The sequence below is a fragment of the Adiantum capillus-veneris genome, chromosome 23 (genome assembly GCF_014529385.1).
Source record: "Adiantum capillus-veneris isolate H3 chromosome 23, ASM1452938v2, whole genome shotgun sequence".
Lineage (NCBI taxonomy): Eukaryota > Viridiplantae > Streptophyta > Polypodiopsida > Polypodiales > Pteridaceae > Adiantum > Adiantum capillus-veneris.
This window is the reverse complement of record NC_140953.1, coordinates 5,514,167-5,658,345: the sequence shown is the minus strand read 5'-3', so window position 1 is coordinate 5,658,345 and position 144,179 is coordinate 5,514,167. Positions and strand designations below refer to the sequence as shown.

The 144,179-nt window shown below is 43.2% G+C and overlaps 1 protein-coding gene across 1 annotated transcript; it reads left to right on the top strand.

Annotated features, from left to right (window-relative positions):
• Nucleotides 1–47,970: 47,970 nt before the first annotated feature.
• Nucleotides 47,971–132,802, top strand: LOC147427365 (uncharacterized). Its single transcript, XM_086497350.1, has 5 exons — nucleotides 47,971–48,559; nucleotides 89,537–89,921; nucleotides 90,003–90,187; nucleotides 130,337–130,875; nucleotides 131,897–132,802. The coding sequence occupies exons 1-5, from the start codon at nucleotides 48,102–48,104 to the stop codon at nucleotides 132,514–132,516; spliced, it is 2,187 nt and encodes a 728-aa protein (XP_086353476.1). The 5' UTR covers nucleotides 47,971–48,101; the 3' UTR covers nucleotides 132,517–132,802.
• The last annotated feature ends 11,377 nt before the right edge of the window (nucleotides 132,803–144,179 follow it).

The following is a 144,179-nucleotide window of genomic DNA, read 5'->3' as shown; positions in this document are numbered from 1 at the left end:
ATTTGAGCACTGTGACATTGTAGAGTGGGGTTTTTGGGCGTTCCAGACGCAATGGCGCTGTCCATTTTTCCAAATTCCTCACAGATTTTCTGCTATTTTTCTGTGTAATCTTCTCCGGTGAGTGAAGCCTCTGCTTAACTTTGTGGTTGTATCTGGTATATTTCCTCAATACTGTGTAAACTATTTGCCCCATTGGTGTTGGGCTGAGCTTCATTGAGTCTAAACAACAGCAATTTGCATCCTTTGAGCTGAATTGAGAGTGTGTGTGTGAGTGTGTATGTGTGAGTGTTGAGTGGACAAGTGGGAAATCTCTCTCTTCTCACTCCGTCTGTGTGTTTCCTGTCTCAGCCAGGCTGGTTGTGTAAGCCGAGTGGTGCCCCATAGTGTGTGTGTGTGTGTGTATCTTCCCAAGAGTGTGTGTCGGGTCGTTATAGAGGCGCTGTGTGTGTTTTCATCCCGCTCACAACGGGCACGGAGTTCTTTGATATGCTCATGCTAGAGGCTAATGAGTTCGTGCCAGGATGCAAGTTCTATCTATGGGTGAGAGGGATGTAGCAATCTGAGTGTTGGCGTTGACACATCCATACGCAATGAGTAGTCATGATGATGCACTACATGCAGATAGCATAGGGGAGGGTAGGACAACCAGGTTTGTGCACATTTTCTCAGCGTTCGAGCGTCTCATGTATGACCTGCTAGTGTCAAGGCCCGCCGACCTAGCAACTATAGTGGAAACATTTGCAATAGGGATTGTCAATCATACGGTGGCTGACACTAGCATGATGCATCATGGAGTTTTGCAGACCATATAGATTTTTTGGTGGGACCTACATGCAAGCTCTAGCGTGGATACACACACTCGACTATCACTAGAGCAAATGCGATTGTATGTAGATCGGTTGAGCGAGCCAGTGGGTGTTGTAAGACAGGGGTGACTAGAGCCTCAGAGTCCTCCACCCAACCACCCTTATATAGGCATACTCTTGGCCCTTTTCCCTAGTTGGACTCCCCATTCCACACCGCCTAGCCCGGCCCTGTCTGCCTTATCTAGTCCGGGCCCTGACGGTGTCCTGACATTACTCCCCCCTTAAGAAGAGTTTTCGTCCTCGAAAACAGAAGTGGGAAACTTCTTCTTAAGAACACTAATGTTTTCCCAAGTGGCACCTTCTTCGGGTCGATCTTTCCACTTGATTAAGGCTTGTTGTCGTACGTGATGACGTGTATGCAACTCATGATAATCAAGAACACGTTCAGGTTCATGCGGTAAGGTAGGAGGTTCAATGTAATCAACCAAAACCTGTTGGTCAATGACATTGTCATCCCCATGTAACCGCTTTCGTAGACGGCTTACATGAAACACCGGATGAATGCGAGAATGTGAAGGTAGTAATAGTTTGTAGGCACGATCACCTACTCGCTTGAGTATTTTGAAAGGCCCACAATATCGGGGAGATAATTTAGGCGTCGGTCCAGTTTTCAGACTTTCTGAATGTTCTGGCACACGTAAAAATACTTCCTCCCCTTCTTCGAAGGTAACTTGCTGACGTTTCTCATCAGCGTATTTCTTATACCGATCCTATGCTTGCCAGACATTCTGGCGAGCAAGTTTCAGCATATCCATATGGTCTTGGAGAAAATCCTTAACCTATTGGAGTTTTTCGGTTGCCAACCCCACCGTAATTGGTGACCTAGGTTGAAACCCGTACATTAGCGTGAAAGGACTAAAACCTGTTGTGACATGCTTAGTACTGTTGTAGGCAAACTCGAGAATAGGTAAGTATTCTTCCTAGTCTGACTGTTTTTTGCTGACGTATGCTCTTAGCATATCCTCTAGCACCTCGTTAACTTATTCCGTTTGACTATCCGTTTCTGGATGATCAGCTGTACTGAGGTTTAGTTGTGTACCCAATCGTTTAAATACAGCTCTCCAAAAGTGGCTGTTAAACTTGGGATCACGGTCACTAACAATGTTACTTGGCAAACCAATTTGTATAGATTGTCCACAAATAACTTGGCTAGTTCTGGTGTCTTAACCGTTGATTTGGTCAGAATGAACTTACATAGTTTAGTCAACCTGTTTACAACCACCCATACTGAGTCGTGACCTCATATAGTGGTTGGTAAACCTACAATAAAATCCATATAGATACTTTCCCATTTTCCATTGGGAATCTCCAAAGGATGTAAGAGTCCTCCTGCTTACAGGCACTCTGCCCTGTTAACTTGACATTTTTGGCAGTGCAAAACATAAACTTGAACAAAGCCATGTATACCTGGCCAGTAAAACTGTCGTCGCACGAGAGCATAAGTTTTTCTAATCCCCGGGTGCCCTGCACTTGGACTATCATGACATTCATAAAGAATTTGGCGCCGAATGTCCGTGTCCATCGATACACAAACTCTCCCTTGTGGAGTAGGTACCCATTGTCGATGGTAAAATGCTTCCATCGCTGTAGTTCATAACTTGATAAAGGAGAACTAGGTGTGGAGGTTAATTGTACACTACCGTCATTGGAGTGAGAAGGATCCCTCTTTTGAACATGGCTCCACACTTTGGAATATGCTTCATCATGCTCATATTTTTCCTTGAGAGAATCTAAAAATTCACTATGAAGTTTCGTGAACAAGAGCGAAAATATATGTGGCATTCTACTTAGAGCATCTGCCACTACATTGTATCGGCCTTTGCGATACCTTAGCTTGGCGTCATATTCCTGAAGGATCTCGGTCCACCTAAATTTTCGACCCTTTAAATCTGTTTGTTGTGTAAACCATTTGATGCTTTCATGATCAAACACAATCTCAAACTGAGCACCATAAAGATAATGCCGCCATGTCTTTAAGGCAGACACTATTGCATAGAGTTCGCGTTCGTAAGAAAAATAGTTCTACTGAGCTGCATCAAGCTTCTTACTTTCAAATGCAATCGGCCGTCCGTCTTGTAACAGGACTGCTCCAATAGCACGATCACTGGCATCTATTTCCAAACGAATGGTTTCAAAGGATCTACAATAGCCAGTATAGGAGCTGTAGCTAATGCATCCTTGAGCGTATCAAAACTGTGCTGTTGAGCGGATCCCCATTGAAAAGCTTTTCCTTTGCCTTTAAGTTAATCCGTCATAGGAACAACAATTTGAGCATAGTTTTTAGCGAACCTTTGGTAAAAACCTTCAAATCCTAAAAACATCTGTAATTCTTCTAGATTTTTAGGAGGAGGCCATTTTCTGATGGTATCCACTTTGGATTGATCCATGTATAGGCCATGAGCTGAAATAACATGCCCTAAATAATGAATTTCATCTTTTAGAAAATCACATTTAGATTCCTTGGTATATAACTTGTTTGTACGTAACAACTCAAACACCTGCCTGAGATGTTGTAAGTGCTCTTCTTCAGAAGCACTATAGACTAGGATGTCATCGAGGAAAACAATGACAAATTTTCCCAAATATGGCTTCAATACACTATCTATAAGTGTCATGAATGTTGCGTGCGCATTGGTTAACCCGAAGGACATCACCAAAAACTCGTAGTGTCCAAACCGTGTTCGGAATGCAGTCTTAGGTATATCGGCAAGCCGAATACAGACTTGGTGATATCCTGACCGCAAGTCAATTTTTGTAAAAATGCGAGCATGAGTTATCTTATCAAATAACTCATCTACTCTTGGCAATGGGTATTTGTTCTTAACTGTAACTGCATTTAAGCCCCGGTAGTCTACGCACATGCGCATACTACCGTCCTTTTTCTTCACTAAAAGGATAGGCGAAGCTCCTGGTGAAGAACTGGGTTGTATAAACCCTCTGCTAAGGTAGTCAACAAGCTGACATTCCACCTCAACAGCCTCTGAGTAACTCATACGGTAAGGTGGTTTACTAACAGGTTTACAGCTTGCAGCCACGTCAATGCTATGTTGTACTGATCGTGTCGGTGGTAATCCTGATGGCAAATCATTAGGAAATACATCTTGGAATTCCTTTAATAATTGTTGTAATTGACTAGCAACGTTTGCTTGTTTAGAATTAGCAATTGGTGGAATAGAGGAGAGAGAAGCATGCGGTGTTGAGGAATGTTCAACAGACTCAGTGTTATAAAGAAAATGAGACAGTGAGTAACACAAGAAAACCTGATCTATTTCATTATAAAAAATGAGCTGCATAAGCTCGACGGTATAAATTAGTGGTGATGAAGGTATATCCTTTTCTCCTAACAACAACACATGTGCGCCATGGGAGTCAAACATCAAGCTGTTGTGCTCATAGCTATGCTTCAGTGATGGTCCTAAGCTATGCAACCACTCCCTACCAAGAACCACATTAGCCCTTTCCATGTTCATAACTTGAAAATCCAAACAAGTAGAGTACCCTTGTACTTCCAATGGAACAGCTCGGCATTGAGTATCCCATAATTCAGTATCATGTCCATTCATCATTGCTACCTTGTAGCGGTGGGTACTCGGAGTTTGAGGCAGTTTGAGCTTTTTCACCAATCCATAATTGATGAATTGTGAGTAGCACCGTCATCTACCAAGATGTGCACCTTGTGCCCTTGCAGATATCCGTGCATATGTACTAACTCATCTGGTCCAAAGGTTTGTTGCCACATGGAAGCTGTGAGACAGCATTCATGCACCACCTCAGTGTGTGTTACTTCCACTGTGGAAAATTTCGAGGAAGACTCAAGGACAGTAGTTGCACTGTGTGCACTGCTTTCTTCGTCCCCTGAGCAGCAGATTTCTTTTTGGACAATCCTTTTTGCCATGACCTCTCCCTAAAAATTGAAAACATAACTTCTCTTTCTTGGCTGTATCAAAATCCTCAGGAGAAAGAGGACCCCTAGACCCCTTGGGTTTTTTAGATGCATCTGAATTAGCAACTAGAAATTTTCTTTTATTGTGCCCATAATGCGTGCCTGTATTACCATGTATACTAGCAGGCACGTTACTATTATGTATTTTCTTCTCATCAGGGTCATCATGAATATGTGCTTTCACTATGGCTTTCTCAAGTGTTTTAGGGTCTTGGGTCTTGACATACTTCTTAAGCTCGGGGGTGTCAGACCTCGTATGAACCCTCGTACTTGTTGAAAGGTATCCAAGTAGTGAGAGATATATTCAAGGAGTGATGGGTATTGGTGCATGGAACATGTGTCCCAAGCCGTCCAATTCCGATCAGCCTCATTAGTAGGCAAAAACTCCTTGCTAAACATGGCTTCAAAGGCTGCCCAACTCTGAGGTATGATGTTCTTCTCCTTGAGAGACATCCACCATTTGTAGGCCTTGCCTTCCAGAGTTAAGCTCATCTGCAGAGCTCTGACTGCATCCGAAGTACGCCTTAAGGGGTGAATTCCATCCCATTTGCTGAGAAAGATGTTCACTGCATCCTTATTGCGGTCTCGGTCTTCACCCTTAAAGACTGGTGGTTTAAAGTTCTTTAACAAGTCATCCACCTCTTTGGCAGTGAGAGTATGCAACGTATCATTAATTGGGCCTTGCCCTTGTGTGCCAACGTGCTCATGCATGTGGGTGTCAGCAGGACTCTTAGACTACTGATGCATTAATTGAATTAATAATGTGGAAAGTTTAGTAACATTTTCATTTAAAGCTTTAAAATTTTCATCCATGACTGTCATGCGTGTCTGAAGTGCACGAAATTCTTGAATATTGAGCAACTCATAAGTATCTTCTCCTGCCATAGTGTCATGGTTACTCTCCTTGAGAGGATTGCCGCGGGCCATCATTGGTAGGATCAGGAGTACTTTGCTCAAAATCAAATGTCATATTGATATCTGAATCCATGGCTACATAGTGCGGTGAAAGAAGTACTCAGAAAATATACCTGATATTGGGAGCACTCGCAAAGTAGAGTAGTTGTGCTAACTCCGTTGAAATTGATAGTAGTCCGCCATATATGGAACTCCGCAAGCTCTTGATAGTTGAATCAACTATGCTTGACAATGCCGACAAAAGTTTGTACTGCTTGAAACGTCCTTGATGACTGAATCTTTTCGAAGGAAGAAATTGCAATAGATATTCTTCCGAAACTTCAACTCCGTCAAACTTTAACTTCGATCAACTTCTGCAATTTCTGTAATTCGGACAGTTTACCTACAATTTGGTGGCCCCTTGCCTATGCTTGTGTCGGATCTCGGCCGACAACCTTAGAACACCGTAGCTTGGGTATGGGGTGTTTGCCCGGGTGGGCACGCCCCCTAGCTTGAGATTTTTTTTGATGAATTGCCCAAGGCCAAAGGCCTTTGGGCGCCTTGTATGTGAAAATATACCTTTGCAGTCGGCTATGGTGACCACGGCAGTGCCGCGAGGGCGAGGGAGAGAGAGAGACTCCCCTGCGTTGCTTGTTGGGCATCACCACTGTGACGAAAAATCCCCCCCTTCGTAGCGCGCATCCGCCGGGCTAAGCCACACAGCATTTTCCAGAGGTCGAGGTTGCCTCCCTCCCGGCACAAGCGGTGCTTCTCACACAGTGGGACCTCGTCGTCCCCCTTAGCAGTGGCTCTTCACGCCCTCAAAGAGAGGAGCATGCAAAAAGCTCCTCGCCCTCTTGCCCAAAATAGACCACACTCTGATACCAATGTAAGACAGGGGTGACTAGAGCCTCAGAGTCCTCCACCCAACCACCCTTACATAGGCATGCCCTTGGCCCTTTGCCCTAGTTGGACTCCGCGTTCCACACCGCCTAGCCCGGCCCTACCTTATCTAGTCCCCAGCCTTGCCGGTGTCCTGACAGGTGTAGGTTGAGAGAATCTCTCAATCATTTTCTTGTACATTCTAGTAGTTTAGAGAGTAGGACCCAATTATTGGCACATTTGCCTTTAACTAGGAGTCTGTTGGGGTAAAGAAGTTGTGCCTTTTGCTCGAGCTAGATGTCCAGTGTCCGGCCACCAACTGACCTTATTCCCTCTCTTCTCCATTGCTACACACACACACACATACCCGTGTGCGCGTGCACTTTAAGCTCATGAGTCCAAAGCCGCATTCTCAAATAACACTTCTCATTTTCCTCAAATGACCCTTTGCTTTATTTCGAGCCTCAAAAATAAGACCTCAATAGCCAATAGTGTAACCATCTCAATTTGTAACAACAATTTCACCCTCTTTTGGTGTTCAAAATCTTAGGTCCTTGAGCCGTAATCAAGGCAGTATCAATGTATACTAGGACACTTCATCTTTAGCTTTCCATAACCTTTTTCTCTCAAGGCTAGCATGTCTACAAACTCTAATATAGACACTCTTTTACTTTATGGAGTATTTGAAGGCCAAAGTAGCGAGTGCTAATTTGATAAACACTTAATTCTCTTTTTCTTTGAAATTGTATGTAGTTGCTTTTGCAAGGTTGCTAGTTTGCCAGGGAATCTCTCTCTCTCTCTCTCTCTCTCTCTCTCTCTCTCTCTCTCTCTCTCTCTCTCTCTCTCTCATGTTGGTGTCCCGTGCAAAGGTGTAACAAATTTTTGACAGGTGCGCCTCTCCTCTTTGTACATAGCTCAAGGTGGCAAGAGAGTGACCGTGGATGTACTGAACATCTAGCGTTTCAGTGCCTCTCATGCCCTTCCATTTTGGCTCTATTGGAATCTTGTGTTTGTAAAAAAAAAACAAAAACGTAGTGTATTTTTAAATGGCTCAATTTGTAAAAGCCGGGCTACATTCCAAGCTTGCCTTTTAAAAAATCACTAAATTTTGCAAGTTTTAGTGTAAATAGAAAAAATTCTTTATATTTAACCTAAAGTTTGGAAGAGCTTTATTTGTGTCCTTATTTATTAGAAAAAATAGTATAAGTAGATGAAGCATTTCTTATTGTAAAATCAACTCCCCTTTATATGTAATTGCTTTTGGAGGGCTACTAGGGTGTTGGGAAAGCTCTCTCTCTCTCTCTCTCTCTCTCTCTCTCTCTCTCTCTCTCTCTCTCTCTCTCGCCGGTGTCCATGTGAGGGTGTAATAAATTTTTGACAGGTGCACTCACCTCTTCGTACATTACTTGCGCTTGAGAGTGATCATGAATAAATTGAGCATCCAGATTTTGAGTGCCTCTCATGCCCTTCCATATTGGGTCTATTGGAGATTTGTGTTTGCAAAAAAAAAAAGGGTTTAATGTATTTTTAACCCTCTAAAATTGTAAAACTCAGGCTACATTCCAAGCTTGCCTTGAAGAAAATCGATAAAATTTTACAAGTTTTAGTGTAAATACTATCAATTCTTCAATACTGTCAAAATAATTTTATGTGAGGAAAAATAGCAGATGAAGCATTTCTTATCGAATAATTGACTCCCTTTTTCTTGAAACAATATGTAATTGCTCATCCAATAGTGTTGATGCTTCCATGGCTCCTCTCTCTCTCTCTCTCTCTCTCTCTCTCTCTCTCTCTCTCTCTCTCTCGCCGGTGTCGCACATGAGGATGTAATAGATTTTCAACGGGTGTGCACCTCCTCTCTTTGCAAAGCATGCCGTCGAGGTGGAAGAGAGTGATTCTAGATGTACTAAGCATCCAACTTTTCTACATCTATCACCCCTTTCCATTTTGGGGCTATTCAAAATCAATGTTTGCGAAAAATCAAGGTTAACTGTATTTTTAACCAACTTAACTTATAAAATCCCAAATAGATTCCGAGCTTAACTGAAGAGAACTTATAAAATTGAAAGTTTTAGCATAAATACCATCAATTCTTCAAATTTTGACCTAAAAACCGAGAGAGTTTTTAGTGTGCCCCTTATTTATTTTAAAATTATTTCGATCAAGAAAAAATATTTGGCACCCTCTTTGCGACCCCCCCCCCCCCCTCTCTCTCTCTCTCTCTCTCACACACACACACACACACACACACTCACTCTCTCTCTCTCTCTCTCTCTCTCTCTCTCTCTCACACACACACACACACACACACACGTGTTCTTCCATTTTGGGGCTATTCGAGATTGGTGTTCGATAAAAACTGTGGTTTAGTGTATTTAAAAAAGGCTAAAATTGCAAAATCTTAGCTAGACTCCAAGTTTGCCTTGAAGTAAACTGGTAATATTTTGCTAGTAGTGTACGACAAACAATTCTATAAATTTTAAACTTTTATGGCCATTGGCCTTCAAAAAACAAAGTTGAGCCACCCTTCAATTGGCTTTCAGAAAGAAAAGTAAAGTCCGCCTTCAAAAGAAAAAGTAGAGTCAACCCCCCCTTTTTGGCTTTCTAAAAGAAACCCTTAGTGTTGGGCTGGGATGTGGGGACTTTCATAGTTTTCAGTGCATGATGGAGATTTACCTTTCATTTCACATTCTGTCTTTACTTTTCTTGCATTCTATTGTTTTAGAATGCTAAAGTGAAGTTACACCTTATATAATTTTAGTAAATTTTACACACACACACACACACACACACACACACACACGCACACACACACAACATATATGTTTTTTTTGCATTCTATTGTTTTAGAATGCTAAAGTGAAGCTTCACCTTGCATAATTCTAATAAATTTTTACACACACATATATTAATTACTTCTTTTTATTTCACCTTACATTTCACAACTTCACATGGCTTTACATTTTTTGCATTTTATAGCTTGATCTTAATTAGTGTTAACATTCAGGAAAGTCTCTTTTATTAAGCGGGTGCTGATCGAGTTTCCTCCTCACAAAGAAAAAATTGGAAATACTAGCAAAATCTTTGAGATTTGCAAAATGTTTAAACGACTTTCTCACATATTTCATCCGTTTTTCGTTTACCATGGTTTGTAGCTAGCTAGTCTCGATTTTCAACCAGCTCAAGAGTAAGTTGATGCAATCCTTTCCCAAACACTGATACCAGTTTAAATAATTTTATCACTTTCTTATTGTTTTTGAAAGCCATCGTGACCCTTTCACTTGTTTTGGCCTCTAAAGGCCTTAGTATCTATATGGATGAAGGTCGTCCAATTTTTGGTGTTTGACAAGTGTCCCTCAAAAAGTCTTGAAAGATTTGAAGAGCATTGAAAAGAAAGCCTTTCACATGATCTTTCCGAATGCTACATTTACTTTATTTTGAAAAGGTTGCAACAAATATTTGAAGTTTGAACATAATAATTTTTTACAAACTTTTGATTTTTTTAAACCACAAATCTTTTTTTTTTGGAAAAGACGCGTAAGAATGGTGAGTTGAGTTGTCTGGTTAGGGTTACAATGCGAGGGATTCAAGGGGGGCTTCAACTCAGCATCACCTCACAGTAGGCTTGGGATCGCCATCGCATGTGCAGCAAAGCAAGCATCATTCGCAGTAACAAAATCAGAGCAAGAGGAGCTCGGGTCGCAGACGAGAGAGAGAGAGAGAGAGAGAGAGAGAGAGAGAGAGAGAGAGAGAGAGTTGCACCTTGTTTGTTTGCCCTCAACAGTCGCTTAAGATTTTCCTCTGGATTCACCCGCCAAGAGCAAAGAGCTCAAGGCTCACAGTCTTGTTAATTATCGTCTTTCTTGTTTGTTAATCAGCGCATTTTTTACCCACCCCCAAGTGCTCGTTTTTTTAAAAATGACCTTAGCTTTGGCTGCAAATAGCGATTATTAACTCTTTGAGCTAATAATAGTTAATAATCGGTGTTTTTGTTCAGCCTTTCTATTGTTGCAACCCTCTCAAAGGTAGTTAAAGCCCTTGTTGCCTGTGACCTTTAGAAAAAGGGAGTTATTTGTGAGGACTTTTGGTAAGCCACTTTGGTTTTCTGTGAGCTATGGAGAATCCTAGGGTCAAGAGTGACGGTGGTCTTTCCGTTCTCTGCGGTTTACGGCACCCGCGACTGTAGCTCACCCCTGGTATGACGAATGAAGTTGAAGATATGCCTATGGAAGAGGACATCCTTCAGTTTTCAAAAATGCTCGGAAAGGGAAAGCGAGAGACAAAACTGTTCCTATGGAAGAGGTGATAGATGGTGTTACATTGGCAAAGGGCCCAAACATGGGGGAGAACAAAGCTATGTCGACCAACGGTGCCAGCTACACGCAGCAGAAAGAAAAAATGGAGGGCCTCATTGGACGGCCATGGTAAACATACACTAATGTAAAGAGAGAAAAAAAAATGTCAACTTGTACCTTGTGAAATTGAAGTCTTTGTGTTTTGTGTGCTCCGTGATTTGCATTGCATGCAAACCTCGCCTTGCGGGAATTGTAGCGCTTCATGTGTTGTTCGTCGTAAGAACTCCTTTGTTGATTCTTCAACAAAAACTCTTGGTGTTTGTGAAGGCTTTTGTTCACTTTGAAGCTACCTCCTTGAGGAAAAAAGAATTTTTGGAGGAAAACTTGCCTTCCTCCAAGAAGTGAAAAGGAAGGATGAAACTACTTCCTTGAAGTTTGAAGCTTTCCCTTTTCTTCTAGTTTTCCTTTCAACACAAGTATGATATCTTTCCTTGTTATACACAACAAGGGTCACTAGCTTGATAATAAAGTGTTGGCCTCTTATCCTCATGGGGTGGATTCAATCCTCCTTCATGCAAGGGTTAAGTGGGCCTTCCTATCCACGCAGTCAACGGTGCTAACGGAAGCCTTCGGTGTCGTCGAGTGGTCAATCCACTTGGCCTTGGTCAGCCTAGGTATGGCGGCTGCGTTCGGTTGTCGTTGTCTATCTACGTGCGTTGTGCACAAAAAAACATGTCTGTCTTCTTTTTGCTGCCACTACAACAAAAAAGGGGGCCTTCGATGCAGGTTTCGATGCCCTCCGTTGAAAAATCCGTCAAAATAGCCGTCGTTGCAAAAACGTCGCAATATGCGTCGATATACGTGTCGAAAGGCACAGTTATCGATGGCTATTTCGACGCGCGTAGTGACGCATATTGCGACGACCATAACAGAAAAAAAAATTATTAGGCAAAGGACAGGCAGCCTGGCCTGTGCCTAGTGAAAAGATAGACACAGCCACAACCAGACTGCCTGTCCTCTACCCAAGAAAGCAAGCAACACTAAAATCAACCGTGCTCCCGCAGAAATTTCGGTAGAGTTCTCTTCATTTTAACATAAACTTTATAAAAATAACATATGTATACGCCTCCTACATGCTATCCATGTAGGATCTCACATGAGATTTAAGGCAAATGAAAGAAATGAAATGAACTTTGTGCAAAACCATAACCAAATTAAAACCATAACGAATATTGTGCAAAACCATAACCAAATTAAAACCATAACGAATATTAAAACCATAACCATAACCATAACGAATATTGTGCAAAACCATAACCAAATTAAAACCGTAATCGGCCATAACCATATTTATCAAAACCATAATGATAACCATAAGCATAAACAGAACAATAACCATAACCATAACCATAAACAAAACAATAACCATAACCATGTCTATACAAGAACAATAACCATAACCATAAAGAAAACAATAACCATAGCCATGTCTGAACAATAACCATAACCATGTCTATACAAAAAAGAGACACAGAAGCATGTTTGTGTCTCACAAAACATATATATGAAATCCATTGATGACTACGCGTCACAACCTGCACATAGAACAAGTCAAAAAATTAGTATTGATATTACTTCACATATACTTATTTAATTAAATCAACTCACACATATTAACGTCTCACCGCAATCGATCAGCGAGACTCTAAGGCCTCTCAGTCTACCGGCTCTCATGAGGCAGCAAGATCATTCAATACTTCATAAATACCTCTGCGATATCCATCTGTCTCCTCTTGGTGTGTCGGGGCTCGATGCATTGCAAGATTCTGTGTTTATACAAAAATCAAAGTAATTAAGAATACATGATTCATCGCGTTTTAAAAACGCCATAGCTAGGATTGGATTGGAAACTCACAAACTCATAGCGAAAGGTGTCAAAGCCTCCGTTGCCAAGATGAGATGCCCCCCTGGTCATCTATCGTACCTCCGCGGCCTAACGCTGCTGTCTGAACCGCGTGTCCGCTGTTCGCTCATCCTCCCATGTGGGATGCCCGAAGGCTTCGGCGAGCCGGTCCTGAAAGCCTTCCGAGTTGCATCTCGACGATGTTTCACGGTGTCCCGTGCAACACCCTGGATCCACCTCCTCAGAAGATCCTTTGAACCCGGAGCAGGTTGATACTCTCTCATGATAGTCTCCACTATATAATTAATTTTGTCACGATCTTGCTCAGGCCAAGGCATCAGAATGCTGGTAAAAAACTACAGCTCCGGGAGCTGACGAATCCGCTGTCTCATCTCAGTCCCGACTCTATCCATGTCAACAGAACCATTTACCCGTATAGTATAGAGCTTGGAGGCACTAGGATCGTGTGTCCCCCAAGGTGTCCGAGGTGTGCTACGAGGTGTGTCGAGAGGTCTGCCTGGGTAGGACGGGGGTCGTGAGCTAGGAGGGGTCGAAGCATTTGTGGACCCTCCTCTACAACAACCACCACCTCCACCTGACGATCGCCGAGATCGGCGAGTGCGCCTGTGCTGCGGAGATGAGGATGTACCCACCTCTGCCGTACCCCTAGGTGTCGAAGCGATCGTAATGGGAGACCTCGCAGGCGTCGTACCCGTAGGCATCTCCCTCTCCCCATAGGCGTCGGACCCTTGGGTGTGAATCCCGGAGGCGTAGTACCCGTGCCTCTGGCTACCCAGTACTGAGACGCCTCTGCCATCTGACTGTGCGTCATATGTGTGACGAAGCCCATAAATGCATCTGTACTCATAGAAGCGGGATCTGGAAACTGGTCTGCCATACTAAAGTCCTGCACAAAGAAAGTAAAAGAAAGCGTCATAACACCTTTGTTTAAATTAACTTTAAGCTTAATTTTAAATCAATGTCTTCACACAAACACTTACAGGCCTAGGCCTCGACGAGTGAGGCATCATCGATAAGATCTTGCATCGTATCATCATCTATCTCTAATTGCAGACATGGTAGTGGACTATATAGACCTTTGTTGACCGAAAGATGGCATCATTTTCCGGCTCATTGATGAGGTCACTCACAATCTCAGACTCGAAAGATGTTATAAGGTTGTTCTTCTTGCACACACCTGCAATTACAGAAGGTTTGGATTCATCAGTCGACCCTCATCACAAACCTATTGAAGCTTGAGTAATGAAAAACAATGCCATCTAGGTGGGGTGGTAAATGCTCGGAGAAGAAGAGGTAGCATGCAAGTCCGAAGATGAGAAATTTGGATGCAAAATTGACTACGGTGGCCTGCAGGGAAGAGAGAGACTTGAGTCTCCATATAGAGTAGCTCCACATCAAAACATTAAGCAAGAGGATTCTACCATAGCCCAACACATGTAACGGTGGTAGAAAGTGTGGGGAGAGAAGCTTGGCAAGTATAACAGATCACATGGCAGCAACACAACCTACCGTGCTCATCCACAACCATCCTAAGGCACTCAACATCTTCGTTCAATGAGAAATCTCTCTCTCTCTCTCTCTCTCTCTCTCTCTCTCTCTCTCTCTCTCTCAAACACACACAGTACACACACACACACACACACACACACACACATACATACACACACTTTCAAACCTTGGACATCTCTTCACCAGATCATGTTTGTGTAGCATCGTGATTTGCATACATGTAGGTGCTTGTGCACCTACTCAGGAGGTTTAGACTTTTTTGCTTGCATATATATAGCAATTCTTTGGCTTGTAGTACTTTTTCAGTTTTTATGGGGTATGGCTATGAGTTCACAACCACGATAACTCTAAACCACATCAATAGTGTTGTAATAGTAGAAAATATGAGTATAATGTGCTTTTACAACATGTACATACATTTGTCACACTGAACATACACTCAAGTACAGTCGTTGAATGATTACCAGTATGTTTGAAATTTAAGATCTTTTGTACTAAGATTAATTTACTGACCGTTTTGAAGGTTTCTCATCCTTCTATGACGACCAATCAGCTAGATTGTTTGATCAAGTTGATGAATACTCATGCTCAACTACATAATATTAAGATTATATCTTTGAAGCATAATTTCTCTCGGTTTGTGATGATCTAACCTATCCTTTTTGGAGTAATAGTGATGTTAACCATAGGGATATATCTTTATATGTAGGAACTCACTTTTGATGAAGGTAAGTATATAGTGGTAAATTCACAATTGTAAAGTACTTTTTGATGCTATTCTTTCTTGGTGGATAAATGCATAATTAAGAAAAAAACAAATGTTTGTAATTTATTTTGAAACTTGTCCAATGATGGAAAAAAGAGCCTTAATCCTCAAGTGGTTGTCTCGGATGAGATGGCATTAGACTGGAATTGTGAGACTTCATATAATTTACAAAGGAGATGGTGTCCGGTTTTTTCTAGAAATAAATGATGTAAATATTATCGGAAATAAATGGCTCGTTCTCTAACATAATATTTGATCTATGTTACGTTGTTAGTGTTTCTTGTAATTTTTGACACTGATAACAAGGGGAGGGAGTCATTGACATTTGTCTTCCCAAGTATTACCAGTTTTGACGGGCTTGTGTTTCTTGGATGGTGACAGGTAAGAGATTCTTTCCTTGGGATTACAACGACAACTGTATCAATAACAGAAGATCGCCCACTGTTCAGCTATTTTTATTAGTGATAGATAACCCTTTTATATGATCCTTTGATGATAACACGCCATACACTATATGTAACTATCAAGTCTAAATGTCAATTGTAGTCTTAACTTTATCTACTTGTTATCTAATGTATACATAAGGTTTGGTTATTTACACGTTGACTAGTCTCTAGTCCAATTGTATGGTTCAATAGTTTGTCAAATCAAACTATTGTTAGATATCATTCTTAAACACACACACTTTTTTCTAGCTAGCCTTTGGTCGGGTTAGCACCATACAATGGGTGTAGATCTCCTATTATTTTTTTGACTTGACCACCTAATCCAAAGGGATGGGTTGGGGCCACAACTCCTAATCTGGTCAAGCACATATATCATATTGTTCAATTACCTTAGACTGTTAGATTCTCTTTGACTTTGTTCTTGACAAAATATACTTAATCAAATGGCTATTAGTAATATGATGCGTATATAATTTAGCCCTATTGGCACCAGTTTACCAAAATGGTAACCTTTTTCCATATGATAATTACCTCTTTGGACACTTCATACTGATTGTTTGGATATTTTTGTCGCTAAATTGTTCATATTTGGTTGGGGTTAGAGTTCCACATGATGGGCCCTACCTCCCACCATGTGAATCCTCTCCACAGGGATGGGGGAGGGCCACACACACACACACACATTAAACATGAAAGTTTGCTTTTACCCTTAGTAGATGAGAGCTCTATACAGTCTATACCCACACAAGCTTTCTATAAAGCAAGTCATGCTCGCACATTGCCGGTCATCTCTCTCCCTATCTCTCTCATTAATAATATCGATCTTACAAAACCGAAGCGTGCAGCTTCACATGCAATCATGATATCCTTTGAACATCTAATTGGTAGTTTTGACTTGCAAATGATTTGCTACACATATGAAGCATATTATGTACTATGGCATCGTCTTGGTTCGAGCCTTTGCAATCACTCTATGTATATTATCTTTCTGTAGTTGGGTCCCCACTGGCTGACTCTAATCTACATTATTGCCCATCTATGCATGATTACATGTGGTTACCTTTATTTTTGACAAATGCATGTTCGGTGCTGTCTCTTAGTACATAACCTATCTGTTCATACACCCAAACTCACATTCTTTCGGGGTTCCATTTGAGTGAATACATCTCACCTGCCTCTTGCTTACCCTGCAAAATGGCTTTCAGAAGCGTCGAACGCTACTCTCCATACACCACCTTCCTTCATATGTGTAGTCCAATAATATAATGGTTTTTAATCCCTAAATTGGTGTTGCATACTTGGCTTGGAACATGCTTGAGAGGACTATGGCTAGTTGGCCGGCTTACCTTTTGTGGAGGTTCTCCAACTTAATATAGCATGAATTTTTTATTGCCTACCATACTCCTTGGGGCTTGGTTTTCCTAAGTTGGCTCGCTTAAGCTAGCTGGCTTAGTGGTCTCCAACTTAATATAGGATAAGGTGTTTATTTTTGCTTATTAAATACACATTTGCTCGATAATTATGGTACTTTAGGACATTGCTCCTGGTTCTCATTACAAAAACTCTTGGGTAATGGATTTTGGCATGCACAGATACCTACAAAGCGTATGCACTCACACACCCGCCTCCACAAAAAGCTCGCTCTTCCGAGTAGTCTTCATCGTTGTGAAAACGATAAATACACACACACACTCACTCACTCACTCATAACATGGGATGACCTGGAGGAATCACTGGAATCATATCGGGCTATACACAAAATCCATAAAAACATCATAACATTGAAATACCATTACTCCATAGTAGCTTTTTGCTGGCACTCTCAGAGTCAAAATCTCATACTAGCAATATTTCCAGGACATGTCTTGGTTTCTATTCATGAATATAACAGTACATGATGGTGTATGCAGAAAAAATCCGTCTCAGGAAGTTCCTTGGCCACCATTTTCCCCTCGGATAGCATATGAACACGTTCTTCGCTCGACTTGGAGGATGAAGATGATATGGTGTAGTTTCAAAAGCCTAAAATGATTTTTTCCCCCTTCTTGTATTCCATGTACTTGGATTCTACATAAGGTTGTAATATTCCTTTTTTATATTGAAAACCCATTTGTGCTCTTTGGGAATTCCCACTATGGATGGTCACATGGAGGTGGGTGGTCATTGGGGTGTCAATAACTGAACCCTTAATACATAATGCTAAATATAACCTTCCTTACCTAATGGGCATTTACAGCCTTAAGCGTTAACGAGCTAGCATGGCACTGTACTCTGCATCCGAGCTTTGGGTATATAAGAGGGACATGCATATACATGGAGCCCACACAACGCTAAACCACTTACCTACGCACAATAGAGTTTGCGTGTTGTTCGCTGTAGGGTTACACTCTACTGCTCTTGGCTATGGTAGGGAGAGTACTCTTATACAATTACTAAGCCAGAAACAATCACTCACACTCACTTACTCCAGCAAGCACAAGCTTCTCGATATACTAGGGACCCTGCTATCTCGAGAAGAAAATGTTCGAGAGATGTCTCAGCATCGAGGGTTTTTTTACTACAACCTTCTTAATCGTAACAAATGGCGACTAATAATCAGGTAGGTAATCATACCTACTAGGATGAATCAATGTCAATACCTGTGCATTGAATCTTTTTTGTGTACCTCAAATTTGCTTTGCCATTTTGGTGTGTTTTGAAGGTATACAATACTGCCTTGAAACATTGAGTTACTAATCTTGTGCTGTTTATATAATGCTATATGGATTTGGCTAAAACTATATGAGATAAGGGCAATAAACTGTTTGTAGCAGATTCCACATGATGGTTCATGCATAATCTCTGTACCATTTTGATTCCAAATGCTATAAAAATAGGGTTTGTACCTACTCAGGGATAATTGATGGTCATTAAATTCCGTTGCAAATCGGGTAGGTTATGACAGTACAATGATGATATATGGTTCTTTTTTAAAAGACAAAAAAAACAAACAAGGTCCTGGCAATTCTTTTTTAGTATCTCGACATGGTTTGAGATAGGTGGTAGAACAGTCATCTTACTGTAATTGTAATGATAATGACAATTAGTAAATGGGTAAACTATCGCATGTTACAATGCATATAGCTAAATGGTAAATTTGTAGGTAATCATACATATTGGGATGAAATAGTGTCAATTCCTGGACTTTAAAATATTTTATGTACTTCAATCTGCTTTGTTATTTCGGTGTGGTCCAAGTTATACAATACTTTTTTTAAACATTGGTTTACTAATCATGTGCTTTTAGACACTAAAAAGGTATTACTATATGGATTTGGCTAAACTGTAAGAGGTAAGAGCAAAATAAACCAGTATCTGGCGGATACCGCATGATGGTTCATGCATAGTTTTTATACCAATTTGATTTTCGAATGCTGTAGTAACAGGGTTTTTACATACTCATAAATACTTGATGGGCAATAAGAAATAAGGTCCGTTGAAAATCGGATAGGTTATGATGACAAGTACAATGATGGTATATGGTTTTTTTTTTTTTGGAAAAAGACACAAAAAACAAACAAAGTTCTAGCAAATTTTTAATGTCTCAACATAATACGAGATGGGTTGTAAAACAATTATCTTACTGTAATTGTAATGTTATGGTAATGACATTTGGTAAGTGGGTAAACTGACACATGTTACAATGCATATAGCTGACTTATAAAATCTATTGATGACTTGTATTTTTGGATCTGTTTTAAACATAAGTGACTATATGTCTCTTTATCAAAAAGCCTCAAAAAGGAAAAAACTTTAAACATGCTTGTATGATGGGTAATTGGCTTTAATTCTCACCCAAGACCATGTAAGGTTACCATACTCGTTGGAATATGATATCTGGGCTTTTTTTTTAAAAAAATTCTTTTTTATGATACACTTTCCATATGTTGTCAATATCTCATAAATAGATATTTATTTCAGGTTCAAGCTAAGAGCATGGAATACAGTTACAAATGTACTGCTAGAATGCGTGCATGTATTGATCCAGTCACGCATGTATTGATCCAGTCATAATGGAAATTATCAATGAGACACTTTCCATATGTTGTCAATATCTCATAAATAGATATTTATTTCAAGTTCAAGCTAAGAGCATGGAATACAGTTACAAATGTACTGCTAGAATGCGTGTATGTACTGATCCAGTCAGAATGGCAATTATCAATGAGAAAATACTTGTAGAACATAACAAACAGGAACCAAACACTATTTTAGTTACTCATGATACAAATGACATAACCATGTCTAGGACTAGACCTTTTCTTTCCAAAAAAGCCAAGAAAATTGTACATTACCCTGAATAACTAATTTTGTAGTGACATTTGAGTGAGTGGTGGGTGTTTTATGGGGTTGATAGCCATAACAAGCGGCTATGGTTGTGTGGTACATGTCTACCTGCAATGCTTAGGTGTGTTCTAATACATCTGTATTGTTGGATGGTGGTAGGTATAAACTTCAGTCTTATTCTAGAGAGAGTTCGTCGCCACTACCTCTGTAGCAAAATGATGTACTTCTGATCAATATTATGGATGAAAATGGTGTTTTATATTCCATATTGTTTTATTGTACTGGTGTTCAGTATAATTTAATTATACAGTTTGTATATCAAAGGGGATTTTTATAACAAATACACACACCATATTGTTTCCCTTATCACTCTTGGTCAAGTCATCCTGTATAATTAAATTATACTAATATCCTAGTGATGTCCATAATACTAATAGTATTTAATTTTAGCAGGTAGAATGGATCTCCTCATTAACCATACTGGGTTACACCAGTAATCCAAGGATACCTATCCCACCTACGACTACTCAATGTATTCTTTCATGTTTTAAAGCACTTGAGTTTCATAAGCGTCTTCTCAATTTCGAATCTGATGCTTTAACTAGTAGTTCCTTATCTATTCTAAACATTGCCTCTGTTAATGATTGGATTTCTCTTTTGACTTCTTCTAGGAAAGACCCATCTAGCCTTCTTTCTCTATTTGAGAATTTTCTACTTAATGTTCCCTTAATTCATATTTAGGATAGTTCTGACTTGGACTTTTATTTTTCATCCCTTCCTACTATTGTAAACAAATTATATTTTATTAATAACATCCTTATCTTGCCTTTAGAAATAAGACAAGCTGAAAATGTTATCAACCCGATCTTAGACTTTGATCTCCTTGATCCACAAGATCAAAAAGCCCTCTCATCCCTTTCTGGCACTCCTTCATCATCTAAACCAAAAAAATATATCTCACATATATTTTTTGGTGTGGTTCCTCTTGTTCTCCCCAGACAAGTGGAGTTGGATTCTATCCGACTAGACAATCAAATTTGGAATTTTGAGCTTATAAACCATTGTGTCCCCTTTTCCATCAGTTCTTTAGCCCTGCTATGTAGCATTCCTGTTGAAGTTGTGGAACAATGTAAAACCACAGCCTTACAAGCTAACCATCTCTTGTCTTTTGATCTCTCCTTTGAGCTTCAACAGATTTCTTTAGCGGGGGTTGACTCTAACAAATGCTCTAACTCAGCTCTAATTGCAAGAACAAAAGGCTTATCACTTGTTCATTGGGTAAAAGACACAAAGAAGTTTCTCAAAAACTGTTGGAATACATATAGACCTTTTGTCAAGTGTGCCTGGAAAAAACTAGAGCTTGGTTCTTCTTGAAATGCGTTTATACTATGGGTAGACCACTTACTATGGTATGTGTTTCAAAATCTACCTAAGTTTTTTCCCTTCAGCTCTAGACTTGCACAAGTATATGCCTTTATCGCATGGGTAGCAACTTTACCTCTCAAACTTTGGCATGCTATTCTTGTTTATTATCAATTTCATGAACACATGCTTGAAGCTGCAAGTGGGATAGTCCTATATTCCCTAGGTAATCCATTACTACCCAAACTTTCCAACACACCTATAGCCAACACCATCAAAAATATCCTTAGACCTCTGAAAGGCAAGGAACCCATGAAGAAGATTTACATACTCCAGGAAGTGCTTCTTCTACTGCACATAAGAAACCTCGCCAATTTTGAGGGGTTGAAGATATTGGTGATACATCGAAGGCTTTCAAATTCTTCTTCAATGACGATCAGATTCGAACTATTCTTACAAAAGCTAATTCACTTAAACAAATGACAAGAACAAATAGATCTAAAGAAAGATTTGTACATTTGGTGTTTTGTAATAAATTTTTGGATTCTCTAGAGCCTTCTGTATTTTACCAAGAAGTCTTGAATTCATGTAGTATACCTAGAACTTTAACATATTTCAACATTAAATTTGGCTGGAAATACACTATAAGTTTAAAGAAAATTTTATATAAACCTTTTAATACATTATCCATTCCATTTGACTTATCACTTGAATGTAAATGCATGACACTTAATAGTTTTGCTAAGTTTCACAAAAATGTGGAACCCTTTGGTATACATGTTCTTTCCACGGATACTTGTATTGGCAGACATTTCATGCTTAAATACTTCTTTCGGAAAGGGCTAAACCATATACCTATGGTTCCCTTGGACCCTATCAAAGCTAAAAAGAAACTAATTGCCGGTTGGACAAAAATATGTAATATTTTGGGTATAGATGACTCTATAATGTACCATAATATTATATCTCAAAAAATTAATAAAGCCTTTAATGACACTTTCCCCTATCATAGGGTTAATCAATTACCTTGGTTTAAGGACCCAAATCTAATGAATGAAATTGATTTTTTACTTGAGCACCTTTTTATTTGTGGATTAGATAAGTCATCCCAAACTCCCATATTTATCTGCAAAAAGTTAGCTCGGCTTGCGGCAAATAAAAGAATGTCATCTGATGAATTTGTAATTTCTCACAAATCTGAGAGTGAAATGATCGCAGATATTCTTCAATTTTCCTCAATGAATGATTTAACATTACACTCTAAACATAGTCTTCCATATCTTATGGGTAATTACAAAACTCACAAGCAAGAATTTAGATGGATAATTAATGCACATGACTGTATTTTCTCACCTTTAACTAACCTTATGGCATCAATTCTCAAGGCAATAAACATTGGCTTGATTGAATACATTGAAGGTCTTCATACTAAATTAAAAACCTTCGCAAAAGTTATTACTAATGGTTATTGGATTATCAATAATCAATATGATTTTTTAATAAATATTCCAGATAAAATTTTCACAGCATACACATTCAATATTAAATCATGCTATGAAGCAATACCACATTATGGTAATAATGGGTTAGTTAACACATTACAACATCTTATTAAATTACTCAATGGAATGGTCTATAGAGGGTTTTAAAAATCTCGTAAAACTATCATTCTCACAGAAAAACACAAAGAAGTTTCATTATCCTTTGAATTCTTTATCACTTCAAACCATTTTTATTAGATAATTGTGTATCCAAACTCGGAAATTGCATTTTTTGAAAAAAACCAGGGATCCCAATGGGTTATGTTTTTTTCTCCTTCATGGTGTAATCTATACTTAGCATGAGTTATAGATTTCGCAAATTATCAAGAATGCAAAAAAATGACATGATACAAGCATTGTTGTATTCATGGAGGTACATAGACAATCTCCTATATATAAACAATCGATATGTTCTAGATTGCTTAAACCATAACAGACCTCTATTAGCAGAGGACCCCTTTACTATCTACCCGCTTGATATTATCAATATCAAACCCACTTTTAACACCCATTGTACGTTATACTTAAGTACCACAATCAAACTCATTCGCATCTTTATTGGGAACTTTGATACTTTCACATGTTGGAAAAAGGATATATTACCAGGTGACCATGTAAATTTTATTCATGCACATAGTAACCGACCTAAATGAATGGCAGATATAGTATGCATCTCTCAAGTTCTTCCAATTATTTACAATGCATCAAACACGACTCTAGCATTTACTGCTTTATCATGACTTATTAGCCTATTTGAAAAAAATCGATTCTGTCCAAATAGGATCACTAGAGATATTACACATTTTCTCAATAGTAATCATTTCCCTAACATTAGAAATGATATCTCAAGACTTGTTCAGCTTTTGGGGGGGGATAGGTCCACTTGGTGGCCTATCTCCCGCCAGTGGACCTCTCCTCTAGGATGGGGGAGGGCCCCACACACACACTCTCATAACATGGGATGACTTGGAGGAATCACGGGAATAATATCGGGCTATACACAAAATCCATAAAAACATCAAGACATTGAAATACCATTACTCCACTTGCAAAGTCAAAATCTCATACTAGTAATATTTCCAAGACATGTCTTAGTTTCTATTCATGAATATAATTGTACATGATGGTGTATGCAAAAAAATTTTATCTCAAGAAGTTCCATGGCCACCATTTTTCCCTCGGACAGCATATGAACACGGTCTTCGCTCGACTTGGAGGATGAAGATGATATGGTGTAGTTTCAAAAGCCTAAAATGGTTTTTCCCCCCTTCTTGTATTCCATGTACTTGGATTCTGCATAAGGTTGTAGTATTCCTTTTTTATAATGAAAACCCATTTGTGCTCTTTGGAAATTCCCACTATGACCGGTCACATGGAGGTGGGTGGTCATTGGGGTGTCAATAACTGAACCCTTAATACATAATGCTAAATATAACCTTCCTTACCTAATGGTCATTTACAACCTTAAGCGTTAGCGGGTTGGCATGGCGTTGTACTCTGCATCCGAGCTTTGGGAATATAAGAGGGACGTGCATATACATGGAGTGCACACAGCGCTAAACCACATACCTGCGCACAATAGAGTTTGCGTGTAGTTCGCTATAGGGATATACTCTGCTGCGCTTGGCTATGGTAGGGAGAGTACTCTTATACAATTACTAAGCCAGCCACAATAACTCACACTCACTTACTCCAGCAAGCACAAGCTTCTCGATATACTAGCAACCCTGCTATTTCGGGAAGAAACTGTCCGAGAGCTGTCTCAGCATCGAGGGTTTTTACTACAACCTTCTTCATCGTAACAAATGGCGACTAATTATCAGGTAGGTAATCATACCTACTAGGATGAATTAATGTCAATACTTGTACATTGAATCTTTTTTGTATACCTCAAATTTGCTTTGCCATTTTGGTGTGTTCCGAAGGTATACAATATTGCCTTGAAACATTGAGTTACTAATCTTGTGCTATTTATATAATGCTATATGAATTTGGCTAAAACTATATGAGATAAGGGCAATAAACTATTTCTGGCAAATACTACATGATGGTTCATGCATAATTTCTGTACCATTTTGATTTCCAAATGCTGTAAAAATAGGGTTTGTACCTACTCAGGAATAATTGATGGTCATTAAAGTCCGTTGCAAATCGGGTAGGTTATGACAGTACAATGATGATATATGGTTTTTTGAAAAAAAGACGCAAAAAACAAACAAAGTTCTTGCAAAAAAAAATTAGTATCTCAACATGGTTCGAGATAGGTGGTAGAACAGTTGTCTTACTGTAGCTGTAATGATAATGACAATTGGTATATGGGTAAACTACCGCATGTTACAAAGCATATAGCTAATGGTAAATTTGTAGGTAATCATACCTATTGGGATGAAATAGTGTCAATTCTTGGACTTTGAAATATTTTATGTACTTCAATCTGCTTTGTTATTTTGGTGTGGTCCAAGCTATACAGTACTTCCTTTAAACATTGGTTTACTAATCATGTGCTTTTAAACACTAAAAAGGTATTACTATATGGATTTGGCTAAACTGTAAGAAGTAAGAGCAAAATAAACCAATATCTGGCGGATACCGCATGATGGTTCATGCATAGTTTTTAACCAATTTGATTTCCGAATGCTGTAGTAACAGGGTTTTTACATACTCAGAAATACGTGATGGGCAGTAAGAACTAAGGTCCGTTGAAAATCGGGTAGGTTATGACAGGTACAATGATGATATATGGTTATTTTTGGAAAAAGACACAAAAAACTAACAAAGTCCTGGCAAATGTTTTGTAAAGACATGGGTCCTATGGGCAAAGACACCAGCACAGTTGGATAGTGTGTACGCTAGGGGGAGGCTATAAGATAGCACGGTTGGGTGGAGGCTAGCACACGCATTACCACCGCGCTTTCACTGGTATCCGCGCTATTTTTGGGAGGAGGTTAAAAGCAGCTTGCATGTGTGTGTGACGCTCTGCTTCTCTCCCACATTCTGCAGACAGCGATGTCTCCGCTGTGAAGCAAAAAGAAGGCAGACACAATTTTCTATGCGAGCAGCACGTGGACAGATAGGGACAACTGACCGCGGCCGCGCCCCATCTACGCCCCTCCACAACGGGCGACCAAGGCAAACTCGACCGGCAACTCGACAGCACCGAGGCTTTTGTTGGCACCGATGGCTGCGTGCATAGGAAGGTCCTCTTAACCCTTGCATGAAGGAGGGTTGAACCCACCCCATGAGGATAAGAGGCCAATACTTTACCATCAAGCTATTGACCCTTTTTGTGTATAATAAGGAAAGATATCCTACTTGTGTTGAAAGGAAAACTAGAAGAAAATGGAAAGCTTCTTGTTGTGTATAATAAGGAAAGATATCATACTTGTGTTGAAAGGAAAACTAGAAGAAAATGAAAAGCTTCTTGTTGTGTATAATAAGGAAAGATATCCTACTTGTGTTGAAAGGAAAACTAGAAGGAAATAGAAAGCTTCAAACTTCAAGGAAGTAGCTTCACCCTTCCTTTTCACTTCTTGGAGGAAGACAAGTTTTCCTCCAAAATTCTTTTTTCCTCAAGGAGGTAGCTTCAAAGTGAACAAAAACCTTCACAAAAACCACGGGTTTTTGTGAAGAATCATCAAAGGTGTTCTTACAATGAACGACAAGTGAAGCGCTCAAATTTTTGCAAGGCGAAGTTCGCATGCAATGCAAATTGTGGAGCATACAAAACACAAAGACTTCAATTTCTCAAGATACAAGTTGTCATTTTTTTTTCTCTCTTTGCATTAGTGTGTGTTTACCATGGCCAGTGAGGATATCCCACCTACACACACGTTTGATTTTGAGCACGTAGATAAAAATCAGGGCACCACGGGTGCTGCTGACACTAATCTGCATGATGATGATGATCTAGGAGATCCTGGGCTTGTAGATATGGCTTCTTTCAAGACTTTGGAACATCGCCAAAGCGTACTTGAAAGCAACCTCTCTGCAATCAATGCAAATGTTACCAATCTTACGGAGTTACTTATGAAATTTATGAATTCACAGACGACTCAAGGAGCTACAAGTGGCACAGGTCAAGGGAACCAAGCTCGCACAACTCAAGGAGTCCAAGAGACAAGTGTTACAGAAGATACAAAAGGTAGCAATGCATTACTTAAGAATATCACCATTCCTGAGTTTCATGGGGAAGAGCGTGATCGCAACAAGGATGCGGTCAATATGTTCTTACACAAATGGAGTGATATTCATAGATTGAGACACAACCCGGATATAAAGATGGCTGTGGAAACAAGTCTATCTCTTAAAGGCAAGGCCTATAAGTGGTGGATGACATTTCCAATAGATGCTTGTCCTCCGTCTCGGGCTGCGTTTCAAGCTTCTTTCTCCAAAGAGTTTTTGGACTCCAATGAAGAAGATAAGAATTGGTTAGCATGGGATACATGTCGCATGTCTGGCCTCTCTCTTACACAGTACCTTTCGAAGTATCAGGAAATCATATTAAAACTAGAAGGTCTAGATGAATTCTAAAAGATACGGGGTTTTAATAGGGGTCTTGACAAAGACTATGTCTTCATGTCAAGACTCAACATCCAAAAACTTTGGAAGAAGCCATCAGTCATGCGCAAAGATATGATGATGACCAAGAGAGGAAAGGAAATGTTCCCTATTCTAAGAATACTTTTGCTAAGAGCAACGTGGCAAAGAGCCAAGTAGATCTCCCACACGTTCCAAGAGGAATAAGAGACAATCTGCCTCTCCACGCCCAAAAGAGGCTAAGAAGCCTAAGCAATCATGAGATACTCCGTGTGGGTCTCTCAGCACTGCTGATTTTGAGCGTGCGAAGAAACACAATTCATGTTTTAGATGTCTTTTGGACCAACATAACAAGAAAGATTGTCCTCTTTTGCAAGGAAAAGAAAAGGCCATGCACATGGTGCAATGCTTCACATTAGATTGATCTCCTACATATTGTGCTGTAGAGGTTCTTCATAAGGAAGAAAAGCACAAGTGTTGTGTGCTTGCTTCAATGTGGCAGCCCACCTTTGACCCCCATGATTTCATTCGCATGCACGACACTATTAACGGACAACGTGTTCGTATTTTAGTTGATGATGGTGCAACTCATAACTTCTTGAACTATAAGCTAGTCAATAAATTGAAGCTTACACAGATTCCCTACTCTCACAAGTATGTGGTGGAGCAGATGTCTGGGAATGATAAAGAAGTATGAGACACGGTAGTTCAAGGGGTGGAGCTTATTGTTCAAGATCATACGATGACCTTTGACTTCCAAGTTATGAACATGGACCGTGATGATGTAGTTTTAGGACGGGAGTGGCTGCATGGTTTAGGAAAAACATTGCACACTAGTTATGAACACAACTCCTTATCCTTTATGGCCAATGGTAAACATGTGCTTTTGCTTGGTGAGAAAAACATACCATCTGTACCTCTTATGTGTACAGCCGAGCTTTCTATTCTGCAAAAAGCAGATTTAATAGATGAAGTCTTTTTGTGTTACTGCTTGTCACCAAGTCTTGTGAATTCTCAAGAGCAAAGTGCAGTGAATTCTAGTAATGGTATGCAAAATGCAATGAATTCTACTGATAAACAAAGTGTTAACAAATCTAACGAGCAAAATGCTCTCAATTTTAATAACAACGTGCAACTGTTGTAAAACAAACATTATAGGAATTACAAGATTCTCCATTCCAGCATAACTCTAGTTTACTTTCTCCTTTTGCACAGCAAAAGCTGACTCACTTACTCACGGAGTATAGTGATGTGTTCTCAAGTGATTTACCACCAGGTTTACCCCTACACGTGATGTGCAGCATGTCATAGATGTCTTGCCAGGCACTAAACCGGTGTGTAAACCACCTTATCGTATGAGTGCTAAAGAAGCCAAGGAGGTTGAGAGTCAGTTGGCTGCCTACCTTGCTCGTGGTTTCATTGGACCTAGCACTTCGGCTTGGGCATCACCAATTCTATTGGCGAAAAAGAAAGATGGTACTATGCGCATGTGCATAGATTATCGCGGATTAAATGCGATAACCATCAAGAACAAGTATCCTCTGCCTCGAGTGGATGAGTTATTTGATCAACTCCACGGGGCAATATACTATACAAAGATAGATCTTTGTTCAGGATACCACGAGGTACGTATCCTACTGCAAGATATCTCCAAAACTACCTTCTGAGAACACGTTCGGGCATTTTGTATTTTTGGTTATGCCTTTTGGTCTACCAATGCTCCAGCTACATTTATGTCACTCATGGATAGTGTCTTATCTCCCTATCTTGGAAACTTTGTTGTGGTTTTCCTTGATGACATTCTCATTTACAGTAAGACTGAAGATGAACACATAGAACACTTGCAATTAGTGTTTGAACAGCTACAAGCTCACGTGCTGTATGCTAAGCAAGGCAAGTGCAGTTTCTTTAAAATAGAGATACATTATCTCGGTCATGTGATCTCTTATTCTGGCATCAAGATGGACACTGACAAGGTCGCTGCCATTCTTCGATGGCCACATCCCAACACGGTTGCACTACAAGAGGCTATTCATATTAGCGACGCTCACACAACGACGCTCAAAAACACAGCCAGGTTTTGCACGGCTGACTGTTCCTAGCAGCTACACACCTCTACCTACTCCGCCAGGAGCTACCCCACTCGACACTCCTCGCTTCGGGGCCCAGACGCCGGTGGAGACACCTGACGTCCGTACCCCCATCGACACACCGCTAGAGACCCCTGCCGAGACACCGAGGTTCACGCGTCACCGGCCAGAGGGCTTGCCTTACTCCGTCGACTTCAGCGGCGGCATCATCATGGATGATGACGGCAAGAAGGTGATCTCGCGCATGCGTAGTCTTTGCTCTCAGCTGTTTAGACACTACATACTAAACAAATGGAGTGAAGTACCAAGTGATTTAAAAAACAGAGTCATCAGCATACTTCATGATGAGTTTCCCGTTCCAACACGGGATCAGCGCTTCAATGAAGACCTGATGAAGATTCGAATGCGCGAATACTGCAAACACAAGCGTTCCGAAGTGCAAAAAGCAATCAAGCATGGGTGGAACATGCCAGATTGGCTGGCCAAAGAAGATTGGAAGAATGCGAAGAAAGCAGCACGCGAGAATCCCGACAAGTGGAAGCAACAAAAGGATGCAGCCAGAGCACGAGTAGAGGCGGGGAGCTCACACCACTTGGGGAGCGGTGGATGGGCATCATTTGAGGCTGATTTTGTAAGTGTTTTCGCATTGCTCTTTATGTTCGATAGTTTAGGGTTTATGAGTTTTTTAATTCTAACATAATGAATTCTTTGTATGTTTTGACAGTGGTCGATGACAGGACGTGATCCCACACCGTACGAGCGCGAGTACGCAGGCAAGAAGGGCTTAAACGCCCTGATGGACATTCTTAGTTCTCGCGGCGGCATGGTTAGTATTAGGGTTTACTCTTTTCTATTTTTTGTATTGTTTTATAAATGTCGTTATATGTTTATACTTACTGAAAGGTGTCTTATTGTCTTTTTTTGCAGAATCCAACAGATACGCCGCTTGGACGCGATGAGACGTCTGACTAGACGACGTCAGTTTAGCCGTAGCTAGATAGCATTAGTTTAGGGTTTCTCATAGCTTATGTATCATGAGACGGATTTCATACGTCTTTTTGAACCATGTATATTATTACATTTGTCACCGCAGTTCATTTTGCCAATCACTTCTTTATGCCTATGATGTTGTACAATTGTCATTATTACATTTGCCAATCAATTCATTTTGCCTATGATGTGTACAATTGTCAATTTTACGCTTGTCAATTTTGCAAACAATGCGTCTTGTGGGTGACTATTTTGGGTCTATTATCTACCCTTGCACTTTTTTTAAAAAGTGAATCAAGTACAATATGGTTGATGGGTGGCAGGGCATTCAATGCCCTGTCACCAAAAAAAATTTCTCTCGGGCGTCGCTATAACCGTCGCTATTTATGGCTCTGTAGCGTCGCTATGAGTGTCACTATAGACTTCTGTGTAAACGTCGCTATAACCGTCGCTATGACCGTCGCTATGAGCGTTTCTATATAGCGTCGCATATAGCGACGCTCTCGTAGCGACGGTTTTAGCGACGCCAGGGGTTATAAAAACCCAGTGTATTTCCGTCGCTAACAGCATCACAAGAGCACACAACCTCTTGTAGTGTTGAGGAGCTTCAAATATTTTTAGGCATGGCTGGATTTTATCAACAATATATCCGCGACTATTCCAAAATCACTGTTCCTATGATGGATCAACTTAAAGCAAAAGGTAAGACCTTTTCTTGGGAAGAAGCCCAAAAACGCAGTTTCGAACAACTCAAGGTAGCTATAGCCACTGCTCCCATCCTAGCAATCGTCGACCCACTTAAGCCATTTGTGGTAGAGACTGATGCTAGTGATAAAGCCATTGGTGCGGTACTTCTCTAGGAGGGAAGACCTATAGCCTTTGAAAGTAAAAAGTTAGATAGAGCTCAATAGAATTATTCTCTTTATGAGAGAGAGCTCTATGCTATAATTCACGCTTTATGAAAGTGGCGACACTATTTATATGGTGCCAAGTTTAAAGTAGTTTTTGACCGTGAGAGTTTCAAATGGTTTACTACTCAAACAGACTTGAAGGGCCGTAAAGCTAGATGGGCAGAAATCCTTCAAGATTATGATTGTAAGCTACAATATCGCAAGGGTGATATAATGTAGTAGCGGATGCACTAAGTCGGATTCCTCATATTAATTTACTTGCTTTCACGGAACTAAAGAGTGGATTTTTGGAGTCATTACGTGGCAAGTGTGCACAAGATCAATCATATGCTAAAGTGTGGAGTGCAGTTTTGAAAAGGGATCCCTCACACTCACATGTCTCTGAACAGCCAGATCAACATGTCTCTGCATACGGAGATAGAAACTCCAACACACAAAGCTCCACCCCTACTCAGGAAGAGCTTAACCGATGGAAGAATTTTTCCATTGGTGATTGCTACTTACTCCACAAAGGTAGAGCATGTGTGCCAAAGGACTCAGACACTAGGTGCCAAATCTTATTTGAGTGTCACGATAGTCCAAGTGTTGGTCATCCAGGTATTCGTAAGACGTATGCCTTAATTTGACGGCAATTTTATTGGTCGGGCTTACATCATGATGTTCAAGAGTACGTTGTAGATGGCTGGATAGTTCACTATGTGGGAACGTCTTCTTAGGAGATGGGCAATGAATTACTTAGTAAAAACTATGGTAATTACTACAGTAAACCCGAAGTATATAAATAGGGCCCATTACATTGTAATCGGGTTGGCAATTGTTATCATTTGGGTTAGCGCCTTGGCTATACTTGTACTTGAGGATCATTAGCAGTATTGTCGGCTGTACTTTCTCTTTGTAAATCATATTCGTTGTAATCTTGATCTGTAATTCCAATCATGGCATATATTCTAGTTATACTTACTTCTCGTCCAGTCTTCTGAATCTGAATCTGAATCTGAACCTTATTTCCAGGACATAAGTTTGATTCTTATTTCAGTATCCAAATTCCATTCTAGTTTCTGATTCCTGTCCAGTCAACTGTCTGAAATCTTCCTACACTAGTAGCTGAAATCTTCTAACACTGGAATTAGCTGTCTCAAGAGGTCAGCTCCAATTCCATTTTGGCGATCACGGTGGCTCAAGCTGAAGCTCGGTCGTTGACTGAAAGACTCTTCTCCCAGTTCGAAGTTTTCAGCAATGGCACCAAAATCCAGTCGTGGCCGGAAATCCACCATTCGTGTTGACCCCATTCCTAAGGAGTTAGAAAGAGAGTCTGACCCCAAGCAAGAGAAGATGACTAACACTGAGGCTCAAGAGGAGCATAGTCAGGCTGATGAGGCACAGGACTCACAGCACTCCAATCATTCTCGACGTCGATGGGCAGAACAGGAAGCACGGAGCAAAGAGTTCCAAGAGTTCTCAGTCCCGGCAAAACGAGATGAGGATACCAAGGGAGGTAAAGGAAGTCACCGTACTTCTAGCAGACAAACCAAAGAATACACTGACACTGAGACAGAGATAGAGATTGATTGGGATGCTGACACAGACAATTGCAAGAAGACTCCTAAGCGTCATTCTAAATCCAAGAAGAGAAGTGGTAGGATCAATAGTAATCGGAATGATTACACTGCTTTCCTGAAGATTTCTTTTCCAATATTCAAGGGAGGGAAGAAGGATGATCAAGACGTTCACATAAAAGCTTTCGAGCAGTATGCTGAACTGAAAAATATTGATGAAGATGATTGGGGGGAATATTTTCCACAAACCTTGAAGGAGGCAGCGAGGAAATGGTATTACCATTACCCTGCCTGCCAGCTCAGATCATACAACAAATTGCTTAAAGCCTTCAGGTTGGAATATTCCGACAATAGAAGGGATGAAGATATTCTCTGTGAATTAGATAAAATCAAATAGAGAAATTTATCAGTCCGCAGTTATGTGGAAAAGATCAAGGAGCTAACCAGGCAGTTACAGGAACCGCTATCTGAGAAGAGGTTGAGGGCATGGTTCCAGAATGGGTTCAGAAGCAAAAAGCTTAGGGAACAAGAGGTACGAGCCCCTACCAAGAAATTCAATGATCTGGTCCAAAGGGCATTAAAGCTGGAACAACAGGCTAAGAAGGAAAAGAGCCACAAGAAGCGAAAGACCAGTAGCAGTAGCTCTGCTACTAAAAGTTCTGATTCCAGTGAGATGTCCAGTAGCTCCGAGAGTAGCTCTAATGGACGAGCAAAGGAGAAATCAAAGAAAGGATCTTGGACCAAGAAAATTGAAGAAATGGCTAGACAAATTGCCAAAATTAGCCACACAAGACAGCCAGTTCGAAAGATGGAGACTTGGTGTTCGAAATGCAAATCCAAGGACCATATCTCCAATGAATGTCCACAATGTACCTACTGCAAGGCTTTTGGTCATCTATGGAACAATTGTGGCATTAGAATTCACCACTTTAAGAAAGGCAAAGATCTGTTAGTGGTTGCCTACACTGAACCAGTGAAGGTAGAACCAGTCAAAGTAGTTCAAGAGGAGAGACCAGGTACCAGTGGTACTGGTAAGGGACGTGGCCGATTCCAACCAGGTATGGGCAGAGGCAGAGGATGAGGCAACTTTCAGAACGGGAGCATGAATTGCTATACTTGTGGGAAGTATGGCCATTTTGCAGCCCAACGCCCTGATGCACCTGCAACGACTACTACTGATGCTAAGGCACCAGAGCCAGTCCCAGTCAAGGTAGTTACTAGAAGCAAGGGTGTAGTCATTAACGAAATCCCGGACACTTCGGAAGCACCGGTCAATCCTAACAGCAGCAAGTGAGCTCAACAAAGAGAAGTTTGGAAGGCCAAAGGTAAAGAAAAGGTGGTAGATGAGTGGCAAGAGCAGAGGGAACTAGCGGCTAAAATCACGGAGGATTTAGCCAAGAAGCTGCCAAAGTAGCCAGAAAGTTCCAAAGCTAGAGTCATTCAGAGGATACCAGCCCAATCGACTGATAAAGATCAGTCAGTACCGGCCATAACTAAGACCATGCTGGCTGTGGTACATGGACTAGCTGATGAAATGGGAGTGGATGGAAAGAGTGGAAGCACTGCAAAAGAAGAATGGTAGTGTGAAGATACCAGTTCTTCAAGCTCTGACAATCAGTCTGACCAAGAGAGAGAAGAAATTCATGTGAAAATTTGTGATAGAATTCAGAAGCTGACTGTAGAGCTGGAGGATATAAGAAAAACCTTGGGAGACTGCCCAATAGTCTTCTAGGAGACTTAATTCTCATTGGTTCTTTTATTAAGTGTTTTTAAATTAATTAAACTAGATTTACTCTAGCCTAATTCTCATTGGTCCACCTCCAAGGCCATCCAATAGGAATTGGGCACACCTTGTGGGCATCTGGGCTAGGGAGCTAACATGTGTCCCTAATTCCCTTTGTGTAAAGGGAGCCTGTGTGTGTGTGTGACTTTCTCTCTCATCCCCTACTCCCAAGGCTCACCCCCTCCTATGTAGGGATTTTAAAAGACTTTTTGGTCACACACAAAGCATCCAATTTTCCCTAGGGTTGACCTTTGGACACAACCTTTGAATTTTGGAACCTTAGCATTTTGGAAGCCTTAATGGGCTGAACCTTAGGGTCTTTTTAGCCCATTGTTGCACATGGCTCTTTTGCAGATGGCCCCCCATTTGGATCCCTATTTTCCCTCCTTTGGATCCCTACTGTGGCCAGTCTGCTAGCTTAACCAATATTCTAGCTTTTTCTCCCCTGGCACTTCCCCACATGAAATGATCAGTTTAATATGAGAAAATCATTTAGGAGAATTAGATATTGATTATTATGACATTACCTCTCTCTTGAAATCATAGTCGTCCTCGACTATGGTGTAGATAAGATAAAGCATATTCATGAGTCCTTTTCTTAGCGGGTAGAGGATCCCTATGTTACCATACGACATCATTCCTCAATGGATGACTAGTCCATTTGGCGCTTGAGAGCCTGAGGCTGCCGCAAGCATGTCTGCACATTAGTCCTATCAATCTTCCATAGTAGAGTGACAAGCTCTACTTGGTGTTTGGGAGACGTCGTCTCCGCAAACTTGATCTAAGCATGCATACTACTTCATTTTTCTGCACAATAGAGAAAAAGAGAGTCTTATAAGACAAAAAAAAACTTTGTTAATTTTTAACATTTTGTACATTTGCTTACTCTTGGGAAGCATTGTAAGCATTGACAAGGTTTAGGTTATCCTTTAATTGTATGCCTTGCATCCATCTAGCATCTTCAAAAGGATAATTCTTAAACTTAATAAGATATCGTCGGATAGTCTTACCGCCTCTTAATACCTTGTCTTCATGTCGGAGAATGGACTCGGGCTGTAGCACCTCCTCTTGGTCCTCGATCTCCGGTGGGTCTTCAATAGTTGGTTCTTGAGGTGGCTCTCCTTTGTAAGACTTTAATAGGCTCACATGAAAAGCATTTTGTATGAGACAATGATTGGGCAACTTGAGTTGATAGGCCATCTCATTGATTGGCCTAAGAATTCGAAAGGGACCATAGTACCTTTTTGCTAGTTTAGCATAGTACTTTTGGTGGCCCGTAGGATTCTTGCCCGTCGTGTGCCTTAATCGAGCCTTGGGAAACTTTAACAAGACCCAATCATTTTCTTTAAAGGCTTGGGCTCTTCTGTGCTTGTCAGCAGCAGCCTTTTGCCTTTGCTGTGAGATAGAGATAGAATCCTTAATCTTTTGAAAAGATTCTTGTAGGTCTCAGCTATACTCATCTGCAGCGAAGATCTTCCCATGTACCTTAAGTAGCAAGGGACTTTTTGATCTTCCCTCAATTACCTCGAAAGGTGCTTTTCCCGTGGAAGTATGTACCGTATTATTGTAAGCATACTCCACTAAGGGTAAGTACTTCTCCCATTGGGATCTTTGATCTACTTCTGTTACATAGGCTTTTAGTAGATCGAGAATGGTTAGGTTAGCTATTTCACTTTGGCCATCCGTTTGTGGATGATAGGCCGAAGAGAAGTTTAGCCTTGTTCCTAAATTCTCAAAGAGACCCTTCCAGAAATTAATGGTCATTCTAGGATCTCTATCCGACACTATGGACATTGGCAAGCCATGGTACTTGAAAATTTGTGAAATGAAGAGGGTTGCCATTTGATGGGCTTTGATAGTCTTTTTGACAGGTATAAAATGAGCTTGTTTACTGAACCTGTCTACTATCATCCATATTCCCGTATTCCCATGGATAGACTTAGGCAATCCAAAGATAAAATCCATGGATATGCTCTCCCATGGTGAATTAGGGATTGGCAAGGGTTGAAGCAATCCAAGTTGCTTCCCTCTATCAAATTTTGTCTTTTGGCATACCACACATTTAGAAACATACTCTTGTATGTTCACTTTCATGGTAGGCCAATAAAAATATGTTTCAATTCCCTTTAAGGTAGACTGAATCCCTCTATGCCCCGCATAAGGTGGAGCATGAGATTCATACATTACTTTCTCACGTAGTGAGTTAGTAGCACATAGTCTATTGCCATAGAGAAGATAACCATCTTGTAGGGTGAATGGTTCTTCTTTCTTCCCTAATGCAAGGGCTGAAATCACATCTCTAAAATAGAGATCAATAGCATACTCATCTATCATTGAAGATAGATCATTGTGAGTTGCTATGGAAACCGCATTCACTCTCGGCCGTCTTGAGAGTGCATCAGCTACTTGATTATGCTTCCCAGCAATGTGAGCAATATGAAAATGAAATTGCGAAAGGAAATTTGCCCACCTCATTTGTTTGTCGGAGAGCTTGGTCTGTGTCATGAAGTACTTAAGACTTTGATGATCCGTTCGCAGAATGAAAGGAGTCCCCAATAAATAGTGCTTCCATGAGTCTAAGGCATATAGAACTGCAAGGAGTTCCTTTTCATATATGCCTAGAGCTTGCTCAACAGGGTCGAGCCTTCGACTCTCATAGCCTATGGCATGCCCTTCTTGGAGTAAAACAACTCCAAGGCAATCACCACAAGCATCACATTGGACCTCAAATGGCTTTGAGAGATCCGGTAGTGTAAGCACAGGTTGAGAGATAAGCTTTTCGAAAGCATTGTTCTCCTTAGCAGGCCATGTATACCTAACGCTTTTCTTTGTTAGTTCATGTAATGGTCCCGCAATTTGTGAGAACTTTTCTATGAAGCGTCTATAGTATGCACACATACCTATAAAGCTTCTTAGTTCATGAAGATTCCTTGGTTTAGGCCATCCTTTTATTACCTCTAACTTAGGTGGATCCATTTGGATGCCATCTTGAGAGATAATATGACCTAAATATTGAATCTCTTGCAAGAAAAATTCACTTTTCTTTCGATTAACATAAAGTTTATTCTCTCTTAAAACTTGAAATATTACTTGGAGGTGTTGCTTGTGTTCCTCCAATGAATTAGAGTAGATGATAATATCATCAAAGAACACTCCAATGAAGGTTCGATGAGACCTGAACAGCTTCTCCATCAAGCGGTTGAATGTGGCTAGTGCATTGGTCAAGCCAAAAGGCATGACACTGTATTCGTAAAGGTGTGAAATGTGGTCTTTACAATGTCTTGATCAACTATCCTTATTTGATGATAGCCACTTTTTAGGTCAATCCTACTGAAGTAGGTCGATCCTTGTAGCTTATCAAATAGGTCTTCTACCCGTGGAACGGGAAACCTATTCTTGATAGTGATCCTATTTAGTGCTCTATAGTCGACACACATACGATATGTGCCGTCTTTCTTTTGCACTAATAGCAGAGGTGAGCAAAATGGAGATGAGCTTGTCCTAACCATACCCTTCTCAACTAACTCATGCACTTGCCGCATAATCTCCTCTTGTTGAGCTTGAGAAACTCTATAAGGAGGTTTGTTAGGCGGTGAACTTCCTAGAAGAAGTTCGATTGCATGGTCATCATTACCTCGTTTAGGAGGTAGCTCACAAGGGATGTCGTCAATAAAAACATCTTGAAACCCCTTGAGAAAATTGGATAACTCTAATTCCTTTTGGTTGCTTTTATTTTCTTTTGCTAAAGCATTAGGTTCATTTTGAGAGTCTTTAACAAAAATCATGTACACAGAAATAGAGCTCTTTATTGACTTGTTGAAAGCTGGTGTATGTACAATGGGGATAGTGTTACCCATTTCCTTAGCATCTATATACATGTCTTTTTCCCTGAACTTAAAGGAGATTCTCCTTTCAGGAAATTTAACATCAACATCCAAGCGGTCAAACCATGGTGCCCCTAGGATTACATCCTCATGCTTGAGAGGAGAGATAAAGAAGTCCTCTTTGTCCACATAGCCTTGGACATGAAGCCTCAATTTCCCAATTAAGGGAGTGACTGAAGCTTCTTGCCCCTTGAAGGCACTGTCTGCGGGTAGGACATCTCCCATCTCTTAGGATTGTATGCCTAGCTTGGTGGCCAACTCTATAGATATAAAATTGTGAGTAGAACCAGGGTCAAAGAGAATAAAGGCATCATGTTCTCTTACCTTTCCCCAAGCATGGCATAGAGGAGATCCTTTGTGGTGAGTTTGGTGAGTCTCCTCCTCTTGGATTTCAACCAAGGAAGCTCTAGGAGGATCTTGGTGGTTGTTCTTTTCGGGACAAGCGCGGCACGCATGCCCTTGTTCGCCGCACTTGAAACACCGGTTATCCTTGCAATAACGCTCAAGCTCTTCAGGAGAGAGTTTGTTCTTACCTTTGTAAACTCCCTTCTCTTTAGCTTTGTTGGAGTTGCCCTTAGGAGACTTTTGGACATTGTCCTTCCCCTTAGGCTCATGGGAACCCTTGTTTTCGGGGGGCTTATTATTTCTTTTAGCCCCCATTTGGAAATTGATTCGAGAGGCCACCATAGTATGGTGTATTACCGCCAATATGGTACATGGCCTTTGGGAGTTGACATACTCCGCCATTTCTTCGGTTAAGCCCGCACAAAATTGTTGCTTTTGCTCTCCAAAATCCAACTTTTTGAAGACAGTGGCTTTGAGTTGTAAGTCCCAAAACTTGTCTACATATTTGTGGATGGATTCATTGGGAGAGAGCTTTAAGCTTCGCCATTCGGTGAGTACTCTGTCTTTGGCATCGGTGGCCAAAAACTGCTTCATAATGGAAGCTCTTAAAACTTTCCATGTTCGTGGAGCTTCACCGTTGGCTCGTAGGCTAGACCACCATTGCCTGGTGGACTTTTGAAAGTGCATAGCTACATGGCGTAGCTTAGAGGACTCCGTGAAGCCCTCATCTCCAAACGCCGCATCGAACTGTTGGATAAAGGCCAAAACTTTGTCCGTAGCACCAAAGGGACCATCATAGGTAAGGAAAAGAGATGCTCTTCCCTCCCTCTTTGAATTTCTTCAGCTTGGATAAAGGCCAAAACTTCATCGAATTGTTGGATAAAGGCCAAACCTTTGTCCGTAGCACCAAAGGTACCATCATAGGTAAGGAAAGAGATGCTCTTCCCTCCCTCTTTGAATTTCTTCAGCTTGGACGACCTCTTCCATGCGGCATAGGATTTCCTATGGCCTCTTCTTTTTTATGGTTAAGGTTGCACCATCACTTTCTTCAGAACGTGAAGAATTTGAAGAAGGTGGAGAAGAGGGTGACCTCTTTCTCGCCTTTTCCTTGTCTTGATCTTCGTCGTCTTCACCATAGCTTTCATAAGAGGAAGAGGATGAAGAAGAGGGTGTCCTCTTTCTCGCCTTTTTCTTCTCTTGCTTTTTATCATCCCTCTTTGAATTATGGCGTGGAGAAGAGTGTGATGGTCTTCTCCGCTTTGGTGGTGATGGAGAGCGTTTAGCCCGCTGTCTTCGTGGAGCCATCTCCGCTGAGGTGGCGAGAGACTCACTTCTTTCTCGTTCCTTCGGTGGAGGCTCTTGAGTTCTCCTTTGGGAAGGAGATGCATCATCAAGAAGTAAATTCTTGAGCCCTTCATATGGATTCTCTTCTTCTTCCCGAATCGGAGAGAGACCTCTTTTGGTAGTCTCACAAGGAGGCTTCCTAAGTGTTCTCTCGTCATGGTGATGAGCTTGGAAGAATCCCGTGAGCACGGAGCTGCCGTTACACTTCACTTTGGAGAGATGGATTGCCCATGGCTTGTTGAAGCCTAATAACAAGATAGTTAACAAGCATTGAAGCATCATTAGTAGCTTGCTCATGAGCAAAATCAAAGTTATCAACATTAATTTCACTCTCTTTACTATTGTCAGCCATTCTAACAACCTTTAGGTGTAAACTTTTTAGGTGTACTTTGGCACTTCAAGCCTTAGTTGCTACTCCTCTTTACCCCTTTAGAAAAAGCACTCAAGCTATTGTACCCGCGGCTCGAATACCATTAATTGCAAGGAATAGAAGAGAGGGTCTTTCGACACCAAAACAGCACCGGCTCCTGTCAAGCTTCTAATAGCTCAATAGTGGTTAAGCCATAGGCAAGCCCCGTAGGACTCCACTATTAAGACCATAGCTCTTGACGGTGATGCCCCGTTGACTGCACGAAGGCAGGCGCACTGCAAGGCTGAAAAATCCCTATTCTACTTACTCACATGCAATTAATAATACCAACCATTTGTAGCTAGCTTGAGGACCTCCCTTCTTGAGCAAGAAAAGAGAAACCTTGAGCTCTGATACCAATGTAACATTTAATGGTCTAAAAACTTATGTGTAGCGGAAATTAGCATGAACATAGTGGGCATTTCATTAGAATAGATTCCTAATGAGAATTACAAGAGTGCTTGGGTGGAGAGAGCAACAAAAAGCATAACACCTAGTTAGATAGCATCGACAATACTTTCAAAAGAGAGAGAAATTAAGCTATTGACAACAGTTGAGGACCGGATTTGCATGGAGCCGGTCCCCCCTCCAAAAGGCTTTGTATTATGGTTTCTCCCATCAAGAGAGACATTGTACAATACAATTCTTTGTGTTCCTTCAAAACTAGCTAGTGCAATGAAGATGAAAGCTTCATGCACTAAGCAAACACTTAGCAAACACAACTTGAATTATCCCCGTTCTCAGACCCAAGACCTCACACACCTTCGAAGATGGTGAGAGCTAGCAAGGTATGAGAGTAGATTGAGAGGAAAAAGGAGTATCTTACCAGAAAAATGTACATCTCCTCACATAATCACTCATATTAGCATAGATTTAGCTTAGTAATTATTGGTAGAGGAGATGAGCATGCATTGAAGCTTGGCTCTTGGTTGGATTTGCATCCACAAGCCAAGAGTGTGTCGTTGTAGGCTTCTATCTCACAAGCTTGGAGTAGGTGATGAGCTCTCCATTAAAGATTGGGAAGAGATAGTCTTCTCTTTCTTCACACATGAGATTGTGTGAGTGTGTGTGATATAATGCCTTGCAAAAATCAGCCCCCTCTCTCTCTTGGGCGAGCCCTCTTGCTATTTGCTCTTGCTCCAGCCTCATTGGCCCTCCCCAAGTCAAGCCAATGACCATTAAGCAGCATAAGTGATAGCCTTTTGACATGTGTCCCCCTTTCCCCTTTTGTGAGAGCTTTAGGTAATTTAATAATTAAACTAAGCTCTCATTGGACCCCTTTGCCTCCTGGCCAATAGGAATCAGGCAAGCTATTGGGCTCCTGAATGCTCATTGGACCCCTTGGGAGACTGCCCAATAGTCTTCTAGGAGACTTAATTCTCATTGGTTCTTTTATTAAGTGTTTTTAAATTAATTAAACTAGATTTACTCTAGCCTAATTCTCATTGGTCCACCTCCAAGGCCATCCAATAGGAATTGGGCACACCTTGTGGGCATCTGGGCTAGGGAGCTAACATGTGTCCCTAATTCCCTTTGTGTAAAGGGAGCCTGTGTGTGTGTGTGTGTGTGTGTGTGTGTGTGTGTGTGTGTGTGACTTTCTCTCTCATCCCCTACTCCCAAGGCTCGCCCCCTCCTATGTAGGGATTTTAAAAGACTTTTTGGTCACACACAAAGCATCCAATTTCCCCTAGGGTTGACCTTTGGACACAACCTTTGAATTTTTGAACCTTAGCATTTTGGAAGTCTTAATGGGTGTGTGTGTGACTTTCTCTCTCATCCCCTACTCCCAAGGCTCGCCCCCTCCTATGTAGGGATTTTAAAAGACTTTTTGGTCACACACAAAGCATCCAATTTCCCCTAGGGTTGACCTTTGGACACAACCTTTGAATTTTTGAACCTTAGCATTTTGGAAGTCTTAATGGGCTGAACCTTAGGGTCTTTTTAGCCCATTGTTGCACATGGCTCTTTTGCAGATGGCCCCCCCTTTGGATCCCTATTTTCCCTCCTTTGGATCCCTACTGTGGCCAGTCTGCTAGCTTAACCAATATTCTAGCTTTTTCTCCCCTGGCACTTCCCCACATTAAATGATCAGTTAATATGAGAAAACCATTTAGGAGAATTAGATATTGATTATTATGATAGAGCCCCTGCTTCTCATGATGAATGGTGCTTGGGACACTCAACATCTGTCAGCATCTTGGAAAGAGGCTCTTCTTGTATTGCTACCTAAATGCAAACTCTGCGAGCATTTTTCCCATTGGTGACCTATTACCCTTATGCCCGTCATTTATAAGATTTTGGCCAAAATGATAGTACTTCGCATCAAAGATTATCTTTTTGCAGGTCTTCATCAGGCGCAGTACGTATTTATCTCTCGTCGCCAAATAATGGACAATCTGGTCAATATCCTGGTGGGTATGGAATTTGCTAAGTATACTCAACAGGATGTGCTGGTGATGGAAGTTGACATAGATAAGGCTTTTGACACTGTCCTCTGGGATTATATTGCGGATGTCATGCAATGCCTCATATTTGGCCCAAAGCTAGCACATATTGTGTATTTTTTATACACTCCCAGTTCGACCTCAGGGATCCTTGCAGGCGATGACAGATTCTTGGTCTCTTGGATGCTCAGTTCGACAAGGCTGCCCACTTAGTACCTTGTTATTTGCCATTGCTACCCACCCTCTGCTTTTACACTTGGATCACTTGATCTCCCAAGGCCGACTTCATGGATTACAATTGCCTTCATGCCATAATTTTATTGGGCAGGCCTATGCGGATGACTCCTTGTTCACGCCCAAGAATACTCTAGAGGACATGCGGGAAATCATGCAGGCACTGGACTTATTTGGTCTTGCGTCTGGTCTTAAAGTTAACTTCTACAAGTCTAATCTCTTGCCTCTTCACGCACAAGCTTGGCATCAACTTTTGTGGCCTGGAAAGATTGTGCCTCCGCATGAAATTACCCGACATTTGGGATATCCTATTGGCATCGCTCTTGCTCGGAAAGCATCACTTTTGCCCACGCTTGTTGTGCAGCAACAACCTTGGGCAGTGATGGTTGCTTTCTTATGTGAGCATGTGGTTACCTCCACATTTGGCCATTGGCATTCATCTCTTTGGGAGTTTGTGTTTGGGAAACGTGATGGACATATTCTTGATTGTCCTCTCATCTCTGCTTTGATATCGGACTGGAAAAAGGTCACCTTGCATTTGACCTGGGATGGTCGCACCGAGCAGGAAGGTAACTCTTTGAGGTTGGAAAGCATTCATTGGAGTAGGGCTCTTCCGCTGACTTTAGCGGACAGCTTCCCACGCCAAGCTTACTTTCTTTCTTGTCGTGGGCTACGCATGGTTGCTGATGTCGTGAATTCAGAAGGGAATGTGCTTCGTTTTGACAAGATGGCAGGTACTTTTGGTTTAGACATGCATTATCGAACTCTCTGGCGGCAATTGCAACTCATGCTGGATGACCTACTCCCCATTCCACCCCTGGCTGATGGAGGTCGTATCATGGATTGGCGACTGCATCAATTCAACTTCGCTACAGTTTCTGCTCACCAGGTTTACAACATTTTGTTGCCCGATCCGTGGCTTGTGGACCACTGCAATGCCCTATGGTCACTACAGCGTTCCACCCGGTGGTGGCAGAAACCCCTTACTGCCATTTGGAAGAGCCACTTGCCTTTTAAGGAACATCTATTTCTGTGGCGTTGCTTGATGGGTGTGATGCCGGTTGGTTCTTTTCTGCAAAAGCGTTGGATCAACCCCTCACGTTGCGTTCGTTGCTCTGCTTCCGAAGAATCTGTTCAACACTTGCTATGGGATCGGTACTTGAGTCTTTATTGCTTGGGTTTCTACACTCATGCGTCTCCGTTTTCCCACAGCGGTCTTTGGGAAGAAATTTTGGCTTTTTGGATTCGTGTCGCTGGCGTTAAAGCCTTTAGCTACTTTCTTCGTATGGGTCAGATATTGGGCCTTCTGGAGTATTTGGCGCCAACGTAACTCCCACATGTTTGACCACATTGATCTGGACCCTTTTCCCTACTTTAAGATGTCTCTTCGGCAATCCTTGCGCTTTGCCCTCGCTGCTGGGGATATATCCCCTGACCTTTATCATCTTTCTTATGTTTGTTTCTAGAACCTTTTCATACTTTAACACATTGGTGTTCACCCTGATGTATTGACTTCTTGTTGTGGGTTTTCCTTCTTTGAAGGTTTCCCACTTGTAAATTAATCAAATGCACTTACTACAAAAAAATGTGTGTGTGTGTGTGTGTGTGTGTGTGTGTGAGAGAGAGAGAGAGAGAGAGAGAGAGAGAGAGAGAGAGAGAGAGAGAGAGAGAAGTTTTAATATCATAGAAACACACTAAGAGACCTTGAATCTCTAACATAACAAGTCTTTAATTTAAGAGTTGTTTTTGGCTTTTTAAAAGAAGCCTTAGAGAAGAGTTTAGTTAAGCATTCTTTCAATGTTTTTGGTGATGATTGAGACCCACATTAAATGTTATTTCGGTTTTAAAATATTAGATGGATCTTTTTAGTTCACCTTTTATTTGGTATCCTCACATGGCTTGACTTCTCTTGCATTCTATTCTTTAAGAATGTTAAAGTGAAGCTTCATCTTACATAATTCTAGTAAATTCTACACACACACACATATTAATGAGCAAACCATGGTAAAGTGAAGAAAAGTCTATGAAATGTGAGAGAACTTAGTTCAAAAATCCTACAAATTTCAAAAAAATTGCTAGTATTTTTGGTTTTTTGGCCTTTAGAAGACCATAGGAGAGTGGGTGGAGAATTGGTGCACTTTCTGGATCGTTGATTAAGAATCACGGATTGGCGACACATGTCAGGTGAGCTTGTTTTATAATGTATATAGGTCTTTCCATCATTGTAACTTGGTCCCTTCTTTTAATGCTCAATTGACTTCCTTGTTTTATATTGGTTATATTTTCTGTTTATAATGTAAATGGGTCTTTCCATCATTGTAATTTAATCTCTTTATTGAATGCTCACTTGATTTTTTTAAAAAATTCTTGTTTACTTTATAAAATTTATAAAGGTTATATTTTTCTTTTATAATGTAAGTGTCTCTTTTCATCATCGTAATTTGGTCTCTTTATTTAATGCTCACTTGATACTTAAAAAAATTCTTTGTTTAGTTTATAAAATGGATCTCTTCATTTAAGGATTTCTTGTTAACTTTTTGATTTAAAATGTAGTTTTTTCTTTGTGATTTATTTTTCATTTACAAACAATTTCTAACTAAAAAAATATAAATTGTTCTTAAATGAAAGAATTTTTTAACCACTAAGATTTTTTTCTCAACTTTTGGTTTTGATATCCAAATGTCACCTTATTACTTTAGTGCATGTATTATTACTAGGGATTGGCTTTAGAATTTTTTCAAAACTAAGATTTTTTTTTTCAACTTTTTGTTGTGATATGTAAATGTCACCTTGTTACTTTAGTGTATGTATTATTATTAGGGATTAGGTTTGAACATTTTCAATATTCATTTCTATCCTAAAGATATTATGGATTTCTTTCATTTAATATCATGCATCTTTTTATTGTGTAATTTGTTTTATTGATATATTTATCCAAGAATTACATCAATTTCTAAATTCTCACTAATATTTTATATGCTTTATGTTTTCATGAGGTCAATTAATATAACACTCATACATAAGGGCGTAAGGAAAAGCGAAGATTTTTGGTGCAATTTTTTTACCATTAAATTGAATTGTTGGATATTCTCAACGTTTTTGAATTTTAATGTGTGCATATGGGAGTGCCCCCCAACTCTCACTTCGTTGGAGTCGAGGTAGCTCTCTCTCTCTCTCTCTCTCCTGTAGGCTGCCGTATATCTTTACCTTGTTTTATTTGCGAAAAGAAAACTTGGTTGCTTAATAAACAAAACATCCCCAAACAATGCTTCATCTTATATAATTCTAATTAAATTCAACCTAATGATTTTATCACTTTTCTATTGTTTAAGAAAAGCACTGTGACCCTTTCATTTGTTTAAGAGGGAATTGTGATAACCAATCCACCACACTCAATGGTTATTATATAGTTTCCTCTTTTTATTCACTGAGAGAGATCTCATAGATCTACTTGACAAGTCTCAACCTCATAACTTCATGTGCTTGTGTGTGTGTGTGTGAGAGAGAGAGAGAGAGAGAGAGAGAAGAAGAAGAAGAAGAGGGAGAGAGAGAGAGGGGGGCAAGGAGAAGAAGAAGAGAATTTTTATTGATCCGAATAGATATCAAAGATCTACTTGAAAAATCTTGACCTCAAGATACATTTATATATATATATATATATATATATATATATATATATATATATATATATATATATATAGAGAGAGAGAGAGAGAGAGAGAGAGAGAGAGAGAGAGAGAGTTGTCATCTTCTTGGAGTGATTACAAGGACTACAACTCTACACTTGTGTGCATACGGACATTCACACACACCTACGAATATGTGTGTGTGTGTGTGTGTGTGTGTGTGTGTGTGTGTGTGTGATCCAATGGCCATGCTTTTCTTGGCCGCAGCAACGCAGGGTCACACACTAGTTTGGAATTTAAACAAACACAACTGACAAGACATCCTTGAGATAGTTTGCAACTTTACAAAGTCTTATTTTCCTTTCTATCCAAAACCCTCTTTTCTTCTCACATACTGGATCATTTAAATATAATTCAACAATCGGGAATATACCTACCCCTCGAAAAAAACTTTTTTTCCACCTTCGCCATCTCCTCTACGTGGCCTTCCTTTCCTCCCTCTCGCCTCCGCCCGAAATGGTCTTCCCCCACCTATAGGAGTCCTCCACTGTGTAGCGTGCACCCAAAAACAAGTCTCCTCAAACTTACGAGGACCTTAGCCCAACGCCTTTAGCTAGATCTGGAGCACAAGGACCTAAAAAGATCCCCACACAATTGTGTGTGTGTGTGAGAGAGAGAGAGAGAGAGAGAGAGAGAGAGAGAGAGAGGATATTCATCACCATGTGCCTACTCCCTTACCACTCTCTTCATGCCCGTGCCTGCTTGTTCTTCATCTGTCTGCGAAGCCCATCATGGCCACCACGCCTCACAATAATGGGCACACCCACCATGCTTCGAAAGCTGATGATTGGTTGGAGCCACAGAAAGGACCCATCACAAAAAGAGAGAGAGAGAGAGAGTAGACAAACGTGAAAGCAAGGGAGCTTGAGTGAGCATCTCGAGAGATTCTCATTAAGGGCTCATTTCACACAATCATGTGAACATATTTAGATACTCATTTGGAATCTCCAAAAAAAAAAAACACAAGACCTTCTCTTCTTCTTCTTCTTCTTTATGAAGGTTTGTCATTTCTTCCGTCTTGGGCATTTAGTAGCATTTTGGGGCGGCTCTAAGCTGGTGGAGTGACGAATTTTACGAGACCATTTCCATCAGGCTTCTTCTATCAGGCGTTGGGGTTTGGCATTGTGCTATCATCATGGTGCTGCACGCAGTGACTTCCGACTCCTTGAATGCATCTATGCGGGTTTCCTCTTGCAGAGAAGACCAAGATTTGGGCAGCACTCATATCCTTGATCTGCCCCTTGCAATTTTGAGTCGAATATTGTCAGAAGTTTTGGACCCGGTAGCTGCTGCATATGTCATTTGCTCTTGCCGTACATTCAGAGCATTGTCAAAGTCGATTCCTTTTCGTTTCAAGATTTCCTGCTCAAAGCTGGAGTACAAGGTAGAGGTAGAAGAGAGTGTGCAGAAGAAGCACAGCTTGACAACAATTAGAACTTGGACGCGAAGGTTATTGTCTTCTATCGGGACTCAGATGCCCATGACGAAGGTGTTAGATCTATCAGGGTGCTGGATTCTTGATGAAGACATAGCTGCACTTTTGGCAGACCTTCGATGTTTGACGTGCCTCATTTTAGATGGATGCCAAAAACTGTGAGTTATTGCTCCAACATTTCTTTTTGAAGACTCTAGAATTGGCTAATCGTTGTGAACATGGAAGGGAATTTGCTGCTCTCAATTTTGCATAATGCATTCCTGATAGGAGCATTTAAATCTATTTGAAACAAGAGGGGAGAAATTTGAAGGGGCTATGAGCTATTGACTGTATATAAACTCCATGTTGCCAAAGAATCTGTTCCGAAGACATTTTGGTTCACATAAATGTAACATTAAGCAGGATAATTATTTTCAAGTACATAATTTAAATATGGCAGGTTGTGTTTTTGGTACATTCTAATTCTTCAATTTGGTGAGCTGATCAAACTCTGTGTCAAGCTTGGCCAGTTTGACCGTAAAAGAGTTGCAATTAGTTTCCAGGCAGTAGTCTGATCGGAGAGGAAGTGTGTAATCACTAATGAAGACATGCCATGCACAATCAAGGGTGCAGATTACCAGCTCCTTTAGAGATGCTTAACGGGATTTCTTCCCCTTTGTGACATTGATCTATATTTGTCGATGTAGGTTAGACTTGCCAAGAATTGAAGTTTCCACAAAGTGTAGAGGGTATAGGAGGAATGGAATACAATATGCAAGGGACTTGGGGGATTGGTTTGAGAGATCCTCCAATAGTGTGTCTTGTGGGGGACCGCCTAGTTATGGGAGAGACAAGGAAAGGGGTTGATGTCTATACCTGAAATAAAAGCACCTAGAATGTGCCTATGAGGGGTTGCTATGGTAGTGAGAAAGCCAATGATGGTAACCACAAAGTGCAAAGAGGGCTGCCCACCCAAAAAGCAAGGGGTGATGCAAGGGTGGGAGCTAGAGAACTTATTTTTTTGGAGTCAGAGTATCTATGTTTCTTCTTGACCAATTGGTTTAGAAGTGTTGCTGTATTCTCAGCCCTTGATATTTCTTTTTTTAGCCAGCAAGAGAGGTCCTGGAATCTGCATTTTTCAGCCCATTGTGAAGAAGGATCTATGGTTCAGGAGGAGGTTGACTTGGTGCTGCATCTGTAGCCCTAGAGTGTCAGAATAGCCAAAAGATTACAAAGAAGGAGTGAAGTCACTAATTTCTCTCTGAGATTTTAGGGTATTAACAGGCTGATAGTATTTTGCGGAATGATTTTATGAAAAATGTACATTGAAATGTGAATTCCTAAAAAGAACTTGTTTGTTAGGTGTAGCGGAAGGGTTCAAGGATTTAGCTTGGATCGAGTACTTCGCACAAACACAAGGTTACTATCTTCACTTGAGAAAAATTGAACTGAACACTGTGAAAGAGAGAGGCAGAGAAAGAAGAGAGATGAAACTGCATGTCCGAGTCCGTATCTAAAGGCCCGTGACCTCTAAAAGCAGTTTACATGAAAAGCAACAAGTTCTAAAAGCATTTGGTCCCAAAAGCTGAAGGGAGCACCACAGACGGAGAGTGAGAGAGAGGAGGAGACACACACGATGTGGGTGGGGAGACTGTGAAGTGGCAGCTCCCCCTATACAGTATACTCACTATAAGTATAGGGTAATAGTGGGCGGGGGCCTATGACTTGGGCGATCGGTCAAGGCACATAGGCCTTAACCCCAACAACCTCCCACATAAAGGCCAATGTGCCTTTAAGCAAGATCTACTAGTGTACAACTAATAGAAGGTGAGAGATTCTCTCAACCTATGCCCATTGACTCTCGATTAGCTAGTGCATCCGGCTCTAGTGATAGACAAACATCCCGCTTCGGAAGCCACACAGAGCTAGCTCCAAGCTTTGCAAAGAGTCTACAAGAGCTCATGCACTCCTGCAAGTATCGGTCCAATACCTGCAAACCTCCCCTATGCTCTATGCCGAGATCAGTCATCGAACAACTAATCAACCCTACTGCAAATGCTCCCACTGCAGCTGCTATGTCGGGCCTCGAGATCAACATCTCGTACATGAGGACACCGAACGTTGATGCAACCTTGCCAACCTCTACCACCTTCAACTCAGAACTCAACTCATGGCAATCCTGTCCCCTATCATAGAGACCATGGCACTCTGACTCCGAGCTATGGAGTGACTCCTCGTGCCCACCGCATATCACATGTGTACCAAGAGTATCCATCTGTCCTGAATCTGCATCAAGCTCTGGCATAAGCATATCAAGAAATGACTCCACAATAGCCGACATCTCAGCATCCATGTGAGTCATCTCTGTCATCACCTCTGATGACTCGTCCTGCTGTGACTCACTACAGCTGTCCCGCTCTACCTGTGCATTCGTAGACGCAACCTGCACAACAAGGTCACTGCTCTGCACTCCATGCAAAGCATCTTGCAACCCACAAGCAAAAGAGACTCGCCTGCTCTCTCGCTGTCTACCTGGCTGCATGATCATAGAGACAACACCGTCTCTCCGGTGATCCACATGCAATGGGTAACCTGGACCACTCCTGGCACCTCTCGCAATCACTAGCGAACCCAAATGCATCACAAAATCTCGCTCTCGAAGCGAAATGTGACATCCACAATCTCTAAGCTGACCAATCGAGATCAAACTCACTGTCAAATCTGGTACATAGCGCACATGTCGTAACAAGTAAGATGCACCACTCGGTAATGACAGTCTCACATCTCCTGCACCTGCTATCGCATGCACCGATCCATCGGTCAAACGTACACTGCGAAGCATCCTGCTAGAATAGCTACAAAATTATTCACGATGCGACGTGACATGAAACATAGCATTTGCGTCTAGCAACCACTGCGAAGGGAGTGCACTATCCACATGTATAGCATCTCGTGCATAGCTCGAGGTAAAAGTGACATCCCCGTCACTAGTATACTTCGACACTACATCTGCCTCAACTGTCAAAGCATTTGAGTCCATGGCATCACTACATACATCTCTGAGATTGCCATGGCTCCTACGATGTTGCATACGACGAAAACAGCGTCGTCTAACGTGTCCAGAATGCATAGTTACCCGGAACGGAAACGTGGAACGGGAACAGTAGGGTGCGGAACGGGACGGGAACGGGAGGGAGGAGAGGGGCCGGAACGGGAACGGGGCCGGAACGGTAGACCAAAGAAACTATATATATTATATGTATTATAGGCTCATATGTTAGTGAAAAACTATAAGCTAAGCTTTTGAATTCGACCATCCTAATTAGAGCCATATTTACACATGTTGTATGATGACGGAGCTTGAGACAAGGATGGAGTTTGACTCTTGAGAGAGAGAGAGAGAGAGAGAGAGAGAGAGAGAGAGAGAGAGAGAGGAATGGAGCTTGAGACACGAGAGGGAGGGATGGAGCTTGAGAAAGAGAGGTAGAAGCCACATTTGTTCTTTGAGGGTGTTGTGCTTTCCGCCAAAAAGGAACAGAACGAAGCCAGAGCTCCATGTCCAAGCTTAAAGCTTTAGCAAGGAGAGTAGCTCAGTAGAGATGTTGAGAGCTTGAGGAGGAGGTGAGACGAGCCTCCAGAGTCCAAACAGCCCCAAATCAGCCCTCTAAATAGCCGCCAAACAGCCCCAAATCAGCCCTCCAAATAGCCCCAAATCTGACCCCAAATAGCCCCCAATAGCCCCAAACATGCCCCCAAATAGCTAGTGAAAAAAGTTGACTTTTTGGTTTGACCGTTCCGGATTCCCGTTCCGCCGTTCCGGGTGCCGTTCCGCCCCGTTCCCCCCCGTTCCGGGTCGCCGTTCCGGTTACACCCCATTCCGGAACGGTGTTCCGTTCCCGACTCCGTTTCGAGAGCCAGACCCGTTCGGAACGCCGTTTCGGAACATTTAGGGTCCGTTCCGCCCGTTCCCTGTTACTATGCCAGAATGACCACAATACCAACATGTCACCTGTCGGCGTACTCATGAATGTACATGTCTCACACGAGTCCTTGATGACTCAGATCTATCATACATATCATGTTATTTCACTAAAGTGCTCTCGAAGTAGTCTCACATAACAAGAGCATATACAGATTCCGCAAGGTGCAAAGAGAGCGTAGATAGTGCCATCTCCTCTAGCTCTTGCCACTGATCGTCAAGACATGTTTGAAGGTCTACCTGCATCACCACTCAATGGTCGATGCAACCCTCGCTTTGTCAGTGCATCAAGCATACAATCTCTCCATGCCGCAAAGTCTGACCCATCAAACACGCGCATCTGTGAGAGGTCACAATCTGATCGATCACCTGCCTCTGCCATGAGCACAAGTAGCAAGCTAGATAGCAAAACCACCTCACCAACAACACCTGGAAACTGTCTACAAATATGGCTAGAAACACAATGTAAAACCTGTGAGACACACTCCAAAATAGAGCTCCCGCAATGTCAATACAAGCCTCGCCTGCGCTAGTATCACACTGCAATCAAACGCACTACTTACAAGATGCATTCATGACGACCATAACCATGTGCATAATCTTCACCGAATCAGCCTTGAAATTCAGCCCAAAATTACAAAATTCTCAGCCCTCTTGCATGGCCAAAAACAGTCCGTAATTCAGCCCCACACTACCAACCGTAGCGCATCAAGAATCAGCCCAAAACTTCTCCAAGAAGTTATGACTTGTTCGGTCTGAAGATCACTTGCACACACGCCGTCATAGAGCATACATCTGCGAGCTAATTACAAAATTCTCAGCCCTCTTGCATGGCCAAAAACAGTTTGTAATTGAGCCCCACACTACCAACCGTAGCGCATCAAGAATCAGCCCAAAACTTCTCCAAGAAGTTATGACTTGTTCAGTCTGAAGATCACCTGCACACACGCCGTCATAGAGCATACATCTGTGAGCTAATCACCAAGCCCACACTGTGCGGTATCGATGCATACACACGCACAAATCTCTCACCTGCAGAGAACACCGCACGCAAATGCTGAGTGTAACCCGCAATCTCTACCTAGATCGCATAAATGATGCGCATCTTCGAAAAATTTTGCCAGAGTTTCAACGTAAAATGGCTATAAACCCAAATAACCATAAAGTGAACACCAAGCTCACAACAAGAGCTACCAAATGCGTATCATCCACACTCACTGCATGCTCAAATCTCCACAAACCTGAGTCAAGTAAGCTCTCATGTAAATCACCTCATATAACCATACATGTCACATATATGTGCCTCAGTCTTGAGCTCACAAAATCTACTCAGAGAAGAATGCAAAAACTTGTAAGAGAATCCATCCAAGATCCTGGCAATAGGAAGAAACCTATCCACGAGAGAAAACATGCTCAAACAAGCAGTGTACATGAAGCAACCTGCTGTCTCAGATCTCCGAGAGATCTCTACCTGCAGCAAGAGTACCTATATCCTGTGCGAGTAGCATCCACCGATGCATAACCCACGGCTCACATAGCCTCAAATGCATCAACCCAGAGAGAATCCGTCTCTCTATCTCTCTCTGACTCTCCCGAATCCAATCTGTGAATCTCTTACCTGTGAGAAAACGCAAGTCAAAACTCAAATCAAGTTGCCTGGCAACCGCACAACGCCGCAATGATCACGGAGACTGCAAAGGCCACAAGGCTCACTCCCGAAGCGTAGCTTCTCACGCAGCAACACTTGCTCGTAGCTACACCTATGCTAAAACGTAACCATACATGCTCTTCTCTGCAACCATAACCTGCATCCAAGATGCCAAAGTGGGAGAAACTCTCAACCACTACCACCTGTCAGCTAGCTCCACAATAGACTTACAGCGTGTATTTCTAAAATATCTTCCAGACCGTGCAAAATTAGCCCTAGCGCGTGAGACGCAAAAAGTTGCAGAACGGCAATTTCTACTTCCCTCGCGGACAGAATGTCAAAAACTGTTGATTTGCAGAAAATCTGCTATTCAGCACTAAAAACAACCTGCAAAATCGACTGCCCACGTTTTCTGTCTGAACGTCTTCTCCTTGCTCCACTCTCCTTGCTCCACACAAATCTATAAATCCAACCTTCCAAAGCTTCTTTGAAAAGGTGGAGAAACGGCGATCTCACGCCGACTCTCCCTCACGCTCCTACAAAGCTCACGATCATAGATCTAATCTCCAAGCTTCCATGGCCACAAGCTCCGTCTTCGTTGTCGTCGTGACTGTGCACACACGCGCTCCCTCCGCACCGACGCCTCTGATACCAATTGAAGGGGATCGGGGAGCACCACAGACGGAGAGTGAGAGAGAGGAGGAGGCACACACGATGTGGGTGGGGAGGCTGTGAAGTGGTAGCTCCCCCTATACAATATACTCACTATAAGTATAGGGTAACAGTGGGCGGGCGCCCATGACCTGGGCGACCGGTCAAGGTACATAGGCCTTAACCCCAACAAAAGCAAGTGTTGAAATCAGCCAGCGAAAAACATGGAATACCGTACAGCTGCCATGTCAGCATGTTAGTGCAAATTGTGGAAACTCCATATTGCTGCCACAACAGCATGCCATCGCAAATTGCGGAAACTCTGTACTGTTGCCACGTCATCAATTTCTATGCAAGGTGTGTCCTTGCTTTATTTGGGTCACTTGGGCCCCCATCGATTGAGGTCCCATAAGTTGGTGGGAACTTCTTTAGAAATAGGCCACACGGCTAGTCTTTATAAGTTGGTAAACTTCTGCTGCTTCTTGTGCTAGGGTTTATGCCCCTCGGCCAGGATCTGCAGGTTGGCTCCGTTCTTTAGCGGCTTGACACGTTTCACGTGACACATCCAACCCTATGTGTTCGTGGACAAGCTACAGCACGACAAGGGTTCAGTCAGTCCAGTCAATCTAGATTTAGAAGTGATCTGGCACTTTTGTGAGCCTGTTCGCAGACCGTGCATGCCTAGTCACTTAGTGTAGATGCATATCCTCTGGTTGCACACAGCATGATCATAAGCATTCCCATCAGAATACATCAGAATCCTTCAGGGGAATTTTCCAGTGCATTTAGCCTATTTTCCCTATTTTTGACATTTTTCACTTATTATTTTTAAGTGACTTTTGTTGGGAAGTAGGTAGGGCAAATTGAGTAAGGTTTGGATATAAGCAAACCTAGGTTAGCCCTAACTGGTAGAAGAGGTAGCAGGAGCACCATTGCTCAACAGGCAACTTCTCAGCAGAACCCCAAGCCCTAGCGTTTTTGCTCCACAGTAACCACCTAGCGATTTTGGACCAGATTAGCCAGCGTTTTTGCTCTTGCATTTTTGCTCTTGCAGATCCTTGGCGACAGAAGACTCAACAAGAGACCTAGCCTTTTGCAGTTGCAGGCCATCCGGCGACGGCAGAGCCATTTTCAGCCTAGCGTTTTTTATTTGCAGATCAGCCCCAGCGTTTTGCAGATTCACCGCGACGGAGCATCAAGAAACCTCAGCGTTTTCAGTTTTCAGCCCTTAGACACTGCTATCAAGTCCCGAACCTCGTAGATCTCACCTTCACGCAGCAGATCCTCGTCGCACGGTCAGTTTCCGCAAGGTTTATAGTTTCAGCCTGGAAAACGCAGATTTCAGCATCTGCGTTTTCAGCGCGTCGTTGTCGCATCGTCGCCATCGATATCGTCATAGATATAGAGTCAGAATTCAGCAGATACAAGATTTGCAAATTTCAGCCCTTAGCGTTTTTAGATTTCAGGCGTCTCATTGTCGTCGACATCCTCGGCAAGTCCAAGCATTGTAGAGATTTGTGCAATCAATCGTAGAACACTCTCGCCAACGAGATTGGGGCCTCCGGAGGAGGGTTTTACAACGTCTTGGTGTCGTATTCTCTTCTCTCTCTATCTCTCAGTCTCATGCACTTTCATTCACAGTGTCCATTCACTTTGTTTGTGTCCATTGCACTCTCCTTAAGAACGGAAGGCTCTCCTTCCATAAGAACAACAGGAACCTTGAGCACAGTTCGGAGCACTCATCTTGAGCAAAGTTCAAACATTCATTCCGCTGCACCTAACATTGGTATCAGAGCTTTGGCAGTGTTCTATATCACTCAAGGAAAGAACCACAAGAACCACATAATTTTTTTTTGCTTGTTGCGGTCGCACGAACCCAAGTTCGCTTGGGCGTGTTGATTCCTTATCATGTTTTTTGAAGAGTGACAGGAATCCCAAGAAAGAAGGGCTTGTCGAGCCTCCCCTTGTGTCTCTTTTCACTCATTGAGAGCGGACTGTGCACTTAGCGGCCGGCCAATCGACGTGTGGGAAAAAGCAACCTTGGTGTGAGTGCAAGGCTGCCAAGGGGTGCGCCCGCGGAAAGGAGTAGAACTCGGGTGACGAGAAGATCCTTCTCAAACACGGTTTGCAAGCGAAAGAAAACCTCCAGAACCTCAAGAACTCAAGATCGGCAAGAACCCAAGTTCCTCGTGAACTTAAGAACCCGAGACCACAAGAACCCACAAGAACCCACGACTTCAGAATGGTCATCACTCGAAGTGGAATGGATACTTCGCTTGGAGGTGATGAGCATGAGAGAGGTGAAGAAGAATTTTCCTCACCCGAGGAGGTTTTTCCGACCCTCCCCCTTCCCGATCTCAAGGATTGCACTAACTCCTATGGAGGCTTTAGATCATATGTTTATGGAAAGGAAGTTAGAACGCGAAGCAAGAAACGCAGAAAGAAAAGCAGAAATGGAGCGCAGACACCAAGAAAGAATGGCAGCCGCTGTCAAAGAAATGAGCGACCAACACATGAAAGAGTTCTTGCGACTCATTCCTCAAGCTCAGGCACAGATGCAAGAGATTCGGGAAAAGGAGACTCTCTCAGTCTCTTCTTCTCCCAAGCATGACACACAGGATTTGGATGATTCTGAGAAGCATCATGATTTGAATGATAATGATTTGCATCATGATTTGGATGATAATGATTTGCATAATGATTTGGATGTTAATGATGAGCATGATGATTTGCATGATCAAGATGTGATTTCTCCCAGGCATGATGATTTGCATGATCAAGATGTGATTTCTCACAAGCATGATGAGTTGCATGAAGATGATGTGATTGTTCACAAGGATGATGTGTTAGTGGATGCTTTTTCTAGCGAAGCTAACCTCGTTGTAGATTCGATCAATCACGAAGAACTGATCTTGGCTTTCGAGTCGAGGTCCAAAGAACCCCCACAGGACGATTCGATCACTCAGGAAGAACCGATCTTGGCTCTCGAGCCTAGGTCCAAAGAACCCTTACAGGAAGAATTTTCAGCCATGGAGATTCTTGAAGAAGAAAGAAGCATGACTATCGACGAAGTAGAAGCATTGAAGGAGCCACAGAAGACTTTGTGTCGCTTTCGGCGTGGCCCAAAGAAGCAAGCTTTGCAGACCTTTATGAAGTTCAAGTACCGCACGATCCACACATCAGAGTGGGCCGGCGAAGAGTCCCTTCCAGGATTCCGGATGCTATTGGCGATCTCCCTCGACGCCATACAGTTCGGTGCCAGTACCTCACTTTGAAAAGGAGGGGATGTCACGTAACACATCCAACCCTATGTGTCCGTGGACAAGCTACAACACGACAAGGGTTAGTAAGTCAAGTCAATCTAGATTTAGAAGTGATCTGGCACTTTTGTGAGTCTGTTCGTAGACTGTGCATGCCTAATCACTTAGTGTAGATGCACATCCTCTGGTTGCACACAACATGATCATAAGCATTCCCATCAGAATACATCAGAATCCTTCAGGGGAATTTTCCAGTGCATTTAGCCTATTTTTCCTATTTTTGACATTTTTCTCTAATTATTTTTAAGTGACTTTTGTTGGAAAGTAGGTAGGGCAAATTGAGTAAGTTTGGATATAAGCAAACCTAGGTTAGCACTAACTGGCAGAAGGCAGCAGGAGCACCATTGCTCAACAGGCAACTTCTTAGCAAAACGCCAAGCCCTAGTGTTTTTGCTCCACAGCAACCACCTAGCGTGTTTGGACCAGTTCAGCCAGCGTTTTTGCTCTTGCAGATCCCTGGTGACAAAAGACTCAACAAGAGACCTAGCGTTTTGTAGTTGCAGGCTATCCGGCGATAGCAGAGCCATTTTCAGCCTTAGCGTTTTTTATTTGCAGATCAGCCCCAGCGTTTTGCAGATTCACCACGACAGAACATCAAGAAACCTCAGTGTTTTCAGTTTTCAGCCCTTAGACACCGCAGATCAAGTCCCGAACCTCGCAGGTCTCACCTTCCCGCAACAGATCCTCGCTGCACGGTCAGTTTCCACAAGGTTTATAGTTTCAGCCCGGAAAACGCAGATTTCAGCATCTGCGTTTTCAGCGTGTCGTCGTCGCATCATCGCCATCGATATCGTCATAGACATAGGGTCAGAATTCAACAGATACAAGATTTGCAAATTTCAGCCCTTAGTGTTTTCAGATTTCAGCCGTCTCATCGTCGACGACATCGTCGGCAAGTCCAAGCATTGTAGAGATTTGTGCAATCAATCGTAGACCACTCTCGCCAACGAGAGTGGGGCCTTCGGAGGAGGGTTTTACGTCGTCTTGGTGTCATATTCTCTTCTCTCTCTATCTCTCAGTCTCATGCACTTTCATTCATAGTGTCCATTCACTTTGTTTGTGTCCATTGCACTCTCTCATTAAGAACGGAAGGCTCTCCCTTCCATAAGAACAAAAGGAACCTTGAGCACAGTTTGGAGCACTCATGTTGAGCAAAGTTCAAACATTCATTCCGCTACACCTTACAACACGTCAGTAGTTTGTGACATTCCCCCTTCTTGAAAGAAAGTAACGGCCGCGATTATCGTATATCTGCAAAACAACTCAATTTATCTTAAAAGTTTTCGAGGCTCATTTAGAGGGACAATCACTTTTCTCATTCCAAATTGGAGCTCTTGACATCCTGGGTCAGTGGCTTCCCAGAAAAATCTTATGCAATAAGGAGTATATTCTCATTCCATATCGGAGCTCTTGATATTCTGGCGTAGTAAAATTAGCCATCACACCTAGACCGTGCTGATCTGTAATAGGTGTCTTGATGCACTAAAATTCCATTCCTAGGCAATCTCACCCAATTAGGAATATTTTCAGTGGTTGACACATGACAATGCAACACACATGCTCACATATGCATGTGACAAGACACAACAAACAACGCCGTTGAGCACCCCCGCGAGACAGACGGTCTGCGGTATGAAGCTACTCAACGACTACCTCATCTCTCCCACCGCAAATGCCCTAAAAAGTCCGGGCCGCAGTGTAACAAGGAACAGGCGAAACGTAGCCCAAACGTTCCGAAACAAGGCGTAACCGGAACGGTGTTCTGGAACGGGGGGCGGAATGGGCAAACGTAGGCATTTGGGGGCAGATTTGGGGTTGTTTGGGGGACATATTTGGGGCAATTTGAGGGCAGGTTTGGGGTTGAATTCAAGCCTTACTTAAGTTGACCGTTCTTGCCCCGTTCTTGTTCCCGTTCCGGGTCCCCCTCCTCCCCGTTCATGTCCCGTTCCCGACCCTCCTGTTCCCATTCCCCGTTCCCGTTTCGGGTAACTATGCTGGGCTGTAAGCTCGGACAACCAAACGCTCCTTAGACCGTAGCGTGCGTCGCTTGGAGGTTCAAGCATACAACCAAACGCTGCCCAGACATCCTGTCTGCGTCCTTTGGAGGGTTTCTAGCATACAATGAAACGCTCCTTAGACATCTTGTCTACGTCGTTCCAAGGTTCAGAAAATACCAAAACAGCATTTCTGACTACTCCACCCGGGAGTAAATCACCAAGTATTCAAACCGGTATCAAAACCATAGTCAAACAATTTAAATCGGCACCAAGACAGGTTTAAACCAGATACCATCCATTTCAAACAAATTCCAAACAGGATCATCAAACAAGTTATCAAACAAAATTTAGAAAATTGCTAATTCAAATTGAAAAAGCATTCTCGACATTAGTCGTGCTCGAAAGTCGACAGGGCTTTTATCTTGAAACGTTTTCCAAAATTAGGGTTAGATTTCAATAAGGTTGGAGCCGATCGCAGCATGGTTCATAAGCTCTTGAATAGTCAAAACAAGCCTCGACATATAGTGTTCCTGTGGCGGTGATGATAGTTCCAAGATATAACAATCACACTGGGCCTCCAAGGTTGTTGGCTCGAGAAGTGACAGCTGTCAAGAGATGTCGAGAAATTCAAGTTGTAATCTGCTAGGGTTTCCGTGGCAAGCGTTTTTGGATACCCCACTCTGCCAGAAGCTTCACTCCGAAGGAAGATGTTTGAAGGCATGTAACTTCGGACATATTTTTTTTCTTGCCAAGTCCTTGGAGTGTGCGGCTTGGTAGCTATAGACTTCCACCACTGCATGGCTCTGCCTTTGGTGGCTTGAATTTTTTTTTTGATCCTTCTCGTGCAAGTGATCTTGAATTCCTTATGGCTTACGCCCTGTAAGACAGAGCGATGAAGACGGGAGCGCGCCCGATGCACGATGAAGTAAGGGTGAAAGTGCCTAATAAGTCCGATGTCGGGGCACAAAGATTCTCAATAAAATTCCCTGTAAAACTTGCAGGCACCATCTTGCTCTGTTTGCTCTTTGGTAGGGTTGGTGTGCTTTCAGAAAAGCGCACACTTGAAGCTCTGATACCATTGTCACGGGACGGGCACCACATGCCAACGGAAAAGAACAGACTGAACAACTTTAAGCACTTTAAATAACAACTGAAATGAAAGCGGCTCTGTCTGCTCTTTGGTAGGACCGCTGTGTGTAACAGACTTGGACACTCCAAGTCAAGAATCAACCGCGACAACACCAAATAACCACTTCAAAACAATTCACAGATCACAATAGATTTGCACTGGCCCAGCGGAGTTCCGTGCCTAGAGATATTGGCCCCAAAGACTGGCGCCCCTTTCGGTATTTCTTTTTATATTAATCAATCATCAAAGTACAAAAGAGCGGTTAGGGTTTCACTCTCAGACTCTGCGTCCAGATGCTCTGAGAAGTGAGGCCCTCACCACTAATTTAAAGGTTACAAGGGATGCCCAAAAGCAGAGCCCCAAAAGCTTTTAAATCAAAAGCATCAGTTCTCTCTCTCTCTTAGAGAGTCTTTTCTCTTTTTTTTATAAAAAAAAGCAAAAGCAAAATTCGCGTCGCTCATCATTTTCCAAAAAAAAAATAAAAAAATAAAATATTTTTTAATAGTCCGCCTCCGCGATTTCCGGAAATTAGGGTTTCTGGCAGAAATTAGGGTTTGCAGGAATTTTAGGGTTTCTGGCAGAAATTAGGGTTTTTGCTGTCCTCCACGTCATCACTTTGTGACATACCCCCCTCTTGAAAGCATTGTAATCGACCGCGATTACGCCTGCAAAACCGACAAAAGCCATAAACCGTCTTAGCAGACACTGACTGTTAGTACCTACGTACTAGGAACACACATCTAGCACATGTACAAAATCGACAGTCACATCACACGACATCACAGGACATCACCAGACATCACAGGACATCACATGACATTCAACATTCATTCGGATTTTAGACCATGATTTATCGGCAATGTAGCTAGCAATCACATCTAGGTCCAATCGGGACCTTATCGATGTCCGATTGACTAACCCCTATTGCAACCATGTCTATTCGAGATCAATCGGACCAAAATGCTGCAGTCATTTCGTCTATCAGTTCCTGCACTCACAAGAAGTCAAGAACAAATCAGTATCATAATCAGGAATTCCATTTCATAAAGTCATCCAGCAGAATACTGTCAGCTCTCAGTATCCCTGAAGCTCAAAGAGACATCAGTGACTTCAGTATCAAAATCGAGGCATCTGTTGACAAAGGAGTGGAGTAACTCCCCTCTTGTGCATCCCACTGCACCAGATCTTCGGCCAAGCTGAGTTTCTGGGTTCCGTTTGGAGTAGACTATGCTAAACCAAAAGCATCGAGGTAAAGTTTCACAATCTGAGGAGTATCTGCTAGGTCCTCCTCCTCCATCCACTTCGCATCAAGTGCAGGATAATTCTTGAACTTAACCAAGAACCGCCTTCGGACTTTACCCTTATTCTTCGTATCCTTATGTGCCAAAATCTGTTCAGGAACAAGGATCTCCTCGTTTTCTTTCACTTCGGGTTGCTCATCAGGCTCCCCATCATCAGGCACATCACCTTTAAAAGGTTTCAAGAGATTCACATGAAATGCATTGTGAATCCTCCAAGTATCTGGCAGTTTGAGTCGGAAGGAGACTTCATTTATCTTTTCAGTAATCTGGAAAGGTCCGTAGTATCACATACTAAGCTTTGGAAAAAGCCTCTCCTTTCCCTTTTTCTTTCTTAGACGTGCCTTCTCAAAAGTAAGAGCACCCAATCATCCTCCTTCAATTTCATGTCGCGACGATGGCGATCCGCTGCCTTTTTTTGTCGTTCTTGAGACTTCTGCAAAGTCTCGCGAACCTTGGCAAAAGCCGTATCCAGATCTCGCGTATATTCATCCGCTTCAAAGATCTTATCTTTCGTGCTTAGGAAGGGTGGAACCTTTGCAGCACCTTCAACAATCTCAAATGGCGCCTTCCCCGTCGAAGAGTGTATCGTGTTATTGTAGGCAAATTCCACCAAAGGTAAGTTCTTTTCCCATTGAGTCTTCTTATCCGAGATACAATACTTCAATAAATCTAATATCATTGAATTGGCAATCTCAAATTGCCCGTCAGTCTACAAGTGGAACGATGACGAGAACTGCAACCGCGTGCCAATGTTCTCCCAAATTGCCTTCCAAAACAAACTCATAAATCTGGGGTCTCTGTCGAAGACAATCGTCTCAGACGTGCCATGTAATCGGAAAATCATCGTGATCATTCTGTGCTCTTGGGAGATAAAAAATGAAATCCATTGCAATACTTTCCCAGGGGTGGGCGGGTGGGTATGGGTAAAGGCTGTAACAATCCCTGTGCCTTATGCCTGTCAAACTTGACCTTCTGGCATACTGAGCAACTGCGCACAAACTCTTCCACATCCTTTTTGAGTCTCGGCCCAAAGAAGTATCTCTCTACCCCTTTCATGGTGGTAGCAATGCCGCGGTGACCCGTAAAAGGTGGACAGTGGCATTCAATCATAACCTTTTCCCTCAACGGTTGTGTAACGCACAACAATCTTTTTCATCAAGTAGCCTTCCCAAAGGGAGTATCACGCTACTGTCTCCCCATCCCGTATCCGTGTGAAAATATCTGCAAAATCTGTATCTGTGGCATACTGATCGACCATATCCTCGAAGCTCCTATGATGTATCGCGGAAATAGCCAGAACCAACGGTTTCCGAGACAAAGCATTTGCCACCACATTCTTCTGTCCCTGCACATGGACAATCTGGAAGTGGAACTATGACAAGATGTTCGTCCACCGCATCTGCTTTTCCGAAAGCTGCTTCTATGACAAGAAGTAGCGCCAACTCTGATGGTCTGTAAAGACAGTAAAATCCGCTCCGAGTAGGTAATGCCGCCACTGAGTAAGAGCATGGATAACCACCAAAAGCTCTTTCCCATAGATCTGTGCTGTCATCTCCGGCCTAGAGAACAAACGACTCTTGTAAGCTATGACATGGCCTTCTTGCATCAAGACCGTACCCAGACTACGACCACAAGCATCACAAAATACTTCAAATGACTTCTGCAAGTCCGGCAAAGTCAAATCTGGTCTTGTAGTGAATTTCTCTTTCAATGTCTGAAAGGCAGTCACCTCTGTGGGTCCCCACGAAAAAGGTACTCCTTTCTGTGTCAAGGTATGCAAAGGGAAGCAACCTCTGCAAACTTTCGTATGAACCGCCGGTAGTACGAACACAGTCCCAAGAAGCTTCTAACTTCATAGACATTCCTCAAATCCGGCCAATCACGGATAGTCTCTATCTTGGCCAGGTTCATTTGCACTCCTGCTGCTGACACAATGTGTCCCAAAAAATGTATCTCTGGTAGGAAAAATTCACTTTTCTTAGCATTAATCACTAATGTGTGATCTCGTAATGCCTGAAAGACTTGGAGCAGATGATCTCTGTGTTCTGCCTCATTCTTGGAGAAAACAATGATGCGTCAAAGAAAGTGCCAACAAATAGCCTGTACTCTCGAAAATTCCTATCCATCATCCAGTTAAATGTCGCAAGAGCATTGGTTAAGCCAAAAGGCATCACCAAAAACTCAAATAACCCAAAAGTCGTCCGAAAAGTTGTCTTGTAGACATCTCCTGGCGCTATCCTGATCTGATGATATCCACTCTTCAAGTCAATCCTGCTAAAGCACGAGGATCCCTGTAACCTGTCGAGTATATCACCGATCCTAGGAATCGGAAATCTGTTCTTGATGGTGATTTCGTTGAGAGTGCTATAATCGATGCACATTCTCCAAGATCCGTCTTTCTTCAAAACCAACAACACTGGAGAGCAATACGGTGAAGTACTAGGCTGGACAAGACCCTTTTCCAAGAGGTCTTTCACTGAGTTCATAATCTTTTCATTCTGAACTCGGCTCACACGATAAGGTGGCCGATTCGGTGGCGTGCTTCCAGATATCAGATCAATGGTATGATCTTCAGGCCCTCTCAAAAGCAATCGGCATGAGTGTGGAGAAAAAAATCTTGGCGTTCTGTTCTTCAGGTCAAAACATATTCAACTTTTATCCATCGTTCAGTTCTCCCAAAAGAATGAGTAAGAAAACTGAAGTTCATCAAGTACAATCTCTAAGCCCTTCATTTATCAAAGTCGCTTTCTCGGCCCGGTAGTCAACCACGGCGTAGTTCTTGTGGTACCAAGGGATCCCGAGTAGAACGTCACTCGCGTGCCCTGAACACCCCTGTCATTGCAAACGAAGTTTGCCAATGCTTGGTGTAATGGCAACATCCCATCCGGGTGCAAGTCGAACTACCTCCGCCTGTGGCGTCAGTCTGTCGGGCGTAGTTCCAAATCGAGCCGCCAATTCCAAGTGAAAAGAAGTTGGCCTTGGCTCCTTCAAAAGAGCTTCTTGATCCTTCACTTTGCCCCAAAAAAAACGGCAAAGTTTGTACTTTCATTCATTTGATTCGGTGCAAGTCCCACGCCATGTGGTACCAGTTCTACTTTTCTATCTGCCTTTTTTGCCACATTCCTCAGCTGCTCTCAAACTCTTAGGCCTGTCGTCGTCTTTATCATTCTGTTCTTTCTGTGCCTTTTTTAGGGCACTTCAGAGATATGTCCATGTTCCCCGCATCCAAAGCACTTCCCCTCTCTGATGAAGCGAGCTCTCTCCACAGGAGTAAGCTTGGGTTGTGCATCCTTTTTTCTCTGGCTTGCTCTTTTTCTTTCTACTTTCATTCCCAGAAGTCTGTTCGGCTCGTTGTGTCATGGCCTTATCTGTGGGGTAGGTCAAACTGCCAGAGTGAATGGCAAAGCCCCGCTTCGCATGACTCATCAACTCCTGAATAGAAGCTGACTTCTGTTCCAAGCAGTGATCTCGGATCTCTGTAGGGAGACCCAAGGTAAACCGCTCAATCTGTTCTCTGAACGAGATCTTCTTGAATGAAGAGGCGGGTAGAAAAGAGCTCTAGAATCTTTCACAATAAGAATTCACTGTATCGCTCTTGGTCATCCGGAGATGGTTCCAAGTAGCTCGTATATCTCGCTCAAACTCTTGAGTCAACCAAGAAGAAATAAAAAGCCTCTTGAATTTCAGCCATGTAACTGGCACAGTCTTGCTTAATAGAAGCGTGGACCACCAAGTACGAGCATTCCCCTTAGAGTAAGAGGCAGCTCTCCGAATCTTGGAGTGCTCTGAATAGCGTCCTCCCGCGAAAGCGATGTCAAACTGCTGTATAAAAGACAAAGCCTTCGAAGCATCTGAGTATCTTGAAAAGTATCAAACTTGATCGAGTGGCCACCTTCCTTAAACTCTCGGACTTTCTTGCTTTTATCTTCAAGAAAGTCATACTGGTTGGCTTTGTAAAAATTCTTCTTGTTCGCATAAAACTTTCCGTCATCGGAATCTGAGCTGTCTGTAGACGAGTCCTCAGTAGAACTGTCAGTCTCTGGGCGAGATTTAGCCTTCTTTGCCTTTCTCTTGCCCTTTCCAAAGCGTTGCTTCTTGCTTCGCTTTTTACCTTTTCTGTCTTCTTTGCTCGAATTCGAGGAGCTAGAAGAACTGTCAGAAGAAGAAGAAGAACTGGGTAGGCCTTCAAACTTGACGCGCTTCTTCAGTTTCTTTGCTTTGTCGAATGTCGACTGACGACCTAAATATCCCGGGAAGTCAATGCCTTTCTTCTGCTTTTTGCCGTGCTTTTTGGCTTTCTTTTGCGTGTCAAAAAGCTGAGCAATCCGTGCATCAACCACATTCTCTAGTTCCTTCTCCGTATATTTCTTGGAGGCAGAAGGTTTCTTGAGAGCAGGTTTCGGGAGTGGTGTCGTGTTTCTTTGCCACTCCCTCTGTACCTCTTCCAAAGAGGTCTGGTTCATATATTTTGCCCTCTTCGGGTCCTTGGCAAAATTGAGCATCATCTTTGTTGCATCGCCGATCAACTGGCGATGCTCTATCTCTCGCCGCTCCGCCTAAGTAGGCCAAGGCGGGCCATACTCTCTGCCTGAATCTTCGTTGTGATCCCAGCCCGCATCTCCAGATGCAGAGGGAGTCGACTGATCATTGCCTGAAGCCATAGGTGCCGCGGAAAAAAAAATCGGGGATCGGATTTCCCGTAGAAGAGAAATCGGCCGGGCTCTGATACCACTGTAACAGACTTGGACACTCCAAGTCAAGAATCAACCGCGACAGCACCAAATAACCACTTCAAAACAATTCACAGATCACAATAGATTTGCACTGGCCCGGCGGAGTTCCGTGCCTAGAGATATTGGCCCCAAAGACTGGCGCCCCTTTCGGTATTTCTTTTTATATTAATCAATCATCAAAGTACAAAAGTGCGGTTAGGGTTTCACTCTCAGACTCTGCGTCCAGATGCTCTGAGAAGTGAGGCCCTCACCACTAATTTAAAGGTTACAAGGGATGCCCAAAAGCAGAGCCCCAAAAGCTTTTAAAATCAAAAGCATCAGTTCTCTCTCTCTCTCTCTTAGAGAGTCTTTTCTCTTTTTTTTATAAAAAAAAAGCAAAAGCAAAATTCGCGTCGCTCATCATTTTCCAAAAAAAATAAAAATAAAAATAATTTTTTTTTTTAATAGTCCGTCTCCGCGATTTCCGGAAATTAGGGTTTTTGGCAGAAATTAGGGTTTAAGCTGTCCGCCACGTCATCACTTTGTGACAGTGTGCTTTCAGAAAAGCACATGCCTGAAGCTCTGATACCACTGTCACGGATGTAAGGTGCAGCGGAAGTGAATGTTGAACTTTGCTCAAGATGAGTGCTCCAAACTGTGCTCAAGGGTTCCTTTTACTTATGGAAGGGAGAGCCTTCCGTTCCTTTAGTGAGAGAGTGCAATGGACACAAACAAAGTGGTGAACACTGTGAATGAAGGTCCTGAGACTAGAGATAGAGAGAGAAGAATACGACACCAGAATGTTGTCAAAATCCTCCTCCGGAGGTCCCACTCTCTATGGCGAGAGCGGTCTACTTACGATTTCACAAATCTGGTACAAGATACTGATGCAAGTTGTGAGGCTATGATGCAATGTGTGTCTAGGTTGGAGACTACGTATGGCTGAAAATGCTCCTTTAAGGCTGTTCTTTATCTGCTGCAATCGCTGGATCTATCTACTGAAACTCTGCTGGAAACGTTGAGTTCTGTTGTTGCTAAAACGTTGCCTTTGCTGGTTCAAAAACTCTGCCTTTGCTGGTTTAAAAACGCTGGATTTGCTGGTTCAAAAACGCTGGATGCTGTAGGTGCAAAACGCTGATCTTGTAGGTTTCAAAACGCTGATTTGCTGTCCTTGGATACGTTGAAGTGCTGCCTTGAAAAACGCTGGTCAAGGGCTGCTGAAAACACTGGCTTTTACTGTTAGAAAAACGCTAGGCCTTTAGGGTTCTTGCTTGAGATAGAGAAGAGATGCCTGCTGCAAGTTACTTGCCTGTGCACTTCTCATAGTCACATGGGGACGGGTCTCGGGGACGTGGCGGGTCCCGGGGACGGGGACATGGCAAAACAAGGGACGGGGGATGCGACAGGGGACGCGCTTTAAAAAACACTAGTTCTTTGCAAATTTAATACTGAGATAATAGTGAACACTAAGAGCACAAGATTGCAAAAAAAAAGTGGGTTTTGCATTTCATATTACATAATATCAAAATATAACAAAGGGCGTGTGGCGTGCGTGACATAGTACACCATTGGTGTGGTGCTTGGGCAATGGGAACTTCAAGGAAGTGGCCTTGAGCCTTGAGGCTTGGGTATGATACTATGAGGCTATGAGCCTTGCGGCTTGGAAGTTGGGTGCTCTTAAGTAGAAAGAGCTCCCCCCAAAATGGGGGTTTGAAATTTGAATTTTGAAAGGGCACCCAAAAGTGGGCGTTTGAATTTTGAAAGCCCCCCCAAAATAGGCGCCCCCGTTGGCTGCAACCCGCCCCCTGCCCGTGTCCCATCCGTCGGTGTCACCGGGGACATGCGTCCCGGGACCCGTCCCACTCCTCGTCCCCTGTGAGAGACGTCCCCCCGTCTCAGAAATGCGTCCCCATCTTCGTCCTGGCGTCCCCCGTCTTGTCCCCGCACAAATGGGCGCGTCCCCCCGTCCCCTGTTTTTATGGCACTTCTTCCTCTTCTGCGAGACTTTAGTAGCGCTAGGTTTTCTTTTATATTGCCTTGGCTCATTTGCACTACCCAGTTCCCAACAAAAGTCACTTAAAAATAATAAGTGAAAAATGGCTAAAATAGGGAAAATAGGTTTAATGCACTGGAAAATGCTCCTGATGGATAATGCTGATGATCATGTTGTGTGCAACCAGAGGATATACATCTACTCTTAAGTGCCTGGGCATGCACGGTCTGCGAACATACTCACAAAAGTGCCAGAACACTTCCTAAGCTAGGCTAACCGAACCCTTGTCCTGAAGTAGCTTGTCCACATGCACATAGGGTTAGATGTGCACGTGACATCCCCTCTTTTTTAAAGTGAGGTATTGATACCGAGCTGCATGGCTTAATTGTAGTCTGCCAACAACTCTGGGTAATCTTTGAAAAACTCTTCGTCGACCCACACTGCTTTGTGGGTTCCGCGATCCTTGAACTTCAAAAAGTATTGTCTCACTTGCTTCTTTGAACCATGCCGAAACCGATGCAACAACACTTGCTCCGGCTCCATGACTTCTGCTTTATCGATGATCTCCGGCTCTTCTTCGTCGGAAATGTCCTTTGGAGGTGTTCCCTGAAACACTTTCAACCAAGAAACATGGAAAACATTGTGCATTGACCATGAGTTAGGCAATTGCAATTTCATTGAAACCTCATTTATCTTTTTAATGACAGTAAATGGACCATACATTCGAAAAGACAACTTTGGACACTTCTGTCCAACTTGCTTAAGACGTTGCTTCATGATTCTTAAATACACCCAATCCCCTTCCTTGATCGAAACATCCTGACGATGCTTATTAGCCTGCCGTGAATAAGATTCTTGAGCCTTGCTTAGACGAAGCTTCACACTCTCAGAAATCTCATCTAATGACTGACTTTCAGCATTGGCATTAGGCATTTGACTGACCGAGCAAGTCAAAAGTGACTGGAACGGATGGCCAAAAGCTGCCTCATACGGAGTTCGACCAATGGCAGAGGAAAAAGAGTCATTCAAAATAGCCCGAACCAATTGTAGATAGAGCTCCCAATGAGACTGTTGATCATGCACATATGACTTTAAAACATCAAAAGACAACTGATTGTAAATCTCTGTCTGACCATTTGATTGTGGATGAAAAGCGGATGAAAAATTCAACTTAGTGCCAAAATTTTCAAAGAGTGCGTGCCAAAAATTAGACGTGAACTTAATATCCCTATCTGAAACAATCGATTTTGGCAAACCACAGAGGGGGTACCAATGCTTTATGAACAACCGTGCTACGCCTTGTGCTGTGACTGTGGCCTTACAGGGAATTAACATGCAAAACTTGCTGAAACGATCAACAATTGTCAAACATTGAGTGGTCCTTGAATGCAAACTAGGTGGAAGGTTAGTCATAAAATCCATGGAAATATCTTGAAAAGGTCCATCGAGAATAGGCAGCGGAAGCAAGAGGCCTTGCTGTTTATCCCGAGGAGCTTTTACCTTTTGACATATAGTGCACTGTGTGACATAACGAAACACATCTTTTTGCATTTTAGGCCAACAAAAGAATCTTTCTATTTTTTCCAAAGTGGTGTTCATTCCCCTGTGCCCACCACCTGCAATATGGTTGGCTTGAGAGAGGGCAACCAAGGTGGAAAGGTACGGAGTGTACGGTACGTAATCGGTATGTAAGGTACGTACTTCTGTACGGATCGGCCTTTCAGGTACGTGACCAATACGTAACATTTGTAACAACAAAAAGAATAGTGACTTCAGCCTTTTTCAGCCTATACATACTAGAAACTACATAGAGTCTATACATAGATATTGCTTCAAACATCCATTAGATACTGCTTCAATGTCCATTAGATACTGCTTCAAATGTTATCCATACTTAACTCTTAGAATACATCACTTAGTCAAATTTCAATAGCACTAAACATGAGTCACGATTGCGAAAAGTTAAAACTTAAAACTTCAACATACCATGATACCCGAATCAAAATACATAAAACATCAAGAGTCAAGATTGAGGACTTATTATCAATCCTCATACAAAGATGGATACATCATACTATAGTGACCATTCTAGACTCTACCATCAAAAAGACAGAAAAATGGGAATACACTATATAATACAATAAACTTTAGTCCATTGCCCAATGGCAAGATGTCCCTAAAAAAACAAAAAAATAAATAAATTTGTGAAAAAAAACCGTACACTATCTATCCTTACGTAACGGAACCGTACCGTACGGTTGTACCGTACTGTACGGATCCGTACATACGTACGTACGGATGCAACCTTGAGGGCAACACACATAGACGTTGACGAAAATACAACAAACCATCATGAATGAGATAGTTGCTTGGCCCTTGGGAAGCAAGAGTGTTAGGTGCAGCGGAATGAATGTTTGCGCTTTGCTGAAGATGAGTGCTCCGAACTGTGCTCAAGGTTCCTTTTGTTCTTATGGAAGGTAGAGCCTTCCGTTCTTAATGAGAGAGTGCTATGATCACAAACAAAGTGAATGGACACTGTGCGTTCAAGTGTATGAGACTGAGAGATAGAGAGAGAGGAGAGATACGACACTAGAGACGTAAAACCCTTCTCCGAAGGCCCCACTCTCGTCGGCGAGAGTGGTCTACTTATGAGTGCACAATTTGGTACAATGGGAATGCATATGACTGATGCAAGTCTAGGCTATGTCGGCGATGATGACGAGACCGACCTAAGGGCTGAAATCTGCAATCTTTTATCTGCTGTCCAAAAACACTATGGGCTGAAATCTGCGGCTAGTCCAAAAACGCTGATTTGGGACTGTTTCTGTGGGTCTTTGACGCTGAAAATCTGCAGGTTTAGGGCTGAAAAATGAGGTTCTTAAGGGCTGATGTTAGGTGCAGCGGAATGAATGTTGTGTTTTCTCAAGATTAGTGATCTTTATTGCTCAAGGTTCCTTTTAGTTCTTAGGGAAAGAGAGAGCTTTCCGTCTTGTAGAGTGATGTGGTGACGAACAAAGTCAGTGGATATTGTGCGTGCAAGTGAATGAGACTGAGAGAAGGAGAGAGAAGAGATACGACACCCGAGAGGTTTGTAAAACCCTCCTCCGAAGGCCCCACTCTCGTCGGCGAGAGTGGTCTAACTTGATTGCACAAGGTGTACAATGTGAATGGGACTATGCCGATGACGACGATGGTGATGACGACGGCGACTTCTGGGACTGTTTCGGTGGCTGAAAATGACTGTTTTGGCTGCGTTTTTATGGCTGAAAATCGGGGAGCATCTGCAACCAATTGGGGGGGGGATCTGCTACTGTATCTAAGGCTGAAAATGCTGTGGTTTGATGCATTTCAGGGCTGAAAACAAAAACGCTGGCTGATCTTATCTCTTGCCAAAAACGCCACGGAGATCTGGGTCAGAGAACCAAAAACGCTGGGCCTTGGGCTGAAATTGTTGAGCTTTTGCAAGGGTTATCTAGCGTTACTAGATCCTGCTGCTGCTGTTGGTAACTGGGGAAAACGCCAAGCACTGGGGGATGATGGCGATAGCTACTGAAGATGAAAAACGCCAAGGGAAGTGGGAGGATGGCGAGGGTCTACTGCGGGGGGGGGGTACTGCTGAGAAGTTGCCTGTTGAGCGGGAAGCTCCTGTTGCCTCTTCTGCCAGAAAGTGTGAACTTTGGTTTGCTTATATATTAACTTAGCAAAATTGCCCTACCTACTTTTGTAGGAAAGTCACTTAAAAATAATAAGTGAAAATCCCAATAAATAGGAAAATAGGCTAAATGCACAAGAAAATTCCCCTAACTGATGCGAATGGATTTTGATGGGAATTTCGATGATCATGTCGTGTGCAACCGGAGGATATGCATCTATGCTAAGTGACTGGGCATGCACGGTCTACGAATAGACTCACAAAAGTGCCAGATCACTGCTAATCTAAACTGACTGAACCCTGTTGTGGTGTAGCTTGTCCACGGACACTTGTCCACGGACACATAGGGTTGAGATGTGTCACGTGACAGCTGAATTTTTTGGTCTTTCCGGGCTGAATCTGCTACTTCTGAGGACTGAATCTTGCTGGTCTTTCTATTGCTGAAAATCGCCAGGGGCTGAACTTGCAAAGGCTGGAATCTGCAAGCGCTAGGAATGTCAAAAACACTAGGCTTGCAACTTCAGAAAACGCTAGGATATGGGGACTCCAAAACGCTAGGTTGTTGGGTCTTTGTGGCGATGATGCTGATACAAAACGCTAGGCTTGGCTTGCTTGCGGCGAGGATCTGCTGATGCAAAAACGCTAGCTTGTTGTGGATGAAGGAAACGCTAGGGGATGCTGCTTCTTCTTGCTTGGTGGGGGAAACTCCCAAGGTCTTGTTGAGAAGTTGTCTGCTGAGCTTGGCTCTTGTTGCCTCTTCTGCCAAATAGAGCTAGCTCTAGTTTGCTTATATACAAACTTACTCAATTTGCCCTACCTACTTTCCAACAAAAGTCACTTAAAAATAATAAGTGAAAAATGTCAAAAATAGGTAAAATAAGTTAAATGCATTGGAAAATTCCCCTAAAGGATTCTGATGGGAATGCTTATGATCATGCTGTGTGCAACCAGAGGATATGCATCTACACTAAGTGACTGGGCATGCACGGTCTACGAATAGACTCACAAAAGTGCCAGATCACTTCTAATCTAGACTGACTGGATTGACTGAACCCTTGTCGTGCTGTAGCTTGTCCACGGACACATAGGGTTGGATGTGTTACGTGACATTCCCTCCTTTTCAAAGTGAGGTATTGGTACCGAACTGTATGCCGTCGAGGGAGATCGCCAATAGCATCCGGAATCCTGGAAGGGACTCTTCGCCGGCCCACTCTGATGTGTGGGTCATGCGGTACTTGAACTTCATAAAGGTCTGCAACGCTTGCTTCTTTGGGCCGCGCCGAAAGCGACACAAAGTCTTCTGTGTCTCCTTCAATGCTTCAACTTCGTCGAGAGTCATGCTTCTTTCTTCTTCAAGAATCTCCATGGCTGAAAATTCCTGAAACCACTTCCAACACAAAAACATGAACATACCTATTCCATGTAAAGTGAGTGGAAAAAATCTTGTCTTCTCGAAAGACTGTGCATGCAATGTAGATGAACAAAGAGACGGAGTGCCAAACCGTTCATCAAACACATGCAAACAATGAGATCGAATCGTTCTCTTCTGATCTAAAGCAATCAACTGTGGCAATTCACAACGGAAATGCCCATGCTTGGTGCTCATACTTTCATGTGCTCTTTCTACAACTGTGTCGTGCCAAGGAAGAGACATGGAATTTGACTTCCTTGAATGCATACTTTTCAGCTTTTCATGAACAATCCGCATACATTCGTGCTTATTCATGAGTGAAACGTGCTCAACGTACAATATGTCATGCCTAGTAAAAGGGATCACATAAAGACGCTGATGAAAATACAGGAAACGATCACAAATGAAACACTCGTACAATGCGTGCGTATCAATCATGCGAACACATAATACTTCCTGTGAGGGTGCTTTGGACCTAGGCTCGAGAGCCAAGATCGCTTCTTCTTGAATGATCGAATCTTCCTGGTGGGGTTCTTTGTACCTCTACTCGAAAGCCAAGATTGGTTCTTCGTGATTGATCGAATCTACAACAAGGTTAGCTTCGCTAGAAAAAGCATCCACTAACACATCATCCTTGTGAACAACCACATCTTCTTCATGCAACTCATCATGGTTGTGAGAAATCACATCTTGATCATGCAAATCATCATGCTCATCATTAACATCCAAATCATCATGCTTATCATTGTCATTCAAATCATCATCATGCAAATCATGTGTATCATGCTTTGGAGAAGAAGAGACTGAGAGAGTCTCCTTCTCATGAATTCTTTCAGTCTTGTCCTGCATATTAGCAATGAGAGAGGGAGAATGAACAATGTTCTCTCCACGAATGACAATGGGAGAATCACTTTTGGCATGGAGAGTGAAAGTGTTAGCCTCCCAATCAATGAGAGGGTTAAGATCACGAAACCATCGAATGCCAAAAATCATATCACATCCTGAGAGAGGAGAGACAACAAATCTTCTAGTGAAGGCAGCTTGTTGAATTGCAAACAACACACCAAGACACTCTTGCGTGATGAGAGAGTCCATACCGGGAACAAAGCCAGAAACCTCGAGAGGAGATTTTTGACTAACTTCTAGGCGGGCTCTCTCAACAAGAGAGGGACTGATCACATCATGCATACTACTTGGGTCAAACAATATGACAAAACGCTGCCCCGACACCTGACCATAACATTTAGTGAGAGACTCATCAATGGGAGGGTCAAGAGAAACTTGGGGCACACGTGTTATCATTAATTGCATTGACAGAGGAAGTGGGTTCTGTGGATTCTTTAGATTCATTCGATTCAAGCTTAGGACGTTCTTTTTATGTGACCCTTAATGTGACAATGAAAACAACGACCTTTCTTAGAATAAGTGCTTTGCTCTTCTGACATGATGTATCCTCCTACAATTCCTTGTGCTACCTTTTCATATGGAGTAAGCTTAGGTTTAGCAATTGTGTTAGCTTTACCCTTAGATTCATTGAAAGAATTCTTTTCTGAGAGACTGTTGTAAGATTGGTTAGAAGAGTTACCATTCTTACTGTTCTTACCGTTCTGAGGGTTCTGAGAAGTCTGCGAGGTACTTATGGAAGTCTTGTTCTCCTTAGGCTTTCCCTTGTTGTGCTTCATCTCCTGTGCGAGAGCAATCGTTACTGCTTTGTTGAGATCGATTGGGTCGAAGACTTCTACATCCATCTTGATATAGTCGTCTAACCCAAAAAGGAATGCCTCTTTGCGTTCATCATCCGACTTGCGTAATTGGGTACCTAGCTGCAAAACATGATTAGAAAAAGACATAACCGGAATACCATTTTGCTTGAGAGCGTGCCAATGGTCCTTCAATCGTGCGAGGTACTGAGGTGGCATAAACCGCACCTTGAGCTTGTTTTAGAAATCAGCCCAATTGAAGGAAAGGGGCGTGAATTCGTCGGCTTCCTCTAGGTGTGCGGCTAACTGTGCCTCTTGCCAAGCGTGGTACCAATTGATGGCATCATCGGCAAGGTACATAGTTGCCGTCAAAACTTTGCTATTTCCTGTCTTCTTAGTTGTCGCAAAATAAGCATTAAATTGATGCAACCAAGAATGAATAATCGTAGCATCCATCTTACCATCATACTTACTGAAAATCAACTTTTCTGTGATTGGATTATTGGAATCCGCATCGTGGCTTGCTCCACTCGAGGAACACCCACGATCTTTGGCTGGTTCGGACTTCGAGGCAAGTACTTGTCGAACCAATTCTTGAGTGCGTAGTTCTCTTTGAGCCTCAGGCTCGACCTCCAAGGCCACTCTTTGAGCTTCACGCTCGGCTTTTCTTTCGTTTCGTTCATCGCGCTCGCGTTCTAAAGCAAGGCGATTTGCTTCTTGTTGTGCGGCAATTCTTTCGTTTCTTTCTTCGCGCTCGCGGTCCTTGGCTTCCTGTTGTTCTACTTTTCTTGCTAGTTGTGCCAACGCAACTTGATTCGTTTATTGTTGTTGTGCCATCATCTCCAACATTGACTTGACCATCTCCTCCATGGAAGTTGGTACAACTCGTGGCGTAGATGGCGAAGGGGGAGGGTCGGAAAAATCTCTTGGTGGGGAGAACTCTTCATCGCCTCTCTCATGCTCACCACCTGTATGCGAAGTATCCATTCCGCTTCGGGTGATGACCATGCACTAGGATTTTGTGTTTTTGGGTTCTTGGGTTCTTGAGGGTCTTGAAGTTCTTGAGGTTTTTGAGGGTCTTGATGTTCTTGAGGTTTTCTTTCGCTTGCAATCTGTGTTTGAGAAGGATCTTCTCTTCACCCAAGTTCTACTCCTTTCCGCGGGCGCACCCCTTGGCGGCCTTGCGCTCATCATTATCATTCAAATCAGCATGCTTATTATCATGCAAATACTGTGTGTCATGCTTGGGAGAAGAAGAGACTGAGAGAGTCTCCTTTTCCTAATTCTGTTGCATCTGTGCCTTCATTTGAGAAAAGAGTCCCAACATCTCTTGCATTCTTGCTTTGTTCTCGCGAGATCAAATCTTGCTTGACTTTCTTTTTCTTCCAAGTCGTACTGACGCTCTATGGCTGCCATTTCTTCTTCATAGTCACGATCTATGGCTGCCATTTCTTCTTCGTAGGCCTTTCTTTCTGCTTCCCTTCACTTTGTTTGTGATCATAGCACTCTCTCATTAAGAACGGAAGGCTCTACCTTCCATAAGAACAAAAGGAACCTTGAGCACAGTTCGGAGCACTCATCTTGAGCAAAGCGCAGACATTCATTCTGTCACCAACGTGTGACTACTATCTATCCTTTTTGTTGATTTCTTTCTTATTATCTATTTACTTTCACTTTTTGGAAACACCCCTCGGGAAATCTAACTGCCCTGCATTGCATAGCTAGTGTGGAACTGTCCAGAGGGAGTCCAGGCCTGAGGGCAAGAGAGCACTAAGGTTGGACAAGGACTATGGTTAGCCAAGTGGGGTCATTGACTAGCCAAAGTGGAATCCTTTGCTACAGAGGCTACATTTCAGTTTTGGATGTGGTCGCAGTGTACAAAGAGGGTCGGATGACCTAGAAAGATACAATGGCAGCATCTCCTAAAATTTAGGGAACTGCTATTTTGGGACCTGAAAATGTGTTGACGTCATTACCTCCGGAATGACAAGGGGAACATTTTCTTACTCTGCCGTGAAGTCAACTGGGCAACCGGTTGGGAGATTTTTAGGCCGCAACCCCGAAACGGGAAAATGCTTATAAATGTGCCAAGTGGCACCTTCTGGTGCACTTGCCTCATGCAACAAGAAGTGGCGCTGAATTTTAAGCTGGGAGAGGCTCATTTGCAGCTTTTGTCACAGGTTAAGAGCTATGGAGTGCTTGCTTTCCCTCTTATGCACAGTGCGGTGCCAGGAGTGATGCCCTGCACGCTACGCACTGCCCTCTCTCTCCCCTTTGGCAGTATGTTATGCCCCTCTAGTGGGCTCTTCATTTGACCAATGTACAGTTGTGTGGGTTCATGCGCGATTGCCGAGGCAAGAGCCTCTTGCACAGGTACTAGATTAGCTAGCGGCTAATCCCCCCGCAGGTACAGGTGAATTCGGAGAGGTTTCACGCCAGAAATCTCGTCCGATTCAAAGGGCAAGTAGCCCTACAGGTGCGGGAGCTCGAGGACTTGCTAGGGATGCGACCGGCACGCGAAACGGAGCCCGAAACAGCGAATTACAGCCTGCTGTGTATTTTTGCAGGTTTAGGGTTTTGGCCCTAAACGGACCCTAATACCCCCAGGAGGTTCGGGGACGCAAGGGGACCGCTGTACAGGCGATCTGGCGCATTTTCAGGGCTGAAAACAGAGAATTCAGCGTGCTGCAGATTCTCGCCAGGTTTTGCAAAGTGCCCGTATGCGTCGGGAAAGTCGGTCAATGCGTGGGAATATTGACCGTGAAGGGTTCTAGTACCGTTATGCTGCCGAAATCGGGCTGGAACAGAGGAAATTCAGCCGAGTTTGTGCGGGGCAGCTTGTAGGGAACCACAGCGTTTATTCCCTCTTTTGAACAATAAAGAAATACCGAAAGGGGCGCCTAAGTTAGGGGCCAATCTGGTGTCCGTCTACTCATACAGGTGCAATCTAGCAACCTGTATCCCTCTCCCCCTTTGTTGTGTCTTGAAAGTACAGGTAAAATAGACGACTAATAATGGGTGAAAGCTAAATCAAGGTTTAAAGTAAAGTCTACCGCCCTTTTTGGATCATACAGGCCGGTTTCATGGTTCCATCTACGGGATTATATCACTTTTTCCCATAGAAGTGAGCCTTGGTCAGTTTTGGACTTGAAGACACAGGGGATCATAGACCAGACACAGGGAATTGCAATTATGGCTGACAGACCAGATGATGTGACTGAAGAGGTTTCCTCTTCACAGGGTCAACAGACACATGAAGTGGGTGAGTCCTCAAGACCACCACAGACTGATGATGATATATTCAGGACCCAGTTGGCTACTGCTGTGGCTATGTTTACACAAGTAATGCAGAATCCGAAGTTTTTAGCCTTTCTGCAACCTCCTGTTCCGTCTCAGCAAGTTGGGTCACTGGATCATATTCAAAAGCCTGTTAAGGCTCGAGCACAGGTGATTCATACCGCACAGTCAATGGAAACACCTGTACACTTGACGGAGAACATGCAGTCTCCACAACGTATGCCTAAGGTGCAAGAACAGGTGGTTGAGATGCCAGTCTTTCAAGCTGTACCAGTTCAGCCCGCCACCTTTCAGCAGCCTATAGCTGGTTCTAATGGGCAGGGAAGCAACTTACAGGCTATGCAACAAGTCTTCCCACCACCTTCAGTACACCCTGGCTATTTTGGAGGTGGATCGGTATTCCAGAGCATGGCTGGTCATGCACCTGGAAATCAGTTTTACACGCCAGGAACAGTGTTTGGCGGTTCTCAAACGATGATGCCTAACCCCATGTACAGTGTCATGGGTATGCAACCAGGGTTTCAAAGCACTCAGGGACAATTTGGGATGCCACAAGCAAATTTTGGTATGGCTGGAATTACAAATCAGCAGCCAAATATGGCATTTCCAAGTCAAGTTAATAGCGGCCAAGGAACACAGATGAACCTTAATAGTGTTCCCATGTTTCAGTCACTTCCATATGACAATTTAACGCCGCTGGAGAGGCCAACTCCGTACAAAGAAGGTGGCAAAGGAGTGTCATTCACGACCTTTACAGGGTTTGATGACAGGAAGAAGGCTCTTTCATTCCTCCAGCAGTTTGACAAGGCCTATGCAGGGGGAAACTTTACAGAGGCTTCAAAGGTCCGCAAGGCAGCCACTTTCTTGACAGGGAATGCGGGACAATGGTGGACAACTTTATTGCTTCAAGGGCAAGCTCCGTCCACATGGATTTACTTCAAGCAGATTTTTGCAGCAGCATGGTTATCTGATGATTTCGAAGCAGATGTCATGACAGAATGGCACCAGCTTAATGCTGCCACTTGCAGAAATCTGGATGATTACAATCGGAAGTTTTGGAAAGCTCTACTTCCAGTAACTTCCTATAGGTTTGTGCCATTGACAGAACAGATTGAAAAATACTGTTGTGGCCTACCCAAAGGATTGAGAAAATACTGCACGAAGACAAAAGTCACTACTTTGACGCAGCTCATCGAGGTAGCAAACACTGGCAATGGTTTGCTCAAGGGAGAAGATTGTGAATTTAACACTGGCGTCAAGGCAGGATCAGGCAAGAAAAATTCAGCCAAGAAGCATGTTCCCAATGAGGCTCCTAAAGGGACTCAGGAGTCAGCCAATGCAGGGACAGACAAAGCTACGGCTGAATCAGAAAAAGGACCAGCAAAGAAATGGAAAAGACGTTTTCCTCGCAAGTCAGAAGAGCAAAAGAAGGTCCTGAGGACAGAGAACAAATGCTTTATATGTGAGCAGCCTGGCCACATTGCTTACAACTGTCCTACAAAGAAAAGGCCAGCTGATTCTGAAGACAAGGAGGACAGGAAAGGAAAGAAGCCCATGGCTGGTCTAGTGCCAGATATGGTGGGCGACAAGCCAAATTCAGATGCAAGTGAGCTTTGTAGAGCATGGGGAAAGGTTAGGGATCAAACAGTGCTTATCTTCTTTGATCCAGGTGCCAAAGCCAACTTTATTTCCCCAGAATTGGCTTCAAAGTTGGGAATCAGACCTGAAGAGATGGGGTATACAGCAGAGGCAGGTTTGGCATGTCCTGGCCATACAGAGGCTGTGACACCCATCATTGGAAAGTTGCGTCTACATATCCAGTCCTATGTAGATGCTGAAGAATTTTACATCATGGCACTGGACGGATGTGATGTGTTGTTAGGTATTCCTTGGTTGTTTCGTGTACAGGGAATCATGGATGCCTACAACAAAAAGATCACTGTACAGAGCAGGGGAAAGACTCACATTCTGGATGTAAAGCTTAAAGGGGAGTCTATTCCTACTGTATCAGCTTCTGCTATTACTTCTGTAATGAAAAAGCATCTTTCTGCGTACTTGGTTTTTGCACGTGAAGTGTCAGATTGTGATGAATCAAATTTATCTGTGCTAGATAAAGAAAGGTCAATGTTTTTACAACAGTATAGTGACTGTTTTTCCGATTCATTACCGTCTCAATTACCGCCAGAGAGACCCGAGGACCATGCGATAGATTTGGTGCCAGGCTGTAGCCCACCAAATAAGCCTCCGTACAGGGTTAGTGCGGCTCAGCAGAAAGAGATAATGGGCCAAGTACAGGAGTTGTTAGAAAAGGGGCTGATTCAGCCCAGTTCATCTCCATTCTGTTCTCCAGTGTTGTTGGTGCAGAAAAAGGATGGCTCATGGTGTATGTGCATCGACTACCGTGCACTGAACAAGAATACCATCAAGAATAGGTTCCCTATACCTAGAATTGATGATATTATGGACAAATTAGAAGGAGCAGCTATGTTTAGCAGGATAGATCTAAAGAGTGGGTATCATCAGATCCGCATTAGATCAGAGGATGTGCACAAGACTGCTTTTAGAACGACGTTTGGCCTTTACGAATTTTTAGTGATGCCCTTTGGTCTCACAAATGCTCCTGCTACGTTCAATAGGATGATGGACAGAATTTTCCGTCCACACCAGCAGTTTGTTGGTACGTTCTTTGATGACATGATAGTCTACTCAAAGAATGAAGAGGAGCATAGGCATCACTTGGCCATTGTGTTCAAAGAGCTACGCAGTCATAGGTTGCTCATCAATGCAAAGAAAAGTGAGTTTTTTCTGGAAGAGATTCACTTTCTGGGACACATTGTCTCAAAGGATGGTGTCAGAATGGATCCTGCAAAAGTTGAAGCGATCAAGTCATGGCCAAATTTGAAGACGGTGCATGATGTCCGAAGCTTTTTGGGACTATGCTCCTATTACAGAAGGTTTATCGGAAATTTCGCTGAGATTGCTTCACCTTTACATGCTCTTCAAAAGAAGGCAGTCACTTTCAGATGGACACAGAAAGAGATTTCAGCTTTTAATCTCTTAAAGGAAATGATGACTTCAGATCCAGTCATTGTGTTGCCAGATCTTAGGAAGTCATTTGTGGTCCAGTGCGACGCCTGCGGTAGTAGCATTGGTGCTGTGCTAATGCAAGATGGCAGGGTAGTAGCCTATGAGAGCAGAATTTTGCAAGGGCCAGAGATGACCATGCAGGTCTATGAGAAAGAGTTACTGGCTGTGATTCATGCGCTCTTAAGTTGGAAACACTACCTGCTAGGTGCAGATTTCGTTGTCCAAACGGATCATCAGACCTTGCGATACTTCTTGACACAAACAAAGTTATCTGAAAAGCATATGCGATGGGCAAATATTTTGTCCATGTTCCATTTTCAGATTGTGCATGTGGAAGGCAAGAAGAACGTTGTGGCTGATGCCTTGTCAAGGAAGCCACAAATTTCAGCTGTGTCGATTCCTTATCATCATGAACTTGATGATATGAGAGAACAGTTTGCAAATGATGAAGATTTTGCAAGGGTCTTCGAGCAGCTAATGGATGGACAACGTCATGAACACTATCTTCTTAAAGACGGGTTCATGATGATGCATGGCAGATTGTGTGTCACAAAGCCATTGCGACGCAAAGTTATGGAAGAGAGTCATGTCCCACCGTATGCAGGGCATCGTGGTATCGATGCTACAGTTAAAGCGGTTGAGACATTCTTCTATTGGCCTACATTAAGAAGGGATGTGGATGCCTTTGTGCGAGAATGCCTAATATGCCAAAAGGTCAAGTTTGACAGGCAAAAGGCACCAGGGTTATTGCAACCACTACCTATTCCAGATAAACCATGGGAAAGTATTGCTATGGATTTTATCTTTGATCTTCCGAGAACGCAGACAGGAAACGATGGTATTTGGACCATTATTTGCAGATTCAGCAAACAGGCTCATTTTATTCCTGTCAGGAAGAAGATAAAGCCAGATCAGATGGCACGCTTGTTTATGAGCAATATTTTCAAGTATCATGGCATGCCACAGTCGATTGTTAGCGACCGTGATCCACGCATGACAAGTTTGTTCTGGAGAGGTTTGTTTGAGAATATGGGCACCACGCTCAAATTCTCTTCGTCATTTCATCCTCAAACAGATGGGCAGTCAGAAGAGGCAAATTCTACTGTCCTAGATCTGCTGAAGTGTTATGTGTCAGAGCATAAAGGAAAGTGGGAGCAGTATTTGCCATTGGTGGAGTATGCACACAATAATACAGTGCATTCATCAACTGGCAAGGCACCTTTCGAGATAGTTGAAGGTGGCAAGAAAGTTCCTCCCATACTGCATACAAAGGACAAGATATTTGAAGCAGATAAGTATGTTCAAGACATGGATGAAATGTACAAGAAGGTCAAAGTGGCCTTAGAAAGGACTCAGGCAAAGCAAAAGAAAGCAGCTGATCGTCACCGCCGTGAAGTGGTATATTCACTTGGTGATTGGGTGCTTTTACGCTTTGAAAAGGCAAGGTTAAAGAAGATGAAGGGCAAGAAAAGACTGTTTCCCAAGCTCAGCATGCGTTACTATGGGCCTTTTCAAGTATGCGACATAATCAGTGATGTTGCATATAGGCTGAAATTGCCTGACAGTTGGAAGATTCACAATGCGTTTCACGTGAGTCTTCTCAGACCCTATGTGGGTGATGTGCCAGAAGATATGCCAGCTGAAGATCAGCCGGAAGTCGAGGAACTTGACGAGATCTTGGTCCCTGAACAGATTTTGGCACACAAAGAAAGGAAAGTGAAAGGCAAGGTTGCTAGGCGTTACTTGGTAAAGTTCAGAAACTATCCACCAATGGATGCTAAGTGGATGGAAGAACGTGAACTTGCAGAGTCACCAACTGTGTTATCACTTTACCTGGAAGCCTTCGATTTGCAACCTACCTTGACCCCTTGCGTTTCAAAGCTACATGGATTGTCAGTGTGACAATGGCTTCTGAAACAAATGATGTACATGGTATTTCAAGTGAGCTCAAATCAAATACCTGTTACATGAATGTTAGAGCTGTACAGATTGTCAGTTTGGCAATTGCTCTTATGGAATGTCCAAAAGTTTGATTAGTGCTATAGAAGTGAGTATTTCTTGTCACTTTGTCAAGAATACAGTGATTGCTTCTATTGAAGAGTACATGTGTAACTGCATTCTTAAACTGTCGGTTTGGGTATGCTCGAAAGTGTTACGGGATCCAACGTGTACTATAAGACAGTGGCAAAATGTGCAGCTACCATTTTGTCATTGGAAAGTTAGTGACTCAAAGCAATGGCAGAGTGCGAAGCTACCACTATGTCATTGGGACAGGGTTCACACGCAGGCAATACATGAGTCGACGAGGTGTTGAATACACCAGGGTTGACAATGAGCATGTATGTGTCGTATATGTGTCGACAGGTGTTGAATACATCAGTGTTGACAGTAAGCATGTACGATATAGATGCAAACGAGGACGTTTGAGATTTCAAGAGGGGGGTATGTCACCAGCGTGTGACTACTATCTATCCTTTTTGTTGATTTCTTTCTTATTATCTATTTACTTTCACTTTTTGGAAACACCCCTCGGGAAATCTAACTGCCCAGCATTGCATAGCTAGTGTGGAACTGTCCAGAGGGAGTCCAGGCCTGAGGGCAAGAGAGCACTAAGGTTGGACAAGGACTATGGTTAGCCAAGTGGGGTCATTGACTAGCCAAAGTGGAATCCTTTGCTACAGAGGCTACATTTCAGTTTTGGATGTGGTCGCAGTGTACAAAGAGGGTCGGATGACCTAGAAAGATACAATGGCAGCATCTCCTAAAATTAAGGGAACTGCTATTTTGGGACCTGAAAATGTGTTGACGTCATTACCTCCGGAATGACAAGGGGAACATTTTCTTACTCTGCCGTGAAGTCAAGTGGGCAACCGGTTGGGAGATTTTTAGGCCGCAACCCCGAAACGGGAAAATGCTTATAAATGTGCCAAGTGGCACCTTCTGGTGCACTTGCCTCATGCAACAAGAAGTGGCGCTGAATTTTAAGCTGGGAGAGGCTCATTTGCAGCTTTTGTCACAGGTTAAGAGCTATGGAGTGCTTGCTTTCCCTCTTATGCACAGTGCGGTGCCAGGAGTGATGCCCTGCACGCTACGCACTGCCCTCTCTCTCCCCTTTGGCAGTATGTTATGCCCCTCTAGTGGGCTCTTCATTTGACCAATGTACAGTTGTGTGGGTTCATGCGCGATTGCCGAGGCAAGAGCCTCTTGCACAGGTACTAGATTAGCTAGCGGCTAATCCCCCCGCAGGTACAGGTGAATTCGGAGAGGTTTCACGCCAGAAATCTTGTCCGATTCAAAGGGCAAGTAGCCCTACAGGTGCGGGAGCTCGAGGACTTGCTAGGGATGCGACCGGCACGCGAAACGGAGCCCGAAACAGCGAATTACAGCCTGCTGTGTATTTTTGCAGGTTTAGGGTTTTGGCCCTAAACGGACCCTAATACCCCCAGGAGGTTCGGGGACGCAAGGGGACCGCTGTACAGGCGATCTGGCGCATTTTCAGGGCTGAAAACAGAGAATTCAGCGTGCTGCAGATTCTCGCCAGGTTTTGCAAAGTGCCCGTATGCGTCGGGAAAGTCGGTCAATGCGTGGGAATACTGACCGTGAAGGGTTCTAGTACCGTTATGCTGCCGAAATCGGGCTGGAACAGAGGAAATTCAGCCGAGTTTGTGCGGGGCAGCTTGTAGGGAACCACAGCGTTTATTCCCTCTTTTGAACAATAAAGAAATACCGAAAGGGGCGCCTAAGTTAGGGGCCAATCTGGTGTCCGTCTACTCATACAGGTGCAATCTAGCAACCTGTATCCCTCTCCCCCTTTGTTGTGTCTTGAAAGTACAGGTAAAATAGACGACTAATAATGGGTGAAAGCTAAATCAAGGTTTAAAGTAAAGTCTACCGCCCTTTTTGGATCATACAGGCCGGTTTCACATTCCGTTGCACCTAACAACGACACTGATGATTGTGGTTGAAAGCGCTGACTTCAGAGGCTGAAAACGTTGCTATATCTTGCTGAAAAACGCTGAGGCTGGCTGGTACAGTCTGTTGAAAACGCTGTTGCAGGTTGTTAGAAAACGCTGATGCAGGCTTATATAAAACGCTAGTTGGCTGATTTGAAAACGCTGGCTGCTGAAGTGACTGGCGCTAGGGCTGAAGATGCTTGTAGAAAACGCTAATGCTTGCTGAGTTTCTTGTTGAGGAGAAATGCCAGAGGGCCTGCTGCAGAGTCTGCCTGTGCTCTCTTGGTTTCTTCTGCTTCTACTGAGTGATTACCAGGTTTCTTTTATATTCACTTAGCAAATTTGCCCTACCTAGTCTCCCAACAAAGTCACTTATTAATAATAAGTGAAAAATGGATAAATAGGGAAAATGGGTTCTGTGCAATGTAAAATGCTCATGATGGTTACTGATTGTCATGCTGATGATCATGCTGTGTGCAACCAGAGGATATGCAACTACTCTAAGTGCCTGGACATGCATGGCCTGCGCACTGTTAGGTTTAATGGCCATGTGGCCGACAGCCCATCACTAACTGCTACTAACCCTAAGTGTACAACTATACACTTGTGTGAGCCACTAACATAAAGTAGAGTGTGTATTGTGCCTAAGTGCATAAGATAGCGACGACGATGCGCTGAAAAGCAGATGCTGAAATCTGCGGACAACGGGCTGAATCTGAAAACGTTGGTTGATCTGACGGTACGGTGAGGATCTGCTGCAGATAGGTGAGATCTGTGAGGCTAGGGGCTCATGTGCTGTGTCTAAGTGCTGAAAACTGAAAACGCTGATGCTAGGGGCTGATCTGTCGTCGAAAACTGCAAAACACTAGGCAATCTGCAATCTATAGGCTTCAAGTGGTGGGATCTGGAAATGCTGGCTGATCTGGGAAGTCCAAAAACGCCAGGCTTGTCTTGTGGCTGAAAACACTAAGTCTCCTGCCGGTGCACTACAAGTCATTGGACCTTCTGCTGCCTCTTCTGCCAGAAAGTGCTATCGCTAGGTTTTATTTATAGACACTTAGCAAATTTGCCCTACCCAGTTTCCCAACAAAGTCACTTATTAAATAATAAGTGAAAAATGGATAAATAGGAAAAACGGGTTCTGTGCATTGTAAAATGCTCATGATGGGTACTGACTGTCATGCTGATGATCATGCTGTGTGCAACTAGAGGATATGCAACTACTCTAAGTGCCTGGACATATTTGGCCTACGCACAAGCTCACAAAGGTGCTAGAACACTTCCTAAGTTGACCTGAACCCTGGAACTGAAGTAGCTTGTCCACATGCACATAGGGTTAGATGTGCACGTGACAGTCGCACTGCATAGGCCAATCTTGGGAGACTATCTACCCCCTCGTCGGCGCACCCCACATGCAACACCCGGTATACAATTGGTTGCTATTTTCCGACGCTCAAGGTGCACGGTCCCACGTGCAATGGCAGGCCTGCTATTCCAAGAGTGGGAGGAGTATCATCAAAGGGTTGCAAACACAACCAAAAACACGAGAGAATTTTTTTTCCCGGGATTAGCGTTGCTAATGGTCACCAAGGGGTATATCTAGGGCTGATTTGCGCTCGATGTGAGAGAAATCAAGGATTGAAAGCTGGCTGCAAAAACGCAGTTCTGCAGCACCACGATTGAGGGATGAAAACGCAGATGATGATGGAGCAAATGGTGGAGATCAATGGGAGTACTTAATGCGGCTAGGAAATGGCCTAGGAGAGGCTCAATGAGTTGCCAAAGGACCGGGGTTGCAGCAGGTAGGTTAGCCTTGGCGGATCCACAGCATTCCTGGTGAAGGAAATGGCTGAAGACTGAAAATGCTGAGCTGATTTGCTGATCCGCCGCTTGTCCACGGTGAAGGGCCAAAACGCCAAGTGTTGCGGATGCAAAACGCTAGGGCTGATCTTTGGTGCTGGCTGATTATGACCCAAAACGCTGGCTGATCTGCTCCCTTTATAGGGCAAAGTATTGCTTATAATTTTTTAAAATTTAGGTAGGGCAAACTTGGAAGATAGTTATTAAAAACAAATCATTTGAAATGATTTATTAATAAACTTGTCAGGCAAAGTTTTTGGGTGAAACCGTTGAACATCTTCCCACCCGGGAATCCGATACGCTTGTACAAACCATTTATGCAAGAGGGTTCCAAAACTGGAAAACCTAATCTATTGGACTCATCCGGACATGTAGGTCTTGGGAACAGGCCCACAAAATTGCTAGTACTAATTCTCCTAGGATTCTAGACACTCCTATCTAGGGATAGGTGGGAAATTGGCTGTGGAGGTCGATGAAGCATGTCCACGTGGCACACAGAGCCATGTGCACATGACAGCGTTTCCTCTTAGTGGTCGAGTCTACATTCTTCAAATGACCATTTCACTTCCCAGTTTCCCCTTTTTGTTGTTTCAATCTTGTATTTTTTTTGGTCTCCTTTCTCCTTTGTGCTCAGGGCTTGGCACCTTCTGCTGTCCTCAGTCAATTGGGGGCATGTTACATTTTGTAGTCTTCAGAGTGAAAAGAGGAACTGTTCAGGACTATGATTGAAACTTCTGGTTTGAGTTTGTGAATGTACTTTAGAAGACTTGCTCACAATGGTTAAGAGCGCTCTTCTGAGATCCAATATTCATTCCTACAATTTTAGTGTCGAAGCTTGTAATGAAAGTTTGACATATTATTTTCATATTCCAAACACATTGCCTATGCATACAGGTATGAAAGTATGAAATAAGTATGCTTTAGACCCGTAGAAAATACCATATGTTGGATTTCATACGTTGTAAAGGTTTTTTTTTTTTTGGGGGGGGGGGGGTGATGTGACAAGATGCATGAATTTATTTTATCTTCAGACAATAATACTTCATAGCATAAAACCCCTACATGTCAGAATCTAAAAGTTACGACTTAAGAGGCTAGAGCACATGTGCACAATGCAAATCCTAGATTTCAAACTTTCAAAGGCCCACAAAACAAAGACTCTCAATCATAGTAATTTGGAATGACTTGAGACCAATGGGATCCAAAAAATTATGGTCACCTCAATCTTTTTGGGCTTAATAGTATGAAATTCAATCATACTCCAATCATTCTTCCATGTTTACATTTGTCTGCTTGACGAATCATATGCGTATGAAAAAACTATGGAACTTGCTATGATTCTGCAAAGGAATTTTATATGTAACTATGAAGGCTCTGGATACAGTTGAAGTAACTACTGATTTTCTGCCTTTGCAATGTACTCTTGTTTGATAGTCTTTATTTGATTACAATTTAAATTATTGCAGAACTTCTGCTGTAGCAGATGCATTGGCTGTGTCTGTGAGGTTGGGTCCGCATGCCCTTAGTCTTCAGAGGTGTTTTGGGCTTTGTCCTGCTGCGGCTGGCAATCTCCTCGCTGCAGCTGCTGCTGAAGGGTCACAGCTCCATTGTGTTCTCTTAAGCCATCTTGATAGGCTGGACCTTCCAAGATATGCACCATTGTCAGAAGTTCCAGTGCCAGACACAATTCAACCTACAAAATATGTGGATGCCCATCTCTCTTGCCCCAGATCCGATCCACACACTCTGCACAGAAAGGAACTGCATGATATTGCCAGTAGGATTGCTGGAATCACTGTTCTTGCATTGCATAACTGTGGGAATCTTGGTGCCCATGAGCTTTTTGCTGTGGTTAGTACGCTGTGAGATTTTAGTAGTCACGGACATTGTTAAATTTAGTAGTCAACTGATCTAACTCTTCTGATTTGGCAGGGGACTACATGCCCGCATCTGGAGTATCTACTGATTGGTGGTTCTGTTGAGGCTCTACACCTAAGGTCGAATACAGAGGTGGCAACTCCGTCAGTCATAGCACTAGTTGAATCCATTAAAAGTTTGAGGTGCCTGCTGGTATTGGAAGCAACGTTTTTTCCAGAGTTTGTCCTACAAGGTCTGAGGTACTTACAGAAGCTTCGGTTATTCAGAGACTGTAGTTTGTTAAACGATTCACAGTTTGACATGGAAGGTTATGGGTGTTATTCAAGCATACAGCACCAATCCAATACATTCATGCAGCACTCGCACAACATTGAACCTCTTTTGCTCAAATTTCATGGGGATGTTTTCTGGCAAGAGGGGCTGATGGTTAAATAAATAATCCCTGACTACTTGAGCTCGAGCTAGAATAATCATGACTTACATTTCCAAACACACGTACGTAGGTAGATTTTGCAAATCCAGGGATTAAGTTTATCATACACCTTAAGCTTTTGAGATTGTGATGGTCATTCTTTGTCTTCCACCTTTGGCTTTCAGCAACAGACGATGCTCTTTAACCACTTTTGATTCAGCATCTATCCCTCTCACCAGTAAATACTCGTTATCTACTTCTGATCTGTACGTTTTGAAAAAAGTCCTTGCAAACCACTTGATTTCTCCACTTGTACGATTCGAATGTCTCAATCTTTTCAACACTCATTGTCGTGATGCTCCGCTCCCATGACAAGAAAATGAGCAAAGGAATGCCAATCAGGTGTATTTGAATCCTGCATGATTATTCGGCAGTTATAAGGGCTTGCTAACAAGCCAATTTTCAAACTAAAAGTGTACCAGATGGGGCTCTAAGGGCCAAAAGATGTCTTGGTAATGCTACACAATGAGTATGCTTGAAGTGGTCATAGTTGGGATTTTATTAATCAGAGTTGAAGTACTTGAAGGGCTATACGTGCCTGTCTTTACAGCTCGTCGATTGGAGCTACTGTGAAGAAGTTATGGCAGTTTAAAGTTCAAGTCGATTGCAGATCCGTACCGGATTGGACAACTGCAGCTAAGGTGACAGAATTGAAATGAATGTACGGGCCTGAAGTGCTCACTATCAATAGTGCGTCGGTCTTTTCAGATACGGGCAGCAGATTTCATGATGAGGTTGCTTGACGGGGGCTGCTGAAGAAAGATGTTGTGCTTGTGGATGCTTTAGCCGCCATGTATGCCAAAGGAGGTGCCCTCACAATGGCTTCGGCCGCCCAAAACTTTAAACACCCGGCCGCCCAAGAAGCTTTAAATAAATGGCCGCCCAAAGCTTTAAAGAATGAGGCCGCCCGTCCAATTGGGGTTTAATAAGGGAAAAAGGTGTGTAAGCAAAGGAAAGAAAAGAAAGGCATGGCGTCGTGCAGCAGAGCCGACGGCGTGGAGGGGAAAAGACTGTCAATGTAGATAGTGTTGGCAGTGTCTTCTCCAAAACCTAAATCAACCATAAGGCGTCTGAGCCATACACACTCAACCGTAGCTGTGAAGACTGCCCTGTACTCATCCTCACAACTCGAAGTGGCCATAGTATGAAGCTTCTTGCTCAATCATGATATACATGAACTGCCAAGCATGAAACAAAAACCACTTGTGGACACTCGCGTGTCAAAACAACCAGCCCAATCTGAGTCCGAAAAAGCATGTAAGTCTGGCGGCAATGATCCCCCCTTGGAATAAAACAAGCCAAGGTGTAAAGTGCCACTCGCGATGGGCTGTGGAGGCCTCGTATGAGAGAGCTTGTGAAGTGAACAATGACCAGGAAGCCATGGCGCACGCATTCGGAGCCGGTTGCGATAGATTCCGAGCCGGTCCAAATCCGCCTGCCCGTCATCGGGGGGGTACCCATTAGTGACATCACTAATGGGTGCCTAGCCCCCTTTTAGCAAGAAAGTTAGCTCATGCAAGGTATAAAAAGGAAAGAGGCTCTCTTGAGGGGCTCTCGTGTGATTTTATTTGGGCCATCGCCTCTTCTGATTGAGCTTTCTCTCCCGGGGAAGAAAAGCCTGGAGATCATAAGCCATAGCCCAAGCTAATCTTTGATAAGCTTCTTTATTCAAGCCTAATCTCTAATCTCTCACAAGCTAAGCCAAGTTTTCCTAATCCTAATCCCTCATAAGCCAAGCTTTGAATCTTATCTCAAGCTCTCTAATCTCTTAAGCTCTAAGCCTAATCTCTAAACCCTTAAGCCAAAGCCTAAGCCTAATCTCGGAAGCCATAGCCAAGCATAAGCTAAGCTTTGAAAGCTCTTGATCTCATCTAATCTTAAGCTCGGAATCCAAGCTCTAAGCCTAATCTCGGAATCCAAAGCCTAAACCTTAATCCTTAAGCCTAATTTGAAGCTTAATCTATCCAAGCCAAGCCTAAGCTCGAGTCATTAAGCTCCCATAGCCAAAGCGGAAGGAAATCGATTCTCTTTCAATCTTGAAGCAGCAGGAGGGAACGAATCAGATCAGTAATGATTGTCTTGATTAGCACCTCGATTAAGACAGGTTCCACCTTGTAAGGAGCATAAAAGCCTCCATTAACGTTTGATTAATCATGGATACTGTTAATTAATTGGTATTAAGCGAACTGTTTGTTTTGAGCTCTGTTTTTGTTAATTGTGTCTGCTGCACCTCTTTTCCTCTCACCTCTCACAGCGAGGGGCCCGGTGCCTTCCCGGCTCACCTTTCGCATACTTATCCCTTGACATCGTCTTTCAATTAACTGAAAAAGAAAGCTACAAAGCAATTTCTTGAAAACATATTTTTGAGGCACTTATTCTACTTGTGCCTTGCCCTTTGTGGCTTTTCTTCTTCTGCACTCTTGTCTTCCTTCTTGAAACCACACTTTGCAGAAAAATGTCTTAGCTCTCTACAAGTGAACACTTCCATGTGTGTGATTTTGGTGGCCGATTGAATGAGAAAGGGCCTCGGAGGGCTCAGGAAGGGGGAGAGGGAAAGAGAGGAAGAAAGAAAGAAGAAGAAGAAAGAAAGAAAGATTTTTAAGGTCTATGTGAGGCCGAAGTCGGCCTATGAGACAAATCAAGTATACATCTGTGTATGTCTTCCATCCTATTGGAAAAGACAACAATCCAAAATCGTACAGAATAAAGGAAAAAAACCCGGGTGTATGATGGGATCTATTTTGGGGGGGGGGAGGATGGAGCTCTAGTACTAGGGATTTTGGCATGTCTCAGGGTAGTACAACCATGCAGATGCATCATCAAGCTAGCTAGCTCCATCCCGTGCTAATAGAGGGGTGTAAAATGTGGTACATGGGAGGATCGGGAGCAAGGGCTGCTTGAATGAATGTTGTCATGGGGACGGGCACCACGTGCCAACGGAAAAGAACAGACTGAACAACTTTAAGCACTTCAAATAACAACTGAGCTAGAAGAGATGCACGACTCGAGACGAGAGTGGCGAAGTTCCACCCCAAGAGAGAACTCCTTTCGGTATTTACTATTTCTTTATATTGTTTGAACTCAGTATAACGCCGGTACTCTATCTCCTGCATGCACGACTTGAGACGAGAGTGGCGAAGTTCCATCCCAAGACAACACTGGCCTCAAATGCTGGCGCCCCTAACGGTATTTCTTTATATTGTTTGAACTCAATATAACGCCGGTACTCCATCTCCTGCACCTTCACGTAGAAGCATGCCAGAAAATGAGCCCTTGGCCATGAAAAACGGTTACATGACAAGCTTTCAAAGTTCAAACTCAAAAGCATACGGTTCCAAAAATTGGAACTAAAAACTGCCCATCATAAATCACGAAAAAATCCGTATAGGCTTCCACGTCAGCACAGTCAGCGCAAAATGTGAAAATCAGTGTAGGCTGCCACGTCAGCAGTCATTGCAAAATTCGGAGCTTCCATACTGCTGCCACGTCATCAGATCCTACGCAAAAGAGCCTCTATGTGTGTGTGCTGGTCCTACTTTATTTAATCTCTAGGTCACTTAGGCCCCATCGGACGGGGTCTCATAAGTTGGTGGAAACTTCTTCTGTTGCTTCTGCTTCTTAGGGTTTAGGTCCCTTGGCCGGGATGTGCCGGTTGGCTCCGTTCTTCAGTGGCTTGACATGTCAAGAGCTTGTGACATAATGTAGCTGGGGGAGCCATTATCTGGGCTTGTCTCTCCTGAGCAGCTTGATGCTCTCGAGTCTGGATCTCCTCGATCTGTCTGTGGTGGAGTCGTGGGGCTTGGCATCCGGTAACACGTGGACGTCGTCGAGCCCGTCTCGTCTCATCCTGCTGGAGAGTCACTCCCCTCGGTGGATTTGGGAGTGGAGGGGTGTGGTCCTGTGGAAAAAATCTATAAGCTGTGACTGTCCCCACTCCCACTTGTGTCTTTGTAGGTGGCGGTAGAAGTGTATCTCTGTGCCTGTGTATCTCTAGCAGGTAGCGTTCCAACTGTCTCTGATCTCGAGAGTGCATGATCTCGCGGAGGGTAGGCTGCCCTCTGAATAGTGACTCGTATTTGCCGCTAACATCATCATAAGCTCTGCATCTGCAAACAAAATGCTCCTCCCTTTCCACCTCCTCTCTGCATACTCAACATACTCTCTCCTCCCTGGGAATGTCATGAGCTCGCGCCACCTCGATCTCTAGTTTGTGTGATGATACTCTGAGTTGACCAATCACCGCGTGTGAGTTGTGTGGCATGTAGGTGTCCATATAGCGCGGTCTCTCATGTATGGTGAGGAAATGATCTTTGTAGTGTGACATCTTCCACTGAAGGGGAGATGTGATCCAAGTTTGTCTGGTATATAGTTGCCCGGGATCCTGCCTGAGCACTATGTTCTCTCACTACGTGAGAGATGAACCTGGGGTGTGTCCGGGTCATACTAGAAATGTGGCAAGCTCTCAAGATCACGGCCATGTGTTCCGAACCATACTCTAACCTATGTGTACCATGCTCTGTCATACCCTGACTCTGCTATTATATAGTTGACTCAAAAGCTTGCCGTGTGAGTCTCAGCCGGGAGCTCTCTCTCTTTGGATAATGAAGACCGTCTAAAAGAGTGCCTCCACTACCATTGGGGGTGGGGGGGGGGAGCAAGCCTGCCCAGATGATGTCTTGTGGCATTGTGTGCTTGCCTTGAAACAAGGGTGAGATCATATAGACCTGTGGTCTCTCGATCTGTGTCCATTGGCTATCTGTCAACCTGGGTGTCAACCAGGGTGCCCACACTACTGCTGCGTACATCAGGGCTGGGGTGACTAATGTATCAAATAGCCACCCCTTTGTGTGGGGCTTCTGAAAGTGTGTCTGATGACATCTCAGCTCTAGCATGCACAAAGCTGCATATCCTTGGGTGAGTTTGTTAGTGGTGGCTTGTGCCATGGAGAAGGGTCCCTGACTGCTAGTGAAGGTGAGTCCCAGATAGATGTAGGAGATGACCACCTCGACTTGTCCTCCTACTGCTGTGAATGTGGCTGCTCACTGGACTGATCTGGAGGCGTGGAAGATCAAGACCTTGGTCTTCCCAAGGTTCACTGTCAGTTCTCTGTGTGTACAAAACTCATCCAAGGCGCTCAAATGGTTCTGTAAGCCCTCTGGTGACTCTAAAATCAAAATGACATCATCAACATATAGCATAATGTAGATTGGAGTACCTTCTAGGTTAGCTCCTGTTCCTCCCACACGTAAGACTTTGCTAGGAGTTTTTTGGAGCAAGGGATTGCGTATATGTATATACACACGCATGGTGCATTAAATAAAGAATTGCCCATTTTCCAGAGCCAGGTGGCTACGTGGGGCCCACATGTGTACAGGTAGGACAGCATGTACAAAGTACATAGTGCATCGATTTTCACTATCACCAGTACCAGTGCGTTTTTTCTATAATAATGAGGAGTTGGTAGCGCGTAAAACTTCTCGAGGAAGCTATCCGCGGGGGGCCGACATGAGTCAAGCAGGCGCGTCAGATGGCATCTAGTGATGTCAAGAGGTCGAATGGAGTCAATAGTTGCACGTGGATAAGTACGGACACAACGTGGGTGTTTCCTTGTGATAATTATGCAAAAAGGCCATCATGAGAATTGTATTTGGGGTCCACTTCACGTGATTGCAGGATGCATTATTGGAAAAAGTTGAGTGCCAGATGTGCGGATGGATGCAGCAGGGTGACAACTATGCACTGCGAGACCACTTTTTGGCCTGTTCGGGGTCCGTTTGAGGTCAACTAAAAGGCCAAAGGTGTCCAAGTAATAAAGCTAAGTGTTGTTAGGGAATAAAGGCCTAAGTGCCTTGTACTTATTAACTTATAAGTTAAAAGACTTATAAGTGAGGGGGTCCAAGTGTGAATGGCCCCCTAGTCACTTACTCATATACTCAAAGGTCAAGCCCAAAATGACTATTGTGACTTTTCCCAAACTTCTACGAGTTCTCTCTCTCTCTTACGTATTTTTTCTCTGCGTGTGCTTCTTCTGCGCCACTCTCCTCTTCTCCTTCACTCTCATTGCATAGAGTAGCAAGTGGGCTCTCTCTCCTGCTACCCCACACATGGTATCAGAGCTTTAGGGTTTCCAAGAGAGCCATTTTTCGCAACACAGATCAGAATTCTGTTCTCGCTCGCTGTGGGAAGGATATTCAACCGTTTTCGATCAACTCTGTCGCGAAGGGATCCTCTCACCGTGTAGAATCGACCTCCGGTGACAGTTTCCCCAAAATTAGGGTTTCAAAAACTGGCGAACAGCAGCCTATTTCTGCTGAAATTGACCAATTTCGGGGTCAATTTGATGCAATTTCATTAGGGCAAGTCTCACAGGTCAATCTTACAGGTGTTTCCACCAACGAGGTTCTGAAAATTCAGCAAAACAGGTGTTTACAGGTCTGATTTTTGCCCTAAAACAGGGAATTTCAGCAAGCAAATGATGTATACACCTTGTGGAAACCTTTGGTAAGGGTTTGGCAGTGAATGTACGCCGTTTTGGGGTGATTTCGTGTGAAATTTGCTCGCTGTTTTTCTGTAACAGCAAGCTGTTTTTTGCCCGATTGCGCACATTTGGGCGTGTTTAGGTCGGCAAAACAGGGTTTCAGTGTTTGCAATCACTCAGAATGGCTTCTAGCAGTGAAAGTGGCAATTTGTTGCACATTCGCAAGCTTGAAGGGGCCCATAACTTTGCTATATGGAAGAAGCAATGTTATAATGTGATGTTGCAGAAGAAACAGGCGAAACCTATTAAGTTACAGGGTGTGAAACCGGATTATATGGAGGTTGAAGAATGGGAAGAAGTGGACGAGTTGGTTCGCTCCACGATCATGCTTTCGGTGTCTGACAATTCACTCTTCAATGTAGAGAATGAGCAGACAGCATGGGGCATGTGGAAGCGTTTAGACGAGTTGTATGCACAGCAGAGTGCTGCCAGTAAAGTGTATTGGCTTAAGAAGCTTATGGATCTCCGCATGAAGGAGGGCACGCACATGTCAGTGCACCTCAATGAATTCAATTCTATTTTCAGCCAACTGACAGAGCTGAAATTCACGATTGATGAGGAGTTCAAAGCTACTTTTCTGCTATGCACATTGCCCGAGAGTTGGGATGTATTCCGGACAGCTCTTAGTAACTCAAGTGCGTCACTTAAGTATGCAGATGTAGAGAGTTCTCTCTTGATGGAAGAGATGAACAGGAAGAACACCACAGGTGGGTCTTCTAATGCATTGCACTTGAGAGGCAGGTCTCAACAGAGGGAGAAATCTGACAGTAAGGACAGGGCACGCAGCAAATCTCGTAGGAAAGATGTTGTGTGTCATCATTGTGGAAAGAAAGGGCATTATAAACGGGAATGCTATGAGTGGAAGAAAGAGAAGAACAAGGGTGCTGAAACTGATGCAAAGGACAAGGGACATGCCAAGAAGAGCACTGTGTTGATTGAGGAAATCAATGTTGCTAGTAGTTGTGACAGTGACAGCAACACTGATGTACTCAATGCCTCTTCTGTGGATGCACATACCCTTGCTATGGGTTCTGATGTGGACATGCATACTTGGATTCTTGATTCAGGTGCCTCCTTTCATGTAACACCTCATAGGGATTGGTTTACACAGTACTCAGGTGAGGTGCAGGGCACTGTTTATTTGGGAGACAACTATGCATGTGACATTGCAGGTATTGGCAGTGTCCAGTTTTCCTTTGCTGATGGTATGACTTTTGTTTTGCACAAAGTACGCCATGTGCCACAACTCAAGAAGAGTTTGATTAGTACAGGGCAGCTAGATGATGCAGGCTATCACACCACTTTTGGTGATAGCAAGTGGAAAATTTGTAAAGGGGCCCGGGTTGTAGCCAAGGGTTGTAAATCGGACACTTTGTATCCTTTGCATGTATCTAGTGTGCGTGACCATGTTGTCGCCGTAACCGAGCAGCCAAGTGTTTCTTTGTGGCATGGCCGGTTAGGACACATGAGTAAAAGAGGAATGGAAACTCTGTCTCGTTGTGGTTATTTGCCGTGTTTGAGGTATGCTGATTTTTCTCATTGTGAGCACTGTATTTATGGTAAGCACAGTCAAACACCGCACAAAAGGTCTCTTTCTTTGAAGTCTGACAGGTTAGACTTAGTGCATTCCGATGTATGTGAAATGCAACAGTTGTCCTTAGGGGGAAAGAAATATTTTGTCTCGTTTATCGATGATGCTACACGTAAGGTGTGGGTGTATCCAATACGTGCTAAAAGCGATGTTTTGGATACTTTCAAGAAGTCTCTTGCGTTTGTTGAGAATCAAACTGACAAGAAGCTTAGGTCTTTGCGCTCAGACAATGGGGGGGAGTATGTATCAAAAGCATTTACTGACTTTTTTGCTACTAAAGGTATTAAAAGAGAGCTCACTGCTCCTTTTAATCCCTCTCAGATTGGAGTTGCAGAGAGGTTGAACCGGACTATCCAAGAGAAAGTTCGGAGTATGCTGTCACATGCTGCATTACCTCATGGTTTTTGGGCAGAAGCTGTGCAAATAGCTATTCACTTGATTAATCGCTCACCTAGCAAGGCTTTGGGTGGAAAGGTGCCTGAGGAGGTGTGGTCTGGCAAGCCACCCTCATATGCACATTTAAGAGTGTTTGGTTGTGAGGCCTATGTTCACATCCGGAGTGAACTGCGCACCAAACTAGAACCAAAGTCTCATAAGTGCATTTTCCTAGGATATGGTGAGGATGGTGAAATGGGGTATAGATTATGGGATCCCGCATTACGGAAAATCATACGCAGCAATGATGTCATCTTCAATGAGAATTGCATGCTCAAACAGCCCACAAAGGTCGAGGAAGTGCGCCGGGTTGTTTTTCGTGAAGATGTTACATATGGACAGCCAAGAAGGCCCAATGTTCAGCAGCCTTTACATGCTGAAAATGGTGCTGAAAATCAGCCATTAGCTGCTGAAAATCAGCCCCAACAAGTTGCCATTGATGCACCACAGGTAGGGGAACAGGTTGATGCTCCTAGACCGCCCGTTGTTGCGATGCAACCGGCTGAACAGCCTGCTGTTTTTGATGGTTTACAGGCTGAAAATCCACCTGTTATGGATCATTGGGTGCGTAGGTCTACTCGGGTGACGAGGCCCCCCGATAGATATGAACCGTCTTTGGACTATGTCATGCTTACTGATTGTGGTGAGCCGTCTTGCTATAAAGAGGCTATGCAACGGGAAGACAGTAAGAAATGGTTCAAAGCAATGGTTTCGGAAATGCAGTCTTTGGAGAAAAACCATACATGGGACTTGGTTGATTTGCCTAAAGGGCATAAGGCTCTGCCATGTAAATGGGTTTACAAGACCAAGGTCACATCTGATGCTTCTTCTAAGTACAAGGCACGTTTGGTTGCTAAAGGGTACAAGCAAAAGCATGGTGTTGATTTTGATGAGATTTTTTCTCCTGTTGTAAAGCTTGCCACATTACGTCTTGTTTTAGGCCTGGTTGCTTCTGAAGATATGGAGTTAAAGCAAATGGATGTCAAAACAACGTTTTTGCATGGCGATTTGCTTGAGATGATCTATATGATGCAGCCAGAAGGTTTTGTGTCAAAGGGGCAAGAGAAGAAAGTATGTAGACTCTTGAAGAGCTTGTATGGTTTGAAACAGTCTCCCCGTGCATGGTATCACAAGTTTGATACATTCATGAGGTCTCAAGGATACAAAAGAAGTAATTCTGATCACTGTTTGTATATCAAAACGGCAAGTGATGGATCTCTTCTATTGCTGATTTTGTATGTTGATGACATGCTTATTGCGGGTAAAAATGTCACGGAGTTGGATGCATTACAGCAAAGCTTAAAGAATCGCTTTGACATGAAGGATCTTGGTGATGCTAATCATATTTTGGACATGCGTATCTCTCGAGATAGACCCAACAGGCGTCTGTATCTATCTCAACGAGATTATGTTAATAAGGTGCTACATCGTTTTCATATGGATGGGGAAAGGCACTTGGTACTCCGCTGCCTCCATATGTAAAACTGACTGCACATGACTGCCCAAACACAGATGATATGCGGGCTGAAATGGCCAAGATTCCTTATGCATCAGCCGTTGGCAGTTTGATGTATGCTATGGTTGCTACACGTCCGGACATTGCATTTGCGGTGGGAGTGGTAAGCAGGTACATGAGCAATCCTGGCAAAAAGCATTGGGAAGCAGTGAAGTGTATCTTGAGATACTTGAAAGGCACTAAAGACTTGTGCATTTGTTTTGGGAAGAGTGAGACATCTGTGCATGGCTTTACAGATGCAGATTTTGCTGGACATCCAGATTGCAGGAAGTCTACCTCTGGATATGTGTTTACATTCACAGGAGGTGCAGTTTCTTGGATTTCTAGACTGCAAAAATGTGTTGCTTTGTCTACCACTGAGGCTGAGTATGTGGCTGCCACTGAGGCATGCAAAGAAGCTTTGTGGCTCATGCGTTTGGTAGAAGAGCTTGGCATTAAGTCACCGGTTCCTGTGCTACACTGTGATAGTCAGAGTGCTATTATGCTTGCAAGGAATCCTGTTTTTCATGCCAAGACAAAGCACATAGAGGTGAAGTATCATTTTATCAGGAGTGTGCTTGATGACAAGAGCATTACACTTGTCAAGGTGCACACAGATGACAATCCTGCAGATCTTTTGACCAAGAGTCTTCCAGCAGAGCGGTTTGCATATTGCCGTCAGATGATGGGTGTTGGATGAGTAAGTGCATGATCAGCTGATGTATCATAGTTAGCTGATTCTTTGATCTCCCAAGGTACATTGCCTTTAGGTGGGAGGTTGTTAGGGAATAAAGGCCTAAGTGCCTTGTACTTATTAACTTATAAGTTAAAAGACTTATAAGTGAGGGGGCCCAAGTGTGAATGGCCCCCTAGTCACTTACTCATATACTCAAAGGTCAAGCCCAAAATGACTATTGTGACTTTTCCCAAACTTCTACGAGTTCTCTCTCTCTCTCACGTATTTTTTCTCTGCGTGTGCTTCTTCTGCGCCACTCTTCTCTTCTCCTTCACTCTCATTGCATAGAGTAGCAAGTGGGCTCTCTCTCCTGCTACCCCACAAGTGTGGAAAGTGAAAAACTTGAGAGAGGACCAGAAAAAACGTGGAGAGAAGAGGAGGAACGACTGCAACTGAGTTTTTGCTGTTTTTGGAGTCCGTTTTGGCCATAAACTGCTCATCCGAGGTCGGATTTGAGCTCTTTGACATTGTAGACTGGGGTTTTGGGCCGTTCCGGACGCGATGGCGCTGTCCATTTTGCCAAATTCCTTACTGTTTTCCTGCTGTTTTGACTGTGTAAGTTTCTTCTACGAGTGAAGCTTTTTCCTGCTCCAATTTGTGATTGTATCTGGCATATTTTACCCATATTGTGTGAGCTATTTGTCCCATTGGTGTTGGCCCAAGCTCAATTGTATCTAAACTTCAAAAATTCTCCTCTTTTTAGCTAAGTTTTTGTGTGTGTGTGTGTGTGTGTGTCTCTCTCTCTCTTTGTGTGGAGTGAACAAATGGAAAGTCTCTCTCCTGTCACTCCATCGGTGTGTTCCCTGTCTCGGCTAGGTGGGTTGTGTAAGCCGAGTGGTGCCCCATAGTGTTGTGTATCATCCCAAGAGTGTGTGTCGGGTCATTATAGAGGCGTTGTGTGTGTTTCCATCCCGCTCATGTCCCCACGAAAGATCTTCTTTAAGTACCTTCAGCTTCGGGATTACAGGTTGCAAATCACAGATCACAGATTACAGGTTACAGGTACAGGTACAGGTGATTCACACAGGTACAGGTAGCTGGAGTAGAGTGATATACTGGCAAGTGGGAGTCACTTGCAGTTGCCGTGGGTATGTATCATTTGGCGCCTGTTTGAGCACATTGTCTGGTATTGTACGTTACTTGTGGATACTGCCATTGTACGCCCTTTGTGGAGCGATACTTGGTTTTTTTTTGGCAATCCCAGCCATTTCTGAGACTTGGTCTGGAAGATAGTCATTTATGAGACTTGACTATACGAGGTTTGCATAAGCGTTCGTGAGAGGGTCGATAGCGTGAGGTTTTATTGAGCTGGGGGATTCTCAAATGTGAGATCCTTTCGGTGATACAGGTGGCTAGAGCACCCTTTTCGTGACCTCGCCATAGGCTATGTACTAGTGATTCCGACTTGATGCTCGGGTTCTATTGTTGGCATGTTATGCATACATATACAGTCTATATTTTGGGTTCTTACTGCTCTACTTCTGGGGAAACTTTGCCAAAATTTTTCCAAGTTGTGATGGCTGGTTTTTTGGTCTTTTGAGCCATTTATGTTGTTATGTTGTTGAAATTCTCGAAAAATAAGAGGATAAGTCAGGTGTGCCTTCTTGGCAGCTGCATGGTTGGCTTTAATAGATGATCAAAACGGACCTCAACTCACTCCTTTTCATTTAACACAAAGAATCCAGATAAATGTTCATGTGTCCAGGAAATTTTTTTCCAACAACGCATAGTCTTTATGTTCGGGCCAAGAAGATTAAGAGAGATACTGGAATACCCTTTGCCTGTTGTAATTCCGATGATTAACTATGAAAACTCATTTGATGTGCATGTGTTTGTCCTTATCTAAAGTTGAGCTCCATTGAAGTTTCTGGGATTGGGTCAGTAAAAAGTTTGGGTTCTTGCATGTGTATGTCACGTGACACATCCCAACCCTATGTGTCCGTGGACAAGCCATACCACAACAGGGTTCAGTCAGTTCAGTCAGTCTAGATTAGCAGTGATCTGACACTTTTGTGAGTCTACTCGCAGACCGTGCATGCCCAATCACTTAGCATAGATGCATATCCTCCGGTTGCACACAGCATGATCATCGGAATTCCCATCAGAATCCATTAGCATCAGTTAGGGGAATTTTCCAGTGCATTTAGCCTATTTTCCTATTTTTGGTTATTTTCACTTATTATTTTCAAGTGACTTTCCAACAAAAGTAGGTAGGGCAATTTTGCTAAGTTGATATATAAGCAAACCCAAGTTAGCACTTTCTGGCAGAAGAGGCAGCAGGAGCTTCCCGCTCAACAGGCAACTTCTCAGCAGTACCCTCCCTCATGAACCCCCATCGCCATACCTCCCATCACCTTGGCATTTTTCATAGAGCATCCTCGCCCTGAAGTTCTCCCCCCCTTGTGGCGATAGTCCCGGCAGCAGATCAGCCTAAAGGGCCAGCGTTTTTCAGCAGATATACATCAGCGTATACAGCGTTTTCAGCAGGTGCAAACCTCTTTAAAAACGCAGCCAAAGAAGCCTTTCAGTTCAGCGTTTTCCCTTTAGCAGGAACCCCGATCAAAACAGTCATTTCAGCCATTAAAATAGCAAGAAAAACAGTTGTATCTCTTCTCTCTCCTTCTCTCAGTCTCATTCACTTGCATGCACAATATCCACCCACTTTGTTCGTGATCACAACACTCTCCATAAGACGGAAAGCTCTCTCTTTCCCTAAGAACTAAAAGGAACCTTGAGCAATAAAGATCACTAATCTTGAGAAAATACAACATTCATTCCGCTGCACCTTACATTGGTATCAGAGCTTTGGAAGTGTTCTGCATTACTCAAGGAAAGAACCACAAGAACCACAATAATTTTTTTTTGCTTGTTGCGATTGCACGAACCCAAGTTTACTTGGGCGTGGCGATTCCTAATCGTGTTTTGTTGAAGAGTGACAGGAATCCCAAGAAAGAAGGGCTTGTCCAGCCTCCCCTTGTGTCTCTTTTCACTCATTGAGAGCGGACCGTGCACTTAGCGGCCGGCCAATCGATGTGAGGTGGGAAAAAGCAACCTTGGTGTGAGCGCAAGGCCGCCAAGGGGTGCGCCCGCAGAAAAGGGTAGAACTCGGGTGAAGAGAAGATCCTTCTCCAACGCGATTTGCAAGCGAAAGAAAACCTCAAGAACCCCAAGAACCCAAGACCCTCAAGACTCAAGAACCTCAAGAACCCATGATTCTCACGAATCAAGGACCTCAAGACCCTCAAGAACCCAAGTTCCTCGTGAGCTTAAGACCCCACGATCCTAGTGCATGGTCGTCACCCGAAGCGGCATGGATACTTCGCATTCAGGTGATGAGCATGAGAGAGGCGACGAAGGATTCTCCCCACCAGGAGATTTTTCCAACCCTCCCCCTTCGCTATCTACGCCACGAGTTGTCCTCACTCCTATGGAGATGATGGTCAAGTCGATGTTGGACATGATGGCACAACAACAAGAAACGAATCGAGTTGCCTTGGCACAACTTGCAAGCAAAGCAGAAGAACAAGCAGCAAAGGACCGTGCACAAGAAGCCAAGGACTGCGAGCGCGATGAAAGAAACGACAAACTTGCTGCAAAACAAGAAGAAAATCGACTTGCTCAGGAACGTGAGCGCATTGCGCTTGCCGCAAAACAAGAAGAACAACGACTTGCTCTCGAACGCGAGCTCGCTGAACGAAAAGAACGCAAAGCAGAAAAGGAGGCCGAGCGTGAAGCTCAAAGGGAGCTTCGCAATCAAGAATTTATAGCCCAAATCCTAGCCTCGAAGATCGAACCACCCAAAGATCGTGGGAGTTCGTCAAGTGGCGTAAGCCACGATGCGGATTCACACAATCGAGTCACAGAGAAGTTGACTTTCAGTAAGTATGACGGTAAGATGGATGCTACTGTTATTCATTCTTGGTTGCATCAATTTAATGCTTATTTTGCGACAACTAAGAAAACAAGCAATAGCAAAGTTTTGACGGCAGCTATGTACCTTGCCGGTGATGCCATAAATTGGTACCAGGCATGGCAAGAGGCACAGCTAGCCACGCACCTAGAGGCAGCCGACGATTTCACGCCCCTCTCTTTTAGTTGGGCTGATTTCCAAGACAAGCTCAAGGCGCGGTTTATGCCACCTTAGTACCTTGCACAATTGAAGGACGATTGGCGAGCTCTCAAGCAAAATGGTATGCCGGTTATGTCTTTCTCTAATCGGGTTTTGCAGCTCGGCACTCAATTACGCAAATCGGATACGAAGCGCAAGGAGGCATTTCTTTACGGATTGGACGAGTATATCAAGTATGATGTCGAGGTACTCGATCCAATCGATCTCAACAAAGCGGTAGCAATTGCTCTCGCCCACGAGATGAAGCACAACAAAGGAAAGCCTAAGGAGAACAAGACTTCCACAAGTACCTCGCAGACTTCTCAGACTCCTCAAAACGGTAAGAATGATAACTCTTCTAACCAATCTTCCAACAGTATCTCAACAAAGAATTCTTTCAATGAATCTAAGGGTAAGGCTAACACAATTGCTAAACCTAAGCTTACTCCAGATGAAAAGGTAGCACAAGGAATTGTAGGAGGTTACATCACTTCGAAAGAACAAAGCACTTATTCTAAGGAAGGTCGTTGTTTTCTTTGTCACATTAAGGGTCACATAAAACGAACATGTCCTAAGCTTGAATCGAATGAATATAAAGAACCCACAACACCCACTACATCTGTCAATGCAATGAATGATAACACGATTGTGCCCAAAGTTTCTCAGGAATGATGTTTCTCAACCCATTGATGATTCTCTCATTAAATGTTATGGTCGTACGTCGGGGCACCGTTTTGTCATATTGTTTGACCCAGGTAGTATGCATGATGTGATCAGCCCCTCTCTTGTTGAGAGAGCCCGCTTCGAAGTTAGTCTGAGATCTCCTATCGAGGTCTCTGGCTTTCGTCCTCGTATGGACGCTCTCATCACGAAGGAGTGCCTTGATGTGTAATTCAACAGACTGCCTTCACTAGAAGATTTGTTGTTTCTCCTCTCTTAGGATGTGATATGATTTTAGGCATGAAATGGTTTCGTGAAATAAACCCTCTCGTTGATTGGGAGGCTAGCACTTTAACTCTCAATGCCAAAAGTGATTCTCCTACTGTCTTTCATGGAGTGGATACTTCTCCTTCTCCATCTCTCATTGCTAATATGCAGGACAAGGTTGAAAGGATTCGAGATAAGGAGACTCTCTCAGTCTCTTTTTCTCCATAGCATGACACATAGGATTTGCATGATTATGAGAAGCATGAGGATTTGAATGATAATGATTTGCATGATGATCTGGATGGAAAAGACAAGCATGATGAATTGCATGAAGATGATGTGATTGTTCACATGGATAATGTGTTAGTTGATGCTTTTTCTAGCAAAGCTAGCCTTGTTGTAGATTTGATCAATCACCAAGAATCGATCTTGGCTTTCGAGTCGAGGTCCACAGACCCCCCGCAAGACGATTCGATAGATCTCGAAGAACCGATCTTGGCTCTCGAGCCTTGGTCCAAAGAACCATCACAGGAAGTATTATGTGTTCGCATGATTGATACGCACGCATTGTTCGAGTGTTTCATTCGTGAAGGTTTCTTGTATTTTAGTCAGCATCGTTATGTGATCCCTTTTCCTAGGCATGACATATTGTATGTTGAGCATGTTTCTCTCATGGATGAGCACGGATGTATGCGGATTGTTCATGAAAAGTTGAAGAGTTTGTATGTTAGGAAGGCGCATTCCATGTCTCTTCCTTGGCATGACACCGTTTCCGAAAGAGCACATGATAGTATGAGCACCAAGCATGGGCATTTCCTTTGTGATTTGCCACAGTTGATTGATTTCGATCAAACAGAAAAGATTCGACCTCATTGTTTGCATGTGTTTGATGAACGGGTTGTCACTCCGTCTCCTTGTCCATCTACATTGCATGCACAGTCTTTAGAGAAGACAAGAGTTTTTTCCTTCACTTTACATGGAATGGGTATGTTTATGGTTTTGTGTTGCAGATGGTTTCAGGAATTTTCAGCCATGGAGATTCTTGAAGACAAAAAAAGCAGGACTCTAGACGAAGTTGAAGCAAGAAAGGAGATTCAGAAGACTCTGTGTCGCTTTCGGCGCGGCCCAAAGAAGCAAGCGTTGCAGACCTTTATGAAGTTCAAGTACCGCACGACCCACACATCAAAGTGGGCCGGCGAAGAGTCCCTTCCAGGATTCCAGATGCTGTTGGCAATCTCCCTCGACGCCATACAGTTCGGTACCAGTACCTCACTTTGAAAAGGAGGGGATGTCACGTGACACATCCCAACCCTATGTGTCCGTGGACAAGCTATACCATAGCAGGGTTCAGTCAGTTCAGTCAGTCTAGATTAGCAGTGATGTGGTACTTTTGTGAGTCTAGTCGTAGACCGTGCATGCCCAGTCACTTAGCATAGATGCATATCCTCCGGTTGCACATAGCATGATCATCGGAATTCCCATCAGAATCCATTAGCATCAGTTAGGGGAATTTTCCAGTGCATTTAGCCTATTTTCCTATTTTTGGTTATTTTCACTTATTATTTTCAAGTGACTTTCCAACAAAAGTAGGTAGGGCAATTTTGCTAAGTTGATATATAAGCAAACCCAAGTTAGCACTTTCTGGCAGAAGAGGCAGCAGGAGCTTCCCGCTCAACAGGCAACTTCTCAGCAGTACCCTCCCTCATGAACCCCCATCGCCATACCTCCCATCACCTTGGCATTTTTCATAGAGCATCCTCGCCCTGAAGTTCTCCCCCCCTTGTGGCGACAGTCCCGGCAGTAGATCAGCCTAAAGGGCCAGCGTTTTTCAGCAGATATACATCAGCGTATACAGTGTTTTCAGCAGGTGCAAACCTCTCTAAAAACGCAGCCAAAGAAGCCTTTCAGTTCAGCGTTTTCCCTTCAGCAGGAACCCCGATCAAAACAGTCATTTCAGCCATTAAAATAGCAAGAAAAACAGTCATTTTCAGCCACCGAAACAGTCCCCGAATTCAGCGATTAGAAGTCTACAGATTTCAGCCATCGAGTTGTCGTCGTTATCTCCGTCGTCGTCATTGGCATAGTCCCATTGCATCAGTCCATTGCATACGCATTCTACACCTTGTGCAATCAAAGTAGACCACTCTCGCCGACGAGAGTGGGGCCTTCGGAGGAGGGTTTTACAACCCCTCGGTGTCGTATCTCTTCTCTCTCCTTCTCTCAGTCTCATTCACTTGCACGCACAATATCCACCCACTTTGTTCGCGATCACATCACTCTGCATAAGACGGAAAGCTCTCTCTTTCCCTAAGAACTAAAAGGAACCTTGAGCAATAAAGATCACTAATCTTGAGAAAATACAACATTCATTCCGCTGCACCTTACAGGTTGCCAGAAGGGGTTCTCAACGCATTAAAACTTGAGTGCCATGGCTTTCTCTTATCCGGAGTTTCATGGAAGAAGTGATGAAGATGTGGAAGAATTTTTGGAGAAGATGGAGGTTGTCTGCATTAGCAATCAGATTCACGATCCTGCACAAATGTTACGTCTTCTCCAAATCTGTTTGAAGAGTGATGCACGAGTTTGATCCAAAGCATTTGAAGAAGAGTTGCATGTGGCGGATCCACCTGTGAGATTAAGTTGGGACAATCTAAGGCATCGATTGGAAGTGGAGTTTGTGAAGACAGAAGATCCTGACAAAGTGTGGCAAGAAGTACAAGGTTTGGTGCAAAAGGAAGGTGAACCAGTAGATGCGTACATACGTAAGTTTTCATTGGCATGGGAGCGGATGTGCAAGGCCTTAGCACGACAAGTACCCCCACCTGACATGATGAAGAAGGACAGGTTCTTGGATGGTCTTTGGGAGAATATACGTTGGAGAGTGGAGCTAAAGAAGCCTAGAACATATGAAGATGCATTGGAGGTGACAAGGAACAAAGAGTGGAAACTGAGGAAAATGAGCCAGCTAGGGGTAGAGTCTTCGCCCAGGAGGCCTGAGTTTGAGCCTATGGACTCTTTACAAGGTTGCATGCCAAGGGTTCATCAGATGAACCAGTGGTTCCTGTTACTCCTCAGGTTATGCCAGCAGTGGTCACTACAACAGTGCAAGATGATGGGCTAAGGCAAGACATGAGGCAAGTGGTAGATTTAATGAAGAATCTCAGACTCAACCTGCTAGGTAATGTGGGAAATAATTGAGGTCGAAGGAGGTTTGCAAATTAGCCAAGAGGTGAAGAAAGGCCCAAGAATGGTGTTGGACAAAGCAATGGTAGATTTTGGAGGCAGACGCCCACGTGTTATAATTGTGGAGAGTTGGGCCACATCAGCCTGTAATGTGATAAACCACCAGGATGGGGGGAGACATGTATCCATTGTCACGACATGTGCTAACTAGGTCAAATGATTATGGCATTGAAATTAAGGAAGAAGAAGGAACTAGTGGATTAACCGGAGGAAAAGGGAAAGACAAAAGTGATAAGTGTAGTCACCTTGGAGAAGGCATCGAAGCTAGAGGATATATTAGTGATGCCTATTGGGAAAAGGATCACAGAGGACAAGGAAGGAAGAAGTGCCCCAGGTCCTAGTAAGAAGAAGGGAAAGAGCCATGAAGGCGAGGATGTCAAGGCCAAGAGGAAAAGGAGGGCTCGTCGCAAGTTTCATGTTTCAGATTTTCCACTAGGGGATGGGCAATTAAGCTATGACTTGAAGGAGGATCTGACAAGCAGGAAAGCAGATGTTACTTTTGGGCAGCTTATAGAGATGGTGCCTAAGCTAAAGCGACAGTGGAAGAGGATGGTTAACCCAATGGAGAAAGAGCCAGAGAGAGGTTCAGTAAAGGTGTTGGCAATGGACGAGCTACCAGACATTTGCCCAATAGTAGATGTGTGGTACAAAAGAAAAAATCTGGGACAAGGTTATGTTGATGGGGGAGTCCAAATATGTGTCATAACACACTCATACGTTGAGAAGATGGGTCTTACAGTGATTGGGGTGTCAGGCTTTAGGATCAGATTGACAAACCATCAAAAAGTAAAATGTTTGGGTGTTGTAAAGAGCTTAGAAGTGGAGGCGTATGATGCAAAGGCGAAGGTTGATTTTCATGTGATGCCAGCGGGGTTGGGAGCATATCCTATTATATTGGTTACGTGCAGTGGGAGCTGTTCAAGATTGGAGATGTGGTACGATTAGCCTCTATAGAAAGACAGGTGCCAAGAAGCTATATAATATGGACACAAGGAAAGTATTGGAAGAGCTTTATGAAGATGAGGATGAGTCTAGTGATGAAGACTATTCCACAGTGACTGATGAGGACAGTGATCGTACTACTAGCAGTGATGAGGATGTTGATGTTGCATTTCTTTTGATGGACAAACGAATCCAGGAGTCTGGTTTAGTTGCATTTGCAAATGAGGTTGAAGATGAAAGTGAAGGGCCTTATGAAGTGATTGAAGGGCTGATGCAAACCAAGGTTGAATTGTCAAAGAAGCAAGAATTGATGACACAAATGATGAGTGGAGACCTTTCAACTATGGAGAAGGAGATATATTTGCATATACTGGCTAGTTTTCTTGATTTGTTCATTACTTCATATGAAGAGATCAGAGGGTTCAAGGGCGAAGAGATGCATATAGAGCTAAAAGAAGGTGCTAGGCCAGTGCGACAAAGGCTAAGAAGGATGTGTCAAGAGCAAATGGAAGCCTTGCGGGAAGAGGTGGACAAGTTATTGAAGGCAGGGTTCATAGTCCCAGTGGAAACCACAGAATGGGTGAGTCCAATAGTAGTCAGCCCAAAGAAGGATAGAAAGTGGAGGATTTGTGTAGATTTTAAACCCTTAAATGCAGCCACTAAGAAAAACCTATATCCTCTTCCATTCATTGATCAGATCTTGGATTCAGTGGCTGGCTATGAGAGGTAGTGTATGTGATGGTTTTTCAGGCTATTTTCAATTGAAGATTGCTCTTAAAGCCCGAACAAAGACTACTTTCATTATGCCATGGGGCTGTTATTGCTACACGGTATTGCCATTGGTGTTGTCAAATGGATCATCTTTCTATCAAGAGAGAGCAAATTGGGTATTGGAACCATTCATTGGTAGCTGTGTTAAAGCTTTTATGGACGACTTCCGTATCTACAGCAGTAGGGCTGAACACCATGAGAAGCTGCAGATGGTATTGGCTCGATATGATGAATATGGAGGACAACTAAATCCAAAGAAATGTCATCTAGCATAGCCAAGGGTGAAGTTATTGGGCCATATGGTGTCAAAAAATGGCATTGAGGCTGATCTAGGCAAGGTTAAGTCTATTATGTTTCTTCCATCACCTACGAGTACAAAGCAATTGGCAACCTTTATACACAAAGTGAAGTACATGGCGCGGTTTATTCCATTGTCTTCACTCTCCTTTATCCATTACAACAAGTAGCAAAGCATGATCCATTGCAATGGGATGACAAGTGTGAAGAAGTGTTGCAAGAGGTGAAAGAGGTGTTAGGGGGGTTGTCAGCCATGCAAGCTCCTGATTGGGAGCAAGTGTTTTATGTAAATCCATCAGTAGGGGATGATGCCATTGGAGCCATGCTATTGCAAAAGGGAAAGGGTAGCCATTATATGGTCGGAAGTAGAGCTAGTGATGGCCATTGTAATATTTGCTTGTCGACGATATCGTCATTACTTGCTACCACGACCTTTTGTTTTCTTGACGAGGTAGCCTTTTTGCCACAGTTAATTAATGACACTAACATGTCAAATGTGGTCAAGAAATGGGTAATTGAGCTGCAAGAGTTTGAGTTCTCTTTTCTAGTGAAAGACAGTACAAGAGCTACACTAGCCGATTTGTTGACCTACAAGGAGAATCCCCTTATTGTTAAGGAAGAGGCGATGAGAAAGGTAGTCGAAGAAGTTCCACAGATCAGCAATGCACATGTTTTGTTCTTTGATGGCTCATACAGAAAGAGCCATGATGCAGCTTTAGGGGATATAGCACTTTATGATCCAGAGGGGAAGTTAGTATGCAAGAGAGGGTTCAAATTGGATGCTCATAGTAACAATGAGGTTGAATATGCTACTTTGGAAGCCGGATTACACATTTGTTTGAAGCATGGGATTAGAAGGTTGAGCATAAATGGTGATGCCTTGTTAGTTGTGAAGCAAGTGCTGGGTGTGTGGAAGAGCAAGAACACCTCATTGAAAGAAATGTTTTTCAGAGTGAAAGGCCTGTTAAAACAGTTTGAAGCATGGAGCATCAGACACATTGAACGTGCTCTAAATGGAGAGGCACATGAAGCAGCTCAAAGCATGATTGGAGAGCTATTTGTGTTGAGGACCAATTTACCTCTTTATCGTGGCTGGGAAAGTTTGCTCAAGAAGAGGAGTTTTTGTTGACGGGAATCATTCCGAAGGACATTCAAAAGTCTAAGAAGTATGGTTTTGTGCGTAGAGCATACAGGTACAAATTGATTGGTGATGTTTTATACATGAAAGGGGCTGATCTCGTGTTGAGACGTGTACCTTGGCAAGAGGAGCTTTATAGAGTGTTGGAAGAGAATCATGAAGGTGTATGTGGCGGCCATTTTGCTCTAAAGATCACCTTACATAAGTTCTTGCAAGAGGGGTATGTATGGCCTAGTTTACACAAGGATGTTCACCATTGGTGTAGGTCTTGCAATAGGTGTCAAGCATTTGGGAAGAGAGTGTTGAAAGCCAGAGTTATGAAAAACCCTTATGGCGTTTGATGTGTTTGAAAAGTGGGGGATTGATGCAACAGGCCCAAGGTTGCATCCGTACGTACGTACGGATCTGTACAGTACGATACAACCGTTCGGTACGGTTCCGTACGTACGAATAGTGTATGTTTTTTTTTTTTTTCACAAATTTATTTATTTTTTGATTTTTTGGTTTTTTTAGAAAGTTTATTGTATCTTGAAGTTTTAAGTTTTAACTTTTCGCAATCGTGACTCATGTTGAAGTTTTAAGTTTTAACTTTTCGCAATCGTGACTCATGTTTAGTGCTATTGAAATTTGACTAAGTGATGTATTTTAAGAGTTAAGTATGGATAACATTTAAAGCAGTATTTAATGGACATTAAAGCAGTATCTAATGGATGTTTGAAGTAGTATTTAATGGACATTAAAGCAATATCTAATGGATGTTTGAAGTAGTATCTATGTGTAGACTCTATGTAGTTCCTAGTATGTATAGGCTGAAAAAGGCTAAAGTCACTATTCTTTTTGTTGTTACAAATGTTATGTACTGGTCACGTACCTTGAAGGCCGATTCGTACAGAAGGACGTACCTTACGTACTGATTACGTACCGTACACTCCGTACCTTTCCACCTTGAATAGGCCCGTTACGTATCACAAGCAGGGGCAAAAGCTATATTTTGACTGCAGTGGACTATCTCTCTAGATGGGCAGAGGCTATAGCAATAAAACAGATCACTTCAAAGGATGTGGCAAAATTTGTGTATGATGAAATATGTTGCAAGTTTGGGGTGTCACTAGAGCTACTTTCAGATAAGGGGCCAGGATTTAGAGCTAAACTGCTAACTTTTTATGCGCAAAGATGAAGATTAGGCACCAGCATACCACTCCTTATTACCCGTAGTGTAATGGGTTAAATGAAAGATTCAATGGTTAGTTGGTACAAATTCTTTCGAAAGTGATAGAGCACCAAGGAAAGAATTGGGATTTGGAATTGCTTAGTGTATTATGGGCTTACCGTACTTCGGTGAAGACAGGTATAGGGTTTACTCCATTTCATTTGGTATATGGAAAGGAAGCACTATTGCCTGTGGAAGTAGAGTTGCCTGCGGTCAAGATGTTAGAGAAGTTGCGTGGGCTGCCTAGTGATGCATTCAAAGAGAGGTTCAGTTGGACAGGATTAGCGCATTGGAACATTATGGGCAGATGCAAGATAAGGCTTTAGAAAAGATAAATGAAAAGGTCAAGAGTAAGGGTATCAAGAAACATGACTTGGTTTTGATGTCACGTGACACATCCCAACCCTATGTGTCCGTGGACAAGCTACACCACAGCAGGGTTCAGTCAGTCCAGTCAGTTTAGATTAGCAGTGATCTGACACTTTTGTGAGTCTATTCGTAGACCGTGTGAAACCGGCTTGTTCAATCCAAAAAGGGCGGTAGACTTTACTTTAAACCTTGATTTAGCTTTCACCCATTATTAGTCGTCTATTTTACTTGTACTTTCAAGACACAACAAAGGGGAGAGGAATACAGGCTGCTAGATTGCACCTGTATGAGTAGACGGACACCAGATTGGCCCCTAACTTAGGCGCCCCTTTCGGTATTTCTTTATTGTTCAACAGAGGGAATAAACGCTGTGGTTCCCTACAAGCTGCCCCGCACAAACTCGGCTGAATTTCCACTGTTCCAGCCCGATTTTGGCAGCATAACTATACTAGAACCCTTCACGGTGAGTATTCCCACGCATTAAATGACTTTCCCGACGCAGACGGGTACTTTACAAAACCTGGAGAGAATCTGCAGCACGCTGAATTCTCTGTTTTCAGCCCTGAAAATGCGCCAGATCACCTGTACAGCGGTCCCCTTGCGTCCCCGAACCTCCTGGGGGTATTAGGGTCCGTTTAGGGCCAAAACCCTAAACCTGCAAAAATACACAGCAGGCTGTAATTCACTGTTTCAGGCTCCGTTTCGCGTGCCGGTCGCATCCGTAGCAAGTCCTCGAGCTCCCGCACCTGTAGGGCTACTTGCCCTTTGAATCGGACGAGATTTCGAGCGTGAAACCTTTCCGAATCACCTGTACCTGCGGGGGGGTTAGCCTTCTCTATAAGTAGTAAACTGGCCTCAGAGTGCCAAGTGTCACTCATTTGTGCATTTTCCCGCTTTAGACCCTCGGGTCTAAAAATATCTCACCTGCAGCCTCTGTTGACTTGGCCACAGAGTAACAAAATGATCCCCATGTCAAACTGCACGTAATGACGCGAAGACATTTTCAGGTCCCAAAATAGCAGTTCCCTAAATTTTAGGAGATGCTGCCATTGTATCTTTCTAGGTCATCCGACCCTCTTTGTACACTGCGGCCACATCCAGAACTGAAATGTAGCCTCTGTAGCAAAGGATTCCACTTTGGCTAGTCAATGACCCCACTTGGCTAACCATAGTCCTTGTCCAACCTTAGTGCTCTCTTGCCCTCAGGCCTGGACTCCCTCTGGACAGTTCCACACTAGCTATGCAATGTAGGGCAGTTAGATTTCCCGAGGGGTGTTTCCAAAAAGTGAAAGTAAATAGATAATAAGAAAGAAATCAACAAAAAGGATAGATAGTAGTCACACGCTGGTGACATACCCCCCTCTTGAAATCTCAAACGTCCTCGTTTGCATCTATGTCGTACATGCTTACTTACAACACTGATGTATTCAACACTTGTGGACACATATACGACACATACATGCTCATTGTCAACCTTGGTGTATTCAACACCTCGTCGACTCATGTATTGCCTGCGTGTGAACCCTGTCCCAATGAGATAGTGGTAGCTTCGCACTCTGCCATTGGTTTGAGTCACTAACTTTCCAATGACAAAATGGTAGCTGCACATTTTGCCACTGTCTTATAGTACACGTTGGATCCCGTAACACTTTCAAGCATACCCAAACCGACAGTTTAAGAATGCAGTTACACATGTACTCTTTAATACAAGCAATTACTGTATCCTTGAGAAACAGACAAGAAATACTCACTTCTATAGCACTAACCAAACTTTTGGACATTCCATAAGAGCAATTGCCAAACTGACAATCTGTACAGCTCTAACATTCATGTAACAGGTATTTCATTTGAGCTCACTTTAAATACCATGTACATCATTTGTTTCAAAAGCCATTGTCACACTGACAATCCATGTAGTTCTGAAACTCAAGGGTTCTAGGTAGGTTGCAAATCGAAGGCTTCAAGGTAAAGTGATAACACAGTTGGTGACTCCGCAAGTTCACCTTCTTCCATCCACTTAGCATCCATTGGTGGATAGTTTCTGAACTTTACCAAGTAACGCCTAGCAACCTTGCCTTTCACTTTCCTTTCTTTGTGTGCCAAAATCTGTTCAGGGACCAAGATCTCGTCAAGTTCCTCGACTTCCGGCTGATCTTCAGCTGGCATATCTTCTGGCACATCACCCACATAGGGTCTGAGAAGACTCACATGAAACGCATTGTGAATCTTCCAACTGTCAGGCAATTTCAGCCTATATGCAACATCACTGATTATGTCGCATACTTGAAAAGGCCCATAGTAACGCATGCTGAGCTTTGGAAACAGTCTTTCCTTGCCCTTCATCTTCTTTAACCTTGCCTTTTCAAAGCGTAAAAGCACCCAATCACCAAGTGAATATACCACTTCACGACGGTGACGATCAGCTGCTTTCTTTTGCTTTGCCTGAGTCTTTTCTAAGGCCACTTTGACCTTCTTGTACATTTCATCCATGTCCTGAACATACTTATCTGCTTCAAATATCTTGTCCTTTGTATGCAGTATGGGAGGAACTTTCTTGCCACCTTCAACTATCTCAAAAGGTGCCTTGCCAGTTGATGAATGCAGTGTATTATTGTATGCATACTCCACCAATGGCAAATACTGCTCCCACTTTCCTTTATGCTCTGACACATAACACTTCAGCAGATCTAGGACAATAGAATTTACCTCTTCTGACTGCCCATCTGTTTGAGGATGAAATGACGAAGAGAATTTGAGCGTGGTGCCCATATTCTCAAACAAGCCTCTCCAGAACAAACTTGTCATGCGTGGATCACGGTCGCTAACAATCGACTGTGGCATGCCATGATACTTGAAAATATTGCTCATAAACAAGCGTGCCATCTGATCTGGCTTTATCTTCTTCCTGAGAGGAATAAAATGAGCTTGTTTGCTGAATCTGCAAATAATCGTCCAAATACCATCGTTTCCTGTCTGCGTTCTCGGAAGATCAAAGATAAAATCCATAGCAATACTTTCCCATGGTTTATCTGGAATAGGTAGTGGTTGCAATGACCCTGGTGCCTTTTGCCTGTCAAACTTGACCTTCTGGCAAATTAGGCATTCTCGCACAAAGGCATCTACATCCCTCTCAATGTATGCCAATAGAAGAATGTCTCAATTGCTTTAACTGTAGCATCAATACCACGATGCCCTGCATACGGTGGGACATGACTCTCTTCCATAACTTTGCGTCGCAATGGCTTTGTGACACACAATCTGCCATGCATCATCATGAACCCATCTTTGAGAAGATAGTGTTCATGACGACGTCCTTGCATTAGCTGCTCGAAGACCCTTGCAAAATCTTCATCATTTTCATACTGTTCTCTCATATCATCAAGTTCATGATGATAAGGAATTGACACAGCTGAAATTTGTGGCTTCCTAGACAATGCATCAGCCACAACGTTCTTCTTGCCTTCCACATGCACAATCTGAAAGTGGAACATGGACAAGATATTTGCCCATCGCATATGCTTCTCAGATAACTTTGTCTGTGTCAAGAAGTATCGCAAGGTCTGATGGTCCGTTTGGACAACGAAATCTGCACCTAGCAGGTAGTGTTTCCAACTTAAGAGCGCATGAATCATAGCCAGTAACTCTTTCTCATAGACCTGCATGGTCATCTCTGGCCCTTGTAAAATTCTGCTCTCATAGGCTACTACCCTGCCATCTTGCATTAGCACTGCACCAATGCTACTACCGCAGGCGTCAGACTGGACCACAAATGACTTCCTAAGATCTGGCAACACAATGACTGGATCTGAAGTCATCATTTCCTTTAAGAGATTAAAAGCTGAAATCTCTTTCTGTGTCCATCTAAAGGTGACTGCCTTCTTTTGAAGAGCATGTAAAGGTGAAGCAATCTCAGCGAAATTTTGGATAAACCTTATGTAATAGGAGCATAGTCCCAAAAAGCTTCGGACATCATGCACCGTCTTCAAATCTGGCCATGACTTGATCGCTTCAACTTTTGCAGGATCCATTCTGACACCATCCTTTGAGACAATGTGTCCCAGAAAGTGGATCTCTTCGAGAAAAAACTCACTTTTCTTTGCATTGATGAGCAACCTATGACTGCGTAGCTCTTTGAACACAATGGCCAAGTGATGCCTATGCTCCTCTTCATTCTTTGAGTAGACTATCATGTCATCAAAGAATGTACCAACAAACTGCTGGTGTGGACGGAAAATTCTGTCCATCGTCCTATTGAACGTAGCAGGAGCATTTGTGAGACCAAGTAGAGCTTTCCAAAACTTCCGAGTGTAATCATCCAGATTCTTGCAAGTAACAGCATTAAGCTGGTGCCATTCTGTCATGACATCTGCTTCAAAGTCATCAGATAACCATGCTGCTGCAAAAATTTGCTTGAAGTAAATCCATGTGGACGGAGCTTGCCCTTGAAGCAATAAAGTTGTCCACCATTGTCCTGCATTCCCTGTCAAGAAAGTGGCTGCCTTGCGGAATTTTGAAGCCTCTGTAAAGTTTCCCCCTGCATAGGCCTTGTCAAACTGTTGGAGGAATGAGAGAGCCTTCTTCCTGTCATCAAACCCTGTAAAGGTTGTGAATGACACACCTTTGCCACCCTCTTTGTACGGAGTTGGCCTCTCCAGCGGCGTTAAATTGTCATATGGAAGTGACTGAAACATGGGAACACTATTAGGGTTCATCTGTGTTCCTTGACCGCTATTAACTTGATCTGGAAACGCTATATTTGGCTGCTGATTTGTAATTCCAGCTATACCAAAATTTGCTTGTGGCATCCCAAATTGGCCCTGAGTGCTCTGAAACCTTGGTAGCATGCCCGTGACACCATACATGGGGTTAGGCATGATCGTTTGAGCACCCCCGAACACTGTTCCTGGTGTGTAAAACTGATTTCCAGGTGCATGACCAGCCATATTTGGAATACCGATCCACCTCCAAAATAGCCAGGGTGTACTGAAGGTGGTGGGAACACTTGTTGCATAGCCTGTAGGTTGCTTCCCTGCCCATTAGAACCAGCTATAGGCTGCTGAAAGGTGGCGGGCTGAACTGGTACAGCCTGAAAGACTGGTATCTCAGCCACCTGTTCTTGCACCTTAGGCACAGGTTGTGGAGATTACATGTTCTCTGTCAAGTGTACAGGTGTTTCCATTGACTGTGCGGTATGAATCACCTGTGCTCGAGCCTTAACAGGCTTTTGAATATGATCCAGTGGCCCAACTTGCTGAGACGGAACAGGAGGTTGCAGAAAGGCTAAAAACCTCGGATTCTGCATTACTTGTGTGAACATAGCCACAACAGTAGCCAACTGGGTCTTGAATATATCGTCATCTGTCTGTGGTGGTCTTGAGGACTCACCCACTTCATGTGTCTGTTGACCCTGTGAAGAGGAAACCTCTTCAGTCACATCATCTGGTCTGTCAGCCAGAATTGCAATTTCCTGTGTCTGGTCTACGATCCCCTGTGTCTTCAAGCCCAAAACTGACTAAGGCTCACTTCTATGGGAAAAAGTGATTTAATCCCGTCGATGGAACCATGAAACCGGCTTGTTCAATCCAAAAAGGGCGGTAGACTTTACTTTAAACCTTGATTTAGCTTTCACCCATTATTAGTCGTCTATTTTACCTGAACTTTCAAGACACAACAAAGGGGAGAGGGATACAGGCTGCTAGATTGCACCTGTATGAGTAGACGGACACCAGATTGGCCCCTAACTTAGGCGCCCCTTTCGGTATTTCTTTATTGTTCAAAAGAGGGAATAAACGCTATGGTTCCCTACAAGCTGCCCCGCACAAACTCGGCTGAATTTCCACTGTTCCAGCCCGATTTCGGCAGCATAACTGTACTAGAACCCTGCACGGTCAGTATTCCCACGCATTAAATGACTTTCCCGACGCATACGGGCATTTTGCAAAACCTGGCAAGAATCTGCAGCACTCTGAATTCTCTGTTTTCAGCCCTGAAAATGTGCCAGATCACCTGTACAGCGGTCCCCTTGCGTCCCCGAACCTCCTGGGGGTATTAGGGTCCGTTTAGGGCCAAAACCCTAAACCTGCAAAAATACACAGCAGGCTGTAATTCACTGTTTCGGGCTCCGTTTTGCGTGCCGGTCGCATCCGTAGCAAGTCCTCGAGCTCCCGCACCTGTAGGGCTACTTGCCCTTTGAATCGGACGAGATTTCGAGCGTGAAACCTCTCCGAATCACCTATACCTGCGGGGGGATTAGCCGCTAGCTAATCCAGTACCTGTGCAAGAGGCTCTTGCCTCGGCAATCGCGCATGAACCCACATAACTGTACATTGGTCAAATGAAGAGCCCACTAGAGGGGCATAACATACTGCCAAAGGGGAGAGAGAGGGCAGTGCGTAGCGTGCAGGGCATCACTCCTGGCACCGCACTGTACATAGGAGGGAAAGCAAGCACTCCATAGCTCTCAACCTGTGACAGAGACTTGCAAAATGAGCCTCCCAGCTATAAATCACGTTTTTGCCTTCTCTATAAGTAGTAAACTGGCCTCAGAGTGCCAAGTGTCACTCATTTGTGCATTTTCCCACTTTAGACCGTCGGGTCTAAAAATATCTCACCTGCAGCCTCTGTTGACTTGGCCACAGAGTAACAAAATGATCTCCATGTCAAACTGCACGTAATGACGCGAAGACATTTTCAGGTCCCAAAATAGCAGTTCCCTAAATTTTAGGAGATGCTGCCATTGTATCTTTCTAGGTCATCCGACCCTCTTTGTACACTGCGGTCACATCCAGAACTGAAATGTAGCCTCTATAGCAAAGGATTCCACTTTGGCTAGTCAATGACCCCACTTGGCTAACCATAGTCCTTGTCCAACCTTAGTGCTCTCTTGCCCTCAGGCCTGGACTCCCTCTGGACAGTTCCACACTAGCTATGCAATGCAGGGCAGTTAGATTTCCCGAGGGGTGTTTCCAAAAAGTGAAAGTAAATAGATAATAAGAAAGAAATCAACAAAAAGGATAGATAGTAGTCACACGCTGGTGACACCGTGCATGCCCAGTCACTTAGCATAGATGCATATCCTCCGGTTGCACACAGCATGATCATTGGAATTTCCATCAGAATCCATTAGCATCAGTTAGGGGAATTTTCCAGTGCATTCAGCCTATTTTCGTATTTATTGGTTATTTTCACTTATTATTTTTAAGTGACTTTCCAACAAAAGTAGGTAGGGCAATTTTGCTAAGTTAATATATAAGCAAACCCAAGTTAGCACTTTCTGGCAGAAGAGGCAGCAGGAGCTTCCCGCTCAACAAGCCCCCCCCCCCCCCCCCCCCCCCCCCCCCCCCCCCCCCGCAGTAGACCCCGCCATCCCCATCCCTCCCTTGGCGTTTTTTCCTACAGGCATTCAGCCAGTGTTTTCATCGCCAAGACACCCCACTTTCAGCCAGCGTTTTTGATGCAAAAACGTCAGCAGGACCTTCAGCTTCTCCAGCGTTTTCAGCCCCATCTACTAACGCTAGGGAATCTGCAGATTTCAGCAGTGACAAAACGCAGTTTTCAGCCTAGACTCCTTAGCAGATTCCCCCAAAGTTGGTTGCAGATGATCCCCCATTTTCAGCCATAAAAACGCAGCCAAAACAGTCATTTTCAGCCACCGAAACAGTCCCCGAAATCAGCGAATAGAAGAACTCAGATTTCAGCCATCAAGTCGTCGTTGTCATCACTGTCGTCGTCATCGGCATAGTCCCATTGCATCAGTCCATTGCATACGCATTGTACACCTTGTGCAATCAAAGAATAGACCACTCTCGCCGACGAGAGTGGGGCCTTCGGAGGAGGGTTTTACAAACCTCTCGGTGTCGTATCTCTTCTCTCTCCTTCTCTCAGTCTCATTCATTTGCACGCACAATATCCACTCACTTTGTTCGTGACCACAGCAATCTACAAGACGGAAAGCCCTCTTTCCCTAAGAACTAAAAGGAACCTTGAGCAATAAGGATCACTAATCTTGAGAAAATACAACATTCATGCCGCTGCACCTAACAGTTTTGCGCTACAACAGTAAGCTGGACAAGACATTCCAAAAGAAGTTTCAAATTAAGTGGGAAGGCCCTTTCAAGGTAGTGGAGTGTTTTCCTAATGGTACATATCAGCTGCCAAACCTGGATGGGATTTTACATAAGTCAAGGGTAAATGGATTGCGTCTTAAATTATATCATGCCAGGTTAATGATGGTGGAGCAAGATGAGCTGTCTGTGGAGCATGTAATGTTTGTGAGGGATGAGGAGACTTGTGACGCGGCGAGTCTCATATCTCTTTCTGCTGTTGCTGCTGATCATGAATGATCTAGCAGGCTAGGGGATGGGCAAATTATGTTAGGAGTTTTTTGGAGCAAGGGATTGCGCATATGTATATACACATGCATGGTGCATCAAATAAAGAATTGCCCATTTTCCAGAGCCTGGTGGCTACGTGGGGCCTATATGTGTACAGGTAGGACTCACCAGTACCAGTGTGTTTTTCCTATAATAATGAGGAGTTGGTAGCGCGTAAAATTTATCGAGGAAGCTATCCGCAAGGGGCCGACATGAGGTAAACAGGCGTGTCAAATGACATCTAGTGGTATCAGGAGGTCGAATGGGGTCAATATTTGCACGTGGATAAGTACAGACACAACGTGGATGTTTTCTTGTGATAATTATGTAAAAAGGTCATCATGAGAATTGTATTTGGGGTCCACTTCACGTGATTGCGGGATGCATTATTGGAAAAAGTTGAGTGCCAGATGTACGGATGGATGCAGCAGGGTGACAACTATGCACTGCGAGGCCACTTTTTGGCCTGTTCGGGGTCCATTTGAGGTCAACTAAAAGGCCAAAGGTGCCCAAGTAATAAAGCTAAGTGTGGGAAATGAAATACTTGAGAGAGGACCAGAAAAAACGTGGAGAGAAGAGGAGGAACAGAGCGTGTTTTGGCCATAAACTGCTCATCCGAGGTCGGATTTGAGCACTTTGACATTGTAGACTGGGGTTTTGGGTCGTTTCGGATGCGATGGCGCTGTCCATTTTGCCAAATTTCTCATCGTTTTTCTGTTGTTTTTGTGAGGATTCTAGGTGCTAATCCTTAATTAAGTACTTAAACTCATGATTAAGACTTAAGAAACTTGAACTGTACTCGAGACAAGACTTAGTAGACTCTGTGTTTGATTGTTTGAATGTGTGATACAAGGGCTCCTTATATAGGAGACGAAGAGACATAAATGAAAAGACACGTCTCTTGGTGAAGAGACACGACTTTAGACGTAAAGACACATCCTTTCGGCGAAGAGCTGCAACCATTGGGCGAAGAGTCGCACCCGTAGAGCGAAGGGGTGTGACCATTCGTCGAAGGAGTGTGGCTTTTAGCGAAGAGGCACGTCTCTTGGGCGAAGGGGTGTGACCATCCAAGCGCAGGGGTCATCCTTGGCATGGCACTTCGCGTATCTGCAACTAGAAGTAGATGTATTGCTGTTAACATAGTCACAATCGTGACATTCCTTTCCATTTAAAATGAGAGCCCTTGTCAAAGAAATGACTTCTGATGTTGATAGAACTCTTGAAAAGCATTGAATCTTTGAAAATTTTCAGTCTTTGAGTTATCTGAAGTCTTTGTCTTGAACCTTTGCTTCTTGCGAAACCTTTTTGCTTTGACTGCTAAATCCCATGTCATTGCATTATTGAAAGACTTTTTAGAGAAATCTTGCATAATCAGGTTGACTGCAACAAGAGGTTGATCTTCAAAATCCTTCGTGCGATGTAAGCCTTCTGGTTTAAAATCTTCCAATAACTGTGAAATATTTGGGGAAGAGGAAATCTTCTCAAGGTACTCTTCAGATGGGGTAACTTCAACTTTATGAATCACTGGAGAGGATTTTGGCTTGAGACTGTAATCATCTTCCAATAATGAATTCCAAAATTCTTCAGAATCATCTTCTAGAACTGTAACTTCATGACTTGTAATTGGCATATCATCATCCAGTAAAGAATCAAAGAAAGCATAGTCGTCTTCAGACTCGGAATCTGTAACTATATCTTTATCTTTGTCATCATCAATTGATTCGGGAGAAGTTAATGAATTCAAAAATTCATCAATAATAATATCTGCATCTGCATCTGCATCGGAAATCATATTCTCTTCATAATCCACTGTATCATGTTGTTTGACTAGTACACGTGAGGCTTGAATCACTCTTTCCGCATGAGAAAGCCTGTGTAAAGTCAATTCACGTCCATCTTTGAACAAGTTGATAGTATGTCCTCGAAAGCTAATTGCTGGATCATATTGGAATAACCAATGCTGACCAAGAATCATGTCGTAATAAGATAAAAGCATGACTTCAAAATCCAGTTGATCTGCATAAGTTTGAATCTCGAACTGCAACTGTCGAACTGTCTGATCACAAGTCAAAATTGATCCATCTGCTAATTCCACATCATATAAGTGAGATGTCTTCTGAGTTGGTAAGCCAAGCTGTTGAACTATCTGAGTGCTAACGAAATTATTTGAGCATCCGCTGTCCACCAAAATATTGATGGAGCGATCATTGAGTAGTCCAAGAAGGCTCAAAACTTGCTTTGAGAGAGGCTTCAAAACTGAAGAATTGCACTGAGCATGCTTCATAAGAATACTCGTATCTTTTGAGACACGAATCGTATTGACCACAGATTTTTCTTTATCCTTAGCAGAATCTGGTTGTTCAGAATTCGATGATGTTTCTGCGTTGGAATTTCTTTTCAAATTAGACGGATTTGGTCTCTTTGGACATTGATACCATCTATGGTCACCATTGACTGTACATAATCCTTCCTTCTTTGAAGTTGAAGATGCATTTGACGAAGAGCCTTGCTGAGTAATGGAATGCTGATCTTGAGAAAAATCACTTCCTTTACCACGATCAAGTGGAGGAACATGTGAAGAAGATCTGCTTTCAGATTATCGATCTTGAGAAAAGAACCTTGAAGTTGAATAGGGTTGTGTTGCTGCTGTCTGAAGTGAGATTGATGTTGCTGACTTTGGTTATAGTTGTCTCTGCGATCGCGCTGTGAAAAGCGAGCGCTGTTTGAAGATCTGTTACGAGGGAGAAAATTCCGTGCAGGGCGCCGATTATCGCCAAGACGCTCCACATAGGAAATTGCAGCATCCAAGGTGGTAGGGTTGTATTTGTGCACATCGTCCTTCAGGTTGGGTTCGAATCCGTCGATAAAGCTGTGAAGTTTATCAGAGGGACTAAGGATCTCTATCTCCAGAGTTAGCCTTTGGAACTCTGTGATGTACGTGGCCAAGGAACCTGTCTGGCTCAGGCGGCGAAGAGAGGACCGTGCATGAAAATCCGCATTGGCAGGTTCGAACGCCTTGCGAATAGCACGCCGGAATTTATCCCAAGAAGGTGTGTGTTTACCATCAGCAACCCGTCGTTGCCACCAAAGAAATGTTGTGTCCTTGAGCAAAGAACTAGCAAGTGAAACTGTTTTACTCTCGACCAAGTTTGTGTTCGATAAGTAAATCTCCATTTTGAACAGCCATTGGTCGAACACGCGCTTGTCGCGGCGACCAGTGTACGGTTCCGGCAGTTTAACATCAAGCTTCTTCTTCTGTGCAGTATTAAAATTTTTATAAAGTAATTGAAGTTCGCGATTGTCTACCTCTTCAGTTGGATCTGGTTCGTTCGGTTCATCCGCTGAAGCTTCGGAAGGTGTTGAAGATGCTGCATTTGTAGTTCGAGAAACAGCAGGTCGACTTCGAGAAGTGTTTTCCGTGTGCATCTCATCCAAGCGAGTGTGAAGTGATGCGAGGCTTATGGAAAGTGTGGCCATCTGCTCCTTGATAAGAGTAAGGGCATCGTCAGATAGACCACCTCCATCCTGAGAATTTGGCATGGTTACGCCTTAAATGAACTCGAACAAGTGCAGGTTCAGGTTCGGGAACAGGTTATGGGATTGGTGATCCGTGAGCGAAAAATCTATCTGGAATAAGTTCGCACTTTGGAGTCCAGGAATTTCGCAAGGCTCAAGAGTTCAGGAGAATAGACCGGCGATGGAATCTCCGCGGGAAAGTCCGGAATTGGAATTGGTTCGGGAATAGGCGCAGGTACAGGTTCTGGCAGAATAGGATTTTCAGGCAGAATATCTTCAAGCAGTTCGTCTACATAAGTCCGGTACGGAAATGACACGTCATATGTCTCATCGGCCATGTGTGTGAGGCTTGCACGTGTTCGAGAATTGTGCGCAACACAAGCTGTGGAGAATAATTGAATGTAGAGATTGTGCTGGCGATCATTTTTATTTTTGTTTTTTTTTTAAAACCTGGCCTTTGGGTAAATAATGCCAAGTTACGCTAATGTTGTAATTTTTTTTTTAATAAGTCACCTCTTTTGAGCGGTCACCCCAAATTTGGGGCGGGTTGGTCACTTATAATAATTTATAAGGCTTATATAGTCAGCCAACCAGCGTTAAAACAGCAACATAGAATTCTGCCCAGTGTAGAAAAGAAATCCCAGCCAGCGTGAAGAAAATAAGTCCAGCCAGCGCGTAGAAAATTAAGTGCCGCTTGGGAAATATGCTGCTGCTTGGAGAATTTGCGATGCGAAGGGATTCCAGCGAAAAGACTCTTCAGTGCCAAGTGCTTCAGCAATTCAGCCCAGCGTTTCAGAATTTCAGCAGCCAGCACTGGGAAAGAGGGGTGACTCTTGGTGAAGGGGTGCGAGCAATGAGAAGGTGTGGTTGCCGACAGGGTCAGTGCCTTTCCGCGTGAAGGGGTGTGAAACTCTCGGAATGAAGGGGCACTTCCGCTCCAACCTCCTCATTAAGGGTCATTTCACCGGTACGCCCGCACACACACATTTGTACTGCTAGCCGTTATGTATAGAATTGGAACAAAATAAGTTTAAGTTACCTCATGCTCGTATGCACATGCGTACCACCTTTCTTCTGCTTCCATGCAATTCCGGGAAAAGGGGGGGAGAGGGTAGCGGCGAGGGTGAGGGGCTCACAACCTTTGGGTCCGGGGAAAAAATTTGCTCTGATACCACTGTGAGGATTCTAGGTGCTAATCCTTAATTAAGTACTTAAACTCATGATTAAGACTTAAGAAACTTAAACTGTACTTGAGACAAGACTTAGTAGACTCTGTGTTTGATTGTTTGAATGTGTGATACAAGGGCTCCTTATATAGGAGACGAAGAGACATAAATGAAAAGACACGTCTCTTGGTGAAGAGACACGACTTTAGATGTAAAGACACATCCTTTCGGCGAAGAGCTGCAACCATTGGGCGAAGAGTCGCACCTGTAGAGCAAAGGGGTGTGACCATTCGTCGAAGGAGTGTGGCTTTTGGCGAAGAGGCACGTCTCTTGGGCGAAGGGGTGTGACCATCCAAGCGCAGGGGTCCTCCTTGGCATGGCACTTCGCGTATCTGCAACTAGGAGTAGATGTATTGCTGTTAACATAGTCACAATCGTATCTGCAACTAGGAGTAGATGTATTGCTGTTAACATAGTCACAATCGTGACAGTTTTGGCTGTGTAAGTTTCTCCTACGAACGAAGCTTCTGCTCCAATTTGTGATTGTATCTGGCATATTTTACCCATATTGTGTGAGCTATTTGCCCCATTGGTGTTGGCCCAAGTTCAATTGTATCTAAACATCAGAAATTCTCCTCTTTTGAGCTGAGTTTTTTTTTTTTGTGTGTGTGTCTCTCTCTCTCTCTCTGTGTGGAGTGGACAAATGGATAATCTCTCTTCTGTCACTCCATCGGTGTGTTTCGTGTCTCGGCCAGGTGGGTTGTGTAAGCCGAGTGGTGCCCCATAGTGTGTGTGTGTATCATCCCAAGAGTGTGTGTCGGGTCATTATAGAGGCGTTATGTGTGTTTCCATCCCGCTCACAACGTAGTCGGAGATCTCGTCAATGTAGCATTCAAAGAGGGCCAGGGAGAGGGGGACATCCTTGCTTAACACCAATGGTGGTAGACTCTGACAGGCCGCGTGGACAACGAACTCTCCTAGTCACTCTCTCATAGAGAGCATAGATGGCCCATATCATCTTTGATTGTACATCCAGACTCTGAAGTCGGTGAAAAAGCTTCTCTTGTGGGACTGTGTCAAATGCTTTGCAATAAAGCTTTTTCCTTTGCCCCATTAATGGGGCAATGCAGAACGAAGATGTGTTTGATGGTGGAGAAGGTCCGCCCGAACCTTGACTGGCCAGGCCCTCAGTCTGCTGCAAATGCAAAATGCTGGGCTGGTTCTGCATTTGGAGAAAACACTGGCTGTTCTTGGCTAAAAACGCTAGGTCATCCGCCCCGGGGGGGGGGGGGGGGGGGGGGGGGGGGGGGGGGGGGTCTTGCTTAGAACGTGCATTGTGGATGTCAGGTCCCTGCTGCCTCTTCTGCCAGAAAATGCTAGCGCTAGGGTTTCTTATATACTTGCTTGTCAAATTGCCCTACCCAGTTTCCCAACAAAAGTCACTTAAAAATAATAAGTGAAAATTGGCTAAAATAGGGAAAATAGAGAGAGGTGGCTGGGGACATGGAGTGTATGAGAAGGAGAGGGGGTCGGCGGTGGCAAAAAGGCCACCAGCCCGGCCCCATGGCCATCATAGAGCTCGAGGGAGACATGGCCCGGGGGGGGGGGGGGAGTGAGAAGAATCCTCCTTGTTTCATCTCTCTCCCTATTATTCATGGACATGACACATAGCAGAGAGTATTTCTCCTTATTTTAGCTTCAGAAAAAGTTTTGCAAGTTTGCATACAAACAGCAACTATGTGGCGATTTTCAGCCGTGGTCCACCAGCCGGCAACTATCCCAATGTGGCTTGATGACCCAATTGGATTATATTTCACCATTAAGAGGGTCCAAAAGAGCAAAGTGTAAGATTCCACTTGTACATATGTAAGTTTTCTCTTACTGAAGAACGTCTACCAGGTCAATAATGGTACAGTGAGCCTCTTATGCAATGAAACCCTAATCGGGCAATAAGCTCTTCCTACCTAAACCCTAAAAGTGTACAGGATAATCTTTTCTTTTTTCTGACATCGTCTATTTCAAGCTTGCTACTTCGTGATGTTTCGTGAATTCTTGCATTAAGTATATTTATCATGGTGTCCGCGGGTCTAATAGTTGTTGCATTGTTGGCATGTCCCAGCATCCGGTGCTAGTACTGTCTGGTGTTAGTACGGTACGGAATGGACCAAGCCAAAGCTAGTACGACATGTACAATGAAAAAGAGTACCAAGGACTTATTTAAGTCAAAACTTAAGAATTCACAAAATTCAAACTGAAGTGTCATGAACGTCGAGACTTTGCTTCAAATTGAAGCATAAAAGAGTCAAGAAATTGGCTAGAAGCATGTGTAATACAGGAAAGAGCTTCAGAGGTTCACTAAGTAATTCCATTGAATGTTATTGTAGGGGATAGCACTAATCGTATTCACAGTTCCGTACGGCAGACGTGGACAATCTTGGTTGCAGTGGTACAGGTATTGTATGGGAAACAAGAGCGGTTGCAAAGGTTCATTGGATCCAATTGGGGTTTTGCTGTGCTGAAAAAGAAGTGGATTTGCGATACCCCAAATTTGAGAAAACTTCTTATGAATTGGCAGAATAGGTTGTTTTTAACTTCTTCTGTGATTATTTTGTAGAATGATAGACGGTGCCCTCCATATAGCCTAATGGATATGTTCCGGTTTATATATCCATGAACAGTTTTAGGGCGCTTGTGCTACTGTAAGGATTAGTTTGTGTGAAAATTGAGTGAAGAGCCAGTCAGCTTTTGTGTGATTGGGTTTAATCCTATTAACTATTTAGCACATTGGTTATACGGCACAATGAAAGTGATCATTAGATGAGGACTTTGGCATTGTGTTTCCTCTTGCTTGATATTCTTCCGCGTAGCGCAATCATAAAAGTGAACTGAATGCTAGGATGGTTATGCCTTTTTGTGGAATGTCTCTCTTAAGTGAATAATTTGATGCAACCGTTCCTTGCAGTCTTTACTTTGCGGTATGGTCTATGGAGCTACTATTGTATCTAAAAAAAAATAATGAGAGGTCTTTAAATTCTTAAAATTGAGGTTCAATGCAATGGCAGGGAACAAGCTGAAGGCGTTGAAGTCTGGAATTTTTGCGAGAAAGAATCAATATGCTCTGCTCTCACCTTTTTGAGTAACCAGGACATAGCAGAGCAAGCATTTTCTCCAAGGAATAATTATGCCTCCTTCGAAGCTTCCAAGGCCAGATGGAATCGTGATGGTGTTGATGCGAAGTCGAAATATGTGTCTCTGGCTCTTCGTGCTGCGGTAAATTGCTCAGACTTGAGGCGGCGGACTCCTTTACATGTCGCAGCTAATGACGTTGAAGCAGAAATGGTCCGAGGCTTACTCACTTTAGGCGCTTCGTTACAACTCAAAGATTCCACAGGAGCAACAGCATTGTTTGATGCTGCGTGGAATGGCCATTTCGACATTTGCGAGTTGCTTTTGATAAGTGGAGCTGATGTGTTTTCCAGGAATAGGGCTGGAGAAAATTCTTTGTATGTTGCGGCTCTCAAGGGCCACACCTCAGTTGTGAGACTTTTTGTTTCCCATTGTGAAGCAAATAATTTCAACTGGCAAACTTCGGAAGTATACGGTATTGACCTCATCTCCTTCTTTAGTCTGAGGGAAAAAACTTAGAAGAAAATTAGTAATCCATTTACACAGTTCAGAAAAGCGCGGGATTGTCGGTTCTGCAGCATCTGTAGTCTCTTATGCATACTGTTCTGTGCACACATGCATCCAAACACAACTGTCACTCCTGCAGCATCTGCAGTATTTCCTGCATAATGTTCTCGTGAGACAGTTCCCCAGACCTCAATCTCTACTTTTTAATCTCAGAAATTGGATGTACAGCCTTGTATGGTCCTCTTTCATAATTTCTAGACCTCACTTTTAATATAACTGTGACTATTCTACTCCCACATTTTGTACAAGAATATTAGAAAATAGTGCGTTATACAAGGTTATTTTTCCTATATGCTACAACTTTGTGGAGTGTGGAGTAGAAAGATGTACAAGAAGCCACAGGCATCCTAGAACTAAAAACATTGAAGAAACTCTCTCGTCTATCTTGGAGGGTGCTGGGAGAGATGATAAAAAACATGAGGCCGATACTGCCAGTTAACGAGTTTACGTACTAATCAAAGTGGATCCATCTTCCTAGGTCATGTGAAAGGCCTCTTGATTTTGTTGCATCCTATTCAAGCCACCCTACAGTTTGTCAAAAACTCTCAAGAGTCAGCTCGTCAGCTGATGATATTGCTGAGGACTGCAAGCAAACTTAAGGGTGGAAATGTTTCGTTCCTTGACATCAGGATTGACAGCACCTCTGATAGTTGCGAATAGCTGGCGACCACTGGAGAGTCGGTTAGAAGGGAAATGGGGCGAAGCAAGAGTAATTGCCTTTACACAGTCTGTATGTTATTAAGACACAAATATAGGGCCTTAGATCCAATCTTATTATCTGATAAATGTGGTTTCTATAATGAAATCTGTTGTTGCATTGGGAGCCTTGGCTCACTTTGTTATGGGTAATGATTCAATTATGGATGACTTGACTTGCTACACTTTTGGGAGGGATTGACTGAATTTGTTATGGGTGTTTTGATGTGAAGGAGATGGCTGGACACCATTGATGGCAGCTGCAGTTGCTGATCGCCAAGACGTTGCGAAGGTGCTGTTGGAAGCAGCAGGCTTGCATACGTTTTATGGATGCTCAAATAAGGAATGCAGTCTGTGCACCAAGAACACCAGGGTTCCGGGGGTGGAGGCTAGCATGGAAGAACAAAGAACTTTCGAGAGTAAGGATGAGAATGCACATGCAGGGATGAAGTGCAATCAGATTCTAGATGCGCAAAACCGATATGGGCAGACGGCTTTGCACATTGCTGCCAGGAGGGGATCTGAGTGGTTTGTTTCCTACCTTTTGCATGCAGGTGCGTCTTTGAATGTAAAAGATGAGTACAAAAGGAGGGCAGTTGATTTAGCTGAAAAGCAGAAGCACACTGTAGTTACCAACCTCTTGAAGCAATGGGAATTGCAATGCAAAAAGCTGAAGGTAGACAATGGTTTGGCAGAACCATATGAGAGGGGGCATTCAGAAATCAAACATTTGTCGACCCGTTCTCAGGTTAATGACGAATCTCAGCCAGTCAAAGGATTCAGCAGGAGTGGGCCGAAGATGCCCTCTTTCAAGCAAGTTTGGAGGGCGAAAGGAATGAAGAATCCAGTGTAGCTTGGCAATAAGTTGCAGGGAGCCTATTGTGAAGAATTGTATAAAAAAGACAAACTGAAGGAAGGTCACATTGATCTCAAGGGAGGTCTATTGTTTGGGCATGTAAACAGTTGTATAAAAAAGACAAACTGAAGGAAGGTCACAGAACTTTTGTGTTGATATGTGCGTGCGTGTGCTTGTTGGGAGCATATATTGGTACTCATTTCCACACCCACTAACGAGCACTAATGATGATAGTGGGGATGACATGGTATTCAATCAATTTTACACATGGGGTTGATAGTTATATTCTCTTCTGTGCATGGCCACCATTAGTCTATAACTGGCACTTCTCTTCATAGGTGACTTCCTGGATTCTTCAAGGTATATGCTGAAATTAAATTGATTCCAAATTGTGAAAGCTCTGCTAGAGTTGTGAGCAATTGATATTGGGAAACTCTTTTGATCCTTAGTGGTGTGTATGCGATATTATCTATCTTGTTTGGTTTATGGATTATTTCTATTGAGGCATAGGGGTGCAAGCGAGGAGTCTCATCAATTGTGCACTTTAGCCTTAAGCAAGTTCAGAAAGTAATGAGTATCAAATTCTACTTGAGTGTCGAGTTTTTGATCACATTATAGCTTGCTTTTCCCACATTTTTAGTCATGTGCTATCCCTGCTCACAGTCCTCTCCAAACTAAGGTGTTGACTCTTAATTGTGACACTCATTCCCACAATTCTTGAGCATCTACACACATATTAGCTCCATGCACACATGGTAAATTTTTGTGTTTGTGCGGAGTACTAGATCCGAGCGAAGTCCTTAAACACTTACGTCGCACTCTTGCCAACAGAGGGATTATTGCCCGTATGAGAGGTTGACGAGGCCATTCCACCAGATTGGCATGCCTTGATCGAGGGGCAGACTACTTTACCTTACCATCAAGGAAGGTGGGCATACTTCGAGTCTTCGACCCTTTTTTGGAGACCCGATTGTCGCTTAGCAGGGGACTCTTAGTCTTTGACATCGTCGAGACTAGCGATCATGGATGTCACATCAGATTGGACTTTCACGATGAGGTTTCACCTGATCAGAGGCTGACTGTCCATTGGCAGCCTATGAGTGGTTGGCTCTCTCCGAGGAGATCATGTGTTTGACCCTGTTTTCAGTGTAGGGGCGGTTCTACTCTGGAGACTATGGATTTGGCAGGGCAAGCCCCTTGTTTAGTTGGACTAGGATCTTGGAAAGTGGCACTGGCCTTCTTTGAGTGATGATTACGCTCCCCTATCGTTTTTGAGTACAGTCTCACTTGGGAGGAGGCTTCTTTTGTGCACCCCGCACCCCCCATTCACCTCATCATCCTAATCAGAGGTGTGGTAGGACCAACACATCCTCCCAGCTTTCCAACGATAGTTTTGGTCTCGCATCTCATTAGGGCCAATTTCGATGAATTTAGGGTTTCTCTATTCTTGATCTAAGGGTCAAGGAGGAGCCACATTTCCAAAAAAGTACGGCACTTTTGTACATGTGTCAAGATCTCCTTCACTTGCTTTTGGAATATTTTGTATTATTTTAGCCATAACTTTTTCATACAAACTCTAAATTTAGTGCTCAAATGGTCCATGGGTAGCGCTTGATGAGATCTATTCAATGAGTACCCATGTTAAATAGATTTGGTCAGATATCCATGGTCTTTTTCAGGTTGCCCCTTTTTAGATCCTTACACAACCCTTTTTCGTCCCATAGAGAGGATTATGGTAAGTTCTAAGCTGTTTTGCCAAAAAAAATCATAAAATTCTTATATTTTGTATAGATAGCTTTTTTTATGTTTGTAAAATCGAAATGTTAGTACTTAGTGTTACAAAACAATGGAATACCCTTTAAGGACTAGTTTCCAAGTCACTTGCAAGTTATAGAGATAATTTTATACTTGAGCACGTATTGAATAAGAGCATAATTTTGGCTTCCCTCTCATGGAATTGGAACTATTCTAGTGTAGTTTGATAAGTACAAATGGCTTTATATATTGAAGCCAAGAAACTACGTATTTTTTTGGCTCCCGAAGACGGTTAAATCTTATTGCTTGAACTTTATCTTGATTTTTTTATTGTGCAAAAACTCTTGAAAATCTTGAGTCCTCCACATAACATTGAAACCAAGGTTTTAGATGCCCCGATTGTGTCTGTACCACGTACTTGGACACATTCATTTGATTTAAGTGAAAATTTTGAAGTTAGTTGAGGTTTTCAATGCTTATGACTCGAATTAAAATATCCATGTTTTCTCATTCACATTTTTGAATATTTGAAATGATCCAATAATTGTTGCTTACCAAAGCGCTTCTACTTGCCACCTTGAGTCTTGAATGGAGAGAGTAAGCAATGCACTATCTAAAACTCACAAATGCATCAAAAATAATTTTTTTTTGTATACAATGACATGCTTTAAATGGCCATCTCAAACATGTAGAATTTTCCATTATTTTATACACTCTCAAGTAAATTCTTTTGCACATGAAACTTGCAATTATCTACAACGCAATTGAGGAAAAGCCATGTAAAATTTTGTACGAGGTCTCTTCATTTTTTTGAGCTTATAAAGTCAATCTTTTCAAATGATCAATCATAGTCTTACGCCTTACGAGGGTCCACTTGATGAGTATAGTTCTTGATCATGATAGCTTCTAAAATGCAAAGTTATATTTTTAAAATTCCCTCTAACTAACATATTTAATCATATCAAGAGGGTTTTCTTAAATACATTGTGTGATGCACATAGCATTTAATCTAAATTTGTTAAAAAAGGACATTAAAAGTGTTCTATTTTGGTACCAAGCTAGTGTTAAGGAAAATAGCACAATGGGCTACAAACTATCCTTTTGTAAAAGAGGGCTACATCAGCATGTGTGGGAGACTCTCCCAATGAAAAGACAAAACATGTACAATGCTGGCTAAATCAGTGGACGGCACTGCCATCTTGGTGCACCATGAACCATGGTGAAGAATGGCATTGGGCGCCAAAGTCGCAAGAAGGACTCTTGGTGCTCCCGCATGCGGTCAAAGCTACTTTTGAAGTCTCTCAAACTAGCCCTGAGGTTATGGATCAGCTCCAACCAAATGTCGTGAACAATCTCCGTCCATGGGATGGGAAGAACCTCGAAGATGTGGAAGCAACTGGCTCGCTAGATGAACTGCAGTGTTAGACTGCAAATGAGCTCCCATCACGACTCTCTAGCTTTGCTCCACTATTGAGGAACTAGCTCTGCGGCTAAAGTGTATGTTAGCCCTCTTGTATCACAATCATCCTACTGTCAGAATCCATCTCAAAATGAAGTGCTCTCTCGTAGGTGTGGACCAACCGACAACACCCCAAGTGTATGGATGGTTGTGGAAAGTGCAGGCATCATCGGAAGAATCCAAAGCCAAACCCGATGTGCCATTGGGGAAGTTCCACAAACATTGATGCTCAGTCTTAAGTGTATGTTAGCCCTCTTGTATCACAATCATCCTGCTGTTAGAAGCCATCTCAAAATGAAGTGCTCTCATGTGGGTGTGGACCAAGCGAAAACACCCCAAGTGTATTGATTGGTTGTGGAAAGTGTAGGCATCATCGAAAGAATCCAAAGCCAAACATGCTATGCCATGGGGAAGTTCCACCGACAGTGATGCTGAGTCTTAAGAGGGTGGTCACACAGGCGGCATATATTGCCTAGAGGCCGCTGTAAACCAGCCAACTTTCTACTACAACAACTCGATGTTCAACTAACCATTGGAACATGGTGACACATCTCGATTGTCTGCTTCCCCGTAAGCACTTCTAGAATCTTGCCAAGAAATTGAACGTGAGACCCTCCTCTTGCTAGCGAGACACTGCACCAAACAAGTCGAGTCTCTCTCCGTGCTTTTAGTATGTGGCGACCTAGCCGAGCTCTATATTAAAAGAAGGAAAAATTACCAAAATACCCCTCTAATTTGTGGAAATTCCCAAAATACACTTCAAATTTCAAAAATTCCCAATATACCCCTCATATTTTGTCAAAAATTCCCAAAATACCCCTGGTTGTGATAGTAAATTTATCCAAAAATTAAAAAAATTGTAGCTTTTCATAAGAAGACTGATTGTCTATGAATACAAGATACTAAAACTAGAATTTGAGCTGGTTATGTAGGCTTTGAAGATGAATTGCTTCATTATTTTTAGACATAATTGTCTTTTTTTGGAGGTAATTTGTGACAAATTACATGCTAAGCACTTAAAAAACGGATATACATTGTAAAAAAAGAATAAAGATTAGGAAATCGTGAACAATCTAGCTAAAATAGATACAAGGGTATTTTGGGAATTTTTGAAATTTGAGGGGTATTTTAGGAATTTCCACAAATTAGAGGGGTATTTTGGTAATTTTCCCTTGAAAGAAAGGGGTCCCTAGGTGATTGACTGGAGTAAAGGGATCTTGCCAAAACCACTCCCTTAGGTCCCACTACACTCACACCAAAGGACGGTTTTCCCAAGTCCAAAGCTGCCAGTGTCTTGACTCAAGATCTATCGGGTCGGGGTCTATGGCACAAGTTCTCCCACTCATGTCCACAACTCTGATCCGCTGAAAGCAATACTCAACCACCTCTGGCGCCTTGATAGTGACTTTGTGGAGGCGGCCCTCTCTCCGAACGTCAAAGAACACGCAAGATCCTGTGTTTGAGCAAGCCCTAACTCAGATGAGAACCTCCAGCCGTGTGAAAGCCCCCATCTAGCAAGGAGCTGTCGGCTCCATACGGGTGTGCCACTTTGCAGGTATATCCTCTACAATATCCTAGCACATGTTATGTACCCCCCTCAGGCCACACAACGGTTTGTTACCAACCAAAACACTCCTCAATGCATGTGGGTTGTTGTTGCGCAAGGCCACCCGAAAACTTCTCCCAAGACTGATGTAGGATCTCGACAAAGCAATGATTCCATCTCCTGCTCAGGCCTACTCTGCTTATCTCTTTTAAAATCTAGCAGGTGAAAGGGATCCATGGACTGCCTGTCTGTGGGACCGTGGCCCGAATCCAGTAAAGTAACAGCTCCTTCTAGGGTTCCTCCCCTGGAAGAAGTCCTCTGACCATAAGCTTTCTAAGGAGGGAGCTACTCTTTTGTGCTAGGTCTATGCTCCCCAACCCTCCCTAAGAACAAGGTAAAGTGATGGCCTGCCAGGAGACTTTGGCTCGAGCTGACTGTGTGTCTCACCCTGTCCACAAAAATTTCATGACCAGCCTCTCTAACATGCTAATACAAGAGTTCGAGGAAATCCAACAAGATATGATGTACCACATACTAGCCAATAGCATCTTGTTGGCATCACAACCTTGCTAGCAAGAGAAAGATATGCTAAGCCCCAATGTAGCAATTTCCTTCCGATAAAAAGGAGGAGAGGAGCAATCTGCTGCTCTGGTGTGACTGATCCAAACCAACCTGACAGCCCAAGTATCCTACTAGTGTCCCTAGTGGGACACCTAAAGCCCTCTCCAAGAGACTAATTGGGCATGGGAGCACCAACAACCCGGAAAGCCATTGTCTTTTTCCAATTGATCCGTGCTCCTGATGCACAATAGAACAACTCAAGAGACTATTCACACGTGTACAAGGTGGCATTTCGGCCCTCCAAAAACATGCCTGAGTCATTAGAAAACTCAATGTCTAAAAGCTCCTCTACCTAAATAGGCAATTGTAGTCCATACAATACAACCTCTTGTGAGGTCATGTAACATTTAATGGCCTAGTAACTTGTGTGTAGCAGAAAATAGCATAAATATAGTGAGTATTTCATTATAATAGATTCCTAATGAGCATAGCAAGAGTGCTTGGATGGAGAGAGCAACCAAAAACATAACACTTAGTTAGATAGGCATGAACAATACTTCAAAAGAGAGAGAAATTAAGCTATTGACAACAGTTGAGGACCGGATTTACATGGATCGGTCCCCCCTTCAAAAGGCTTTGTATTATAGGTTCCCCCCATCAAGGGAGACATTATACAATACAATAATTTGTGTTGATTCAATAACTTGTTGGTGAAATGAAGATGGAAGCTTCAAGCAACATGCTCACACTTATAAAACACAACATCAATTCCCTCACGGTCTCAGATCCAAGACCTCACACACCGTCGAAGATGGTGAGAGCTAGCGGGGTATGAGAGTAGATTGAGAGGAAGAAGAAGTATTCTTATGAGAAATAAGTATATCTCCTCACATAATCACTCATAAAAGCTTAGCATAGCTTAGTAATTAGCATGGTAGAGGAGATGAGCATGCATTGAAGCTTGGCTCTTGGTTGGATTTGCATCACAAAGCCAAGAATTGTTGGTGTATTCCTCCCTTCTCACAAGCTTGGAGCTAACCTTGCATCCTAGTGTTACATTACCATATATTGATGAGGCTCAAACTTAAGTTTGAGCCTAAAGGTTTTAGTTTTTTTCCCTTGGTAGCCACAAGGATTTCATAAGGTTGGCCTTTCATAGTAGTGCTACACTAGCATATGTAGGCAAGCTTTGAACTTAAGTTTGAGCCTCTTGCCATTATTAACCACAAGGATGTCATTAGGCTAGACTTGCTCATTAGTGCCTCACATTGCATATGCAGACGAGGCTTAAACTCAAGTTTGATCCTAAAGGTATTATTATGTACCCTTGGTAATAGCCTCACGGATGTCATAAGTCTAAAAGCCATGCATGGTAGTGCTACATCAGCATAGGTAGGTGAGGCTCAAACTTAAGTTCGAGCCTCTTTCCATTGGTAGCCACAAGCATGTCATAAGGCTAGCTTTGCACCCTATATGAGCTATTGCTACACTAGCATGTGCAGTTGAGGCTCGAACTTAGGTTCGAGCCTAAAGGTGTTATTCTATGTCCTTGGTATCCTCATGGATGTCAAGAGACTAGTCTTTCACCCTATTGCTACAGTAGCATATTTAAGCGACCCTACACTAGCATATGCACTTGAGGATCGAACTTAATTTCAAACCTATAGGTGTTTTTCTATGCCCTTAGTAGTGAAAAGGATTCCATAAATGATCTAGCCTTGCATGACATTGTTTTACTAGCATATGCAGGCGAGGTTCGAGCCTCTTGGCCTTGGTAGCCATAAGGATATCATGAGGCTAGCTTTGCATGCTTGTGCTACACTAGCATACACAATTGAGGCTCAAACTTAAGTTCGAGCTTAAAGGTGTTATTCTATGCACTCGGTAGCCACAAGGATGTCATGAGGTTAGTGTTGCATCCTAGTGTTACATTATCATAAACCGATGAGGCTCAAACTTAAGTTTGATGCTAAAGGTGTTATTCTTTGCCCTTGGTAGCCACAAGGATGTTATCAGGTTGGCCCTTCATGGTAGTGTTACAATAGCATATGTAGGCAAGCCTCAAACTTAAATTTGAGCCTCTTGTGATTGTTAGCCACAAGGATGTCACATGTGAGGCTAGCCTTGCAAGTTAGTGCCACACTAGCATATGCAGGCAAGGCTCAAACTTAAGTTTGAGCGTAAAGGTGTTGGTCTATGCCCTTGATAGTATCCTCAAGGATGTCATGAGTCTAGCCATGCATGGTAGTCCTACATTAGCATAAGTAGGTGAGGCTCAAACTTAAGTTCCAGCCTCTTGCCATTGGTAGCCACAAGAATGTCATAATGCTAGATTTGCACCCTATATGAGCTAGTGCTACACAAGCATATGTAGTTGAGTATCAAACTCAAGTTCAAGACTAAAGGTGTTATTCTACGCCCTTGGTATTCTCATGGATGGCATGACACTAGTCTAGCACCCTAGTGCTATAGTAGCATATTCAAGCGAGGCTACAATAGCATATGCACTTGAGGCTCGAACTTAAGTTTGAGCCTAAAGGTGTTCGAGCCTAAAGGTGTTGTTCCATGCCCTTAGTAGCCAGAAGGATGTCATAAAGCTAGCGTGGCATGATAGTGCTATACTAGCATATGCAAGCGAGGCTCGAGCCTCTTGGACTTGGTAGCCATAATAATATTATGAGGCTAGCCTTTCACCCTTTTGCTACACTAGCGTACACAATTGAGTCTCAAACTTAATTTCAAGATCAAAGGTGTTACTCTATGCCCTTGGTAACCATGAGGATGTCATAAGGCAAGCCTTGCATCCTAGTGTTACATTACCATATATTGATGAAGCTCAAACTTAAGTTTGATCCTAAAGGTGTTACTATGTGCCCTTGGTAGCCACAAGGATGTATGAGGTTGGCCTTTTATGGTAGTGCTACAGTGGCATATGTAGGAAATCTTGGAGCTTAAGTTCCAACCTAGTTCTATTGTTAGCCACAAGGATATCATGAGGCTAGCTTTTCATGTTAGTGCTACACTAGCATATGCATGCGAGGCTCGAACATGAGTTTGAGCCTGAAGATTATTCTCTAAGCCCTTGGTAGTAACCTCCAGGATGTCACTGGGCTAGCTATGCATGGTAGTGATACATTAGCATAGGTAGGCAAGGCTCAAACTTAAGTTCGAGCCTCTTGCAATTGGTAGCCACAAAGATGTGATAAGTTTAGCTTTGCACCCTATATGAGCTAGTGCTACACTAGCATATGGAGTAAAGGCTCAAACTTAAGTTCGAGCCTAAAAATGTTATTTCATGCCCTTGGTATCCTCATGGATGTCATGAGACTAGTCTTGTTTTTAGTTCTATTTCCCACCATGTGACTAGTCTTGCGAACGAGTAGACTTGCAAGACTATAAATTGTACTTGTAGTCTTGTAGGCTATATTTTGGTAGACATCTTTATCCATGACAGCCTTAAAGTCCAGTTCTAGTTCCTCCAACTCAAGTTCACGGTTGAGGTTGTGGTCCAAGTCCCAACGAATGCATGCTTTAGCTTCAACTCAAGGTTGAGGTTGAGGTTCAACTTGACTTCACCTCAAACTTGAGGTAAAGGTCCAACTACCATGTTCCAAGGCTGAGGCCAAGTGTGAGACTTCTTTACGTACCTAAACAACTAATGAGTGCTCGAAAAAAACTTGTGGTTAGTGTAATCCCACCTACAAAGTTTAAATAAATTTCAAATTTGAAAGTGGAAGAATTTCAAGAAGAAGAAGGGTATTTTAATGTCGAAGAAAGCTTACAAAACTTGAAAATTTTAGAGAAATCTAGTTTAAAAGCCTTTGAATATAGTCAAAATCCCTCTTAAATTTCTCTTATGTAAGTTTCCCCCCAAGTTTTCAAAAAAGTTTATTTCTAGCACTGCAACATTAAATTAAATGCAAAAGAAGAGGTCATATTGTAAGGCTGGCAAAAGTGCACTAACAAAAGCTATAATTATGTAAAAAGATTTAACTTGAAACTCAAACCTAACGTCTTACGTCAAAGAAGACGGCAGGGAAATGGACATGTTGTTCGTCGATCCATGGCTCGCATCTCTCCATGCGCAGGAATCTCATCCTTCTCTGTGTGTGCCTTAGAATCCCTCACAGACGTTCAAGCTAGAAGATCAGTTCTTGGTTTGCTTGCTTTGCTTAGAGAAAATCATGATATACTCACCCCTTTCAGCTGCAGTCGGCAAAGCTTGCGGCGGCAGGTAGTCTGGACCACTGATGCAGGAAAATAGTCGACATGCATACCCTCGCTCTCACTTGAACAATGCCCCAATTCGGGTTTTAGCCGCTGGCCCTTGTCGAAGCTGTACTCGAGAAGCTGTATCCGAAGCATGAAGTTGCAAAGGATATTTTCTTACACTTGAAGCACGTTTATGACAGGACTGTGCCAATGAAAAAACTGGTTTGGAGGTGAAGGCCAAGATCCTTGTGGAAGTATGTAAAGGACCAACCTCATATGGATGCAGGAAGCGCCGAGGAGGAGCTGCTCCACCACTGCTACTGTCATCCACGTCACGATCATTAGCGTAGCATAAAGGGGAGTTGATACTGCATCTTTGCCTACGCGTTCAGAGGGAGGGCAGTCGAATCTGGAGGAGTGTTCCGTTGTGATCACGTGTGCTTTGGTACTTAATTGTGGAGCTTGTGGGCATCGTGCAGGAGTCAGAGCAGCAGGACAATCATGACATCGCATTGATCCTATTTGATGGCCTTTCTCACCCAATTGAGAGTCCTCATCGGCTCTATGCTTGTGTGTGTGTGTGTGTGTGTGTGTGTGTGTGGATAGGTCTCTTGGGACAGTTTCCTACTGCGTTAAAACAATCTTCTTTTTCTTTTCCTTCTCTCGTAGTTAGAAGTTAAGTGAGAGATCCATGCCTTTATCTCTAGTAGTTCAAACTTAAGTTCGAGCTCATCTCAATATCTACCTAGGAGCTCGAACTTAGGTGCACTACACAAAAAGGTGAGACTCGCCATGTGTCTTCATTGCTTGAGTTTGTTCACATTTTCGAAGTGACACTAAATACTCAAATTTGCTTGGCAGTATGCAACAAATAGCTTGCAAGATTCTAGTTATAGTATAGGTTACTAGACATTCGGGTTAGGAGTTAGAGCTTTCTTCGCATTTCTTGCTACAACGTGCATGAACGAGGAGGTCATCCGAGGGGTGCAGGCTGCCTATTGAGAGGGTGGGTCCAAAAAATTTCCTTATTGTTTTAGGCAAATAGCATGCTCACACATCTACAAAATGACCTTACCAACTAGATGTTCTATACAGTCTAAATGGTATCTTACATTCGAGATCCATGCCTTTACCTACCTAGAAACTCAAACTTAGGTTTGAGCTCCATGTCTATATCTACCTAGAACCTCAGTCAAGAACCTCAGTCAAGCTCCATGCCTTAATCTACCTTGAAGCCCAAGCCCCATGCCTTTTCCTCCCAACAGCTTGAGATCCATCCCTATATCTACCTAGAAGTTTGATCTCCATGTCAAATATTCTAAAATAGATTTTGCATTAGATAGCTTGACATTTCATATCTTAGTAGATCATTCGACCAAAGACATTGCAATTTAGGCTCTATATGAGTGATGGCATACCTTTGATGTAGTACAAAGTATACCTTTGAAATGTTGATTGGAAAGTGGTATAGAGTTATGGAAGAGAAATGGCCAGGGAAAGGAGACAAAAGTGAGTATGCTGGGTGGGTCAACCCTGTCCTCGTATATAATTGGGAGAATCTTTTGCAAGCTATGCAAGCCCTTGGTGCAAGTAAAGACACTATCTTTGATGAATTTTGTCCAGGGAATACATGCGAGCAAGATCATCCTCTTGACCTTCCATTGGAAGGTAGTCTAGATGCGGGACTTGATGTAAATGAGGGCCACGATTGTGGTCCAATGCACAACAAAAATTTTGAGGATCTCAACCCAACTCTTGATGTGGCAAAGGGTGAGGTTTTACTTGTGCAAACTTGTGATGCAAATTATCCAATTTGGCTAGGAATGACAACAACAGATATCAATCAAAACAATGAGTCAGCAAACCACCGACAAGTCAAGATACAATACTTGACACCGATTTCAAAGATTGGCAAGCGAACATAATTTAGTCACTTGTCTCTCTTACAACTTACACTTTAGTCATTCTGATAATAAAGCATGTGTGAGTGGAAAAATTGATTTTGGATGTGTGTGTGTGTGTGTGTGTGTGTGTATAAATTTGTAAACTATCATGTGCAAACACACCGTAGTGTATAATATGGTTGTTGACAACACACAATATTAGATCTTGCATACTCATTAGCAT

Coding starts and splice junctions, on each gene's coding strand:
- LOC147427365 (XM_086497350.1), top strand. CDS start 48,102: ATGGTGCTGCACGCAGTGACTTCCGACTCCTTGAATGCATCTATGCGG. Junction 90,188..130,336: donor TTTGTCCTACAAGGTCTGAG/GTACTTACAGAA, acceptor ATGCAATGGCAG/GGAACAAGCTGAAGGCGTTG. Junction 130,876..131,896: donor GCAAACTTCGGAAGTATACG/GTATTGACCTCA, acceptor TTTGATGTGAAG/GAGATGGCTGGACACCATTG.